A 103,674-nucleotide genomic window follows, 5' to 3' on the forward strand; every position below is an offset into this window, starting at 1 on the left:
GATAATTCTTGAGCAATTTTCATTGACGTGATGAAGGTAAAAGCATGTGACACGAGTGAGCTCAAAGAGTTTCAGTGTCTGGAGAAATGGTGGATTCACATAACAATTTCATAGTCCAAATCTCCATTCAGACCATTAGTGCAGTTTGACAAATTCCTCTTCCTTTCAAAGAAACTTTCTGCTAATATATACCACCTACAATGCATTTTATCCAATTTAAGAGTTCCTCTAGCAAGTTTTGGACAGGAGCTGCATTGTGGGCTTCGTTAAATGCAGAACCATCACATTTTCTATAAGATTTGTGAATCAACTTCAACCTCAAACCAGAAACAGTTCCTGTGATATGCACGTATCAGTTCCCCCTTCTTTATGCAGCAGCCCCACCATGCTTGATTGTTTTATGGCCATGAAAGCTTGAGAATGCTGCAACTAGACTGCCATTTTCTACGATCTTAAAATTCAAGAGCTCTGGAGGTTTCAATCACTATAGAGTTTTTTGCTTGCTACTAAGCTATGCTGAGGTGATTCTGCATCAGTTGGGATTTCAAATTGCAGTGTTCTACTACTAGATCCTTCATCAGCTCTGAATGCATTTAGTATCCTATCTGCTAGAAAACCAAAGCTTTATGCTTCACTAGAAGAAACAGTTCACCTACAAATGACACTACACTTGGATTCAAAGGCTTTAAGCAGAAACTTATAAAAGAATGAAAGAAATCAGGACCTGGTTCTCCGCAAGTGGTGATGAAAATTTTGGAACTTTGAAATGGAACTTAGTGAACATGAGATCAAGATCTAAGCCTATAGTCCGAATATTTACACCACAATGCTATCTAGTGAAGAAGGCTGTAGGAAATGTGTTGCTAGACTGGATATCATTTCATCAAAAACTGCCTAGTTCATCTATACACTTTGTTGTCTGAATTCTTTCATTCATTTAGGCTTAAGGACCACGTAAGCTTCGATGGTCATCAATTGTATCAGAGGTAGCACCAGCATGTTTTGGCAACGATCTTGAATGAGCACTTCCTGAGTGTTTCCTAGCATAGTTGCTTTTTGAGTCAAGACGAACAGTATTAGAAGTGAAGCAATGGCGCACGTGTATTCTGTGAGTTCCTGTCACCAGTGAGCGGCTTCCTTGTACATTGATTAACAAGAGCACTTCCTTGTCTCTGGTGTCTTCAGACCACCAGCTTTGAGGAATCCCGTCAACAAACTCCTCCAAGGTGTGGAATTCCTCGTGGTGTATTGAGATCTCAGCAATTTGATCAGGCTTCAATACACCTGCAGCAGGTGTGACCTGAAATTTAAATTTGAAAAAGTTAAGCTTCTACAGAAACAAACGAGTAAGGAATTGCCTAGAAACAGAGAACAGACTTAGGTTGGAATTTTGTGGTATAATGTTGTCAGTGTTCATGACAAGAAAACTTAAGGGAAAAAAAGGTCTCTACTTTGATAGACCTCTGGAAGAGGCAAACAGATGATCAGCATGGAATGAAGTAGTATAATGCCAATATGCTACTTTTGAAGATGTAGAACTTATTTGTTTGCTGGAGTCTGAAGAATATCAAAGCTAGCAAAGAGAGTTGTTGTTTTACCTCAAGCCAACGAGGGAGACCAAAGGAACCTCTGGGGCGATAACCTGATGGTTGCTCATCCTCCTTGATGGTGGATTGACCTTCACATGCAATTTGGAAGAAAGCATTGTCTTTGCCACTTTTGTTGGCTATTCTTAAATTGAACGTGTCTTGATTTTGAAGCACAATCCTGTCAGTGCTGACAATGGTTTCTGGAACAAAACGCAGTTCATCTAAGCATGCCCTGACATTGGCATTGGATTCAAAAATTCTCCCAAACTCTTGTCTTCGTATTGATCTATCAACATGAGAAATGTCAACATTCAACTTGCATCGTACGGGTTTGTGATCACTTTCTGTTACATCCATGATAGCCTCATACCTGCAACATAGGGTAAAAAGTTTTCAGATAAAGAATGGTAGCCTGGTAGTTTGAAAGTAAACCAGGAAACTTACTGCACAATGGAAGCAACTACAGGGCACTCTAAACTGCACTCCTCTGCTGGAGCAGCCCTGCTGTCTCTGTATAGTACCCTATCACACCATGCCGGAATTCTTTTTTTCTCACCCGAGTCATATCCTGAAAATGAGTTGGCATTTTGATTTTAGTGTTTTGCATTATCAATTTACTAGGCAGAATAAAATGCCAGGAAATCAATGTCACACTGCTCAGAAAATGAAAAAGATTGTCATCATCACATATTCTTACCTCCTAAACCTGCCTTTCCCCTTTCAAATTTATAGGTTGGAGGAAATCTAATAAGGGCCTCACGCATGCCTTGAAAAACTTTACCAGCTTTCATTTCTGCTCTTAACTGATCTTTTTCGCGAAGCCAATCAAAACTTCTTTGAGAAACAAAGTCTCTTGCTTCATCGTAAGATATCCCAAAAAGGCGATAATTGAAATCACCACAGAACATAACCAAGTCAGCATCAGCAAGATCAGGTTTCCCTTCTTCTGGGTTAACTGCAGCTGCCTGTTAGAACAGAAAGAGGTACAGAAGCTCGCAAGGCTAGCCTTAAGAGAAACAGACAATTGGTATCCAAATTATATTAGTATAGATAGAATTCATACATTTGGACCCCGAAGCATTTGGGCAGCAGATGAGACACCAGCTGCAACAGAGAGGATCCATGGAAATCCAGAAGAATAAAGCAGCCAAAATAAATACGTGGAGAAGATAAGAGAGCAACAGACAAACAGGAACGGCAGCATACCAGCAGCATTAGTAAGAGGGCTAGAACGGGAGAAAGTCATTGTTCGAAATATATGGTCAAAATCAGCATTGCGGCGGTTGACAGCTTCCAAATGTGCAGCTAAATGACAATTGGCAAAACACATTATGCGATCAAATACTCTCAACCTCAGCCCCACGCCACCCTGCAGACAGGAAAGATGCCCCATGTGTGTGAAAAACATTCAAAGAAATTCACTTTACATATGGGTTTGAAGTCTGCTGTAATCACATTAATAAGCACAAGGTGCAGGATGACAAGATGCAGATGCTCCAAATAATGATCTTCAAATGCATAGATCTGAACTCTGTTAAAATTATTGGATGATCATAGCACTGCCAGATATCTTCTAAGAAAGAAAAACCACTTAGTTGGCAACAAGTCATCATGATATGGATGTTACCACAAAAAAAGTTCAAAGCATCATCATTTTCTCTCAATATTTAACCAGAAAAAATAAATAAAAGAAGCAAGAAAAAGGGAAGACGGTTAACCCCTGAAATGTGTGAAATTTAGTAATAGTCAGTCTGATGCGTAAAACCGTTATCCACATTGCCTGGATGTGTTACAATGTATTATACTATGATTATAGCTTATGGTCCATAATCAGCATGAATTATCACGTTAGAACTCAAGGAATATCATAGTGAAACAAGGCTTGGCTTTACATATCTGCGCCCATTATAGCATAGGATTTAAGTCTTTGTCCTCATTTTTGCACTTTTTCTTTAACCTTTTTGAACAGTCAGAATCCAGAAAGTGAGAACAGACCATCACACATAGTATCTGGAAGAATATCAAGAAAAACACAGAAACATAAAATGAATGACATATCTCAAAAGCATTGACTTGATATATGTATATCTGAAAAAGGCAACCAGTTGGAAAGAAGACGTTTCTGCGCTTAGTTTTGCTACTTCTGAACAGCAGATATTCTCTAATCAAATCAGAAGAAACTTCCTCAAATCTATTTGATGCGAATTCTCTAATCAAATCAAAATTTTCAACATGGAGACTAAGTAACAGTCTAGTACCAAAAAGGATCACAAACATCCTTCTTGCAAATCTGAGGGTCATACAGTAAATAACAAAGTAGTTTGCTCTCAATTTCTCTTTTTTTGGATTGTGATGGCAGCTACACAAAACTGTTGATTGCTTCGGTTTTAGAATAATTTTGCATGTCTGTGCACTAAATTAGCTATGCAGGAGAACAAATGGAAAAGAATTGCCATCAGAGAAAGAATTACTGATATCAACAAAGTCAAGTAAGTTAAAAAATGATACATTTCAACAATCATATTTGGCAAAGAAAACATAATTAGGATGAAAAATTTAAACTAATTCAAAGCAAAAGGACAAAGTTTTAGTACAAAGCCAAAAACTGAATGCATTTCAAAGTATTATGAAGGCTGATCTAACTACCTTATTACCGATGGCACGACCTAATCCACAGGCTACTGCTGCGACATCTAGATCCCCAACATGCGTTCTGAGAGTCCTCCTCACCCTGTTTGATATGTATAAACGGGAAAAAAAAAGAACCAGGACAAAAAGGTAGAGGACCAAATAGAATCTATCAGCGATCAAGTCATTGGTTAGAATAGCTAAACAACGTTAATAGGAAGTGATTGCATTAGGGACGTTTTTTCGTCTCAAAACAGAAAACTAAAATCAGATGATCAAAGCACCTGAACAAATTCTTACCAGATAGCTATAAGCAAGCCAGCCAGCTGCCTTGACCCCACACGCTCAAATGTTGATCCTTCATCCAGGGTCTTTCCTATAGCATCCTGCCACCATTGACCGATAGAACTTCCTTCAAGTCCTACCTACAATAGAATAGTGGTAACCTTGAAACCGAATACACTTGCATATGAGTTGCAAAACAGAGAGAAAATCTACCAATTCTATGTCTAGATGTCTAGCTTGTACTTAATGACCTTCAAGACCAAAAGAGCAAAACGGGATCCTCTACCCTTGGTCGTCCTTACTTGAAATGTTGTAAAAAATAAACAGGACAGATTTATTTTGATAGTATGACCAATAGTGCAGGAAGCAAATAGGTACAAAATATGTCTGCAAATAGGTACATTCGTCTTGTAATGAAGACGAATGTCTGCAGAAGGCTTTTGGATCTTGGTGATCATATGTAGGAAACTATATCAGAAACAAAAGTTCTATCAGATCAAATTTATTTGTTCTCTGTTTACGAAAGGGGATCTGACCAATTAGGCAATTACAATCATATTTACTAAAAGGGGAATTTTACCATTGGGAAGGGACATATAATCCAAAATGAATATCAGAAATTAAACAATCACTAGGGCAAATCCTAATACATGTTGACTACAAAAACAAATAAACATGGATAAATATCTTATCTTGGCTCCTTAAAACTATGAATGGTCATCGAGAATTATTCATTTCATTCTAAGTGGTTCCTAGACTACAAATGATACTTAAATCTAAATTTATCTCTTGAGTTCCTTTTACTTCATGCATGCATATAGAATGCTTCCCAGAAAACCAATCATCTCTGGTGTCATCACATATGTGGACATTTTCTTAGTTGGAATTCTTAAAGTCATTGCTCCTTCTACAGCTCCCGCTAATAGACTAACAGCCTTCCAGTATTTGGAATATTTCAGACTAAAAGCCTGTGACTAAGCCAAGACAATTTGCTAGTATATATGGTGGTTCTGCTTGAAAAACTAATTACATGGTATTTTAGTACATACACTAGCAAGAAGTGGATTGTAAATGTAGTAGCAAAGCTGTTGATGTGTAAATGACTTAATCGCATCATAATAATACTCTCTCTCTCTCTCTGTGAGACTGATTTTGCCCTTCTGCCTACATCTAAATAACTTTTGAGCACAGAACTTACAGTTTCTTTTGCTGCAGACATTGCGAGAAAACCAGCACCCATTTCCACTTCTTGCAATCCCACAACTACAATGCCAACATCTGACACTGCAGAACCCAGCCATGCCATAAGTGCATCCTGAGAGGCTCTTCCTTGACCAACATTCCATGTACCAACTAAAATTCTGAGATTTTCTTGTGTTGTGTACATGTCTTCTTTCTCAGCTAATTCTGGTCGTAAAATGTTATCAATAGGCCCAGGAGAGGCTATATTCCACCCGCGTATACCGCCATGATTTGCCATGCTAAAAACATAACCATTGCCTACTACCATTTTTATGACAGGGCCATTGTGAGCCACCCAACTTGCAAGTAAATTTCCATCAAGGTCAAAAACTTGGACCATGCCACTTACATAGCCAACCCATATCCGTGAGCCATATGTGCAAAAGCTTAGTACAGCACAAGGATGGTGAATGAAATCTTGCAAACGGTTCCCATTTCCATCCCACTGCACAAGTAAACCATTTGAACATCCAGTCCAAATAACCCCATCTGCAGCAAGCACTATAGCTTCTGTTTTCTTAGTATCATCGACAAATGCACCTGCACCCTTTGTTGCAACACGTCGAACAGCATCTGCTGCTCCCATGATAGCATTACGTGACCGTTGCAAGAAGCTATTCTGGGATTTTTCTTTCTTTGATTTGGACACAAATTTAACGTTCATCTCATCTTCAACTACTTGGTCTTGTACTGAAGACATGTCAACTCGATTCTCAATCTGACCTTCTACATTGTATACTTTGATAAGTTCTCTTGTGCGAGCATCCCTACAGTTTGTCAACTATGAATATAATTAGGACTCAGAAAAATTATCCTGACCTCCTTAACTTGAATTTTGATTATGCGGCAGAAAACAGGAAGTCAAACGTACCACAATGAAAATGACAAAGAGGCCGCTGCCCAGATTCTGGCTCTGAGATTATCGGATAACAAACATTTTATGTCTGAAGATGAAATGTTGCATACGCCATTCACTGTAACTTGGCTTCTAAGGTCAACAGACGATCGCTCTACCAATAAAGCAGCCATGTGCCTTTCTTCTGGGGATAGAGACAGAGATTTTTCAACTGCTTCCCAAGGCCAGACCTTTATAACGCCGCCCTCAGAGCCTGACCAGATGTCACCTGGATAATTCAAAAACTTAAACTTAGCAATGAGATGAACACCACAAATTGCAGAAATTCAGACAATATCTGTCCCTAGATAAGACCTTCTTGAAAGTTATCTAAGAATCATTCAAGTAAGCATCTTGAAAAATTTTAAGTTGGCAGCATGAATTGTTTCTCTAATCCCTGGACTGACGCCTCACCTAATGGGAAAGAGTTTTGATTGCTGAGAGGCCAATAGTATATATCACACATTTAGCCATACGAATTTTCACAGCCAAGAGAAAAATTTATAAGCAGTCTGAAGTAATTGTCAGTCAACTTGATGGTAAGTAGTTTTTACCATAAGAAGAAAAAACCATGGAAAGAACAGGACCACGATGAGCCTGCCAAGAAAGACCTTCCTTGAAAGGTGTATCATCTGAATGCTGCTGGTCCATCCTCCAGGACCTAATCTTACCATCCTTATGCCCGCTCCAAACCAACTTTGTCCCTGGATCCACCATCAGACAGAGTGCTGGGGAAGTATTTACCGATTCATAAAAGGGTGCTGCATCCTCATCCCCTCTCCTTGTTCTTCCTCCTAATCCACTTCCTGGCTTGTACGCATCTGATAGATTCCAAACTCTTACACCACATTCTTGACCTGCCCATAGTTCTGTGTCTGTGGAAGCAATTGTTCTGACAAACCTCCCAACCTGCAATGGTATTTATAAGTTCCTTATTCATTTCTGAAGTGAAAAAGGGTATGAAAAGAGAAGGTTCTAAACGCGCTATCCCTGCCAGCAAAGGCTATTCTTGTCGTGTGCTTTTTCTACTGATATGCCAATAAATCTTGTTCAGTGCAATCCTGACTTACATTGTTGATAAGCAGAATACAGATTCATCCTAAACTGTATTAACGTTTTTCTTTAATTTCTCACTAAGTTTCTAATTTGTATTACCATGAAATGGATTGAATCAAAAGAGAGACCTGCATTCGAGTCTCCTAGGAATGTTAAAAGATTTGAACAAACTGAAAAAGGAAAAGCTCTAGAGCATGAATCCTCTACCTACAATGAGTGAATCAACTATATACCATAAAGCATTTTTGCGATTCCAGAAAGTTTGAAAAGGAAAAAAGAAGAGATACAGACTCACAGACACGTACAAAAATTAGCATTTCCCTTTTTTTTTTTTTTGGGTTAATCTCAAAATAGATGTGATTCATCTCACCCATTCAACTTAAAGATAATGAAACTAGCACTAATTATTTCATCAATCAATTAGCCAAAACAAACTATTAAAAGATACTATTCAACACCATAAACCACTGTTACAATATATTCAAGAACATCTGGATTCATTTCAGAAACAAACCATACAAGAACTGCAGTGTCACCCACAATAATGTAGAAAACATGTCATAACACTATAGAAATGTCAAGTACTACAGAACTAATTATCGTATATTAAAAAGCCAGAATGCACTCAAAACTTTTACGGTGCTATAGTAAAAGTCACCACCAGCTTCTTATCTAATATCTGCTTAATCACGGTGGCAAAGTGTAGCTATTTTTATCAATGGGATGAAATTATAGACTAGATTAAAATAGAAATCTGGTATTTGAATTGAGAACAAGGTGCAGGTGATTCAGGGACATATTCACGTCTTCCTCTCTTAGTTTTCTCCTTCTAAAGAAATTTTTTTTCCCCATTTTGTAAATATATTTCGGCTTACCTGAGTTTCTCTAAGGGGATGTGGTCTAAGCTCAAGGCAAAGAGGGCGGCCCGGGTGCACCGCAGCCCGAGTAGGCACCTTGAAAATCCCCACTCCACCCCCACTCCCCATAAATTCCGGCAATGGTTGGTAGTTCTGCGGCGGATGCTGATGCTGATATTGTACGTATTCCTCAGAGCCACCGCCATCCCCCATTGACAATCCATCAATCCTGTGATTAATATTATAGTCCGCGTTACAAGAAGCAGAGCCAACAGTGGTGGAATAGGGGTAGAAATCATCATCATCATCAGATGAATTCTCCAAGAAATAGCTGTAACTATTACTGCTGGCAATGCCGATGGTTTTAGCATCATCTAAGCTGTGTTTTCGCACTTGGCGATGTTTCTTGTGATGTGATCCTGTGCTTGTACGCAGTTGTTGGCTATATGATTGAGTTTTTTTGGGCACAGGCGGGAAGTTTGATAATCCTGCCAATGCATCCCTGTCGTCGTCCTCCAAGTCACGGTCGTCCATTTTGTTTCCTTTCTCAAATTATGGATACAACAATATCTGAGAATGATTGCTGTTGTTCATGCAGGGATGAGATGATCAAAATCCAAGAGAAAAAGGCTTGAAAACTTGCAGATGAAAGAGAGAGAGAGAGAGAGAGAGAGAGAGAGAGAGAGGAGGAGAAAATGTCAACAAGTTTGGAAGTGGGGATAGGAAAGATTGCATGGGAGTGCGAGGATTGAGGCGGGGCATTCTGGTTTCGTACGGACGAGAACGTCAAACGTTGTTGTTTCTGTTCTTATATTTTTGGCTCCCATTCCCAGGTTGAGTTGTAAAGTTTCATGGTCGTGGGGACTTCCATTCCATTTTTCTCTTTGCTGAGCCCTTTCACTTTGGGATGGATCGTGCCTAATGAGCCGGGCTTTTATAAACTCGAGTTCAACTTATTTAATTTGTAACATATTCAGAATTCGGATTTTGGATTATGAGTTTCGAATTAATAAATATGAAGTCATATTCAACTTACATAATATTCGGATTAAGAATCTTATTTGAATTTAGTTCAAATTTACTTATTACTCCTTAATTTTCTTAATACAATTACTATAACTATTAAGTTGTACAACTAATTTAACATTTACAAGACTACAACATTAAAACTAAATATGAACAAGTAATAGTTTTTAAAAAGCATATAAATAAAAAAATTTTCAAAAATAATATTTCAATCTAATTCGTTCAAAAAACATGAAAAATATTAATAAAACATGCAGTCATAAATCAATATATTTTTAAAAGTTGGAACTTCTTTATAATCTTGTGATTTGAATCCAAACATGCTTGATGATTTGTGTTTCTAGATCAAAAATAAATCAACCAATATTATACCAACACAAAAATTTGCTCAACTAATAAAAAAAGTTAATATTCATTTACGCATTACTGATATTGGTTCTGAAGAAAGCTAGTAAAAGAATTTTCAGATATATTTTAATTATATTTAGCATTTAGTAAAACATTTGGATATAAAATTATACATAATATCAAAATATAAATATTATATATATAAGTAATTAAAGGACCGGACCTATATCGAGTTTGAGACTAATAAGACCCAAACTCGACTCATATTTAATTTGAGCCGAACTCATATTTAAAAGGTCGGCTCATCAAGCTTTTTCTCGAGCCAAACGAGCCGAGTATGGACTAGCCCGACCCCATTGACAGTCCCACTTTGGGATCGATCAAGCGCTAATATATACTAACGGTGAACTCATTCATAAATACTGCAATTCTTTGACATAATAATAATAATAATCAAAAAATTAATAATACACGTATAATAGATTTGATTGTATATATAAACAACAAAGTGGTGTACAACCCTGGAAGCCCACCGTACAAGTAGACACCTTTGCAGAAACCATAAGACCAGCAACCAAGTGGAAATATGATCAATTCTTGTTCATTTTCACCAATTTTTTTCATTATTCGAGTTGAATTAATTTGCTCCAAATATTTATTTTTTAGTTGTAGAAAAAAAAAAAAAGGAAAAACCATATTAGTAGATAGAGCTTTCTCCAGAGCTAATTAAACCAAGTTTTATACGTGATTCAAGTAAGATCAAGAATGTCCATCTCCTGTATGTAGCCAAAGCACAGAGAAGGATAAATTACAATGAGTACACACAAAAGAAGCTGCTCAAACTCAGACTTGTACAAGTTTGTCCAGACTAGCATGAAACAACAAAGAGACTTAGATTGAACAGAGTTTCAATCTGGGAAGCAATTCAACAAACCTAAATCATGGAGTATTACAGTTTTGATTCTTGACTGGATGGCATTACCAAAGCTCATGGAAATTAGAAGATGGTGGACCAGAACATCCTGTATAGTCAGTCTTCCAACCATCTCAGAGAAATATAGAGTGCGCAGGGAGTCTGATATTTTCTCTTTCTTCATTTCTTCCCCTCGGTTTCTTTTGCGTTCTTGGCAAGTACAAGGACAAAACCAGCTTACATCAAGAATGCCAAGAAGGCAATTTTAAAAATCCTTCCCATTGCATTAGTCGATGGATCAAATCTATATGCTAAACAATTAAACAACTAATCAGACCACCTCGACTTATCTGGTGAAATGACATCACAAAGTTGATAGACAGATTGATCTTTTCCACCTAGCAAGCTTCTCTCGTCCCTGCCAAGGAATTAAAGAGTGCAATTACTATCAAAGGTCTTTGCTATGCTATGTATCAAGGTTAATGGTGATTAAACAGCCAAAACCATAAATACATGGACCACCATAACCAAAGCTCAAGTATAGCATAAGAAGAAATGCATATAAGCCAAAGAGATCCTTTCAGCTTTTGGTGGGGAGGACTTCTAACATTACTACAATAAACATAAACTGGACATCATCAATTACATTTCTTGTACCAATGAGAGCCATCTATTGGGCAATATCAGATATCGATTAATTCAAATTATCTCCAAAAGTTTTTTTTTTTTTTTTTACAGGATTCTACCGGCTGTGAAAGGAATCAGACAATTAACAAAAAGCAGATAATAGCAATAGATGGTTTCTCTGTTTTGGATCTCAGATATTCAGATCAGAATGTCCTAATGTAACAGTGTTTATTCATATGCAATAGCCAAGTTCATTTTCAATGGGATTTCCATCAAATGAACCAAGACCAAAACTAACATGACAAATCTTACCATGCGAGGTGAAACAGCCAGTTCATTTTCCACGATAGAGGTAGCCTCGAACCCCAATGGGTGCAGCACTTCTTCATAACTGCATCCACAGATTTGTCATCAGTTGCATGCAGAACCAAAAAATGAATGTAAATAAAAAAGTGAGTGCTTCTCCATATGTCAATCTTTAAAAAGAATAAATAGATTCTCAGAAGAGACGACAAGATTGTTCTGATTATGATAACTAAAATTGGCACATACTCAGTAGTAGATACTTTGTATGGAGGTCCCCCTTCATGATCACTAATCTGTTGAAAGAGAAGATAAATGTAATGAGAATCTAAACAATTCAAGAACAACTATTCAAAAAGCTATGTTGACCAGATTTAGTAGGATAAAGCACAGAATTTACTCTAAAATAACATTGTGCAACTAAGATGTTGCTAACCTTCCTATCAGACATGTTAGGCATATGAAACTAGAAGATAACACACGAGCAAGAATTCCAGTCAATTGTCTAACCCACATTCAACAATAGATCTATCAACACATATATTATACTCTTACAATAATCGCACTACACAAATTCCAGATGCTAACATGGTGAAATCATTTTCAAAGTAAAACACTGAGAAAGGCAATTTGACGAGATGATAGCATACTGGAAACATCAGAGTTATGAGCTCTCCATCTGGTTTTAAAAGGTCTCGAATTCTAACAGCCCAAGATGGTCTAATATCTGGATCGATGGCACAAAAGAATCTGCAAGCGAATTCATGCAATAGTTAGCAAGCAAAAATTTCTCCTCACATGACAATCAACTGATGGTCATCTAATACTCACGTGTAGTCAAAAATGAGATCAAACAACTGAGTGGGACGCCATGTGAAGAAGTCTGCCTTCAAGAATTCAAAGTGTTCTTGGCTTGATAATGAGGACAACTGCCTTGATGTGCCGCGTAAGCAAACATTTCCACAACAGTATGAGAAAATGGATAATAATATGTATAAAGTACTTAGACAATGTTTTTTATTCAGAAAAAATCAAGTCTGAGAACTCGAATCAAGGAATCCTAGCATTTCGTATCCAAGGCAGTTGTTCCTCCAAGAATAAAGAGGATAATTATGGCAAGAGCCTAGAGTTTTAACATTTCTGAACAAATGTATCATAGTAAATGACTCAAGATGAGAACTAATATTAACATTTAACACATGTTATGTGCATTTAGTGACCAACGTTTAGCCAATGCCCCTTGATGGCTTAGCACTTCCTCATTGACCAGCTAGAAAGTTGCCCAAACTTTTCATAAATAAAAATACACTTCAGTGTGAGGGGACAAAAAGGGCATTCGGAAAATAAGTAGTTACCACTTTGGCTCTTTCAAGAGCTACTTCTGATATATCCAGGCCAACAACATAGCGATCAGGGCAGGCAATTGCCACGACATCATAGCCCTGCAGCCGACAAAAGCCCATTGATAAGTCAAGGAGAAAAGAAAGAAGAAACAGAAAGGAACGACTTTAGAGTCACAACCAGTATGGAATTAAAACTAAGCTGCAGAACACCTACCCCAAATCTTGTACCACCCAAAACAGAAAATGTGAAAATAAAAAAAAAAGAATAAATTTTATGTGGATTTCCAAAATGATCTCCACCATTCCTTAGTATAGATTCATGATTACAAATGTCAACTGGGTGAATTTACTAAAAGCAAGCAAACATGCAGCATAAAAATGAAACCTGCAGTATGGTGAAGTCAAAAGAACCTTGATTTCTTTTCTTCCTATAGTCACTGCCATGTTCAAAAACCTGGATCACCTAATCCCCATAGCACAAGGGTACCATGGTGCTGTAGTGCATGGGATGAAGCGCACTACATTGAGCGGATTGCATTTAATGCATAAAATCTGAAATTTTCCTCTACATAGCTATTATGCAATAAAAGCACTTAACTAATCTACCAATGTTCTCAGCATGATAGCAAACCAAAGAAGACAGAGTGACAGTAAACTTGTAGCTACTCGTTCAATAAATATTGTGTTCACAACGCACCTGAAGCAGTAAACTTGTAGCTACCTGGCAATAGTGCATGGACCCAAAAACAACCATATTGCAGTGATTTATACAATCATGAAATCTTGAACAAAAGTTAACCAAGGCAGGCAATTTACAGCCATGAACCCAAACGTACAACAATTGAATCCAACAAGCATATTCTACACTTCTAAGCATCAGTTCCAATCCATAAACCCAAATGCAGAAATCCCAGATACGCAAAAGAGGAAAAATTAGAACTTTAAACTAGTAGGATAATACTCACACTACCACAACCAGGGACCAAAGCCCTGCCCTTAGGAAGGGCACCAGTCTTATGAAGATGGACAAGAATTGGGGTAGGCTGCCCCAAGTCCCATGGTGTCAACCCTTGTTCCCAGCACTTTTGCCAACCATCTACCCACTCTCCAAGAAAACCCAATATTTAAAAAAAAAAAAACAGAAATCTTGAATCAGCATTATGATCAGGAATTATTAAGTCCAAAGATGATTGGTCTTGATGAAAATAATTACCTGTCGAGCTAGAATGGATGACTTGTTGGAATTTATCAACTGTAGTAGAACTAGATGATGATGATGAAAGAAGAGTTGAACTTGTGCTAGTAATTGATCTATTGTGGGACTTTGCAGCATCTAATTTTGGGTTCATCATCGTTCTCAGAGGAGGTGAGCTGGAAGTGGAAGTGGAAGTGGAAGTGGGTGCGAGCAACCTCGGCCAGGAGCAGGAGATGAGGCTGACGCTAGAGGAGCTTCTCATATTTTCTTGCCCATTGCTTCCCTCCTTTGTCTTTTAATTGAAAAGTGTCGCTACAATTTGGAATAGATACAAAATTTAAAAAAAAAAAAAAAAAGCTTATCAAAGTACGGAAGAGAGATAGTATTAATCACGTCATAATATCATATTATACTACTAATCAAACCAGCATATCAATATCTATACTATTTATTAAACCTGAGAAAGGGGTTTGGAATTAGTATTGGAGTTAATATTTATCGTCATTATATAAATTTGTTTTTTTACTCATATAAAAACTACTTTCACTTTAACTATATATAACTGTCTATGACTATTTTTACTTTTAATTATTTAAATATATGTTTTCAACATAACTACCGCTAAATATTATAACTACTAATATAAAATTATTTTATGAAAAATATTTAAAAGATTAAAGTTTGCTTCAGTAATAAAAAATTTATTTAATGACCATAAATATTATGTATTTTTTATTGCACACACATTGGGTGGGCAGTCAACACTAGCATAAATCAACCACCCTTATCATATTTAGGGCTTGAGTTTTGGTCTAATCGTGAGATTGACTTAATCCTACCAAACTCAAACTCGAGCCCTCTAATGGAGGTTAAAAGAATAATTATTATATTTATAAAATAGACATTTCATCTTAATAAATAATAAAAATACTGGGGACATATAAGTAATTTCACCACTACTAAAAAAATAAATATGTAAGGGTTCATTGAACTAGCAAATCAAACATAGAGATATTCAATTCGAATCATTAGGCTTGTCAAGCCAACTCGAGATCCACTCGACCTCGGTGTTGACCGAAATTGAGTGAGTTTTGATCAAATCGATTGAATTTAAACGTGCGAGTTTATTCTTTAGTTGTGTCTTATATAGAGAAAAAAAAAAGTTACAGAAAATCCATCATTTCTTAAACTTTAGTAGTGTCTTATATGGTAATGTATTATCTCAAAAGTATGATAACTTTGAACACTATCACTAAGCTAACAAAATCTGAATGTTTCAAATTTGTCATCCTATTTAGATAACAGAAATGTGAACTTTTTGAATATCACATTTTTGGAATTTTTAGTGAAGACCCTAAATTCATGTAGTATTTCTAAATGGGAAATCTCTCTAATTTCCAAGTCCATGTAGTATTTCTATTTTTGTTTTTCCAAGATTACCTTTTTGAGCAATGAGAATAATCCATGGAATGACCTTGCACAAGCACGTCAGGGAAAACATTAGGGGTCAGAATCTAACAAGAGCAGCCAGCAGGAGACTCATGAATAACGTATATGGACACCAGTTTGATCCTATTCCCATCAGCAATGCAGGATTTCATCGGCCTCCAGATAAAGTGTAGTTTGTGTACTAGAAAGTAATCAAGAATGGAGGGAAAGATAGAATTTTGGAGTCAGGTTGGTTCATTGACTGAGGGCCACGGCTAGGGGTGTAATCAAGTCAAGCTGCTCACGAGGAGCTTGCGAGCGGCTTGGTCAAAAGCTTAGCTCGAGCTCAAGCTACTCGTTACATTCCAACGAGTCGAGTTCGAGCTCCAAAAATAAATATTCGAGTGCTCGACGAGCTTAATCGAATTTTCATATTATATTTATATTATATTCATATTATATTTATATTATATATTTTGAGAAAAAATTTATATATTTAGTTCAAAACTCGAGCTCGAGTAGATCGGGCTTGATATTTACTCGAGCTTACTTGAGCTCAAATGAGTCGAACTCGAGTTTAATTTTATTTTATCAAGTCGAGCTCGAGTAGCACTGATTCTGATCGAGTTCGAGCTCAAGTATGGTGTTACTCGAGCTCGACTTGAGCTCGAACTCGATCAGAATCAGTGCTACTCGAGCTCAACTTGGCTCGATAGTACCCCTAGCCACGGCCTCAGAGTTATCACTATCATAACTATTACTATACAACTAGGAGGGATAAACGCGCTTCGCGCGATGAAAATGTAAAATGCCCTGCCCAATTTTGAAGCAATAAAAATTGTAATTTATGTAGAAAAAGTACATTTTTAGTATAGGCAATTAACAAGTTTAGATAGTTAGAGCCTGTGCTCTAAATCTGTAGATGGCAAGAGGGATATAATTCATATACAATCATATGGCGTAATTCTTATCTTTATTTTAATGGGATCCTTCATACATAAAGTGCGTTTCACAGATAAAATTTCTTTTGATGCAGAAAGTGTCCTTAATAATTTTCATGCCACGAAGGACCACCAAATCCAGTAAATATATTTATAGTTGAAAATAGTTCTTCATTTCTTGGTAAATTATTTTGAATTACTATGTAGTAATTTCAGTGTAGATAGTCCAGAGTTTCCATTAACATACTGGACGGTGCAATGATGTACTTTCCTCTTATTTTCTGTTGATTCTTGTCCACACATTTTTTTGGTATTTCCATGCAGATGAAGCCAAAAACACATTACCAAGGAATATTTAGACAAAAAGTTTGGCTCCTTTGGTGTTTGCAAATCATATTCATCCCAAAGGAACTGCAATGACTAATTATTAGTTAAAAAGATAGAGAGGACATCAAAGTAACCAAAGAAACTTTTCAAACATTCACTACTAAAGCTTGATGAGTGCAGCAAGTAGGTTAACATCAATTTTGTGGCTAAACACCCATTAGCAAAGCCTGAATTGTTAAACAAATGCAATAACTTGTTGAACATTAAACTTCTAGTGCTTTGAACGGAGAAAAAGGAGTAAAAGCAAACCAAGTTGTTTTGTCTTGTTTCATTTCTTGGTTTAATGAAGTGCAGAATAAAAAAAGTGAATGAACAAAAAAACACAGTACAAAATCTGCTATGTGGAGCAACATGAGACCCATATTACAAGACTTGTCAATTTCACAAAGTTGAAACCTCTTGAATTCAACAGGAACATAGACAAAGATAACAAGAAACCCTTTCATTCAAAGGAATCTACCTTTTTATTCATGTCTTCTCTAAAACCTGACGCAGCATGCTCTTGGAAATACACATAATGCTTAAAACTATCATTTTTCCCTTCATTTGCCGAAGAATAGGGCAAAAGAAACAGGGCTCAACACTTCCAAGCAGTTTTTTTAACAAAGGAAAAACTGTAATGCAACCTCCCCAGCCAAAGTCAACTATGGACAGTTCATTTATATGGCTATAGTTCATTTATTGCAAAAAACAGCCAAGAATTTGGCAGTTACAAATAATCATCCACAAAACAAATTGTCATAGAACGGAAAAGCATCATGTTCCATATACATATACAAAACGTAAGCCATGTACAAACTGAAATGGCAATTGAGCCATATCAATTAGCAACCTAGCTACTACAAAAGTTTCCGCAGTTAAGTTCTTTAACAATGATAAATACATATTAGACATTAACTAAAAACATCTAATAAAATTGTTATCTAGAAAAAGGCTAAAAAAAAATAAAAATTACAATAATCAATTTAACATTGAGCTGCATTCCTAATCAGAAAACATGAATGTGTCACACAGGCAGGACAACAGATTCTTTCCTCTTAGCCGCCCAGCGACACGATCACTCAATTCAACGTTCTGCAGCAAAACTCAAAAGCATAGTCATAAACTGCATAAGTATGAACAAACAATACATTGCTAGTCTGCACACACTACTTATTCACAGTCAAAATCCAAACCCTTAGCTGTCTTACAATAATCAATTTAACAGTGAGCCGAATCCCTAATCAAACCAGATGAATGCCCAACACAAGATCACTTAGTCTAACATTCTACAGCGATAAAAACAGAGACATAAACATAACTACATAAGTATAAATAATCAAACAAAATACAAAATACAAAAACAATCCTAATATACCTCATGTTTAACTTCATAAACATAAAAAGCAGCCAAGCTAATCAATCGCCCGACTTAGCTGCAAAAAGCCAGAACATTCACAAAGCCTAAATCAGGAAAAATCTCTTTTAGAGAAGAAAATAACTGTTAGTCTGCCTAAAAAGGATTAGTCCCACAATACAAACCATAAAAACCATTAACTCATTTCATTTTTTCGTAATCCAAATTCTATTCCTTCAATAAAAGAAGAGAAACACACAGAATTTGAGGTTTACACAAAATCAATAGACAACAAGCACAAAATTTCCTTCACACATCACATCACAATCTCAAACACCAAAAGCAACTCAAAGCAATGACAAAATTTAACCGATTACAATAGTCACAAGTACAAAATTTCTGATGGAATCCACTCATTAATTGCAAATGGCTGATCCTTCAAGCCTCAGAACCACTAAGCACCAAAGCAAAACATAACAAAAAAAAAAGAAAAAGACAGCCTCACATGCACAGAAATGAGAAGAGATGAGGAAACCAAGCAAAAAATGCTAAATCACCCAATTAAAGAATCTCCCCGGGGAAAAAATACAACCAACAAGTCTAGATCAAAGCAACAATTCAAAAGATTAAGCACATAATAAAAATCCCCTCTGAACATAACTCATTCCTGGAAAAATGTCAAGACAATTAATCAACATACAATTTTTGGTACAGAAGGCTCGAAAATTTCACAAATCTTGAGGGAAAATATGTCCACCATGGGAGAATACCAAGAAAATTAATGGTGACTAAGTTTTACCTTTTAACTTTAGCTGCCAGATTTTCGCTAAAGCTAAACACTCAATGGAATTGCTATCAAATATACTGAAATTCTTAACAAAATAGCAGTTTGATGTCTAAACTCCCTTTTTCAGGTTTTAATCTAACTAATGAAGTTAGTGAAGTTGCTCAAATCATATGCCAAAATCATGAATATCCACAAACTTAGTATCCAAACATTTCTTGATTAAAACAACTAACCAGTAAACCACAAATCCATTGTCAAAGGCTGAAAAATTAGGAACAAGCTCTCTTATTTATTACAATAGAAACCATGGCATAAAGCAATACAAAAGATATTTTTTAGCATAAAGCACCGAAAAAGGATCCGTGGTTAAGTTTGTCAATAGAAACCAAACTTTTTTATTTTATTTTGTCATTCTCCTACAGACAACTTGTTAAGTTTATTCAGGCCTTTAGTTTCATTAAGGCCCATAAAAATTACACATAATACATTGACAGGCAACCATATCACCATACACGTAGACCAGATAGTATTAACCACAAATCCTAACTTCATGGTATCTAAGATTTGACCGTACCCTTTTTCATTTCGGGGCAGGAAGATGATAGATGATAGATGAAAGGTTGTGTCTTATCTTATGTTTAGAGTCCATCAATTCTTAGTGTAATACGTAATAAGAAAATGTAGTACGAAGAATGAAGAATGCAGTACGAAGGTAAAGGAACTGACCACGTGAGACATGGAGTAATTGGTTAGATGGCATGTCTAAACATGGACCCCTAAAAGCTTTCTCGCATCCAAAATCTTGTTCGTCGATATTCCCTGCAGTAAAATGTCCTCCAATTGGTGCACTTTGGTGGTGTTAACAGAATTGGCAGAAGGCTAGAACATGAACTTACCTGTAAGTGTCACTTGTGAATCCTCAGGTATATCTACTATTATTTCTATAACTGTAGGCATTACTGCAAGAAAGGCCAAAAGAGCTGTAATTAATCAAGACTGAACTAACTAATTGGAAGACCAAAAAAGTGCAAAAAACTGAGGCTTGTTTAACACACACACACACATCTAAAGTGCTTTCGACCAACAACATGACAATAGGTAATAGTGCCACAAAACAGAAGAGTAAAAGGGAAATAAACTCGGTGTATAATCAGTGCAATTGAGAAGTTTTGGCTCAAAAAATGTTTTGTACTTGATGCAATTGTTATGATAATATGAATACTATTCTGTCATCATGGTGTTTGGACTAAAACATGGAAAAGTGACCTTTTACAATACTAAGAACCAAACAACACAAGAAAATCTCAGAATAGGAACTTGAACTGCTCTTGATTCGTGATGCAGCAATAGAAAAATGAAACAGAATTATTCCCGATGCCACAGAAAAGCTTACCCACAACATCTTCTCAATTGAAGGTGAGCAGAGAAAATGACAAGCTCTTGCTTTCTCCTCATTTATACATTGCTCAACCTAACACACAGCTCAGCACCCAGAAAAGAAAACAAAATAAAAGGAAGTCAATAAAGAATGACAAATATAGCAAAACTGAAAGACAGAGACAAATGGAATTTGCAAGAAAAACAAGAACAAAAAAATTACCTGACGGAAGAAACTCCTATCAGACCTCGCACGTAAAAGGATCTGCAGAAAAGAGGAGCTTGTTAAAAAAAATTTAAAAAAAAAGAAGAAGAGGGAAATGGAGGAAATATTGAAATACCAATCTAAAGCATATATCTTCAAGTGCTAGTACCCAACATCCAATTCTTGCATCAATAAAGTGGAAATCTTTGAAACCCCACCTCACGGGCTCATCCAAGCTACAGAAATAAAAAATCTAAAAATTAAAAAGAATAACATAATCCTCATAAACAACAAAATAGTAGTAGCAATCAGAAAAGGGAAAAAAAGCAACAAAAAAAAAGATCCGACAAGAACAGAAAGTGTACTCGTTGTCTATTTTCAAAAAAAAAATGCAAGATCTGACAAGAAGAGACGGTAAGATCTGACGAGAACAAGAATGCACGAAAAAAATGTGGAAGAAAAGGATGATTAAAGGAACAGAGAGAGAGAAACGAAGACGGTGGAAAGATCTGGAGAAGAGACGGCGGAAGAAAGAAACGGCCGAGAGATTCTTGTGTTTTATGCGGCTAACCCTAAGCCGAGAAAGAAATTGGACACACGAAGCGCATCACGCGAAAAAGATGGGATGATCCATGTGCGCGGCACGTGAGAGGACGACGAAAACCAATCCAGGTCATCAGAGGCCTTCGGCTCTTTATCTACTTATGTTGATAAGTACATGATGAGTCTTGGCAACAGGGAGGGAGGGAGTGGAAAAGTGTAAGCATTTATTTTGATATCAGTTTTTGTTATATTTAAATTACTCTCATGTCTTTTTTAAATTAGAGTTATTGCATTTTAATCATGACACTAATAAGAAAAATGAAAAGTTTCAATAAATTACATTTCAAAAATGTTGGTAAATAAAATTTAAAATTATCCATTTACAACTATATTCATCAATCATTTCTTCAACTCCAATTATTGTATATGTAAGAATTATCTCCAATTGTTATATTCTTATGCGCGATAATTAGAGTTAACTATATTTTGTATACATATTGGTTTAGAAGAAAATCATAATTAATAAGAAGACAAAAGGTTATAAACAGCTAATGAGAAAGCAAAATATTAAATTGATGACTATATTATGTCATATTGACTAAGAAAACTTCAAAAATAATTATCTATAATTATAAAAAATATAATAGAAAAGGTTTACAACTACTGGAATTAATAAGAATTTGTTGCATCAAAGTCAGAATGTTTTAGTATGTATTTTGCTCAGGTTTTGTTGTATACACTGGTTTGACACAATATATTTTGTTTATTATATAGTTTATTAGTCAATATTATACCAACAACTTAGGTTAAATATGATAATCTTCCATTTTCAGAATTTTTACAACTATAGAATGTACAATAAACTTTTAATTACTTTGCACACAACAAACACTTTGTTCAACTACCAATTGCTTAATTTTGTTCATTATATAGTTTCTTAGTTTATATTACACCAATTTATTAAAGATTTTAATTTAATTTCTTAGTTTACACCAATTTCTTAGTTTATATTTCTTAGTTTTACACAGAAATTTAATTTATATTAAAGATTTAATATTTTGGAAAAATATATTCACGTGTGGGTTATTACTAGTAAACCACATAGGGAACAAAGCAATAGGGAGCAAGAAAACTGGTAATTCTAAAAGCAGCTCTGGATTTTGCCTCAGTCTAGCTACTGGATTCGGTTTTGCCTCAATCTAGCAACTGGACGCGGATCCAAAGCAATGCTTCAGACATCTCTGATGATGTTGGCATTATACTGTTCAGGAATAGCTTTTGATTTCTGCATCTCCAGGGTAAGCAAGCTGTGGCAGCAACAACCACACTTGACACACAGGAGACAAAAGTTATTCAGAGCACAGTGAGTTACCTGCCAATCAATGCCCCAGACTACCCTTCAGCTTTCTTGCAATTCATACATTTCCTTGGACACGAGTCCAAACAGCAGCTGAAAAAGGACACATGAAAATGCATGTTGCAGAACATTTCTCTGCCCCCAAATAAATTTGAACGAAGGAACATGAGGTCCAGAAATGGCAAAATTGCTTGAGAGCACATTTGGCAGAGTAAGATACTTTAGGGTCTCCAGTCCAGACAGATGAATCTAACTGATCTGATAAAGGAACAAGAGGTGGAGCAGCAGAAGCGAAATGCACCACTTCCCCTCTATACCTCCTGCCAGTAGGCGATAACCATGCTCCATCCTCAATAACAGATGATGCTTTTGCATTCTAAGAGCTCCTAGCTAAGTGTGTTCTATCTGTGGCGAAAAAAAAAACATGAGCCGGGTGTCCAAGGAAATGCCACCGACAAAGGAACAAGAGGCGGAGCAGCAGAAGCGAAATGCACCACTTCCCCTCTATACCTCCTGCCAGTAGGCGATAACCATGCTCCATCCTCAATAACAGATGATGCTTTTGCATTCTAAGAGCTCCTAGCTAAGTGTGTTCTATCTGTGGCGAAAAAAAAAAACATGAGCCAGGGGTCCAAGGAAATGCCACCGATCCTGCCAAAGATAAGTCATCTGACCATCCCAAAAATCATCTGCATACAATTACTAGCAATGGGATGCAGCTTCAACGTTTTACACCAATTCCAGTAGGAAGATGCATGTGGTTTAACAATCCAGATTATAAGTGTTGAAGATATGTGTAAATATTAGGAAAGATATGATTATAGTATCATGTATTAATTAGGTATCATATGATTATAGTATCATGTATTAATTAGGTATCATATGATTAAAGTATCATATATTAATTAGGTAGTTACACTTGTATATATATATATATGTATATTGTGTAGTCCAGAGAAATGAAGAAAAGTATTTTCTCTCCCTTTTTCTAAGTTTTCATGGTATCAGAGCCCTACCATCAAGGTTAGGGTCTCTGTCCGCTACCGGAAAATTTAGTAGTCATCATTCGGTTCATCTGGTTCTGTATAGGACACATCTGTGTTCTATTCTTCACTCTTGTTTTAAAGAGTTCAGGTCTGTCCTTTTTTGTTTTTATTCTGTTAATTCTGAACCCATGGCAGAAACGAAATCTGTCGTTACGTCTGATGTGGTTCCTGTGATGTCTAAGATCACGGACCACAAACTCAACAATTCTAACTATCTTGATTGGAGCAAAACAGTTCGTCTTTATCTGCGAAGCATTGATAAAGACAATCATCTGACTGATGATCCTCCAAAAGATGGTTCAAGACAGACATGGCTAAGGGAAGATGCTAGATTGTTCCTGCAAATACGGAATTCTATTGACAGTGAGGTAATTAGCTTAATTAATCACTGTGAATTTGTTAAGGAGTTAATGGAGTATTTAGAATTTTTGTATTCTGGTAAAGGGAATATTTCTCGCATATATGAGGTGTGTCAAGCCTTTTATCGTGCAGAGAAACAAGATAAGTCCATCATGACTTATTTTATGGGTTTTAAAAAAACTTATGAGGAGCTTAATCTGTTGTTACCGTTTAGTTCTGATGTGAAAGTTCAGCAAACTCAACGGGAACAGATGGCAATTATGAGTTTTTTGGCTGGTCTTTCACCTGAATTTGAAGCTGCTAAATCTCAAATTCTTTCCAGTCCTGAGATCTCATCCTTGCAAGATGTGTTTAGTAGGGTGCTTCGCACAGAGAATACCCAGTTTGTTCAGTCCAGCAGTGCTCTTGTTGGTCTTGGAAAGAAGCAATACAAAGGTGGTGGTAAAGGAATTGACACTCGGGGACAGAATGCAGAAGTGGTTGTGTGTTACTATTGTCAAAAGCCGGGCCATATGAAGCGTGATTGTAAGAAATTGCAGTACAGGAACCAGAGAACTCAATCCGCACATATTGCTTCTACCAATGATGCTATTAATCATGAAAAGTCTGTTACGATCTCTGCAGATGAATTTGCTAAATTTTCTCAGTATCAAGAATCATTAAAGTTTTCATCTACTCCCGTAACTGCCATCGCTGAGTCAGGTAAACCAAACACATGCCTTGTGTCCTCGTCCTCCAAATGGGTAATTGATTCTGGTGCCACAGATCATATGACAGGTAATTCTAGTCTATTTTCTACCTTTCAGCCACACATCCGCACCTACAGTTACCTTAGCTGATGGGTCAAAATCTCGTGTTCTTGGATCAGGCTCAGTTAACCCCACTCCATTAATCTCATTGTCATCTGTCTTAAGTTTGCCTGAGTTGTCTTTTAATCTAATTTCTGTGAGTAAACTTACTCGTGCCCTCAATTGTTCTGCCAAATTCTTTCCTGACTATTGCTTGTTTCAGGATCTTACGACGAAGCAGATTATTGGTGAAGGGCATGAATCTGGAGGTCTTTACATTCTTGACACACAGATACCAAAGTCTATAGCTTGTTCTGGAATTGTAACTCCATTTGAAGCACATTGTAGGCTGGGTCATCCTTCTCTCCCATTGTTAAAGATACTTTGTCCACAATTTCAGAGTTTGTCTTTATTAGATTGTGAGTCTTGTCAGTTTGCCAAACATCATCGTGTTAATTTGAGTCCTAGAGTCAATAAACGAGCGGATGCTCCTTTTGCATTAGTTCATTCAGATGTCTGGGGACCTAGTCCAGTCATTTCTAAAACTGGATTCAAGTATTTTGTTACTTTTGTTGATAACCATTCTCGTATGACTTGGTTATATTTAATGAAAAATCGGTCAGAGTTGTTTTCTCATTTTTGTGCTTTTTGTGCTGAGGTCAAGACTCAATTTAAGCGTTCTGTACAAATATTGCGAAGTGACAATGCCAAAGAATATTTATTCGCACCTTTTCAATCTTATATGGTGCAAAATGGCATTATTCATCAAACCTCTTGTGTGGATACACCATCCCAAAACGGGGTTGCAAAACGAAAGAATAGACATTTGCTCGAAACTGCAAGAGCCTTATCATTTCAAATGCATGTTTCTAAACATTTTTGGGCTGATGCAGTGTCCACAGCTTGCTTTCTAATTAATCGTCTGCCTTCATTTGTTCTGAATGGTGGGACTCCTTATAACACTCTTTGTCCAAATAGACCTTTGTTTCCCATCGAACCTAAAATCTTTGGGTGTACATGTTTTGTCCGTGACTCTCGTCCCCAAGTCACTAAATTAGACCCCAAATCATTGAAATGTATTTTTCTGGGTTATTCCCGTGTCCAAAAAGGATATAGATGTTATTGTCCTAGTCTCGGCAGGTATATTGTGTCAGTTGATGTTACTTTTCTTGAAAATACACCTTTTACCCCATCCTCATCTCATTCATGTCAGGAGGAGGATGATGATTTGTTAATCTATACTGTCACATCCTCAAGTTCTTCCCCTGCTAAACCTCCAATTACTCAGGTATATTCTCGACGACAAAAGTCTCCTGATGCATGCCCTGAACCAGTTCCTTCGTTACTAGATCCTGTCTCAAGTGATGATCTTCTTATTGCTCTTCGCAAAGGTAAGCGTCAATGCACTTATCCTGTATCTTCGTGTGTATCTTATAATCATTTACCCACCTCTTCTTGTTCCTTTATTACATCTATTGATTCTATCTCCCTTCCTAAAACTGTTCATGAAGCCCTATCCCATCCCGGATGGCGCAATGCTATGATAGAGGAGATGAATGCTCTAGATGGTAATGATACTTGGAACTTAGTAAATTTACCTGCAGGGAAGAAGGCTATTGGGAGTAAGTGGGTTTTTGCAGTTAAATTCAATCCTGATGGGTCGGTTGCTCGGTTAAAAGCTCGCCTTGTTGCCAAAGGCTATGCCCAAATCTATGGAGAGGATTATTCTGACACTTTTTCCCCTGTTGCTAAGTTAACATCTGTCAGGTTATTCATTTCTATGGCAGCTACTCATAATTGGCCTTTGCATCAACTAGATATCAAGAATGCCTTTCTTCATGGAGACCTCCAAGAGGAAGTTTATATGGAGCAACCACCAGGGTTTGTTGCTCAGGGGGAGTCTGGGAAGGTTTGTCATCTTCGGAAGTCCTTGTATGGACTGAAACAAAGTCCTCGTGCTTGGTTTGGAAAATTTAGTCAAGCAGTTGAAAGGTTTGGGATGCAGAAAAGCAAATCTGATCATTCTGTTTTCTACAAACAGTCTGAAGCTGGTATTATTTTATTGGTAGTATATGTGGATGATATTGTTATCACTGGAAATGATGCTGCAGGTATTTCATCTCTTAAAACTTTTCTCCATAGTCAATTTCAGACAAAGGATTTGGGACTGTTAAAGTATTTTTTGGGTATTGAGGTAGCAAAGAGTAGGAAGGGGATATTCCTGTCCCAAAGAAAATATGTTCTTGACTTGCTATCTGAAACGGGAAAATTGGGAGCTAAACCAGCTAGTACCCCAATGATTCCTAACTTGCAGCTCACAAAAGAAGGTGAATTGTTAGAAGATCCTGGGAGGTATAGAAGATTGGTTGGAAAGTTGAATTATCTTACAGTGACTCGTCCAGATATCGCGTATTCAGTTAGTGTTGTTAGTCAATATATGTCTAATCCTACTGTTAATCATTGGGCAGCTGTAGAACAAATTTTGTGTTATTTAAAAGGAGCTCCTGGACGTGGTATTCTGTATAAAAATCATGGTCATACTAGGATTGAGTGTTTTTCAGATGCTGATTGGGCAGGATCCAAGGCAGATCGAAGATCCACAACTGGATTTTGCGTCTTTGTTGGAGGAAACCTGGTCTCATGGAAGAGTAAGAAGCAGAATGTTGTCTCGCGATCGAGTGCAGAGTCAGAATATAGAGCTATGGCACAATCGATATGTGAAATCATGTGGATAAATCAACTTCTAACTGAAGTAGGTCTCAAAACCTCAATGCCTGCAAAATTGTGGTGTGATAACCAAGCAGCTCTTCATATTGCATCCAATCCCGTATTTCATGAGCGAACAAAACACATCGAAATAGATTGTCATTTTGTTCGTGAGAAAATACAGCAGGGCTTGATTTCTACAGGATTTGTAAGGACTGGAGAACAATTGGGAGATCTCTTTACGAAGGCTCTACATGGGGTTCGAGTTGATTACCTTTGTAACAAGCTGGGCATGAGCAACATCTATGCTCCAGCTTGAGGGGGAGTGTTGAAGATATGTGTAAATATTAGGAAAGATATGATTATAGTATCATGTATTAATTAGGTATCATATGATTATAGTATCATGTATTAATTAGGTATCATATGATTAAAGTATCATATATTAATTAGGTAGTTACACTTGTATATATATATATGTATATTGTGTAGTCCAGAGAAATGAAGAAAAGTATTTTCTCTCCCTTTTTCTAAGTTTTCAATAAGCACATGCTGCTTATCCAGATAATACTTTCAAAATGGATGAGGAAATGATGAACATGATTAAAGCATAGTTATCCTGCACGAAAAAATGTAACATGGAGAATGGATAAGTTACTGCTACAATTAGCATTTGAAAGCGCAAGTGAAATTCGTGAAGCAAATATATTCATTACAACTTCTCCAACTATAAAAGCAGCCACAAGCAGTTAAATACCTAAAAAAACCCCAGAATGAGAACAAAATTACAGCTTGTTAAATGCATTCCCAAAGATCTCGAAGGAGAGAAAACTATGAATATAGGATTTTCCATGCAGATTTTGAGATGAAAAGCAAATATACGATGACTAGTAAGACAACAGGTGAATCCTGGTTGCAATTGGGATTGTAGCATAAGGTTTTTCTTTTTCTTTTTTTTTTTTTGGTAGTAGCAAACCTATAAGAAACAACCTGGATCACCATTCATAATTTAGATATAAAGTGCACCCCAGAATCATTCAAAATTAGTATATAAAACTTGATCAGGATGTGAAAATCAAAAAGCGAATACACCAAATAGAAAATGTAATCATGTAAAGAAGTTTACCATGATGAGTACTACAGAAAGTGATTGAGCTTCTTTTTAACTTCATAGAGTGGAGCTAAAAAAATGTTTGATGATGTAAATCTGTTCCATGATGGCAACCTTCTAACACAAAAGGAGCTCAAAATGCTAAAAACCAACAAGAAACTGAAATCTATCAATTTACCTCTCCTATACAATGAGCACTTATTGATATCTCGAGGAATTTAATTCTTACCTTTTTCAGGTCCTTCCAGAAAGCAATTTCTATATCATTGACAACAGTTAAAAACCATTCATAAATCACAAACTACATCATTTATAGCAGTTTGAATATCACTAACCTCTTTATTGACTTAGCTGCTGAGACCACTTCCAAGTAAGAGCGCAAGCCGACCAACCATACTATCTTTGCTGCTGAGGCATCTACATGTGAAAAAAGGTACTGATCATATGGAGAAACCCTTCCTAAGGCTAGCTTCCTATGCCAATATGGCTCCTTTACGGGGTGCAAACACTGGCTTTGAGAGAAGAAGATAAAAGTATGAAGGATGAATAGTTGTACATGTCATATGTCTTGGGCAAGCTTTGACCATTATTGTTCGACCTTCCAGATATGAATAACTATTAGATTCCATCCCATTCAAGAAAAGATTGGCCTTTGGCCTTATTCCAGTTTCCCAACCGTTCAACATTATATGACTCTTGTCCTTGAGAATAACTGGTTATTTATAAGCAATCTTACAGGAAAAAAGAACTTACTTGACAATATGAGATGCCTGCTCCCTATGATGCATAATTGAATCAGATGATCAGTGCCCTATACATCTTTCGGAAACAAAATGCTTGTTCTGTAGTAGACAACGTTCAGCCTCTGGATTGTATCTTGTAAGCCAAACCTTGAGATGTTTTCTTTAAAAGAGTTTCCTCTGCAATTCCCTATAAATGTTTCGAATACCATGTCGGTGCCTACACAAGCAAATTGGTGATAGAAACTACAATAAAATATTTCCTAACAACCCAATCATTTTTCTCTTCTATTGAGGACAAGCTCCAATAGTCTCCAGAATTTCTCAAGTAGAAACGACTAAAACATGAGAAAGAACATCGCATAAGACTATATTCTCCATCTCCAAACTCACATAATCATCTAAATCCAGTAGCACAGACAGCTGATAGATAATCAAGTGCTCTTTCCAACGGAGACCTACTACAAGCCGGATATGCCCCTTATGCTAAAACTGAAGGGTTTTCTAGAAGTCAAAAAGTAAGATTTAAAATAAGTTCTTGTGTTTCAGTATCTGTAGCTGGCCTCATTTGTGTTATAATGGCATCTAGAATCATATATATGTGTTCACATTTGGGATGCATCTTTTCATGTGCAATAAATCTATGAAGGGTTCCCCCTATTTCGACAAAACTAAAGCCAGGAAATTTCTTCACTCCTCTTGTTTCCATGACTTCCCTCATTGTTCTTGCTTCAGCCCAGCGTCTTCCAATTGCATAAACATTTGATAAGCCAACATATCTGCCATCATGATCAGGCTCCAACTCAATAAGTTTCTTTCCGACTACTTCCGCAAGATTTAAATCTCCATGGTGTATGCATCCATTGAGTAATGCGCCCAACATGGATGCAGTTGGTTCAATTGGCATTTGAGAAACAAGTTTGTATGCTTCCAACAATAGGCCTGCACGTGCTAAAACATCAATCATGCAAGCATAATGTTCTGCTTTTGCTGTCATACCATTTTTACTAAGAGAGTCAAAGAAATACCAAGCCTTCTTTACCAAACCTCCATGAACACAGGCACTCAAAAGGCACAAGTAAGTGATTTCATCTGGTCTGACCCCCAAACTCTGCATTTCAACATACATCTCAAGGGACTCCTGAACAAACCCATGAGTAGCGAGCCCACCAATGATGGCATTCCAAATCAATACATCAGTTTTTCTCTTTGGAAACCCATGAAAGACAAACAATGCTTCATCAATTGCCCCACATTTAGCATACATGTCAACTATGGATGTCGTCAACACAAGAGTCGAAGGCAACCTGTTTTCTACAATATATCGATGCATCAACCTTCCCTGCTCAAGTGCACCCAAATGAGCACAAGCACACAAGACACTAACCAAAGTCACTTCATTTGCCTTCTGTCCTTCAGCTTTCATCCCGTCAAAAACTGCCAACGCCTCCATGTATTCCCCACCCTTGACATAGCCATCAACCAAAGAGCTCCACGACACAACATCCCTTTCAAGCATCAAATCAAACACTTCCTTCATCAAATCCAGTTTTCCACACTTTGCGTATCCATCCAACATTGTATTCCAAGAAACCAAGTTCCTAGTAGGAATTTCATCAAACAACTTCCTGGCACTCCTTGCGTCACCACAAGAACCATACATATGAATCAAAGAATTCGAAACAAACCGATCAGAAACAAACCCATTTCTCAGTATTACTCCATGAATACACCCTCCGAGCCTCAGCTCCGATAACCGAGCAGAAGCCTTAGCAAGAAAAGGGTACGTCAAGTAGTCCGGCAGGACACCAACCCTCAACATATCAACAAATAAACTTACAGATTTATTTGGGTTCTTGCTATTAGAATAGGCCCTTATCATCGTGTTGTAGTTAAAGATTGTTGGGTCTGACAGCCGAAGGAAAAACTGATTAGCATAAACTATGTCACCTGAACTGGAGACTGCAGAAAAGGAGAGGACTTTGGAGGCAAATGGGTGGTGGTCGGAAAGGCCAAAGGTGATCAAGAGGGCGTGAATTTGCTTGAGCTCTGGCATGGATTTGCATCTTTCCAGCAAAGCAAGAAAACAGGCTTGGTTTATTAGGATGGGAGCTTTGGTCCGCAGGGAAGCATTAGACATTTACAAATGCAAGAATCATAACTAACTTTGCTCCGTTTTGGAGGGAAAGAAGCATGCTGCCAGCCCCAGGGGTGCAATTGTAAACCTGTTAAGCTAAGGGGGTCGCATCTATAATTTTGAGAAATATGAAGGGGACGAAAATTAGAACAAAGAAAATTCTCCCTCCGTCAAAGCTCAGAACCATGCCAAAAGAAAAGAAAAAGTCCCAGCTGAGCACCAGACCCCAGGAGTCAGCAGCTAACCCCCTTTGTTAAACTTTTCTGCATCTGGGTTTTAGCCTTTTCTTTCATTTGTTATCTTTTCTTTTGGGGTCTTCCAAAAATTGAGGAATTTTTTGAGTTCTCATCATAATCAGACTTTCAATCCTGTTTGGTTGTAAAAGAATTTCTGTCAAGTACAAAGTTTGGATTTTAATTGGTATAACTGTTCATTGGATTGGAATAACAGCTTTTCAATCGCCAATTTTTCTGCTTGTTCTTTGGGGGGTCTTAGGATAGAGGGGATTGAATAATGGGAAATGTATTTATGAAGAAGCCAAAAATAACAGAGGTGGATCGGGCAATCCTCTCCCTGAAGACCCAAAGGCGTAAGCTTGCTCAATACCAGCAGCAGGTAAGCTTGGTCAAGAACTAATTATGTTTGAGCAATTTGATTTCTGAAAGCTAGGATTGTTGGCGTAAATGGATTGTCCTTCTTTCTTGTGGGATTGCCTTTAGTGTTGTAAAGATCCAATATTTTTAAGATTTTGCATGTTCTGTTATTCAGAACCTGTAGATGATGGTTTGTTAAAGAACCCGACTATTTTAGGATCAAACAATGCAAATTCAGTGTGTGATTGAAAATGCACATCATAATTTGTGATATTGCATCGTCATTGGTGGTATGCTGATTTCAGCTGGAGAATGTGATTGAGGCTGAGAAGCAAGCTGCAAGGGACTTGCTTCGTGAAAAGAAGAAAGATAGGGCCTTACTAGCATTGAAAAAGAAGAAAGTACAGGAAGAACTATTAAAGCAAGTAGATACCTGGCTCATTAATGTTGAGCAGCAAGTAAGTGATTCCTTCTTTATTTATTTATTTTTTTTTGCATGTTTATTGTTCATCCATCTAGTGGTGTTCTTGTGGATGGTTCATTTGCAAATGTGTAGAACTTGAACATGCATTTTGGTTTAGTTGGCAGATATCGAATTGACAAGCAAGCAGAAGGCCGTATTTGAGAGCTTGAAGACGGGAAATAATGCAATTAAAGCAATACAAAGTGAGATCAACTTGGATGATGTTCAAAAACTGATGGATGACACTGCCGAGGCAAAGGCCTACCAAGATGTGAGAGTTTACAGTGTTTTCCTGTTGTCTTCCAGATCAGTGTGGATTATATTCCATTGTCTTGTGCTTATGTTGGTTTTGAATTCCTGCATAATTTAAAATTTTACCCAAGTAACTGAAAAAAAAAAATAACCAAAGTATCCTATGGGATAACTCTTAGAATCTGTTATTATTCTTATCTGGAACTTAATTTATTCCTGCTTGTTGGTTTGAAATGGCCGCTAGATGACGGTTAATGTCAATTAAGTTGAGAAGATGCATTCTCATAGTTCAAGAACTGACCATGTGACTTTTGGGCTTGGTTCGGTGGGACATTAAACATTTCAGATGGAAAAGGCTCTCCTGTCAGAAGATTTTCTATTCAAAAAAGTTTTTTCTGTTTTATGGTCACAGAGAAAAAGGTGTTTCCACCCTTTTTTTTTTTTGGGTTTGTGTGTGTATATGGCTAATAATGTGAAAATTCTTTTCCTGCCATAAAGGAGTTAATACAAAAAGTGTCAGTCTAAGGTCCAACTGATGGTAACAGTTCTGGCGGTTTGCATGTAAACCTACAAAATAGCTGGGTTGCTCAAAACAAATATGTAGGCTGTAGTCCTAATAACAGTTTGTAGCTTTTAAATATGTTAAGTACCTCAAGAGGAGTGAGAAAAATTACATCAGGGAGAAGTGAAGTTCTCTTCTTCAGTTTTTCTTGATGGGAGGAAGAATATTAAGTGGACAGAAGGGGGTTTTAGAAAACAAATGTTCTTTTCTTAGATTCCATCACCCTCTTTCGCTTTCTTTTTCTCCTTGCATGTGCTATTATTTTTGTTTGTACTTTTCATATCTAATCTTAATCCATATTCGTCCCAATATAAATTCATTCCATCACTCCCTAGCTCCACTTATCGCATCTTGTGCTTGTGCTTGAAAGCCTCAACTCGCATTCTTATGCCATGCTCTCAGCTGCCACCAAACTTGACAAGATATGCAACACTTTATGAGACAAACAATGCTCATAAATGAAGTTTTAAAATTGATGGTGGTCATCTGTTCTTGAGGAAGCTTCTTAATCGTGTGTACTTGAGGAAGCTTCTTAACTAAACAAAAGCATTAATGAATGTGAAGTGTAATAACTGCATTGAAAAGATTTACATCTGCTCTCTATTTGTTTCGGAGAGTTCTCCTTCGTACGTTTACTGCTATGCGACTTCATTCACCTGTGTTTGTTGGTTAGCACTGGTCCACTGGTATGGTTTTCATGTTATTCCTTTTCGTCATTTCTCTTGTCTTCCCCAAGTTTGTGTTTCAGGATTGAAGTGGCTTTCTTTCTTCTTCTTTGTCTCTTATAGCTCGTGGACCTTAATGAATTTATTAGTGGGAGTGCATTATATTGCAATTCATGTATGGTATAATTGTTTCAAACCCACCTGGGGTATAACACCTGTATTGTTTCTTTATAGGAAATTAATGCAATATTGGGAGAGAAGTTATCAGCAGAAGATGAAGAGGAAATTTTGGCGGAATTTGACAATCTTGAAACTGAGGTCAGAACATTTCAAGCTTTTTACTTTCGTTGTTTTGTTTCTCCAAAGGGTTTAAAAATCAGAAATATCTGCAATTTCTTTTTCTTCATGATCATTTTATGGATAGCAGAATCCCAGGATTTTTCCTACTTTTAGTTCCATACGATAAATGGTATGCATTCAAATTTGGGTGCTAGGAAGCATTTTGGGGTATTGCAAAAATTGTGCCAATAGCATAACTCAATTATCCTGCAGTTAGATGGCCCATGATTTAGAAGTACTTGGTATTAGCAGTTTCAGTTGACACCTGTCTGCTTTCTTTACACCTAATACTCCGTGAGATAAAGCTACAAGAATGCTCTCTTTAAGTTTTATATCTCATTTGTTTTTGTTGCTGTCTTTCACATGACCAATTTCCTCTTGATTTATGCATGCATTATGTAAAGATAGATGCCTCTGATGATAACCTGAAGAATTGTTTTAAAATTGTGCAGATGACGGTTCAAGATCTGCCAGAAGTTCCAACTGCAGTTCCACCTCATCCGGAGGATGAAGAGAGATTAGATCTTCCTGAAGTACCAACTAAAGCACCAGCCATTGCAGAGGCAATTGAAGAAGATGTCAAGCGGAAGAAAGGTCTCTCTCTCTCTCTCTCTGCCCTTTTTTTTTTCCCTGTTTAACAATATTGCTTTTTAATTTTCTTCTCTTCTGGAGGAACATTACCTCTCTTTATCTCTCTGCTTTTAACTACATTGTTTTTGAATTTACTTCAGTTCTGGAGGAGCCATTACCTGCTTGAATGAGCAGTTGTCATGCTGTCTCGGACATCATCTGATCTACATGTATATCAAAATTTGCTATAACGATGGCAATTGAAGCCCTAATCTAGTTTTATTTATTGGCCACTGGCAGCTTCAATTGTACATTGTAGTTCAATCTTTCGTATGATTTATTATGAGTGGATTCTTTGGAAACTTGCATGATGGTCAAACTTTTGTCACGAACTTATAATTTTTTACTTCTGTACAGAAGTATTTGTCAGTTACTCCATGTAATTTGAAATGTACTTGCTATTCTTAGTTGAAGACAATGGCTTTCATGTCCATGCTAGATAGGTTCATTTTAGATGCTATACTCATGTTGGCTTTTATAAAGTGTGATTTTCTTTGTCACCTTCATTTCAGTCAGAGATATAGAAAACCAGCATATCTTTTTTTTTTTTTGGGCAACAGCAGGGAGGGAATACACCTGGGAAAGTGTGACTTACCATGTATGCTAGTCAGATCATCTATAAACTTTCCATCATGGAAGATGAAGTCTATATCTTGTTTGCCTAACTCTTTCTCCTACCTTCGTTTAGTTTCAAAAGATGGGGTTACTAGTTAGATATTACACTATTCGCTTTGCCTGTGAAGTTGAGGTACAAACAGCAGTTGTACCTTCAGATTTAGAAAATGATTCCAATAAGATGTGGGAGAAAATATGTTGGCAAAATGCATAATGCCCTCCAAACGCTAGCCAAGTCTTCATGTCTGCAAAGGAAGTGAGAAACCTGAGTTCGAAAATAGTCAACCTTGGTAAAACATTATTGGATTTGGTGCAGGGAAGCAACCGTTCGAGAAGGTTGATGGTCAAGATTTGGCTAAAAAAGATGTAAGATCCAGAGTTTATCTTATACATCGTTTTTCACATCATGTATAGAATTCACAAAATTTTGTTTTATAGTTACACGTTGTACAAAGTGAATTATATCATGTGCAAACTGAATTACACCTTGTGCAAAATACACAATCGGTCCGGACGGTTTCTCTGTTGACTATTCCCGCCCCAAATCCAACATTATTGCAGTGTTTAACTAACATGGCCCTTTATATGCTTAACCATCGATCTGTTCTCTTGTGCTATTTTCTCCAATATTCCTGCAAACCTAGCCAGACCCCATGGAGTAATGTTATGCCACTGTCGCTAATAGCAGTAATGGTGTGAATCGGCAACGTCCAACATGAACAAAAGCTTGGAAGTCGATGGAACTAAGAAATGGTTCAGCGTACTGGTATGTTTCCACTGAACAGAGGATCATCAGCTAAGTGCCCAGAACAAATTAAGGAATCAAATTTTGCTTGTCTGGATCAACAAGTTTGTATTGTGGATCTAGGCAACCAAATGAAAAAAAAAAATAAAATCATTCTAGCATTTCTTGCATGAAAGCATACTAGGTCATGGAAAGTTTTGTGGAATTAAAAGTTTGAATCACATCAAGTCATAAAAATGTAAAAAGTGCTCATCAATAATTCTAATAAATGTATGCCACCAAGAAGCAAAAGGGATATATATACACAGGATCTGTATTGCAGATAAGACCTATCACTAACATCTGTGTTATGAAACACTTTGCTAGATTTAGTGCATTTCTTAATTTCTCTTGGAAAAAATATAATCAACTAGAAGCTGCCCTCTACTTTCCAATATACGAACCATGAATCGGCCGTTTCTCTGCAGTGTTCCACTTGCAGAGACAAAATCCGTTCTGTCTGGCCCTTCCAATCCAAAAACCGAAGATAATAATTGCCTTGGAACAAAAATTTATATTGACAGAAATAAAAAGAATTGCAGCTCTGTCAGTCCAAGTAAAAAAGGGTAACTATCTTCCTCATATTCTTAGCTTCTTGACAGGTTTCCATGAGCAGTCTGCTATCATGAAAGGCAAAGCAAATAACTTGCTGTACTTGTGAAATAATATCCATGTTACACAGCCTGCATTCATCATGACAAGTTTAGATTTAAATGCTTGCAAATTCAATACCAAAACTACAGATTTCCATCAGTGAAGCAAAAGAAGCACTGGTATGTAAAACTTCCAGTATAACTGGATAGAACTTTATTTACTGCATCCTTTTATTTGGTTATCTTTGAGAAGCCACTAGATTCTTAACATAAAGCAGTGTTACGTTTCCTAACTAAAATGCTTCTTTAGGCAAATGGAAGGGAAGACACTAACGTAACCTAGTTTGGAAGTCTATTAGATATACCAGAAAATAAAATATAAAAAATAAAAATGATAAAGATAAAAACAAATACTTGTCAGATAGGTTGAAATTAGTCCCCTTTTTCACTAGTTACAACCCTGCTTAAATCTTGGGTTACATCATAAGTTACAGTGACTTTTCAGTTTTAAGCTAAAGATGTACCCTACCCAGGATAATTGGTAATGAACTTCATAAGGTATCTATACATAATCCAGAGGCCATCCAACTATCTACATGTACTATTAGGTATCATAAGAAAAAGTTATTAGGGGAGGAATCTCAAACCATCGAGTTAATGGTAGCAGGTTGTGAAACTAGCATTCAACAAATGACATTGCTGGTATCCCCAGTTGTCTAAAGCCCCCCCCCCCCCACCCACACCCTCCCACACACACACACAAAAAATTTTTAAGGTGAGGAAAGGAAGAAGGAAGAGCAAATAACTTTCAGAAATTTGAGGCCAAGAGGAAAGGGAACCTCTGTAGGCTCCCTTGTGTACCTGCTGGCTTCTATAAGTGGAAGATGATCATTATGAGGCTTCTCTATTACATTTTGAACCTGCAAATTAAGAAAGTAATATATTAGGAATGACTTAAATAACTTATCACTCTCATTAGTCACGTAAAAGCATCTTAAATTAGTTTTGCCTGATGCATAAAGCATATGTTCACTTCCTCAGACATATATGGCGTGTTCTCATGTTTGAATAAATTTCGTCTCCATTATGTCATTGGAGAAGTGCTGGAATCCCCTCAGGAGGAACTGTATTGAGCAATTTGGCAATCAAGTTATCAACCATGACAATGATCAATAGATAACCCCTGTTCTATTCCTGACTTTTAAAGATTATAAACCCCAAGTCAGTCTAAGACCAGTAAAATTGTAGCTTTAGCATACAATCAACCATCATGGGATAGCTAAATCAAGCCTGAAACTGACAAGCTGAAGCAAACTTATTGACTTACAAACTATTTAAAAGAGGTGCTTCAATGCTCAAGCTGTACCCAGGATACTCCAGCACAGAAAAAGCCAGAGTAAATTCTCTAGTTTATCTAGTACTAACAAAAGTTCCTTACAGAGATTTTTCAGTGTCAAACTTTTGTACTTCCTGCAATTTTGGACCAACTTTTCATCCCATATTTCAATGTAATGAACCAGATGATATGAGGTGATGGTGGTCATGAAGGTAAGGCCATCAGGTGATAAGATGAAACATATGCATGTATTCTTTGCAGCTTTACAGAAAACAAGAGCCTTGATCCAGTGTAATAACCATCAAGGCGCACTCTACATGTGTGCAACAACAACAAAAGTGAAATCACCTTTTAATGACCAAATATACTAAATTATGGCAAACTTTGGCTCATACAAGGATTTGCAACCTATATCATGGCTTCCTTTTTTCCATTTTTGACATCCAGTACATCGTATTTCTGGGAGAAAATTTGTATAACATGTAGCGCTTCTTCCTAAAGAATCACAAATGAGAAAATTCAAGAGAGATCATAAAGGTGAGAGACAAAAAACATTTTTGCCTGTTGTCTCACATTGTGGCGATTCTACCAGCTTAAAAGACAACCAATTGCAAGTAAAAGAATAAATTTTTTTTATAAAAAAAAAAAGGAGAGATGAGCAAAAGCAGAAGGATAGAGAAGAAACACAGATGCCGAAAAGAAAATACTAATTAAGCAAAGACAGTAACTCTTACTTTAGCCAATAACTCCTGACTCTCAGGAGGTTGCTTTTTCAAACTTTGAGGCAATATAACAGTGAGAAGCTCTGGTTTTTCAGCACGAAGAGCACCTCTAATAACAGCAGCATTAGTTCCAGATGCTCCAGATGTGAAAATATGGTTCTTCTGGAAATAGAAACAGAAGAGCATACTAATTACACCATACTCATTCTAGCTGAAAGGACAAAAGGAATGACCAACTCAACAGCCTGAAATAGTCGACTATCATTTCATGAATTGGTTCAAGCTACAGAATACCGTTATGACCAATGCATAGCTGAGAATTTCAATAAGTTCCTGATGCATGAATCCCATATTTCTTGTCCCAAAGAACCCAATAGCCCTTGGGCCTTGTTGTTGAATTGCTAGTAACTCCTAAGAACACAAAAGAATATTCACATAAGTTGTTGTGAATCTGCAAAAGCATTGAAGATGTTAAGACATTCATATCAACCTTCCAACACAATCTAAAACCTGAAGACTCGACAAACCCGCCAGAAGTTCAATGATACCAAGAGGAAATGAGTAATTAGTTGTAATCAAGTTTGTCTCTTTATCTTTCTGATTTATTTTCTGCTCACTAAGGTGAATACTTAAAGTTGAAGCAAAAGGGCCTTTACCCAAGTAATGATTACTTGAAGTTGAATACTCAAAGTTGAAGCAAGAGGGCCTTTATCAAACTAGTGAAAGAAACTCTCTTATGTAGCCTTTCGAAAGGTACATCTATTGTGAGGATTTGCAACTTACAAACAAATGGAAATTTTGAAAACCTAAACACTGAAAGTGTAAATGCTTTGCCAATAGTTTATATTGACATCCTATCTAACCAATTCTTCTGTTGAAACGAGTCAAGTAAATTTATCCACACATAGGCATGAAAACTATCTAAGGTCATTCTGCATGCTCTCTTGCCTAAAGTAGGGCATGCTTGAAAGATTACAATGCAAAATGGTGATCCCATTAGAGGTACATGGAAAGTAAGTAACAATAAATTGTTGATACTGTTTAAGTGGTGTAAAGAAAAATTGTGGTCAAAACTCCTTGCCATCTGAACCTCATTTTGCACATTAAATATACTAAACCTGTATGTAGTCCACATCAGGGGCAGGCTTGTACTCAGACAGCAGAACTGCTCCTGACCCTTCAACAATAGATTGGGCTTGAGTTGGAATCTGAGTTTTGACCTCTTCATCAGAACCATACATTTGCACCCGATGATCATCTTCATCTCTCACGCCCTCAGAACCTTGATGTCTTTTCTCATATCCATAAAGCCACTATATCAGCACATAGAAAAGAGAGTTCCCTGGTAGTAAATCATTAGTGAAAACCAACTGATGCGTATAAAGAAATAAGAGAAGCTCAAGCTTGCAAGAATAGCATTTCTAATGAGAAATTCTCAGTTTTCAAAAGCAAAGTTGTTTGAGAAAACTTGTTAAAACCACTAAACTACAAAGAAAATTAATGCGTTCTACACCCAAGCACCCCCAGCAAAGTGCATTTGTCATGTAAGACCAATAATCGGTCACAATGTAAAGTTAGTCATTCCATTCTAGTTGCTATTAAACCATGGATCAAGTATGCCATCATGACATAACATAAGTTTGCAGCAACTGGCTCAAATATCCTTACCAGGAATAGAAAACAAAATCTCTCTTTTCAAACAGCCAACAGAATACTTGCAACTCCGGCACAAACTGCACTTATACCTAATAGTCTGACAGATAACTATCTAACAGCCCAGAGTAGCCTTGTATCTACTTCATTAAGCCACTACTTTGATCCTTCCAACCTATAAGTTTTTCAATTGTCTTCCCTTCCCCCTCCTCTGGCCCCCTTCGCCTGAGAAAATAAAATGGAAAGGTGTACTAAATGTATTGCAATTGCATTTACTGCTGAAATTTCTAAAACAAAGGGGAAAGAACCAGCTTGTGAAGATATCAAGCATCTCACGGCTGAAGAATTGAGCACGTCAGTGCCCAAAAATCATTAAAACCAATGCTCAGAGGCAGAACTAACCAAAAAAAAGGGGCCAAAATTTACGAACATTATATCGCTTTCCTAAGCTTAGAGGAACCAAAACAAGAAAATGGAACTTCAGGTCATTCATTGCATTTAGCCATTTAAAAACAATGTAAGTGGTATTGTTCCCCTTTGGATAGAAATTTTGCATAAAAAGTAGTGCACTCATATACCACACAAATTCTGAGCAGATTGAAAATAAATATCTGTTCAGATCAATGCAGCAACACCTACCAAAGAATCTCCACCTAATTTCTAATTCATCTTTAAATCCTCAACTACAGAAATCTATGCAAGACTAATTGACCTTCTCAGTCAACTAATTCTACCAATTAAAAGATGAATATATTTCACGCAAAAGGACCAAAAGAAATGTAGCAGAAACTTCCTCTGTTATGGAAGAAAAATAAGGATTTGTTACATTGATAAATCATAGTAAAAACATCGCTTGAGAAACAATACCAAGTTATTCAAAGGAATGCCGGGAGAAACAATAAATCTATACAAACTGACGTACGCATGACACTCAGGCATGTAGAAAATTATGGAACCGTGCCATTTGATTGCAGGGTTCCAACACAGACATTCACACAAAAATTCAGGTTTCACGAAGGAGAACAAAACAAAATCTCGGACATAGAGAAGCACAGCTAGAAAAACCAAGAAAAAAGTACGAACTTTAGAAAATGAAGCGGTAAAAACTACACTTGCCCAGCATTTTAAAACCCCACAAATTATCCAGAACAAAGCAAATCCAACCCATAAATTACTACACAAATAAACGTTTTTGTTCTGCTCAAAGCATCCGAATTCCAAATCACTGAAAATTAAAATGCCATAAAGCTTCACTCAAACCCCCTCCCTCCCCAGGAACAAAAGCAAAAAGCCCTCCTTTGTTTTTTTTTCCCAATTCTCTTATTTCTTTTTCTTTTTCTTTTTCCCTTTTCGCCCCTCAAGAACAACGAAACGCAATAAAACTCACATTCCTTCGAACCCCATAAATGGCATGCTAGACAGATACAAACGCCATTTCCCACTTACAGCTTCACAGAAATGCAAATATCAAAATAAAGAAAGCAAAAAGAAGTCGAAAAATCCTACCTTGTTTTTGCGGAAAGAAGCCCATCTCCCACAGGAGGATGAAGAAGAGTCCAATGCAGAAAAGGGATTGTTCGGGTGGGGAAAAGGAGAGATTTTGGAAGAACCCAAAGGGGAAAAAGCACAGGCCAGTGGATAAGAATGAGGAATAGGCAACAGCAACAGCCTCAATGATAAAGATGTGGTCATCTCTCACAGTCTTCTCTCTTTATTTATTATTATTATTTTTTTCTTGCTAAATTTCCTTTCTTCCTTCGATAGAACTCTTGTATATGCTCTATACTGATTCTCAAGAACTCTTTGTATTTTCGCTTGTGGCCTCCGCCTGATTAGCCTATGCTTTGCAGCAGCAGCACAGAACTGCTGAAACGAATGCTTTGTCTGGTTTTGGGTGAAAATTTGGATGACTTTGCGGAGGCAGGCTGGCAGCTTTTGGCTGTATGTTTTTGTTGACGAGCTATCTGCTACCACTCCCTCCCTATGACTTGTGCTGCTGCCCGCAGCCCGGCCTTCTTTTGTTTGGTTTGTTTATTCCAAGCAAGAGACTGGAGAGCCCTTTTTCCCTTTTTTTTTTAATCCCTTTTTACGAGTGTGTGAGTGCGTGTACGTGTGGAGGAGACGATAATATACTGCTGATGATTGATGACAGTATTGGGTTGAAAGGGTATTGGGTGGTAGTATCCCACTTAGCAGCAGGTCCCCCCTATAGGTACATTTGTCCCACATCGGGGTTGGGGTTGGGTTTGGGTTGGGATATAAGTCCCTGGGATTGCCTCAAGAGTTGCCGGCTTTTGAGGTTAATTCTGGGATTAGGTTTATAAAACAACAAAAGTCTGATTCAGGCTGTTGAAAAAAAGACAGTCGATAGAATGGAGGAGAGGTGGAATTTGAGAAAAGGGTAGCAGCTTTTCCATTTTACTTTTCTTCATTTCTCCTACAGTCCTACTACACCACCCCCGTTATCTACGTCCCATTTCAATTGCTATTTTTTTGGAGTTTTTTTTAGAAAAATATAATTTTAAGTTTTTGTTAAAAAATTGTATATATATTGTAGTGATTTCGTCCGTTTGAATTGCTATTTTTTTTAGAGTTTTTATAGAAATTTTGCTATTTTATAGCGATTTAATGTATATGAGGTAAAAGATGATTGAAAAATATTTGTTTCTTCTTGAAGTGCTGCTGATCTTTGTTTCTATGGATTATTTGGGATTTACCTTCTCAACCAAAAAGTTGTCGTAAACTTTTCTTTAACATTTTTAATTATTATATACTAAACGGTAAACACTGTTGTTTAAGCGCACTGTTAGTGATTTAATATAAGATGAATGGTAAGACAAAAAAAAAATTTAGCTCTAAAAAAAATCTATATGTTGCATTGCAAATACTAGATAAATATACACTAAACAAAACACTTAAGAGGTACCACTAATGGAGCAAAAGATCAAGATGTAAGATTACAACTATGGTAATTTCGTGATTATTTACCAACAAAATTCACTTAAAAAGGTCAAAAGTAGAACATCAATCCTTTCTTTTTTTTTTTCTTCAACTTTATGTTTATCTAAGAAAAAAGGAAAAAAAAAACTTTATGTTTGTCTAAATAACCCACATATAAATATGGTGTGTATATCTGAAAGAAATTTATATCCATCACTTTTTCAGTAATATCATGTTAAAAAAGCTTCTTAATTAGTCAAATATACATTTGATATGTTAATAAACACAGGTAAGAAGTGGCATGGCTTAGGAGATATGTTTTCAATCATGGGTTATCTTAAGAATGCCATTGAACTTCTTCATCAGACGTTTTCCTCTCTGTTTTACTAATTTGACTGGCTACTTGAGTACTTGTTTTAGCTGAAAATGCCTCCAACTTTCTAAGTTTATTAATTATTAGCACAGAAAAGTTGCATGAAGCAGACACATTTAACCATGCTTTCTCAACTTTAAAGTGGCTTATTTTACTTTGCAACTAGGGCTGTAAACGAACCGAACCGCTCGTAAGCGCTCGACTCGAGTTCTAACTCGAACTCGAGCTGAAAATATTAAGCTCGTCAGCCGGCTCGCGAGTTCAAGTATATATATTTTTATTATTTTTTTAAATAGTAAAATTACATATATATCCATAATATTTTATTATTTAGTAAGAAAAAAATCTATTTGTTGTTTTTATTAGATTAATTTCCAAAAACTCAAGCTAACGAGCTGCTCACGAGTCAGAAATTCGAGCTACGTTACGAGCTGACAATTCGAGTTGCTCGTGAGCCAAAAATCAAACTACAACTCGCGAACCTTGTCGACTCGAGCTTAAGTCTAGCTTTTCTTTGGTCGAGTCAAGCTCGAGCACAATTTTCTTGGCTTGTCGAGCTCGAACTTGAGCTTACCTGTTATTAAGTCAAGCTCGGCTCGATAAGTCCAAAACTCGACTCGACTCGACTCGTTTACAACCCTAGTCTGAGAACTTTTTCCCCCTCTTTTGGAGCTAAATTATGTCCAATAAGGAACCAAACATGTTACAGTTAAGCGGAGTCTACTCATCTAATGTAGACCTTAATGCAAGGGTGCATATTTAATTAAGTATTTCAATTGAAACATCATTCTTTCAGATTCAACTTCCAACTATTCTGCTGCGTTAGGAAAAATGCACGTACAGGTTAATCTAGCGACAAGTTAACTCGATTCAATTGCAACTTGTATAGCCAAGTTTCAACCAAGCAACCAGCTAAATATGAACTTGAAGCTACTAGGAAAAGGTGAGTACTCCATTGTCGGATATACAATTGAATGTCAACAACTGCAACCAAGAATCATCAAAGAAATTATCCAAGGCAAAATGCTTGATCATTTCTTTTTCAGGTCTCTATCATAATAAAGATAAATCTTCTACCCAATATGGTGACCTGTTTGGTATAGCACAATTATGGTTACAACAAATATATTCTAGGCTGCACCACCACTTGAAACACCACGTTCATCATTGCTGTGAAAATTTAAGAGATCATCACTGTACAACCATCAAAGTCATATGTCCCATCTCTTTTTGACACGGAACATCAAAGCAGAGGATTTGATGTCATCTTGGGGCACCTGGAGCATGAACTGAACTTTAATCTTCATGGGAGCAGTCTTAGCTTTGCCATCCTCCTCTCCAACCTAAATGCAAGGCATTAGAAAGCTCAACTCTGGCGTACCAAAGTTTCACTATGAGAAACCAAGGTGTTGATGAACAATCCCAAAGAAGCAGAAGACAACCTAACCATACAATTATGGGCCTTTGCGATGTACCATGTATCTCACGCATAAGCAAATCAACAGGAAGCTCAGTAGGCTAATGTAATGAAGCTCCTTAAACACTGGCTACTAGTGGAAACAGAAGAAAACAACGATGTGGCAAGGGTGGCGTGATATGGCATCTCGCAGTCAGCAGGAGCTAATTTTCTAATACACTCAAAAATATGCTGCTGATCTCATCAGTTGAAATAGAACATGTATTTCGATTTGAATTAATTTCTGCATCCTAAGCTTTTTCTCATTTGTTTTTTGGACTGTCTGACAAGAAATATACGCACAAATATAATTTAGAAGAGGTAAAATAGAAGATAAGGGATAGTTACTATTTTATTTCTGACCGATTAATAGATCAACACATTGTTCTCAAGGAAATAGAATAAGAAAATATTTCATGAAACCAATGCCCACATTCTAGCCAGATGAGAAAGAAGCACAAGCACAATTTGTTTTATGTGGTAGGATATCTCCGAGGTACTAATCTGGCTCAACTTGAACGTTCACCCAACATTTTGAATGAGTAATTACACTTAGAGCCAACATTCAGACAATTAGAATGATGTTTTATGTTAAGTTAATGCATAACAATTAGCAGCCAAAGACAATGAAATTAGTGCAGAAAAATAAAACACTTACCCAAAGAGATGCCCACCCAAGTCGCACCTCTGAATCATAACCAGCTTTAAATTTCAAGTCCTTGCCAACTGTGTGTTTATACACTGTGCTCCAGTCATTTGAATCAAAATTATACCAGTAACTGTCCATGTGGAGTATCAAAATCCATAATGAGCACCAATCAAGAATTGATTCAGTTTTATTCTATTGACAACAGAGGAAGCATCAAACATAAATAATTAAGACATATAAACATAAAAGCATGATTCACTGGGATACTAATATCAATTTCTGTCACACCAAAGCATCAAAAGAAGAATAAACACATTTCTTTGTCATCACCCATTTCTATGTTCTTGTTTCGTGAGCCTTAAATTTGTGGGTACTACTTTTTCTTTAGACAGAAATACCCTTACTTTTGTGCGGACTAACAATTGTCAATAATCAGATAAGAATTTCTACATAAGTTCCTGTTTGAACTGCACCATTTCACAATACAATTGAAAATAGGTTCCGCTTGATTGGGGTCAAAATACAGAACAATTCAAGCAGAGCCATCAATGACATACCAAGTTATCCAATAAAACATCTGTCTTTCTGTGCTTTCAATATGTCATAAATTCTGAACCATTGTGCAGCATGATCATACTTAAGTAGATTTCAGTTAAACAAGAAGTGTAAGACAAGAACGAAGCAATGACACCAGCTAAGCAGAACCTTGGCCAACTAATACAGCTTTACTTCTCAAATACACCATACTCCCAAGCTAGACAATGTACTAAACCAAGAACTTTCACATAACTTGTTTTTGCACTTTCGCGATTACATACTCAAAGTTAAATGTTTTTTTCACTATATCGGTAACCATAAAAGTATCTGCTCTTTTCCTTTCTTAATAAATACTGCTGGGTATCGTGTTTAAATTCAGTTAGCATAAATGGTCTTAAGATATAAGAAGTACGGTCCATGCCCACATAGTAGAGAGCTAGAGAGAGAGAGAGAGAGAGAGATCTTACCTCAACTTGTCTGAAGGGCCAAATCTACGCTTCAAAGCAAATGATACTGTATTTGAAGGCAAAGAAATTCTTGGAATGAATGCCATTTGCTCATCCTATGATGGTAAGAATAGCAAAAAACAAGTTACTATTGAACATAATATACAAATATAAGGCAGGATGTTTCAACTTATTACTAAATCAGATTTTTCCTTTTTCTAGAAGAAAATTAGTTATAGAGTTCTTCAAAATTTGTAAGAAGCTCACTGTTAAACTATCAGAAGCTCACTGTTAAACTATCAGGTAAAGAGATACAAATGATCAGCTAAATTAGGAGAAAAAGTAGATACCCTTTCAAAATTAATAACAGGAAAATTAGAATATTTTGAGGAAACTACCTTATAGGCATAGCGTAAACTCAAATCTTCGTCCTTGTATTCTGCAGTACAAATCCCATCTAGCATTTGAGTTTTGAATATCCCACTAACAGATAACCTCCTCTTTAATTCTTCCTCTTCATCCTCCTCTTTCTCCTCAAATGAAAATTCGCCTAGTGGAAACTTAAGGGTTGCTCTAGGCTGCAGTAGCAGAAGAATGAAACTTAAATACCATAATTTTCATAGACTGATGACCAATATAAGCAAAAAAAGTCCAAGAAATCTAGCTTAACATGTATTTGTACTGTATGCCCTACAGCACAAGAATATGTGGCTCATGATATAAATTTCAGATGCAAAGCACTCTCAAACCAATCTCACCATGCCAACAGATGGAACAGCGGATGACAGCTCAAGTTTCAAACCTGGAGTGACAAGATCTGCAATCATTGACACCTCTCCTTGCTGAGCCTGCAAAGAAGTAAATAAAGGGTGTAAACAGACCAGCATAGCGCAGATGCTATATACCCCAGAAAGAAAACAAGGGAAGAAATTACAGGTATCGTGTACCGGTTGCAAAATTTCCACCTCAAATATCACGAAAAATATACATCACACCGTAGATTGAAGCAAAAGCTAAATAAGGTGAAATCTTTAACTTCCACAGCAGTTGAAAATCCGAGCTTTGCTCACAGATTAATGCTCAAGTTGAAAGTTAACATTGCTAAATCATGGTAGTAACCAAATAGGTATATTTTTTACTTAGACAAGGAAAAGAGGAGATTGGGATGTTGAATACAGAAAAAATGAAGCTGAACTTAGTTTATCCATCAAAGCACAGAATTACATGATCTTTACTGGCCCAAAAGAATCTCTTTCTTTATTATCTGATTCAGAGAACACAGCTTGCTTTTAGTTTCATACTTAATCATGTCACTTTTTGACTTATCACATAACTCGACTCTCAATAATTACAAGCACAAAAACAAACTTTATGACCAATTACAGGAGAATCCAAATATTGACTTCCAAACTCCTGTCCCACAAAAACAAACTGCAGAAAGCTGCAATATTGCATATTTGACCAAAAGAATATATCACAAAAGAATCTACTTTTCCACTTAAAATTCTCAAGTTCTGAGAAGCCAGTTTACAGTAACTATTAGAACTTCATCCATTTAACTCATTGCCAGAGTATGTAAAAGCAACTAGTAATAATTCCGAAACTATTCATGAGTCCTGCCCATTAGGTCTAAAATCCATGGTGAAATTATTTAAGTCAACTAATTCATGGCAACAATTCAAATTAATTCATGAAAAATGAAGCAAAATTACTGCAATACAAAAAAAAAAATGGCAGTAATATTATACTTTGACGTCATGAGTGGCTTTGAATTGAAGAGCAGGTCCAACATCAAAACCTCCGTTGACAAGGGCGTTTTTTTCCTCGATATCATAGTTAAGAGACAAGTACTTGGAAGTAAAAGCCAGCTGAGGGTCGGAGATTTCCCCCTTGCCGTCATTCTGAAACGAGAATTTCAACTTGGCCAAGCTATCCAGCAACTTGCAGGAGATCTTGTGGAAGAACACCGAGCTCTCACTGTCGTACTCGGAGGTGACCCTAACTTTCGGCCTCCGCCTGAAAAATCCACCATTTCCGCCAGCAGTCCCGACGACTGTTGGCTGTGGCGGTGGACCTGGCGGTGGTAGGGTAGGGTATTGCGGTGGCGGCGGCGGCGGTTCCGGTGGGAAGTCGGAATCCACCATTACTATCCGGTTCATCTGAAGGAAATTGAGATATAGGAGTGGAAGACCAGTGAGCAAAATAGTACTGAGTGTGTGAGTGTGTGTAATTTTGTTCGTATTTAGGCGGAAATGTGGATTTGAAGGAATGATTGATGCCACCTTTTTTTCTTTTTCTTTTTCTTTTTTTTTCTTTTTTCTTTTGAGAAATGCAATTTTATATTTTTTTAAAGTGCAAATTAATATTAATATTCATGTGACAAAGTTTTATTTGTCCAACACATTTTTATGGAAGAATTTATTGAAGAAGACATCACCATGTTGATTAATTATAATTAATAAAGAGTGCACAACTTTTTCATAATTTATTGTATCGAAAATTTTTGCTAATTTTTTAAAAGAAAATATACACTACTACTCGATACACACACTCATAAAAAAAAAAATTGCATTTGTTTTACCAATTAGGCATGGATACAAATGTTTGGATAAGAGATCATTTGACATATTATTTGAAATAATTAATGTAACACTTTTTATGATGTGATATACGTGAGATAAAAAAGTAAATTGAAAAATAAATTTATGATGCAAACAAAGTATTATTTGACAAAACTTAACTATCCAAACACGGTCGAATTTTCATAAGATTTGTATTAACCTTTTCTAATTATGTTTTAAAACCTATTGTTGCATCAATTTTTTTAGATTAAGTTACAATCATTGGTTTCATACTTCAATGTCCAACATTTCCATGATAATCCCAATGCTCTTAACCTTTTTGCCATTTTTTTTTATTTTTTTGACAAATACCTATTTTGCAAATGAATTTTTTTAGTTTTTATTCAAAATTTTACTGTAATTTATTGTAGAAGTTGTAGGAAAAATTTGTAAGATGTAAAACTTTTTCTTTTCAGTTCTTTTCTTTTTCTTTCTTGTTCTTTTTCCTTTTCTTTTTCTTTCTTTTTTTCTCCTATTCTTTTTCTTTCCTCTCCACTTCTTCTTCCTTATCTCACCAATTGCGGGGCACTGTGGAGTAGCAACAAAAAAAAAAATTTCCGCTTTTTCCGCTTTTTCCTCTTTCCCTTTTCCCCTCCCTCTCCTCCTCTCCTTCCCTCTTCCCCAGCACCTCTCTCCTCCCCCCCCTCTCCCCCTCCCCACTACGTAGATCGCCTGGTCGCGCGGCCAGATTGGACGGGGGGAGGGAAGGGTGGTGGGGGGAGGGAGAGGGAACAAGAGAGGTGGTGGAGAAGAAAGGAGAAAATGGGAACAGGAGAGAGAAAGGAGGAGAAGAAGTGGGAGAAGAGAGAAAAAAAACTTAAATTAGTCGGTGTTGGAAGAGATGGTCGACATTGGAAGAGGTGATCGGCGTCGGAGGTAGTGGTGGATTGATGTGGGGAGGAAGAAGAAGAAAAGAGGATAGGAAATATTTTTTGTGTGTTTTGGGCTACTATTATTGCATCAATTTTTGTGCTACTATTGTTGCATCAATTTTTTTAGATTTCCCCTCCCCCTTTCCTTCAATCCCACATCGATTGTGAGTGGTGTGTGTGCGTAGAACTTAAGTTCCTCAGTGTGGCTTGAAAGTCAGCATGCCTTTTGGGTTGGGCTTTGGAATTGGCTTAGGTTCTGGGTGTGTGTGTTATCTGCGGTTAGTTGAGAGATTTTTTTAGATTAAGTTACAATGGTTGGTCACATACTAGAGGTGGCAAAATGGGCGGGATGGGCGGGATTTGCTTGGGTTTGAGATGGAACCGAGTCATATGGGTTTGGGCCCAACCTTACCCATATGTGTTTTGGGACTAACTTGGGCGGGATCATTTTGGGATGGGTTTAGATTGATCCCGCCCAATACCCAAATCCATTTTCTACATATTTTTTTTCCTTTAATTCATTTTTTATTTTTATATAATTTTAATATTTTTGATTTATTAAATTTCTTTTAGTTTTATTAAATAAACATGCAAGTGCTTTATACTCAAGATTCCCACCAAAAATTGGATTAACAAATAAAGGAAAAGATAGATATACAGCCATATTCCAACATATATCAAGATGGCCAAGGTCCTTAGGATGTTGAATATTTATTCTTATCATTGTCCAAGGATGACAGGTCTAAACTAACTGAAATGCTGGAAATTCTTGTGGATAATGACTAGGAAGACTACTAGATTATATTCGCTGGTATAACTATAAAAATTGTTAAAAATAATTTTTGAATCTAAGATTCCGTTTGGATTGATTTTTTTTTTCAAAAAATAAGTTTTTCAAATACAATGTTACAGTAATATACAATAACTCAAGAAACATCCCATCCATATTAATATATCAAATATTTCAAAAAAAATTTATAGTAAAAATTTTTCATATATACTGCTACAATAAAATATTTCAAAAACACCTACCAAAAACAGCTAATCCAAACGGAGCCCTTGCCATTTGAGCCCAATGGGTACCCAAGTATTTCCCATCCTTTCCCATTCATTAATGGGTATAGTTGGGATGTGTCCCAACTTAAACCCAATACCAAATTATAATACCCATCCCGCCCAAAGTTCCTTTGGGCATGGGTAGCCCATTGGGACTTGGGACAAATTGCCAGCTCTATCACATACTTCAATGTCAAACATTTCCATCGGCAATCCCAATGCTCTTAACCTTTTTGTCATTCTTTTTTTCATTTTTTTTTTGATAAATACCCATTTTGCAAATGAATTTTTTGAGTGTTTATTTAAAATCTTACTGTAGCTTATTGTAGAGGTTATAGAAAAATTTTGTAAGATGTAAACTTTTTCTTTTCAGTTCTTTTCTTTTTCCTTTTCTTTTTCTTTATTTCTTTCACATTTTCTTTTTCTTTCCTCTCCACTTCTTCTTCCTCACCTCACCAATTGTTAGGCGCTTGCATCGGAACCTTCGCCAGCGGCCGGCGCCAGCAATAGCACAAAATTATTTTTTTTTCACTTTTTCCTCTCTCCCTCTTCCTTCTCCCTTTCTCCTCCTCCCCTTCCCTCTCCCCTTCCCTCTCCCATTTTTCTCCCCTCTTCACCAACATCTCTCTCTTCCTTCTCCCCTACGTATATTGTCTAGTCGCACAGCTAGATTGTGTAGGGGAGGAGGGAAAGGGAGAGAAGGGAAGAGAGGTGGCAGAAAAGAGGGGAGAAAAGGGAAATAGGGAGGAAAGAGGAGAGGGGAAGAGGGAGAAGAGAAAAAACCTTACCTCAGTCGACACCAACGCCAGAAGAGATGGTCAGCATCGGAAGAGGTGATTAGCATCGGAGATGGTGGTGGGTTGATGTGGGGAGGAAGAAGAAGAAAGGAGAATGGGAATTTTTTTTTTTTTTTTTTTGTGTTTTAGATATTTGAAGTGTGTAATTTAAAAATTTTGAGAAATTTTTTGAAATTACTGTAATTAAAGTTATTAAAAAACTGATAAGAGACTACAAAGATTCTTTGGGAAACTTAAGTTAAAAAGAAAAACTTTTTTCTTTTGGTTTTTTCCTTAAAGAAAACAAGATAAACTTCTATTTATAAATTTTTGTTAGTCACCCACAAATTTTGTATATTTGTTATTCAACTACCAATTCCACGTACTAAAGTACACGTCACGTAGATTGACTTGGATGGAAAAATAATGCAAGTCTTCTATGAAAAATAGAAGTTGAGCCTTTTTTAGAAACATGTAATTATGCAGCTTAAATTGAAATATTGTTTAAAACTAAGAGCAATTTAACCAACGTAATCTAAAAAAATTGAAACAACTACATGTCAATTTAAGTAGTAAAGGTAATTTTATTGGGATAAAAATTTGGGAAAAAAATTTGTTCGCTCTATTGCAATTCACTCATTTTTTTTTTGAGAAATATTGCAATTTACTTTTAAACAAAAACAAAATGATTTTGGCCATGGCATTTTTTTTTCTCTTATAAAAAATTAATCCAAACTTTAATAACACTTTCATTTTTCTTCGCTATTCCTCCCTTTCCCTCAATAATAAAAAATGCATTAATTTGAAAATAATAAATCAATAATAAAAAGCACAATACTTTTTCCAAATTACAATTACTAAGAAAAAGGGAAAAACAACAACTACTAGTCTACTACTACTTGATTAAAGATTATTTAGAAGACAGGTCCTAAGAAATTTGCAACAAAAAGATAGAGGCCAGAAAGCAATTTCATTTCCTTGGTGTCCTTAATTAATAATTTTTCACATTTTCGCTTGGCTCTTCTCTTTCCTTCAGTCCAGAATTCCCCATCGGATCAGATCACATTGACGGAGTGGGTGGGGCCGGGGGGTGTGATCCAATCCCTACTCCCAACTCCCCACAACAAATTTATTGTCGTTGGTCTCTCTTTTTTTTTTTTTTTTTTCTGTTTAATTGATAATTACCTCAACAATCCATCCAATTTTGTACTGCATTTGCTGTCCCCAGAACTCCAGAAGACAGGACAGCAGCAGAAGGCCCATCTTTTCTTTTTCCAAAACCTGGTTTTATAGCGTAAGTAATATTCCCAGCAAATTTCTCTCCTGCATTGCATGCTTGGTTTTCTTGATGGGTTTTGCTTGCTTTACTCGATGTCTTAAATTATTGGTTCAGTTCCTTTTTTTCTTGTTTTGGTTTTGTACAGTTGTTTATTTTCTCAAGCCTTTTGGGGACTTGAATTTGACCCTTGACATGACTTGATGAGTCTGATTGGATTGTTTTCTGTACTCAATTGATGCTCGAGTTCTGCTACTTATAGTAAAGATGGCAGAATTTATTGAATTGGCTAGCATTTGACTCACAACCAATAATATGGGCAGGAATAGATTTTAAGCTCTTTGATTTTAAGATCAGAGAATAGCTAGCAGTTAATTATTATATGAAATAAGCTGTTAAGTTTTAAAGATTGTGTTCCCAGTTGCCCAGTCCAGCTGCCCTGAAGAAGAAGGGGGGGTGGTGGTGGGGAAGGAATTTTTCTGTTGCATTTCTTCGAAAAGATTCTTTTTTCCCCTTTCTTTTTCCATTTTTTCAGTTGGTAGACCAAGAAAAGTATATTAGCATTGATTCTTTTCCATACCACCCAAAATGTTAGTTAGCAAAAGTTCAAATTTAGTTGCATACTTGTGCAGTCTAAGGTTCACCTAAAGCCAAAAAACCAAAGGAAACTTAGAGCCCATTTGGATTTCTAATTTTTGGATTTTTTTTTTTTTTTGTAGAAAAATGTACCATAGCAATCTGATGTATGTGAGGTAAAAAGGTGATTGGAAAATGTGTTCATAAAAAACATGAAAGTTTTTTGAGGAAAAATGGCAATTTATTATTCTGTTGATCCTATAACTGACTTAAACTCAATCAATCATCATCTGGTTATTGTAGCTTCACCTTCCTTGAGGTTGAACCAGTTATTAATGCCTTGTGCAGAAAACTACATGCCAGTTGTACACAAAAGGTTCAGAAGTGCCAAAACTAAAACTTTAATGTTTTCTGCATCTTTTTTTTTTTTTTCAGAATCTGTCTTTGTATGCTTGTGCCCAAGCATGACGGTATATGTTCTAGATCAGTTAGATGAGTTTAAATAGAAGTTGCTAAGCTGTTGAATTTACTGAAGCATCCAGTTATGTGACCGATCATGTGTATCACTAACTGCTATTCCTATTTCTTCAATTGATTCATATTGTGTGGTCTGAGCCAGATGAGGCTATAGGACCAACCATTATCATTTATTTTCTCAACAAAAATGAGGTACCTTATGTTACTTCCAATTCTTAAGGGGATATGCTGTATTCATGGGTGCTTTCAGGTCACACGTTTGAGAACTCAAGTATGGTGTCCACTGGAATGATTACAAAGTCAGTGATTGGTTTTACCATGTATCTTGCTTTAACAGCCATTCTTAGGTTAAACAACTGTGGTCCTAATTATTTTTTGGTTGAAACCACACATAAGTGTGTTAGTTACTTGAGGTTCCCGTGCCAAAATACTCCCCATTGATCATGGGCCAGTAAGATTGTCCATTCTTGAGAGTATGCATTAAAGATAAGTTGCATAGCTTCCAATCTTTGTCTACTCAATAGGGTATGTATCCTGGGGTATGTACAAAAGGTGTGTAGTGCTCTAGGATTGTCGTTCTTGATAGCTTTCCACAGTGACCAAACCTCATTCTATATTTCTCCTTGCCTTTCATCTAGCCATTATCAAACTGTTTCCAAAATAGGCCTCTCTTTCTTCTCCTTATGGCTATATCAACTTGGTTGGATTTCACTTTCTGCTGGTAACTAGTTTCTACCTTGTCTGGGTCACTTATTTTATTCTTTCTCTTTTTTTTTGGGTCTGCGTTTCCATCTCTTTTTTCTTTTTTTTTCCTTCTTTTGTTTGGTGTATGGTAAAGTCCTACCTATTTTTTACTATTTTGAGCTTGTAAATCTCAAGTTTAATCTTCAGTCAGCTTTTCTCTGTTGACTTGAAATTGAAAATCCCATGGCAACATCTCTTCTTCTTTATTTAAATGAATTTCCTTTTTTCTTTTTCTTAGCTTTGATGTTTTTCATGTTTCCTTGTTCATTTTTGAGAATTTGAGAGAAGATACTTTTTTTTTTGGCCTTTGTGTAGTTCATATACTGCTTTGCGCGTATATAAGGGTTATTTTCTTTTCACTCTGATTTATTCTGCTGTCCTCTTTGTTCTCTGGGTACCTGGTCAGTTTTTCTTGTAAATGGAGATTTTTTTCAGTATATGATAAGCATGTCTACATCTTTACTAGTACTTTTCCTTGACATGCATAGTTTGAAAATTTTCTTGTGTACTTAATAGTTGGAAGCTGAGCTAATATGTTTTTGCAGTAAATGGCTGCGATTGTGCAAGGAATAGGATCTACAGCAGCTCCTTGTGCCAGTTCCAACAAATTTCTCTTGTCATCTCTAGGATCATCACTCTTAGGTATACTCTGTTATGTTTTAAATCTTATACTAGCACTGAATACATCATTAGTGGAGATCTCTGCTTTGGCAGTTATGTGGCTTTTAGATTGATACGGCATGCATGGATCTGAAACTGGGTGTTCCATTTTATTCAATTAAGGGCTAATCTTCTTAGTTTTGTGCAATTCTTGTAATTTCTGTTCTTGTTGCTTTCATTTTTCTTGGTCTAAATTCCGTGTCATAATAGTATTTATTGCCTAATTCAATTCTCCATTGTTCTTCTGCTTTTGGGTGGAATAAGTCATTCAGGATCTTAGTAATTAAGTTCTTGTTTTTGTATAAACTGTTATCCATGTGGTTCCAGTGAAGCAAGTTCACTTCTGAGACCTTTGCAAGACTTTACTGTGCTAAAGTGTACCTGCATTCTCTTTTCATGGTGGAGTGATTTATTTTTGGGTCCTTTTCCATCTTGTGTCTCTTCGAGTAACCTTTGGCAATTGTTCTCATGGGTGTTTATGAAGTTTTTCTTTTTTGGTCTTTGCTACAGAGAAGAAAAGGAACTTTTTTGTTGTTAGATCAGATGGAAAATGTTACACTGGTTTAAACCAGCAACAGAGGAGAGCTCAAAATGTGGTCACTAATGCTGTTGCTGTAAGTCTTAAATTTCCCTCTCACCCTATGCACAAACATGCACAGAAACATGTTGCTTTTTAGTGACTATTTGAATGTGTAGAACGAATGCTGACGATTTTTTTTTTTTTTTTGCATCATTTAGACCAAGGAAGAAAAGGCATCAGCTGCTGTGGGCTCCAAGCCAGGGTATGATTTTCCCTCCTCAACATGCATACACAATAGCAGAAGATTTGGACTGTTATAATCATGCACATGCATATGGTTGTTGACAAAGATGATTTTATTGTTAGAAATTGAATGCTGGAGTCCGTTTGGTACTTTACCTGAATGCACTTGTGTGAGGAAAAGTTAAATGTATTGGGAAGCTAGAAGTCTGTTTCTGAATTGGGGAACTATAAGTTTAGGTTTGTAATAAATGATTTGTTTGGTGGCAAAATGGTGCTGAGCCTACTTTAGCGAAAGTTTTCATTTTTCTGGTAGTAAATGCAGATGGAAATACCAATTATGTTGTTCATTGTTCTCCAATTGATCTTATACTTTCCTTCCTTTACTCCTTTTGTTTGGTTTAAGTGGTACCTCTTCTGGTGATCATTTGGTTTTTGCAGATTTTCTTGTATGAGTAAATTGGTTTGTGTGTGTATGTGAGAAGAAGAGAGAGATATTTCTTCGTGCTCAATGCTAGAGAACTAAGTGAGACATTTCCTCTTGTTCAATGCTAGAGAACTAAATGAAAGAACAAACTCTAATATTTAGCAGGTCAAGGAAATTCAGATTCAGAGTGATAGAGAGATGTCCTCATGTTCAAAGATAGAGAACTAAATGAGAGGATACTCTAATGCTATATCAGAAGCAGCCATATAGTCAATAAGAAACTTTTAGAGGCATTCAGGGCTTGTTCAAGCAACTTTATACTGTAACTTATGACAGTTTAGATCAGAACTCTATTCTTTGTTTTTGTACACATACAACCACATTCTTGGTACGGTTATGATTGAAATAAAATAGTACATTCTATTGAAGAAGTAAAGAGAATTACAGATGCACTCCATAGGAGTATTATCAAAACTTGTATTCAGTTTTAGGTGTAATGTTGCATCTTGAGTTTCTAAAACTGCCCATGATGAGTATTATCCTCGCATTAAAAAATAATGAGGATATTATATAGGGTCACATTATTATGGAGGGTAGTGTTATCTAACTTAATCCCACGGTCCTCTTCAAAAGCACACTTATACAGTGGGCCTTAATTACTAAATTGTGTACGCATTGAAGTTGTTAATTCTTAATTCACTAATAGGTTGTTGAAGTTATTTATATTGTATCTCATAAATCTCGATTGCTTCAGCACTTATGTATATGAATTATCTCCTTGGTGAGATGTTTATTCTGTGTTTGCTATTCCATCGATCTTTTGGGACTAAAATATATAAACTGTGCTCATTCATCCACAGGCATGAGCTTTTGCTGTTTGAAGCTCTACGAGAAGGCCTTGAAGAAGAAATGGATAGAGATCCCTGCGTCTGTGTGATGGGTGAGGATGTTGGTCATTATGGAGGTTCATACAAGGTGACCAAAGGCCTGGCTGAGAAGTATGGGGATCTCAGGGTTCTTGACACCCCCATTGCTGAGAACTCCTTCACTGGCATGGGAATTGGTGCTGCCATGACTGGCCTGCGACCAATTGTTGAGGGAATGAACATGGGATTCCTCCTCCTAGCTTTTAACCAGATCTCTAACAATTGTGGGATGCTCCACTACACATCTGGAGGTCAATTTAAAATACCAATTGTCATCCGGGGACCTGGTGGAGTTGGTCGCCAGCTGGGAGCGGAACATTCACAGCGGCTTGAGTCTTATTTCCAATCAATTCCAGGTATTCAAATGGTGGCATGCTCAACAGCTTACAATGCCAAGGGCTTAATGAAGGCTGCTATCAGAAGTGACAACCCGGTGATTTTATTTGAGCATGTTCTACTTTATAACTTGAAGGAGAGGATTCCTGATGAAGAATATGTTTTGAATCTTGAGGAAGCTGAGATGGTTAGACCTGGTGAGCATGTGACCATTCTTACTTATTCGCGGATGAGGTATCATGTAATGCAGGCTGCCAAGACATTGGTGAACAATGGATACGATCCTGAAGTTATTGATATCAGATCGCTGAAGCCATTTGATCTTTACACAATTGGGAATTCAGTGAAGAAGACTCATCGTGTGCTGATTGTGGAGGAGTGCATGCGCACCGGTGGAATTGGTGCCAGCTTGACTGCAGCTATTAACGAAAATTTCCATGACCATTTAGATGCTCCAATTGTTTGTTTGTCGTCACAGGATGTGCCAACCCCATATGCAGGAACCTTGGAGGAATGGACTTTAGTTCAACCTGCGCAGATTGTTTCAGCAGTTGAGCAACTTTGCCTGTAGTTGCAAAGAGAACGGCTCATTTTTTGGTGTGTTTGTAATTTAAGTTGGCAGTTTCACCCTGATGTTGTTGTTCCGTAGCATATTTTGTTACATAGTTCGGTTTTCATCAAGATGGGAGTGATACTTAGGTTCAGACGGGTTGTTATTGTTGGTAGATACTTGTGCCCCTCTGGTCTCATTGCTTTCCCCCCTATTATTCTAAACGATACCAGAGGGTATCAGTTAACTTCTAGTTACCATTGTTGGCGGTGCAAAATGACAAGTTCTCTTCGGTTATATTCCCTCTGATTTGATGCTTTTCGTTTCCTTTTCTGTTTTATTTTCTTCTCATCTTCTAGTTTTTTTTTTTTTTTCACATGATTATTCACAGATAAAATTTTGGAGTTCAGACATCACACACAAATGAATCAGAAAATTGTAGCATATATTGGATGAGGATCCTCTTTCTTATTGTATTGATTGAAGTTTTGTGTTTGCTAACAAAAGAATAGCTTGAAGTAGTAAGGATTGCAGTCGATTCAAGTCAAATGTGTTTCTTGCAAAGTTTGAACTACCGAAAGATGTTGAAAAATCTCATAAGTGCTCACACTAGATTGAGCTTGTTAAGTCTAGCTTTTAAGCTCAATGCCTCAAACTATTTGGAAGGAATTTGAGGTCTCATAAGTTCAAATGGCACTTGAACTCGAAAACTCGATTGAACTCGACTCGATAAGGCTTGAACTCGGCTCGTCAATTTTATTAAACGAGTAGAATTTGAGTTAGAAATTTACTCGATTAATTAACGAGCTGAGTAAGTTCGAATCGTATGTAATTCGAGCAGCTCACTTGAGTTCGATAAGGAAGAACATATATATTATTTTGACAAGTCAAAAGAATAGAAATTGAAAATTATATGTTTTCATTGTGATCAATTTGCATAAGCTCGACACTTGAGCTCGCGTCGAGCTCGGCTCGTTGTGATAAATGAGTCAAGTTCGAGCTTGAACTCGAGTCATATGTCCCATTTGGCAAGCCAAATTCGAGCACATTTCAAGGTTCATCTGCTTAGTCAAGTGAGTTCGAACTAACCACGAGTTGAGCTCGACAGTCAAATACTTGCTCGATTAACAGCACTAACTCACATGTATAAAACACAGAAATTTTTTTTAAAGAAAGATATGAAAAAAAATATATTAATGACGTAATTTGCCTGTCAAAGCTGAAGTGGCCTTTATTGTAACAATCTTAGCTAAACGAATTAAGCCCACTGCCAAACGCATTCCACTCCAACCCGATTGATTGATAACTTTCTGCTTTGTTCAAGGAAGCTTTGAGTTTCCGGAGTTCATCTTCATCGTCTTCTCCTTGATTAGTGCTCCTCATTCCCCTTCTCCTCCTGCTGTTCTTCATTGAAGGGTTTTGAAGAAGACAAGTTTGGCCTAGAGATTTTAGCATGGAGGTTAGTTTCTTCGTTGTTCTTGGCGTACTTTTATTGCGTTAATTTGGTGCAGTGGACGGCGGTTGTTTGAATCATGGCTGGAGGCGGCCATGACGAAGCCTTGTGATACCATTTCCATGAAAAAGCCTAGAAATGATGAGATTCTGGGAGTTTAGCCATTGAATTCAATCATCTCATTATTAAATTAATGATCTTTCATATCAATGCTTGCTTGATTCTCATCTTTCTGGACAAATAGGCAGAAAGCAAGGAGAACATCTTGGTGGTCGGTTACATAATGAAGCCTTCTCGGAAAGAAGATTTTGCGAAGGTCAGTTGGGACAAGACTGTGGAAGTCTTTAGGTAGTTTGGAAGATGTATGATTGGATATGGATCTGTTTGGTTTAAGTTGATTTGTTACAAGATTGATTGCGTTGTTGGGTCTGGATGGATCAACAACGATAATGGCCTTTTGAATTTGGTTCATAACTTAGCAGTTATATGTACCCTTGAAAGTTGAATTACGATGTTGCCATATATACGCCTTTGTCATTGTCCGATTACAATGCATGAATAGAAGCACGGAGGAGTAGCTAGCTTTGATTTAATTTTGATCAAAATGACTCTCTGGGATCAAAATGACTCTCTGGGTTCTTCTTATATGTTGAGCTTGTACGTGTCAAATTTATGTCTGCCTATGCCAAAAGATGCTTATTTTCGGTGTTTGGATTTGCAGAGAGGTGCATTCCCTTCACATCCAACGCAAAATGGGTTGATATTTTTGCCCCTTAACTTTGAACTTCCCATATCTTCTCAGTTACAACAAGTAGATGTGCTGCTTCACAAAGCAACAGATGAGATTGTTGATGTTAAAATGAGTAGCAGTTCGGAGTTTGTTGACAAAATTGAGTATACCAAGGGCATGCAGGATTTACAAAGGTAACCTAAACATCATATGGTCACTTATACTTTATGTGACTTAACTTCATGTGGATGCTTTTGTTTTAATTTAAGAGCTTTATAAAGACACATTGTAAAGTTAGAACTATCTAGTTTCAACAATTTTTTCCACGCTGGTCTTTTTAATTAGTATGGAAAGAATCAAGGCCTGACTGCACTCTATCTGACCAGTAATCGACTTTCAAATTTATATCAAGCACCAGCAGAAATGCTTTCAGATATTTATTAGTCCAGAAATCTTTGTAGTTTACTGAACATTTTACCTGTTTTGAGCAAGATGATAAAACTTTTTCTCTAGCGGTTTCCTATGTTCCCTCATGTATCTTGTGCATGTCACATCCATGCCTATTGCATTAAAAAACAGTAGTCTTTTAATTTTTTTCCCACTTCTATTTCACTTGAATTATCCTCTGTTTTGTGTACTGCAGATGTTTGAAAAACTTTATCTCCAGCGGTAACCTATGTTGATAAAAGACTATTGTTCTAGCTATTTGGTAATTGCAGATGTTGATAAAAGTATGCGAGAGAAATTTTCAATCTGCTGCTCTTGAATAAAGAAGTAGTTAGCTGCGGTTTATGTATTCTAATTATGAACTTTCCAGGTACACTGAGAGCCATCCAGAATGCTGTGTGATTGATCCATTTCCTAACATTTATCCTGTACTGGATCGGCTTAGAATCCAACAGATCCTATTTGGTTTGGAAAATCTCTGCATAAAAAGCTGTTACAGAATCAGGGGTCCTCGTTTTCTCAAGGTTGTTTTGCTAGAATATTATCTATGATATGTTTATATCATAAATAATATCTAATCACAGTTAAGAGTATTCTCTATGGTGTATCATTCTAATAGTATGTGCTGTGTATTTCCTGTAAGTTCATCTCACTATCTTAGTATGTTCCGTTTTCTGTTTATTACATTAATGAGAATGTTAAAACTATAATTTACACCTTATCTCCTAACATGTGAAAAACAAGTGACTGCCTTCTTTCTGAAATGTTACTTACAGAAAACATTTGCTGAACATGTGGTGGAAATGAGTGATCTGATTTTGCCTAAGAAATGAAAACACAAGGGTATCAAATTTCGCTTGTCTGAGATTGTCTCTCCTCTTTTGCTTAAACGTCCAAGTAGAGACTAGAAATTCTCTTTGCAGTGCTAATTTTTGGCTTCAATACAGGTTATTCCTTTGAAACTCTTGTTGGAAAAGAAACCAGAGGCTAGTGCTAGCAAAACCTCTATTGGATATGCAGGCCCAAATTTTCCACCTCTTCACTCAGTGGGGTTTGAGATAATTAAGACATTCTAGTCATCTTGAGGTGAAAATTTCGACTAAATAAGTAGATATGTTTAAATATTTTCCCTAATTTACACAAGTAGACTCTTTCTCAAAAAAGAAAAAGTTTCGGTACATCTCATGGTGCGCTATCCCAATTAATAGTTGTAACACTGTATGCTTTCATGCTAAAATCCTACATATGTGGACAAAAGTACCCACGATGAATATTGGAATAATTTGCCATTCAAAAGAAGAGCGATGAGCCCTGATTAACTTTTTCTGGAGATATTGTAAATCATATAGTATTCCATTTCATGTAGATGCCTGTCAAGGAATAGACTATCAAGACGTAGGAAAGTCATTTGAAACAAACAAATAATGTGTAGACAGGGGGTTGCTCAGGAAATTAGGACTGTGGTCACATAGATTTGAACCTAGATAATTAGGATGCCACCTTTGAGTCTTTCGTAAGTGTTTGACATCACACTAACAGACTGACATGTATCAAGTTGCCTAGAAGTGGAGTGAACTATAATTTCATATTACCTAGTCACAATAAAATTATCTTTTGAATGCAGTTATATGGATAAACTCTGTGTTACTATAAAACTGCCTGATTCTTCATTTTCTAATTGCTTAATGGGTGGAAGTGGGTGTTGTAGAGTCTGCTAAACTTACTCATCAGTCAGATTACTTTATGGGATTCATCGTGTAGGTTAATAGCTTTGAGGAGCCCAATTTGGAACACAGGTTGTTTGAAGCCAAGCTCTCATTTCCAAATATTGTGAAACCTCAAGTTGCTTGTGGTGTAGCTGTTGCGCACAGCATGGTAATTATCAGTTCAACATTCACCACTTTTGAGTGCATATTCTTGGAAACTAAGAAAGCTTGGCAAAGTAGGATATGTACAGTTGCAAAAATGTTTTCTTTAGCTTTCTTTTCATTATGTGTATATTTTTCTCAATATTCTTCGAATATCAATTATCAATCCTGTGAATTCGTATATGAAATAGCAGCTTTTTGCGTATTAAGGTCGAATTAGATGTATATGTTGCTTAATGAGGATTGAGATTGATGAAAATGGAAAAAAAAAAGAAGTTTTTAACTTCTAACTCAGAGAAGTGATGCTTTCTTAGTTTTATGCTGCCATGAGTAGCTGCAGCTCTCTCTTTTTTTACCCTCCTTTTGGTAGATAGTTGTTACCTGGTTGGAGATTAAGCTGCTGTAGTTACTTCGGCTTTGCTAGCCCAGGTTAAATAAGAGACTGGTATCTTTATGTTTTAGTAAAAATTTTGCCTCGATTGTTTGCTAAACTGTACCGGCAATAACTGTTTACTAGAAGTTATAATATCAAGTTTGCCCCTATGAAATTAGATCCCCTTTTTGCAATTATATTAAATTGGCCGATTTTTTTTATTAAGAATTTGCTTGCATGAACATTATCTCTTATAACTTAAAAACTGAAAGCAAATATACAAGTCTATCTTTTGGAGCTTTCAAGTTCTGTCTCAATTATTTCAACATCTCAAGATAGCCTGGTTGTGTTAGTTGAAATTTGAAATTAGAGACAGCTAGTTGCATGAAAACTTACCCTACATTAAAGCAGTATTTGAGATTCTAACAGTTTGATTTGTGCAATGCATGTTAGGAATCACCAAATCTGACTTCCCAAGTACAAAGGGGATTGCAAATCTCCCCTGAAACCTAAAAAGTTTATAAACTTTTATTTGGAAATTCTTATGTCAAGGTGGTCCTTTTCTTTTGCTTGCTCAACTTGCGTTAGTTACTCTTTTGCCTCCTCTTTAATTTTTTTTTTGACTGATGGAGAGATCCAGATTTATTTTTATCTCTTTGTGACTTTTAACTTGCTGTAACTGGCAGGCGATAGTCTTTAATATGGAGCAGTACAAAGGCCTGAATGTTCCCCTTCCAGCAGTTGTGCAGGTAAGCCAGGAACTGTGGGGACTGTTGATAAAAATTGGTAAAGCTTTCTTGTACTGCAGCTCACTTGTTCGTTTTGTACTTGTATTGCTAAAATTTCTGTTGTCATGCATATATATAGTTGTATGTGTCTTATGTACAAGCATCTACAAAGTAGTGTCATGATGGTTTACCACTTACTAAAGTTACATGTTCATAAAACCAATTTGAGTTGTCTTATGTGATTATCATGGAACATGTCACGCTAAGCATGGCATGTAGACATTGACACAAGGGGATTAGTACTCATTTGAAACTGCAGGAATATGTTGACCATTCATCCTGTCTGTTTAAGTTCTATGTCCTGGGGGAGAAGGTTTTCTATGCAATTAAGAAGTCTACGCCTAATGCAGCTACTTTGATGGGCTTACCAGAGGCGTGTGATCTCAAGCCTATCCTCTTTGACAGGTACTCCATTTTCTTGATTTCCTATTCTCATCTTTTGCCATGATACTAGAACTGTTCACATGAATGAGAGCATATGCAAACCTTTCATTACTGCTGGCATTGCTTGCAGCTTGAAATCTCTACCTATAGACAAGAAAAATCAGCAGGTTGAGGATGGGGTGAGCAGTGCTGGAATTCAGCAACTTGACCTCGAACTCGTCACTGATGCTGCAAATTGGCTCAGAAGTGTTCTCAACCTTACCATATTTGGCTTTGATGTTGTTGTGAGTTTCTGTTTCAACTCTGACCATTTTCTACGTCTATCATTTCTACTCTCTTCTGACCAGCTGTATTTTACACAATGAATTCCACATGATTGTTTGCAAAAGGTAGGATTTGCTTTTTATGTGGTATATTTTCAAGAATTCATGGGCATGATTAAGGAAAGTTATAATCTCGTTCAGGCACAGTAAGAGGAAATGAAACAAGGAGAGTGGAAGCACTTGTTTATTATTGATGTTGTGATGAAAAATCAAAACTTATTGCTGTAATGTGATCTACCAAGTAATAAAATGCCGGTAATACTGTTTAGGCCGTTGTGATCGTTAAACTCTAATAATGCTCCTCTCAATCATGGGTTGATAGATTTTGTGGAAGGAACGGCAGAGGAAACGAAAAATGTCTACAGTTTAATTTCCATTATCCTGTTGGAATTTACAGTTTTGCTTCGTTTAAACTTTCAGATCCAGGAAGCGACAGGCGACCATGTCATTGTCGATTTAAATTACCTGCCATCTTTCAAGGAGGTCCCAGATGATGTTGCAATACCTGCCTTCTGGGAAGCTATAAAGTGGAGATTCAAGTCAGAAAGGGGTCAAAGAAACTCTTCCTTGGCACTTTCATCTGCTGATAGCAATATAGTTTCATTTCCATAATGTTCCTTGCTACTGACTCGTAATGGATGAAAGCTTAAGAGCACTGACAGAGAACATTTTGTTGTTTGATTATCAGAAGTCGAATTTGCCACTGACTCAAATTTCACTGCAAATTATTCACATCGACTCTTCATTGTTTATTTGAACCTTGGACGATTCTTGAATTCTAAAACAGTGATCCCATCACTTTTTGGCTGTGGGTGTGAAAGATTTCTCTGAGGATCCCCAGGTCGGAGAATATATAACAGGCAGGACTAAAGAACAAGATGGGGAAATCTGGGCAGAGCCTTGCCGACAAAACTCGAAACTGTGAAGGCTGTTCATGCATGCTCCAAATCTCTCTTTTAAGTGCTAGGCGGATGAATGTCTCGTTTGGCAGTAATTAGATTCGTGTTTTTCCCACCTTCTTGGTCTTCTTCTTGTGGCTCTCGAATGATATACCACCAAGGACATATTATTACTTCATGTAAGGCAATTTGCACTGAGCTGGCAGATGGTCCAATTTTTTCTAGCATTCAATTATGATTGCATGATAAAAACCAGGAAGCGATCTCCCAGAATCTGCTACTGAAACCCAATGAATAAGAAACAAACATTGATGGTTAATGAGGTCATACTTAAATATCAGGATGAGGTACAGAAGATGGCCGGGGGGTAAGATTTTTTATAAGCTGTCACAATCAATAGGCAGCAACTTCATAATTTTACTAAACAGAGTCACAGAATCTGCCAGAAACAGCTTATGCAGAAGGCTAGGAACGCTTATTGCAGAAATCCGGTTATGTAACAATACAGGAACCAAATGCTGCCAGAAACAGCTTATACAGAAGGTTAGTGAACCGTAATAAATGTACAACCACCTTTACTATTTCTATTCTTGCAGAAATCCAGTTAGAAGCAAGGCAGGAACGAAATGCTGCACTGGTGGACTGTCTCTCAGCTTCATTTACCCAAATCTTAACTGGGTGTTGGAAAGAATCAGGCGACGTGGACAATTCCTTACTCCAGCTTCAGAGGAGCAGAGGCTCTGTTGTTTTGCACGCCTAGAGAGAGAAACTCCAATGGGTACTGACGCCCGTGCAAACTGATAACTTCCATCAAATCAAGGCTGGAATACTCTTTTTGCTACCAAAAATTCCATACCTTGCCTCTTTTTCTCCGGTTCTTGAAAGCCAGTGAAGTTCCAGTAACACTTGTTCACACAAGTTACAGGCATATAACCCAAAAGGCAAAGGCTGAAATAGCAAATACTGGAACTACTCTTAACAGGACTTGTTCCTTCATAAGCTATCAAATGGGGCACTGCTGCCACCAGTGTCCACTTCTTCTTGACTTATGCTGCCTAGAAGAAGAGTGATCATCATCAAAATAAAATGAGGAAATATCCTACAAAAGGGGGAAAAAAAGAAAAAAGAAAAGAAAGAAACACCACTACCTGTCCCTGGGTTTGTGTGTAAATATTTAAGAGCACAAGAGAGACTACAAGGTAAATGCAAAAAAAGAGCAGTTCCATTAATTGAAAAAGAAAGTAGCAGGAGCCTAAAAGACAAAGCTGGCTGAGGATGCAAGAAAAATGAGAGTCTAAACTCCAAAACACTCGGTCGAGAAAATCAAATCCAGATTACAGGAGCTGTTTCAATATTAAAAGATCCAGCAGATAACTACAGCTGTGTTGATCATCTTAAACCACACAATAATTGTTAGTCCAAATAAATCTTGCTTGTTACTGGGTGCTATACAAGCCACTGTAAAAGCAATAATTTCTTTCCATGTTGGGACTTTCTTCAGTGGAATAGTTTGGTCTGATTAACTCTATAGCTTGCAGATCCAAGCCCGAGTGAAATTCAGCAGCTTTGTGCAGTTCATAATCGCAAAATGGTTCACAATTACTAGTGATTTTGAAAGGAGAGATGGAATCTTAATTTGGATCAGCAAAGAACATCTTGCCAAATTAATTTACAAGGTAATCAACCCAAGATTATCTACCATTATTCCTCTTGTATCCTTTCCCCTACACCCCAAAAAGTCCTCTCCCTCTCTCTCAGGCAGGCACAAAGGCCATCAATTAATACCTGAATGCTTAGCAACATAATCAGAGCTACTATCACTTGACCTCATTTTGCTTCCAATCTATCCTCTTCAGTGTTGCATCACATCACGACTATTCTAAATTCATTGCAATAAAAATCATCTACTTTTCACTTTTGGATTTCATATTTCCTGTACCTCATCCACAGAACCTGAAGCTCAGATTAGGTGTAAACCTAAATCTAAGGCTCACAGTTAACCCACAGGAGGAAAGCTTTTAGGTGAACATGAGCAACAGCTAATCAAATATTATGTCATTTCTCTTATATTACCCCAATAAGGACTCCTTGCTTGCAAAATAACATATACTTTTGTTAATATCTACAGAAATGACAGAGACCTCCCTGGAGGTTTGCTGTTATTCCACATACCATCCTTGTGTTCTTGGAGTGACACCGACCTCCTCTGTCAATACAATCAGTTAAATGGTGTCTAGATAAGTTTTGTCTAAAGTATTACGCCCCATCAGTTTAAACAGTCTCTTTTCCTGCCCTGGCCTTTCTCCCCTTCAACTGATCCCTCTACTTTTTGAAACCCAATCCAAACCCTGTTTGTTCTCCCATCTCACCCTTTCCCATCACCAATCTTCTCCCTCTCCCATCTCCCACCTGCTTTCTCTGTGAAATCTCAGCTGCCCATCTCCTCCCTTTCCTGTCTCATCTCTCCCAACTCATTTGGCTTTCCTTTCCCCTAGCTACTCCTTCAGTTCCTACTTCTTATGCCACAACTGCACCCCTGGTCCTGGAATTAATCCTGCATTCCCTTCCTAAGAGTAAATTGTTTATACCTTATTAGGTTTGACAGATGCTAGATTTTGTACTTAGACTAAGTCAGTAAAATTTTTTTTTTTTACTCATTAACTCACAATTATTGGGGTTAGTTAATGTGGATATACTGAATTCCAGTGGTGGACCCCTTTATATGGATTTTTGTTGAATTCAGAATTGGTTTGGTTAGCGGTTGCTTAGCCTCCAGTCCATGCTACCAGAATTCTCTACTACGCTGCTGCTGCAACTATAGTTGAAGAAGGAGGACAAATAAAGATATGAATACAAGCCACATATTAATCCAAGGGTTTTAATCTTTTTCTTTTTTGAGAAGGAATATTTTATTCAGAGGCACCAAAGGGATGCAACCAAAGCAAAACAACTAGTTATCTTCTTACACAATAGCAAGCCCTATCAAAAGTATCAGCAAAAGATAGTGGCTTGAAAGTACAAACATTTGAAAATGCAACTGCATCACAAAGGACTCGTACACCTTTGGTACTAAGGGACAAACTTGAATACCATTGTTATACATGCAAAGCAAACCAAGTATGAGGAATCAAACATTTCACAGCAATATAATGTAAAACGACATTAAAGGAGGAATAGTGAGGAAAATGAAAGAAATCTGCACCTTGCAAATTTCTTGTGGAGAAGGTCCTCCAAACTAACATTAATGAGGGCAATTTATTTCTTCATCAGAACCACCAGCCAAGTCCAAATCTTCATGCGAGCTACTTGCTAAATTCCCTTCCTCACTTGAACCAGCGACATTTTTGTAATCATAGTAAGCATTTGCCTGTCAGTGAAGTAGAACCTAAAATTTTACGACGAGACGATAATCAAGAATACCCCATAAGGAAAACTGAACAGAATATCTTATCTAACCACACTCCCTAGGCAGTAAATATCAGTAAACAAAAGTGAACAAGTACTATAAGAAGTAAAAGCTAACAACTTAAATTTCTACTTGGCTCTTTGCCAAGTGAGTTGGAAACAGTACCTTGGGTCTTGGAGTGACTGCTTCAAATATCCGTACAGAGGGAGCATCAAAATCAGGGTGGTCCAAAACAACATATGCTCCCTTATTCAGGTACCTGGCCTCTTTCGCCTGCTATGTAGAAATGTATAAACATTCATGGTGTTATATGTCTATAAACAGGTGCATATATTAGCTTCCATAGTATTATAAATGCCCCACTGCATTAGCTTTGAAGAACCAATTCAACCCTACTTTCAGCATCAGTAAGTGTTTGACCTTAACAACTTCCCTGATTGAGGCTAGCTTTACTAACTTCTCAGGCCTACTAAAACCATCCAATGAATACTAAAAGCCACATTTGAAATTACCATATATATTAAAAAACCACACACATGAACAGGCACAGAAATACAGAAAACATGCATAGAAGATTCTCCAGCTTTACTTTTCTTACCTTGCACCCTAGAAATAATTTCCACTCTATCAAAAAGTGTTCTTAAAGAAGGATTTCCAACTTGGCTGACCAGAATCACAAAGGGAAGATCCATTTAGAGGCCCATACACAATTCCCAATCAACCATATAAAAGAGGCTAATCTATTTTATGGTGTGGATAAATTTCAAAGAAAAACTAAAACACACCATTAACCCAGCAATAACTCCTTTTATTCTCACAGCAAGAGAGATAAACACCTGCACCATAACATTTGATCTCTCCAAGCTCTGCTAAAACAATAGGGTGACCATCCACCCAAATGAGAGTCAACTATATTCTAAATATCTAAACATAACATAACAGATCTGTTGAAATGACAAATTTTAATAGATTATATAGGATAAAAATGCTAAAAAATCACAATAAACCACTTGACCCACCAAAATATGTTACACTATGTGATAAAGAAGAGGATAAATGATATTAAAAAGAAAAAGGACAGAAAAATAAACCTGGAACTGTGGATAATCTGGGGCACTAAATACTGTAATTAGTCTTCCAGCTTCCACATCATGATCAATGGTGTACCCTTCATCTATTCCTCCAAGGCCAAGCTGGTCTTTTCTTACATCAGGACCTTCATGTCCCCTGATAATTAACTGATGCAGGAAAAATAGAGATGTCCGAATTGTACATATTTAGATACAAATGTGAAAGAGAAAGTGGAGAAAGGTAAAACCAACCAAAAGAAAAAAAATTGCTCTACAGTGTTCACCTTCAAATTTGAGTTCTTTAAAAACTCATCCGTACAATCCGGGCCCCACAAGAGGCCAAAAGATTGTTGATTAGTCTTGGAAAATCCAGGGCTCATTGACGGGGCAGACCACAATATATCACCAATAATTGCGTTCTTACCATTTAAAGGAGGATCTAGGACGAATCTTCTTATTTTCGATAGGTCCTCTAAAGAGCCAATCTCCTTCAGGTCATCTACTGAAGTTTTACTCTTCTTTCCTTTAGTGATGCTACGAAAGAGTCCTCCATGTGTAACATATGTTTTACCAGCTATGACAGAAGAAAGAGGAAGCTTTATAAAGCAACTCAAACATTTTTGGTACACATCTTTTCCTTTTGTCCCATATTTAACCAAAATTTCCTGTTTGAACCCGTGCTTGCTAGAACAAAGTTTGGTCTCATGATTACCACGTAGAAGGTGTACCTTGTTGGGGAAAAGGACCTAGAAAAGCCAATGAAATTGTTAGCTAAAACTTTGAACAATCTCAGCCTCTATGGTATAAGCTTATGATGCCATAAGTAAGTTTAACTACTCTTACCTTCCAAGCCAACAAGATAAGAAAGGTTTCGAGTCCCCAAGCTCCTATGTCCACGTAATTCCCATTGAATATAAAGAATCTATCATCATCAGGGTATTTAGCATCTCTTAACAAGAATAGCAGATCATGCAGCTGTCCATGCAAATCTCCAACCACTACAACCCTAGATCCTGGGCTCAATCCCAATTCACCATCTATTCTCAGGCAGTTGGGCTCTTTAGACATGATAGTTGATGCTGATAAAACCAATTGATTGAATACCTCTTCAGGAACCACAGAGGAAAATTGTTCAGGAGGCATGTTCCTAGAGGACCAATCAAGAGCAATCTCCAAATCCATGATCCATTCACGAGTTAAAAGACCACTAGAAGGCCATGATAGGGGAAGAGGTGGACAAGAATGTGGAAGAGGTAAAACTGAGGAGGAAAGTTCTCCAAATACAACTGGTAAGCTTGACGTATTTTTTGAAAGGCAAAGGACTGGTGGGGATCGAGGATCATTAGGCACAGACGGAGATGGAGGATCAATAGAAATTGAGGGACAAGGAGGATCATTAGGCACTGAGAGGGAAGGAGGATCAATAGGCACTGAGGGGCCAGGAGGATCAATAGGCACTGATGGGGATGGAGGATCAATAGGCATTGATGGAGATGGAGAATAAATACGCATTGATGGGGATGGAGGATCAACAGGCATTGCTGGAGGATCCCGTGACAATCCTACTGCTGAGGTTGCTAGAACACTAAGTGGTGAGTGAACTGAAATTGATGCAGCATCTGGTAATGGATGCAAAGTTATATCAGTAGGTGTAATTGGTGAAGCTTTATTAACATTTTTCTTCCTCGATTTCCTTGGAGATCTTGGAGCAACAAGGCCTCTGTGTCTCTTGCGGGGAGGCATATGTGAAGAAGAGGGAGCTGGTGTTGACCTTGATACTACGATCTCAGATGCAAGATGTCCAGCTGGACCAGGGTGCTTCTGCATTGTCTCCAGTGAATTGATGCACATCCTTCGAATTTGTACAAGTGATTGTAACCCCAAATCCTCATTAAATTCCTTGATGGTCCCATCGCTTTTCTTATAGATGCTCACAATTGTCTCTGCCTGAAAAGAGAAAAGAGTACATCATTATAACCCAGTAAGCTTGACCAAGTAATTGAGATACAAAAATTGATCCTAGCACATACTATTGACTTGATTATGTCTTCCTTCTCAACATATCTTTCCTCTTGCTTCTGACTTGGATTCCCAATCCTTAAGCGAGTAATCTCACGATACCACACAAGATAAGGATCATCATCAGCCATTATTCCGTCAAATGGCTCTCCCTGAATGATATGCTGATTACGATCTCTCCAGAGCAAAACATGGTGCAAATGAAGTTTTTCAAAGTCATAACCTTCCCTTCCACGCATGTCAGTCCGATGAAGGTCCCTGCGAGTATCACAATTAGGTGGCTTCATCTGCTTAAGCCCAAACTGACGCATTACTCGGTTTGGAAGATGCCACTCCACTATACTAAAACATATAAGTGGTGACACTGTATGCCAAATTGCTTGACCAGACAAACAATACGATGGCAATTGTGCTGTAACTTCAGGATTGTAAGGTCTCCATATAAACTGAGAAGGAGAAAAGAAGAGAAAGCTCAAGTTACCACAGAGTAAGTGCAAAGGTTAACAAAACAGAAAGTACCATATCCATAATGCCACTTACTAACCTCACCCTCCTTTAGCCTATCTAGCTGGTTTCTGTAAAGCTCCAGATTGTGTGCAACACCTTTTTTATGCCTGAATCTCTCTCTCCACCTTGTCAAAATTAGATGAAAATTACAAGTTTCATTCACAGGAACATAACTTGTGTTTTTGGTGGAGTTCACCAGCACCAGTTCACTTACCTACTCCCTAAAGGTTTCCCAGATAAATCATGGTCTCTTTCACTGATAACATGAGCTTCAACATCCTCCACAGCAACAAGATCAGAGCCATTCGACTCATCTTCAGTATATGGTGGCTTCAATCTTGGAAGTTTTTTCTCCAAACGAAATGGCAAAAGCCTTTCCCATGCCCATAACTAAATAAAACCAAGTCATCAATAAACCTTCTAATGCCAAAATGTAATACTGCTTATGAGAAAATTCTTTTACCTGCAACAAAATGAGGGGACCACCAATCTCCTTGGCTTTAGACTTACTAGCTCGACACATTTCACGATATAAGCAAGCTAATACAGCACTCCCCCAGCTGAGTTTCCCACATGCCTCTAAATCTCTGAGGAATGGTAGATACATGAGTTTTACCTTAGACTGAGATTTGTCAGGGAACAATAACCCACCGATCATACGCAAAATATGAGCTCTCGCATGGCATAAAATTACAGTGTCATCAGCATCTGATGGAAGGCTCTTAAACCTTTCATTGAGACAACGAAGCCTAAGTCGATTACCATTAAAATCTTTAGGTGGAGGAGTGACTCCTAATAACTCCTGGCACAGAGCCTGCCATTCCTGCATCTTCTTGGAAGACTCTGGTGAAGTGATTGGATCACCATCTATAGGCAGTCCTAAAAGAATTGCAACATCCTGTAATGTGATTGTGCACTCTCCAACTGGAAAATGGAATGTGTGTGTCTCCTCTCTCCATCTTTCAACTAGTGCGGTGATAAGCGAGTGATCTAATGGTAATTGCCCAATGCAATATACACCATAAAATCCTGCTTGTGCAAGATGAAGAAGCACACGCGCATCCAAAGGCTTCATTTTCCAAAACTGCCTATCAGCTCGTCTACATGTTAGTGGTGCCAAATCCTGTCACAGTTTGGCGATTAGAATCAATATTAAATGTCAATCAATATAGATAATGAACACAATAAAAATACCTTTCCTTTCTCTATGTCACTAGATCGATGCTCAGCCTGCAAACTGAGTACAGGACCCTCACTTGATGCCAGTCCCAGTGCCAATTCTGGCAGATTACCATGGGTCTGCTCATGTTCCTCCATATTCAGAGTTGAACCTACAAGTATAAAACCATTTTTGAAACATAGTGTACTACCATAAGTAGCAGACAAATAGTTGTATGATATGAGAAAACCCATGTTTGGAAATAGCATATATTTCATAGACCCTTAATCACTGGATGTCAGGTACTACCTTTTATTTCATGTCATATAAAAACTATACATATAACATGCAGGAAAGTGTTGTTAAAACTGTTCTAAAATGGTCGTATTTTTACTTATAAGGGGGTCTGTTATTAGTAATATGATAATACCTTCATATTAGGGAGCTAAAAATGCAGAGGCTCATAGGCAAACTTCAAAAGACAGTTAAAGATGCTATTAATAGAAAAAACAAAATTTACCACTCCTGACACACTAACATGGGGATAGAGGGGAAGACCAACCCCTAGTATGCTTTTCACTATTAAAATGGATTTTGGACTGAAAAAGCCTATGTGCTACTTGGAAATTTGTCTATAACAGATGAAAGAAGCAAAACTACCCTTAACAATGGTAAAGTGTACGACTACATTAAAATGCACATAAAATGACAAATCATCCCAAGAAAAGTTCAAAGTTAATAGTCACAAGAACATCCTCTTCCTCCCTTTAAATAAAAGGAAGTGGCTTGGAGGGGGAATCTAAAGCTTTTCCTCTCTTTTAGTCAAAAAACTTTTTGGTTTCACGGTACTTTTTTTCTTCCTTATTTAGCAATTGCTATCCTTGTCATTCTCCAATTCTTAACTGATATGGGCTTGTACCTACATAAATTTGTAATTCTTTCTGCAATGAACAAGTTATACAACACAAACGTCTTTTTCTTATGAGAACATTTGATTATATAATTTGAATATTCATCTAGGCATGAGTAAGGCTTTTGCTAGAATTTGTTTAACCCTACATAAAAATTGCCAACAGTCATTGTGCTATTATTTACATCACCCACACATAAGAATTTACATATTTCTTTTTAACCTGGATATTTCACAAAGTTCCATTATTTCCAGGGCAAACTTACCTCCCTTGGCTTTTAGACAATGATTGCCAACAGCTAGTAACATGTGCAATTGTTCAGATCATGCTTAAAAATTTTTAGGTAAGTAAAAATTCAGAGTGATACATACGGAGTTGAAAATACTCTTTTGCAAAGAGAAGTCATGTGAATAGCGAGAACTTAAACTAACAGCCAAACTTGAGTAAATTTCAAATCAGTAAATAAAATCATGTAGGAGAATTTCCAATTCAGAAATCAACAATAGTTGCATCATCTTATGTGTTAATCTCAGCTAAAGTGAAAAGAAAGCTACACAACCGTCAAAGCCCGTAGTAGCAGTAAGTAACGCAAATTTATGAGCATAATTAGATGGCAATCAGTATTAACAACAATGTAGAGCTCTAGAAACACAATACCTAAATAAATGACTCTTGGCACGTACATTGAAAGTCAAAATATACATAGAAAGTCAAAATAGAATGAAAATGATTATGTAACTCAAGGAACTCTTACAGAAAAGAGTAGTCTAAATAACTTGAAAACTATGTAACACAAATTAAGAAAAAATGAAAAGGTTGAGAAATTCTAACAATATATATAAACCAAAAGAATGACACGCCAGGAGAAGATCCTGACATCATGAATAGAGAGTAAGAGAAAGTTGCACTTGGAAACTGAATTACAACTATTAAGGCATGAGATTAACAACCTGACCCTTGTGAAAATTGGATATGTTTGTAAAGGTCCAAAGAACAAACTTATAGCAAGTAATCTATTAGCGTTTGAAAGACTAAAGTCAACAGAAAACCTAAGAGATATTACAGGCTTCCAAGGGAAAAGCCACCTGAGTTCTCAACAAGTGTTAGTATAATTTAAGGTTGCTGAACATGTTAATAAAACCCTTTGATTATTGATTTTATCTTCCTTGAGGATGCTCAAGAAAAACTAGCAAGGAAATACAGATTCAAACAGGAAACTTTGAAACTCTGATTTTATTCAAAAGAAAGACTGGTCAAATGAGGTAGTTGAAGAAGTTGATAAACTGACAATACGGAGCCGCCGTGTACTATGTAGCATCAGTAGGACAAAAATGTTGCTTTGTATAGTTTAACATTCTTATTACTGTAGTCAAGTTACATTCCTTATTAGTTGATATGAAGTCAAAGAAATGTTCCCAATGATGAAATAGCTGCAACAAGAGGCAACTAGCGAAAATAAATGTCAAATGGGCAGAACTTTTCAAGGGATTTACGTAACTTTGACGTCTACATGATAATCTCCAGAATCTCCTCTTCTGATGTATAATGAGAAGTACTGACAAACCATAAGATATGGAAATTATCTAGTAAGGAAAGCAAGAAGTTTAGGTAGAAAAACAAACAGTAATTAGCAAAAAAGAAATTCGTCTCAAAAACTCCAATACTATATATAACAATTCAATGCAACGGACATGCATTATATAATTTCTATGGCCATCCAAAAACAAAAACAGATGCTGCATAACTGTTGAGGTAATTCAGTTAGGATTTTAATGGCCATCTAATTCAGATTGGTACAACTGAGATTTAGAATGTTACAAATTACTTGTGACAAATGACATTAAAGAAAATATCTCCAATGTATTATTCCAGTAATACCACCAAAGATGCACCCAGTATCAGGTGCTCAAACTAAAGATAAGTTTTACACATTTAAGGCTGGCTTATTTTGATAGCCAAAATTTTATTAAAGCAGACATGATTCGCTCCAACCACTTGACCGTCTAAAATTTATGAACCTGAGGTTCCATCTCAAAACCAATTGGCAGTGAGTGGAAAGACCCAAGATCTCATTAATGTCGCTTGAAATTCTAGAGAGATCAATGGGGGACCTTCTACCTCTTAGCATCATAGATACCGAAAACAACATACTTTTATATAAATGGCTAATTTAAAACATTAAATCAAGAGATTTTTTCCTCATCATACAATTTTAAAACCACTGACTGAGATGTCGACAGTCTACAAAGAGGGCATATACATGGGGGTGTTCGTAAAGCACAAGCAATCACATAAAGCGTAAGACTTCTATCCATGAGAAGCTCAACTGGCACTAGAACTAATCCTGCACATACATCAGCAGTCAACAAAAAGATAACATTGATCAAGAAACAGACAATGCATAAATCCAACGGTTTTTTCATCACATATATCAATGCATAAAGACTTATCTTTGCTTCCAGGACATGCAACTAGTTAACACACTGAGCTTATTTTACAAGTCTTTTCCAAAACTAGTTTCAGCTTATCAGCCTCTAAGGTAAATGTTACATCTTTAATCTAAATAGTGTTCCAACTAACAAATTCTCTCACAAACCATAGCCCATCATCACTTGCACAGTGAAACTGGAAAAAACACGTTCACCACTTAGACCATGAAAGCAGAAAGTAAGCACGTTTACTGCCATACATATTATCATGCATTCTGAACCATTTCCAGTTAAATAGAAAACGACCCAATAAAAGAAATGAACAAAAACAAAAACCAAACTTGAGGAAAGAAGCATTCTCAGAAGTACAATCCTTTTTCCACATGTAGCATTTCATTGCTAAATTTTATGATAAAAATGATACTACTGTAAAGAGTTGCAAAAAGAAAAGGGAAAATTGAAAAGAAAAAAAAAATCTGCAATAGGGTATTTAAGAGACCTGCAGCGCTAAAATGAGAGAACCAACGATTCTCTGCGGATTTGTCTTGTGGATATTGTCTCCGGCGGCCGGTGAAGTATTTGAATTTTGCGGACAATCTGGTGAAGGCGTGAATTGTGGATTTAGGGTTCCGACGCACGCCTTTTAAGACGGAGAGGATTAAAAAGGCGTACGTTTGTTAATGTGACGGGGACAACACGCCTTCGTGCTGGGGTGGAGCACTGAGCCCAGCGTCTGAAGAAGTCTGAACCCACGTTTAATTTTGTGGACCAGATTTACACAAGTGCCCTCTAACTATACTCCATTCACACATTTGACTGGTACATTATATGAAATTCATCAATTCATAAGCTCGTTTAGTGTCGCAGAAGAAGCAAACTCTTATAGCTAGTTTGGGAGTTTAGGATAGAAAAGAAAAGAAAAGAAACCTTAAGTTATGAAAGAAAAGAAAGGATGAGAAAAGAAAAAGAAGAGATTTTGATGTTGTTTGGGAGTTTAAAGAAAGAAGTAGAAAGATTTTTGATATACATGTCATTAAAATTTGTTCAATAACCATTTAAAAGACATAATTGGCATTTTGAAAAAAATTTGTAGCCACTCTTCCCCGTTCCGTCCAAACCAGGCCAAAATGGGCGGAAAGCTTTTCTCTAATATAGCCTCAAAATGAATCTGATCAAATCGGACCATTTCATTTCTTTTTTGACATAAAAAATCTCCCAAACAGTGGAAAATTATTTCCTTGTGTTACTTTCTTTTCTTTTCTGGTCAAATCTCTCCTCCCAAACGCACTATTAGGGATAAAAGATTTAATTTATATTGTCAAAAATAAAAGGGTTGAATCCAAATAAGGGTTGCTTATAGTGCCAAAAATTTTCTTTTCTAGGAAACAATGTAGGCAAATTGAAAGTTTTGTCAATAGACCTCGAGTACATGATGATAATCTCCTAGCATCTTTTTAACTAAATACAAATGTGGTTCTTCTGTCTAGTTTCATGATTAACTTGGACAATGAAACAAGAATTGAGGATACAATTGTTTGCTCACAAAATAATGAAGGGTGATTTTGCAATTTGATTCATGCATTTAAAAAAAAAAAAATTGGAAAACTTTTTATATGGCACATTTCTCCATCTTTCTCTCATGCTCATCCCTCTTTCTGATATATCCATGTTCCCCTTTCCTTTTTTTTTTTTTATCCAATATTTACTTTTCATAAGAAAAGTAGTTAATTGTGTAAAAAAAATTTAATAAATACAAAATCAGCTTTCAACATTAGTTTTTTCTTCTTCTGTTTTTTTTTTTTGAAAAAATTCAACTTTAATATAATACACCCCTTGCTTTTGACATGTGGACATGGCATGCATTCAATTTGGATTAACAAAAAAAAAATTTACGCGGAATGGCTATTAATAAAATCGTCATGCTAATTTGGTGGTTGATTTGAAAAAAAAAAGAAAAACTAATTGAATGATCAAAAGTGTATGATCCGAATTGTTTAATGCGTTTTTTTTTTTTTTTTGGGCTCAGGATTCATAATTCATAGTAACATTATAGGCAGAGAACTCACTACTAACCCCAAAGATATCAAAAAAATGGTATGAATGTCTATTTCAAAGGTTGATCATATATTTATCTCTATAAAATGTGATTAATCATCAACAGTTGGAAGATTTTCAATTTGTGTATTTTCTTTGACAAAAAAAAAATGGTGTATTTTTTTTCACCCAATTATGTATCATGTATTCATGCATTAGATAGATAGCTACATATATTAACATTAAGGGATAATTTCATAAACCTATTCTAAAATTTCTGACTATTTCACTGACCTTCTTTCAGATTTCGAAAATTATACTAATCTCCCTTGAAGTTTAATTTGCTTATAACATTTAGATCCAACCAGTAATAAAAAAGTGATATTAAGAGAGGGAACATAAGATGATTCCACCATCGCCTCTCATTTATTACATTATTTAGTTAATTTAATACCAATTCACACATTAAAAAAATACTAAAATTTGCTATTTTTCATTAGGGATCAAATCACATACAACATGAAAAAAAAAATATATCACTCTATATTTTTTACTCAATACAAGATCCAAATTGCTCTTTTTAATTACATATCCATTGTTAAACGTGATCAATAACAAATAATCGAAAGAATTTGCAACTGAAACATTATGGAGGGCGAACTTTAACGTCATAAATATCATTGTCAAAAAATAAGGTTAGGTGCAGAGATTTTTATGATATTAAAGTTCGCTTTTTTTGTAATGCTTTGGTTGCAGGTTTTTTTTTAAATTATTTGTTATTAATCATATTTGACAATGATTTTGTAACCGAAAAAATAATTTGAATCTTATATTAAGAAAAAAATATATAAAATGATATACTATTATTTTGATGTTACGTGTGATTTAATCCCTAATGATAAACAATAAATTTTAGTATTTAGATTAACTAAATAATCCCTAAACTTTTTTTTTTAACCTACGCATCATTCGTCCATCATCCTGCCCTGCTACGGAGTATAGTTTCCGTTTGACTTAATTCATATGACTTTTTTTTTTCTCCCCAAAACTCACTACTTATTCCTGGTGTGGCCCCGGCCTCAGGTCCAGAGTAGCAAGTAGTATAAAAAAGTTTCAAAGTAGCGAAACAGAAAATACGGGTCTGAAGAGAAGAGAGCGACAATTCCTCTCCGCTCTCAGGTCTCCGCTTTCTGGCCCTCCCAACTCCTAACACTTTGTATCCGTCGGTCTCCGTCCTCCCTCGGCCGCCTGCCTCCCCGACTAGCTGCCCTGCCCGGAGGACACCTCCCTTCTTCTTCATCTTCTTCTTCCCATTGCCACCGGAGGAAAAAAGGCACGCAATTTTCATTGCAATCTATATCTCAATCAGCAGCAATACTGAGATCATTTCAGAACCAGGAAAAATAAGAACAGAGTAATTGTATGATGGACGCTTCGGCAGCTGCTTCGACATCGTCGTCATCATCAGCTGGAGCTGATTATCTTCCCGAAACCCTAAGCCGGTCCTATTCATCCTCTCTCCTCGATCACGACCGTCCACTCCATCGCTTCAAATCTTCTTCCTTATCCTCATCTCCCTCCGATCCATGCCTCTATAAATCCGCCTCCTTGAGTAAGCTCAACGCCCGCGCTCCCGAATTCGTTCCTCGCATCTCGATTTCGTCCGCCGCTGCGTCTCCTTCGTCTTCGCCGTCTCTCTTGTCGCCCTCTGTATCTTCCCCCTCCTTGTCTTCCTTGTCGTCTTCCTGCGGGAACTTGCTGTCCTTGGTTCAGTCTGAGCAGCAGAGCGATCTCGCCGCTACTTTCGTCGTTCCCCGCCCTCCTGGAGTTCCCTCCTTGGTACATGTGTTTAATTCCAATGGGGCTTCGTCTTCGGCCTCCTCCAGAGCTGTCTTTCAGCTGACGTCGTCCTCGCTCGACACCAATTTGGCCTCCGCCTTGGGGTACCCTTCGCAGCTCCAATTGTACGGTGTTGCTGCTCCTGGACTTGGAGGCTTTCTCAATCAACAGCAGGACCTTTCTGTCTTGGCCCACTCTAGTTCCGATGCTTTTGATCCCTCCAAAATTGGCCTATCTGAAGAGATTGCTCTCAAAATTATCAATCAGGCAACCTCTTCATCTCTAAAAAAATGTCATCTTTGCATTTTTGTCTTATTGATTGATGTTGTTATTCAGTTATGCGTGGTAGTGTGTTTTTTTTTTTTTTTTTTTAATGAATTACGTTTTTATTGCTAGTTTTTATTTCCTCTGGTGATTATACTTATTACGTTTTTATTGCTAGTTTTTATTTCCTCTGGCGATTATACTTATTACGTTTTTATTACTAGTTTTTATTTTTGGCTGGTGATTATACGTATTCTTTAGCTTTCTTATTTTGCCAACTAGGATGCATTATATAATGAAAATATGACCAGCGCATAATATGTAAACGGGACGTGTATTTGGATCTATTCCCGTATTTTCATCTAATAATTTAGTCACTGTACAGAGTGATTTTATGAATCTTCCCTGAGTCATGCTTGAATTAGGAAATAGATATCAAACCTGCTTATTAGTTACTTTATTTTAGAATTGTATGGCATATGCACCTACTTGGTGCTGTTTGAGAGGCAAAAAGTGGTACTGTGTGGTATAGAGAGCTGAGTGTCTTTAAGATATGGGAATTATCGGTAAGTAATAATTAGGTAGGCTAGATACACTAATGAAAGGGCAGCTTTTGTTTCCATTTAATTTTTCGTGACAGTGTCCACGTCCTGTCTAAGTACTATTTTGCTGGAAAGGTGTTATCCGGCATTGCATTATAATTTGATTTTGAATTTTCTTGATTGCCTTTCAGTTAATCTCAAAATTTCTTTTTAAGTATTAGCTTTGCTGCAAAAACAGCGTATGTACATATACACTAAATTAAGTGTTTTGAGTACATGAAAAATCATGGTATTCTTGTTTGAAGGATTCAAAAAATTTGTTATATTGCATTAGGTGGACATCCTCTGATGATTTCTATTGAAAATCATGTATGTATGGAACGCTTATATCGTTAGGCTCGTAGAAGTTGAGCTTAATACTGAAATAATTGATTTAGAATGGGATTTAGTAAAGTTCTCTTGCCATTTAGATCTTATTCTTAAAACCTTTGTTACGTTGCATATCTCCTACTATTCAGAGCCATTAGCCATTACTCTTATTCCCAAATCTTTGTTGGCTCTACCTCCTTACACTGGAAGATGTTTAAGAAACATTATTTCCAGCTGCAACTCAAGCTGATGGCAGAACACTGAGCTCAAAGCTGCAACCATCATATAAACTGCCGACTCACTTATCGAAAAACAAATGTCAACACAAATTCCAAGTTACTATTGACACAAAAAGCTGTATTCTACAAGAGAACAACCCCTTCCACAGCCTCCACATGCTTAAATTTAAATTAAAAACCTGTGATTTCTGGAGAGAAGGGGATATGTCGTTTAGGAGTGGAGAAAAAATAAGAGAGCTTTCCAAGAGAAAATCTGGACCCACTTTTAGCGAAACAACTATGGGCAGTAAAAGTTTGGAATGCTGATGGCAAACTGTTTGGTGGCACAATGCAGTTCAGAATTGGTTTGCATTGGAGGAGAATTCGTAAAGAGAGCTCCCTGATAAGGTTGCAAGATTAGGAATGGTAGGATTTCAGTCGAAGGGAGGAAGGCAAGAAGGCACAATAATCGTGGTTGGGAAGTATGAGGTTATATTTTCTTTCTTTTAGAGTGGATGGGGGTCCAGAGAAAGGATACTGCTAAACCATTTGAGGATCTAAACCAACCTGTCAAAAGTTCATCACTTATCAGGCTTCTGGTCAGTCAAGATACCTTAGTTTTCAGTTTGTGGTGATAATGTCTAATACTTCCAGAATTGGGTCATTGAAAAAATATTAGATCATAAACGGGTATGCTGATATGTTAATGTGATAAGGATTCTTTTTCCATATCTTTTTAATCCCTGTAGAACATGCTAAAGCACTGGAAGCTATTACATATGGAAATGGGTAAAGAACACATAAATGGGAAGACAAGCTGTTTTCTAACGAATAATTACAATTACCCATGTATTGGTGTCAATTTATGGGGCATGTTAGGCAATTTCCTTTGTATGTCCATTGTGGCCCATATTTAACTTCCATATGAGTGTGTTATCTATTTTCTGAAGCTTTTGGCGATATAATCTTTGTCTCCACCATATAATGCCTAGTCATAAATATTTGTCTTTGCAGGTGGAGTTTTATTTCAGTGATATAAATCTGGCCACTACTGGTTTTTTGTATAAAATTATGGTTAAAGATCCTGAAGGATTTGGTAAGATTATCCATATTTTTATTCTTATTTCACTTTTGATTCATGCTCGTTCAAGTGTTTTGTATGGAGCTCTAATTTGGATAAACTTTCACTTTTGGTGTGACCCACTTGCTTTTTATGCTGCCTATTGGGAAGTTTTGCCTAATGTGTGGTTCTATTTTATTTTGAGATAATTGCTGGCACATCTACACATCACATCACTGTCTGGCAACTTTTAGAACCTTTGCTTTCTTTGGTTCAAAGAGGCTTTTTATAATTCTAGTTTCCTTTTTACGGCTTCATAACATCTTAACTGGGTACTTTGGTCGATAGCAATGTTTTTGTTCCAACATAGATAGACAAATTTTAGTGAACTGATATTTAGTGTATTCTGGTGATTCTTCTCTGAAACATTTACGGAAGGAATAATAATTAGGTAAAAACTGATAAATGTGCTGCCTTTGACCATGCGGTCAAGATTGGGTCACACCACCATCTATTGGTTTCAAGCAGGAATAGATTGTTATGTTGGTTGATGTGGTGTCAGTCATCACTGCATGGTCTATGGGCGACAGTGTAGAATTGGTCTACCAAAGGTTTTCTAAGGTAATGTGTTTGTGTACTGAATATATCATCAGTTTATGGAGGCGCAGACTGTATGGATGCCAATTGTCTAGAATCTTTAATTTAAAATGTTTAAACCGAGGATATGTTTCTTAAATTTGGTCTTTAATTGGTGATTTTTGAAGTTACCCGTTAGTGAGGTCATGCCATTTAGAGGTCTTTGTACAGAACGGGTACTGGATCCTGGCCACATTTTCTAGCAGTACTTAAATCAGCTTGTCATTAGATAATGGTATTTTTTGTCAAAATCAGATCCAGGCCAGAGGAGTTGCTATAAGCTACACTTAACTTTTGTTTATAGCTGTACTTGAAGTGAGAAACTGTAGAAAAAGAAGAAAGATAAGATATAGCAAGCATAACCCTAAACAAGAAAGAATGAAGTCATGATCGGTGCAATTGGCTTGTTTTCCTTTTCTGTGGTGTGTGTGTGTGTGAGAGAGAGAGAGAGAGAGAGGGAGTGTCTCTGTGTGTGTGTATAAGTGAGAGACCTGCTTTGATAGCATGTAGAAAAGATGAGAGAGAAAATTTATGAAGCATAACCCTAATAAGGGGTCAAGGTCTCTGTTTATGTAAAGTGATGTCACGAGGAGCTAGGAACAGTCCCAATGTGGGATAATAAGCAAATTATCCAATTGGACAAAAACTAATAATGGTTTAATAGGAAAACAAGAGTTCCTTAATTACTTACATATCAGTTTCTAAGATTGTTGAAGATACCTTATTCAAATTTAGGATTATTTTTTGTCTTTTATACATTTCCTCCATGCATGGAAGCTGGGTTTTGGCTTAGTTGCTGTTTCTGCTGTTATATTTGAAATTAAATTACCCATAACCTTCTGAATGATTAAGCCTTCATATTGTGTAGTACCAATATCTGTCATTGCATCGATAAAGAAGATCAAAACTCTCACTAAAAGTCAATCTCAGCTTGCCAGTGTCCTTAAGGGCTCATCAAAGCTTGTAAGTCTTCTGTACTCTGGCTATGGAGATTACACTGTGTTTGGGGTTCCTTCTTTCTTTGTTGTCCAGCTATAGTTGCGTTTCCATTGATTTCCTGTTGTGCTTGTTGATTTTATATGCATTTTCAACATGCTCTAGGTTGTTAGTGAGGATGGAAAAAAGGTCAGACGCCTGCATCCGCTGACTGAATTAGACATGGAAGATGTGCAAGTAGGTTTTCTCTTATCCTGTTCTAGTTGTCTTTGGGCATCAATTATGTATAGGTCATATTTTCTTGAACTAGTAACGGGCCATAAATTTTTTGCTTGCTCTTTAAATGCTTGGTAATCTGTAGTCCAGGATAATCATTGCTGAAAATCTGCCGGAGGACCACTGTCACCAGAATTTGCTGAAGATTTTCTCAGCAGTGGGAAGGTACTTGTTTTGCTCATCTCCACCAGAGCATACAGTTCTTTTAAAAAACGGTTTCCAATCTTCTCTTATTTCTCTTGTTCCAGTGTAAAGTCCATTCGAAGTTGTCAGCCTAGTGGACCAACAGTAACATCTACATCTAGAGCTGCGAAAGGAGATCCTGTGAACTTCAGTAACAAGGTATAGCCTCTGTAGTTTGTTTCCACGTGCTGCTTTCAATGTCATTTACCTTCCTGTGGTGATAATTTCATCCACTTTCTCTTGCACTGTGCATTTTTTACTTGTGGCATATTGCATATGAATGGAGCCTTTGGACTTCTCGACTTCTTAAGTCTTCACTATTTCATGGAAGAAGAATGCTTAGCTCATATTGGCCTTTTCCTGTTTGCGCTGATGTTCCTCCTTGGTCCTAGTTGTGGCCTTTTTTTTTTGTCTAAAATTTATTGTCGATAAAGGTATCAGAAGTTTAAGATGCAGTTGATACTTCATCTTGCATTTGGGCAGGGATAAGAATTTTGTGTCTTTTGAATCCAATCATGATTAATGACTGAAGTGTCCTGAAGATGGAAGAGTTTAGGAGTCTATGTATGTGGAACCATTTCCAGTATTTTGTTAGTGTCCTCGTCAAATTTCATGCATGTATCCTTTTAAAACTGTTTTTCTTCTTTTTCCTTGTGGTAATTGTGTCAGAGCTAGCATTTTGGTGTTTCTACTTGCATAAATCTTAAGGGGAGAGTTGAAAAAATGTGGTTTTAAAAGAAGAAAGAGATCTGAGGCAGGGAATCTAGCTGCTCACCTTTTCTTGTTTTGCTTTTGTGTCTTTAAAAATCAGTTACAGTCAGATTTTTCCCAAACTTCTTAAGTTTATAAACCGCACCTATGCTTGTAGCCACTGTAAAATGGTAAACTTTGCATTGTAGGAAAGTAGAATTGTATTGAGATGCTTCATCGCGATGGGGGAGAAACATGGAGGAGGGCTTTTTTTCTTTTTTGCTTTCCCTGCTACCTTGGGTACATCTTGATGCAAAGATAACAATGAGGAAAACAGAGAGGGTCCTTTTAACTGATTTTATTTTAGATTGGCATCGTGCTTACAGAAGTGACTGTTTTGTTGCAAGAGTAGGCAACAAGATGAATAATATGGCATTCATAGTTTTCAAAATCTTTTCTTGTATATTTCAAAAGAAGATAGACAGCATTTTTATGTTGTAATATGTGGAACTGACAAAGCTGTAAAGACTGAAATAACTTATTGAATTTTGGCCAATTGTCCAGCTGTTATTGGATGCATGGATTTTATGTTGTTTGCCATCAATGCGCAGCTACTTATGTATCTTTGACATTCATTATAAGACTCAAATGCCTCTAGTCCTAACTAATACTTTTGGTTTGCAGTTGCATGCATTTGTGGAATATGAATCAGTAGAACTTGCTGAGAAAGCGGTATACATTTGCTTTCCTTGTCGTCTTTTTTTTTTAAATTTTTTTCTTGGCTTGCAGAGGAGGCTCTATATCCTCATAGCTTGTACAGGACTATTAGTCGTCTTTCCCCCTGTCTTTTCTCTCTTATATTTTGTTTCTTGCTGGTTCTTTTATGGGAAATCAACTCTGAAATCTTCTTTACAGGTTTTGGAGCTAAATGAGGGTAACTGGAGGAATGGTCTCAAAGTGCGGTTACTGCTTAAACGCTCAGTATGTTGCTCACTTTTATATTGATCTGTGCAGTTATGTTACATGGGAATTAAGATGACAGAGCAAAAGGTTTCATGTACTACTATTAGACTGTCTTCTCTGTGGCTGACCAAAATTTTCAGTTTGACCTGTTTTGATTCTGCTGTTTCTATGGCCAACTAAACTTTCATGGTTATATAGTAAATTGTTTGAAACATTTTAAAAAGCCTTCGCCCTCCCATTCAAATGGGCTTATATTAGAGAAGCAGCTTTGTTCAGCTTCACAGAGTCTTGTGTTGGAGACAAGGTCAACTGAATTTTGCAAGACATAATTGGTAACGATTGAAACTAAACTTTTCTTTTTTCTTTTCAATTTCAAGCATTTTTTTTTCCTTCCTTTTATAATCAAATTTCAAGTTAAAGATTATTTGTTAAGATTCTAAAAGCTGAGATGAATCATTGTTGCAAATATTCACATGTGACAGACAGTTCTAATCAGAATGTATTTGGTCCCCTTAGCTTAATTTCTTGTAAAGATTATCTTCTTATCATTGCATCCTCCTCAAGCACCACATATAGCAGCAATAATTCCACATGCAGCCAATACAAAACTCTGGAGGTTTTTTCATGATTGTTCTCTCTCAACAAGTGAAACATACTCTGCTTATTCTTGGATCTACCGATTTTTGCATGTTGAACTTAGCCCAAAGCTGCTCAGGCACGTGATAAAAAAGCTGGTCACGAGGGCGAGTACAGCTTCAAGGACGAAGATGGATTTGGACCAGAGCACATACAGCAACATGAGAAATGTTTGGATGATTTTGTGCAACCACCAAATGAGCCTATGGTAAGTGAATTTTTGGACTCTCTGCATTTGCTTTGACATCAGCAATATTGATCATGTGATTTTACGTCCCTCTCTTGCAGTGGGAGGAACATGGCAACAACAAGGAAGGTGGACTGAGAAAAAGCAGAAGTCGTGAGTTTCGCGAAGTTAATGAAAATCGTGGTTGGGGAAAGGGACGTGGACGCCCTGCATATAATTCCAACAATCGTGGAAATCATCCAGGGGTAACTTCAAATGTTCCCTTGAATATTGAGCAGCCAACTGCGGCTAAGCAGCCTCCAGTGCCACGGATGCCAGATGGAACAAAGGGGTTCTCCATGGGTCGTGGAAAGCCAGTTGCTGTCAGAATTGCTTGAGGTAATTTGCATTCTAAGCTCACGGAAACTGGCGGTTCTTTTGCCCCAGCCCCACCCCCCACCCCCCACACCCCCCCCCCCCTGCGGCGATTGTGTGCAAGGTAGGAGTTGCATAGGTCCTGGTTTCTGCGGTCCTGACGGCTTATATCTACAGACTCCTACTCTTGTAAGGAAGTTGAGTTGACACAAGGTCAGTCTGGGAGTTATAGTTCATCTCTTTTTCGGCAGCATTCGTAGGAAGAAAGGAGCAGATGCGGTTTTCTTGGTCGCTGCCTTTTTCTTTCTTTCTTTCCTTTTTTTTTTTTCCTTTTTCTTTCTCCTCGAGGATAATTCAGTGTAAAAATGAAAACAAAAAAAAAACCTTGGGGATTACCCTATACCCTAAAAGCAGAAAGGTGAATAGATAAGTATTCTGTAGTTTAATAGATCTCCCTCTCTCCCCCACATGCGTTGTGGTAAATGTCTATTTCTAATAGCTATTAAAGATTGGAGAAAAAAGGGTCGTTTGATTAATAGATGAGGCCTGAGTGTTAAGGATGAAAACTATGCAAGATAAAAAAGCAAACAAGCAACCTATACAAGTCGAACATGGGAGATGATGTGATCATTCATGATCATGCTAACCCAACAATGATGGAAAATGCTTTAGTAATGATAGTTATGGTAGCGAAATATTTTTACCTAATATAACATGTTGTTGTATTTTTAGCGATAATTTAATTTCTTGTTGAATCTATCCATTTAAATAGAATAACACCTAAAAATATGGAAGTAAATTTTCCATCTAAAATAGTAAGTTAATCTTAATAGATTAGTAATTTTTATACAAGTAAATTGAAATAGAAATTAAACTTACTTTTTAAATAAATAAACTACTACTTTATATTTCAAACTTATTTTTTAGAGAGTAAGTTTAGTTCAAGTAAGAGTAAGTTTTTATACATAAATATTAATGATTAAAACTTACTAATTTTTGGAACACATGTACAATTTTACATTAAAAACTTATCTCAAACTAGTATTAGGAAGTTTATTTGAAATAATGATAAGATGTTTTATTAATGATTAAAATTATATAATAATTTAAATTTTTTTTGTATTTATATATTTTAAAATACTATGAAAAGTAGTTTCACTTTTCAGATAACCTTGTAAAATATGTAATAAAATTTTGTCATATTATAAGTTTTTAATCATTTTTAATTTTTGAAAAGTTTGAAAATTTGGATAACAATAACAACAAATCTTCCTAGTTATATATGGAATGTCACTTGTTTATAGATCACAATTTTTATAATTTAACACCTATGAATATAATAAGATGATAAAGTTTTAATAAATTTACATCTGGGATACAAGAATTAATAAGAGTTAAAGCCTAAAAAAATGAGAAATAATATAACAATAAAAATAACAAAATTAGTATAACAGTTAATATAAGAAAATCAGTATGATCTGGACTTTTTTTTCTTGGGAGATTGTTCATAAAAATAAGATCCAACAATTAAATGAAAATCACTTGCACATATGATCTATTGTATAATTTAAATTAAATTCAGTTCATGTATAAAACGGTCCAAACATAATTAGCGCACTATGAGATACATATGAGGGATATTTTACCATATTTGTATCTAATTGTAAGCACAAATTTTGTTGCCGAAAATAAAAGATATGAAAACTTGCACAAATATCAAATTTATTAAATCAAATAATAAGAGAGTTACAATCTCTAAAAATTCTTTTTTCTTTTGATAATTACAATTTCTAAAAATTCTTGAATCAAAGAAATTGATCCCCTAATTCTTCTCTTCAAAAGCACTCCTAATTAAAGCATAATAAAATCAAGTTTTTTTTTAACTTTTTAATGTAGTAGTTATGTTTACTAGAAAATTAGTAAAACCATTCTTATAATGCATTGCTTCTCCTAAAAGTACTAATATTTTGTGAATAAATTGAAATAATTTTGTAAAAGATTTTATGCATTTTCACTAATATAATCAAGAGAATTTTGCACCTTTAAAATATAAATAGAAAGAAAGGAAAATGGTATGAGTATAAAGGTGACCAAATGCAATATATATCACATCATGTGTTTAGATACGATTTGTTAAGTAATCAGTAATTTAGTCCTGGTCAATATATGATGCATATTGATTTCTTATAAATAAAAATATAATTTAGCAATTATGCACTAACAGAATTCGTAGTTTGAATGCAATCAATTAAGCACCTATTTCCTTTTTTTAAGTAGCTATTATTTATTTCATTACTTAGGCTATATATTTACATGTAAAATAACAATAATAGCATGCCAATCCTCGGACCAATAGAACTTCAATTATTGTTAACTAAACTAATTTTACATTGATAAAAATTAGTCTAGAAAATGAAATGTTAATGGCAACAATAAGTAAAAAAAAAAATAGCAATCTTTTAATTTTGGGAAAATAAAAATAAATTCCCAAAATATTTCACTTTTATTTTTTTTAAAAAAATCTCAACTTGTTAATTAAATTCAAAATGATTTTATTATAAAAAATATTCTTCCTCAAATTAACATCAATGATTAGACATGAGATACAAATATGGAAAAAAAAGAGATAAAAATATGGTAAAATATCTCTTATACATATATCATGGATATTGGAGACTTTTGGCAAAAAAAATTTTTGTTGTTAAAATAATATGGTATTGTAGTGTGCTAATTATTTTAGGATCATTTTGTACATGAACTAAATTTAATTTAAATTATACAATAGATTATATAAGCTTGTGATTTTTGTTTAGTGGTTGGATCTTATATTCATAAACAATCTCCAGAGAAAAAAATTTTCAGATTATACTAATTTTGTTATCCTAATTTTGTTATTTTTATTTTTGTATTAATTGTTACACTATTTCTCTCATTTTGTTAGGTCTATATTAATACAAGTTTAATTCTTATTATTTCTTGTGTCCCAGACAATAAATATATTAAAACTTTATCATCTTATTATATTAATAGGTTTTAAATTATAGAAATTACATAGATAAGTGATATTCCTTATATAACTAGGAAGATGTGTTGTTATTATTATCCAAACTTTTAAACTTTTCAAAAATTATTCAAAATTATAATACGACAAAATTTTATTATTTTATAAGGTTATGTGAAAGGTCAAAATATTTTTCATAGCATTTTAAAATATATAAATACAAAAATTTTTAAATTATACATATAATCATGTATTATACAAGTATATTACGAGTACTTACTAACTAAGGTACTAAGTTTTAATCATTAATAAAATATTTTATTGTTATTTCAAATAAACTTCCTGTGCGTTTGTTAGCAAAATAGTACATTTGTGCTATAAATTAGTAAGTTTTGGTCATTAACCAAATTTACTATGTTATAAGTAAGAACTACTATTTATGTATAAAAACTTACTATTACTTGAACTAAACTTACTCTCACAAAAGTATGTTTGGGATATAAAATAGTAATTTATCTCTTTAAAAAGTAAATTTCATATTTATTCCAATTTATTTTTTGAGACACAAAAGTTACTAATTATAACGGTTAACTTACTATTTTAGATAAAAAACTTACTTCCTTATTTTTAGGCATTATCTTATTTAGGTGGTTAGGTCCAACAGGAAATCAAATGATCGCTAAAAGTATAATAACCTATTATATCAGGTAAAAACTGTTTAGTTACCATAACGATAGTCACTACGGCATTTTCCAACAATAATAATGCGAACAACTAAATATGATCAGATTCATAAAATAGGTCAAAGTTTTCAAGAAGAAGTGACATTGGTTTAAATGAAAGAAAAATCTGCTTCTCCTCTGTATTGATCGGAGACATAAGAACTGGGGAAATTCCGATGATTTGCAACTAATACGTTAACAATAATCTCTGGCGTGCCCTACAAGGCCGCTTCCTTTTGATCCAATCACATGGTTTATCTTGAAGAAGCACTAAGAGCATCAATTACCAGCAGGAAGACACTTCTTCTTCCCATTTGGTAGGGAAAGAGAACAGGAACAATTAAAATCAGTGTAGATGGATCAAGAATTAGTCAGCCGTTCCATGACCAGGTTGACAACTGCAGGAGCATCAACAGTGACTGCCACCTTGACTGAGGGTTTATCTGACCATTCTGTAACTTCACCAAACCTGTTTCATCACAAAGTGGTAGAGCTAATGCTATCAATGAGATATTCAAAAGAAGCTAGATAAGACATTGTCCATTATAGGATGAGCAATCACACAGTTGCTCCTAAGGAGACAGTGGTACTAATTTTAATAATGAAACTATTATGGAAGAGCAATCATGATCGCTCCAGATGGTATTTTGGATGCATGCCATAAATCTAGTATAAATGGTATTTTCCTAGTAGTAGTTTAGAATGAAAGTATGGAAGAGCAATGAAGATCATCGCAGATGGTTGTTTTGGATGTACCTCTTTAATCTAATGCTAGAAATGGTTCTTTTGATAACCTGAGCTAATGTTCAATCTTTAGAAAGTTGCTACTTCCAGTGCATGTTCAATCTAAAGCTATAATGACTTGCTCATAAAATAAAAGAAATGAAAATTTGTGAGACAGATTGAAACACATTCCCATGATTGATCACTACAAGTGGTTAGCTTGCAAAGTTTCCTGTTGTAAGTTCCATGTGCAAACAGATCACTCAAAACCATATTGAGCTAATCTTTAAATGATATAGCCAACATAAAATACTTATCAGCATATTTTGAAAACTCAACCAACAGGCATCAAACGCACACAAACAACTCATGATGCAGCTCCTCTCCATCATAAAATACTTAGCCTTCAGGAGATTTTCTCAGACAAATTGAGGCAAAAAACATGGGATGCTTAGACCCTATTCAAGTTTCACCACATCCGCATTTATGCTAAAGTATAGAACCATAGTGAATATCGAATACAGAGCATGCTGTCTCAATTCCAGTGTTTGAGAAAATGTTCATGCAATGAGCCGATGCCTAAAGCATATAGTCGGATGAATGCATTTCAATGTTTATGAGTATGCACAGATCATTAAGGTGACTTATAATGCAGCAAGGGTAAAAGGTTAAACAGAATAATATCCTTAATTTCCGGAGTTGAAAAGGATAAATCTTCAGCTTCCCTTTCTTGAAAAATTGACACTTCTACCCCTAAATGCTTCAAACACTATTGCTCCCATGACTGACAGTTGCATATATTTCCAATAATTATTCTTCCAATTAGTTGTCCACAAAATATTTTAGTTATTTTTGTGTAATTAACTAGATAATGTTTATTTTTCCAAATTACATCCAATTTCAGAATTGAGGAGGATATTCCTTACTTCTAACATCTTGCGGTTGAATTAACCTTTAAAAGTATTGCTGGTAATGGAATTTTCTTCCACCTGCAACTGTTCCTGAAGGTTATGTGCATTTTGCACACGACGTAATTCTGTTTATACATTGTGTAACTTACTTTCAACAATATATAATTTTAGAACAAAATTTTATGGGTCCCACACATATTGTTAAAAACGAGGTACAAGATGAGATCTGTACCGTACAATTTTTTTTGGCCAAACCTTGGCCGTGAACTGCTCAGGGACAGTCTGTCTGATGACCGTCCCTACCCCAGATCCTACTGTTAAGATGGGCCAAGCACATTTCTGACTCCTGAATCGATCCAAAGGCAAGTTTTGTTTCTGTTCAAAATTCTTTTCATTATTCCCGATTCCACTTTCGGTAAACAGTTCACAGTTGTCTTAGACATGTTTCTGGAAAACTTTGCTCCTTCATGTTAATTACTTGGGTGGATCTAGCAATATTCCCAGAAACTCACATATCTTCCAAAAGGCAACAAAGTAGATATGTAGCAACGGTTTATAACCTAATTTTGTATGTGTACCTCTGTCATTGTCATAAGGTTACATAAATAAATAAGATTGCCAAAGGAAAATTTCAAATGAATCAGAGTACTCAGTATCTCAAGGAAATGATATATTGAAGTACATTTTTTACCTTTTCTGTTTGTTATAAAATAGAGTTAGACCCCGTGTAATGCCAGTAGTCTGTAAACGGACCACACCTTCTGTGTAGGTGATTAGTGAAGGAGTGACAGCAGCTAGAAGGGCAGTTGGGTCATGAAGGTAAACACCTGCATCATATCCAAATATTGAGTGTAATAGCTGAAAGAACAGGAGAGTATCATCTCTTTATTTCCAACCAAACCTTTGGTGCTGTAAGCATCATGATGATATGAATAGTACACATCCAAGATCTTGCACAAGTATTGAGCATACTTTCCATTGGACTCTGCCAACTTATCTCGATCAGCATCTACAAAGGGGAAAAAGAAAAAAAAAGAGCAAAGTCCCAGTGATGCAACTGTAGAAGGTAATGTCTTGTTACAAGATAATCAACAAATTTTCTTCAGCTGTAATAGTTGTATGCCTTATGCCATGTTTCCAAATGAAAAGAACATATGTCCTATGATGCAACTCAAACTGATCTACGACTCTGACTTGTCCCAAAAGAGCAGAGGGAATAACCTGGATATCCAGTGCAGCACAACCTGCCTAACAAACTCCCCAAAATTAATTCCGCAAGACAGAAAACAGAAAAGAATACCAGTGAAAAAAACTTGATGCGTGACATTGATTCCAACAGCCAGGACATCAGCTCCACTGGTAAAAACAACATCCGCTGCATCTGGATCTCCAAAAATCTAGTTCCCCAAGAAAATGTGAGAAACATTTCAACCAAAATCAAGGTGTGGGTTGCATATACAAAACAGGACATATGAACTGTAGCAACTCACGTTTGCTTCAGCTGCTGGATTGACGTTCCCATTTACTGCAAAAGCGCGGCCAAGAACAACAATCTGTTGTATGTTTTTGACAAAATGGGGATCTGATTGGATAGCCTGTATCAAAAATCATTCTACTTAAAAACTTTCCATTGAAATGTTGAGCAATTCATCTGATACATTGAGCAAACAGACCAAAGCAATATTCGTAAGAGGCCCCAACGCAACCACAGTGACCTTGCCAGGATAACAACTCGCTTGTTGGATGAGAAAATCAGCAGCGGACAGTTCAATTGGCTTTCCTTTTGGTGGAGGAAAATTTTGATTTCCAAGCCCATCCGTACCATGTACAAAATCAGCTATTCGGAGTTTTGTCCCTTTCTTCAAATGAAAGAAAATGAATTTGTTGAATATGCAACAAAAAAAACTCAATTTGATACTTATGCTTGTCGTATCATGAATGCCTAACATTGATTAAAGCTCTTCTGAGGCTCAAAACTGTAATCAGACGTGGCAGATAAATGATCTTTTGCATGAAAATTTTCTACAGTGGCCTGGAAAGGAGAGAACATAAGCCAGAGAATCTAGACTTTCTGCCATTGTCTGTTACAGTTTAGACAGCATACAGACAAAAATTTTACTTGCATTGACTTCCCACAAAACCCTACTCAAAAAGGAGAGGAAAAAAGAGTTCAGATACCCAGGTTTGAAGAGTTATTCAAGTTTATTTGGAGGACCCGCTTATGGAGTTGAAAAGTTGTATCGAAAACTCACACCTATCTGAGTCGATGGGAGACCTTAATCGTTGAACTGATTGTGGGAAACGTGCCATTCCCATAAGCTTTGAAAAAACTTGATTGTTGGGTTGACAGGAATGACCAATCTCCAGAGGTTTCCCCAGGAAGCAGGAGCAATGAAAGCCAAAAGGGAGACAACAACACACACAAAAAAAAAAAAAAACATTTTGCAGCAAATTATCTGAAACATGAACCAAAATTGCAATTTGATTTACGGTTCATTGGCTTTTGTACCTAGCAAGGAGGAAAATTATGCTCTTCTTTGATAATCCCTTGACAAGAATCTAATTGAATGTTAATTCAGTTGAGCACGCAGAAGTTTACAGAAGATAAGCACGCCTCAATTAAGCTCTGAGAGCTTGCATGTCAAGCCTCAGTTAAGCTGGAAGAGATGTAGCAATACATACAGTGATTGTGACATGGGATCCTTCAGCAACTGGAATATCCGTCCTTCCCGCAATCTCTAACTGAATCATGACATGAACTAAAACGTGAATTTTGCCAGAAATGATAGTCACAATGAACTCTGCCTGCCACCGCCTCCCCCCAGCCCTTCTTCCCTCACCCCACAAAAGAATACATGAAGAAAAAGAAAAAAAAAAGTGAAAACACAAACGGGAAAAAGACATTCTTTTATCAGGAAAAACGAATCATATGATCCAAAAGCAAGGTGAAACAACCTATTAAATGTCAAAAATGAGATTCTTGAACCAGGTTGATGTAAATTAGAAATCAAGTGATAAAGCTTCCATACTCCAGCGACAATTAAGCATACTTAGAGCTTATGAGAGCTAAGAAAAAAAAAAAGATGTTTGACGTGAAAACAGAGAAGGGATGAGATGGGGTACTGTAATTACCAAATGTAAAGCATTTCTGGTGGCAAGAGTGGTATAAACGTTGCCGTAGATGGTGGTGAGTCCAATGACCTCCACTTCCGGTGATTGCAGCGCCAAAAATATTGCCATGGCATCATCTGACAATCAAATTAATTCAATTCAAGAAAAACAAGATTCAAAGTCCAGCATACTAGTGGCAGAAGAAACAAGGACTCCTAGTCCTATCTGTGACGGTGAAAATTTATTACCAATCCCAGGATCAGTATCTATGATGATCTTCTTGGGTTCTTCTAGCATGGTGGGCTGTACTCAGGTGATGAAAATTTCCGGATTCTTTAGTTGGACTAGATGATGAAGAAGAAATGCGCTTGGTAGAACTGCCTGCGATTGATTACTTATTGGTTGACTTGCTGATTAGGTATTGGTTTATGCACATTAGTATATGACTCCATGATGATTATGGGATGCTTTTGTTCCGAGGAAATTGCAACTTTAGATCCTTAAAATTGGGGAGTTTTACTCCAACTACCCGACTCGCGAGCTAACGAGCTTAATATTTTGAGTTCAAGTTCAAGCTCGACTTTAACTCAACCAACTTGAGCTCGAATCGAGCTGCTCGATTCGTTTACACACTTCAAGAAGTGCATTTCTAAGTACCGGTATGGTATGTAACATTCTTTAACCATTTGCCTTTTTAGGATTTATAGATCCAAAATAGCTGGACAAATAACTCTACATTTTATATAGGGTTAAATGCACTGAATCTTCCTCAACTTTGCCCCTAGTTGCAGTTTATGATCTTTTTAACTCAGTTAAAAAAAAATAACAAGACTATCCTTAAATAAAAAAAATTAACTCAAATTTAATATTTTAAAACTTTTTTAAGCTTTAAATACAAATTGATGCAACCTAAACTAAAATATTAGGCCTATTATGGGAGCATTTACAATTGCTCAATATATTTTCAGATCAAAACAACATAATAGAAAAGTTTTAGGTCAATGTATAAATCAATCTTTGATTTGTTTAATTGTTTCCTGTTGGATGTTGCAGCCTGTCATCTTTTCTCCTCTTTCGTCCTTGGCAGCTATACCATAGACTACAGTGCACGTCTCTTTTTGTCTTGTGACTGCAATTCTTTAGTACTCTGCACCTTGTTCCTCCCCCTATTGGATTTTTTTTTTTGGTCGAAACGTTAGCTTTCCCCCTATTGGATGTTTGTCGCCTTTTTGACATGATTTGTTGCTCTATTCATAGTACTTCTGATGCTGACTGGCTTATCCACATCTTCAAACCGTAGCGGAAACCTTTATGGTAGGAACCTGCCTATGGTAGGAATGCCGGCAGAGAGCGACACGTGTCGGGGGCAAAATGGTCCAAACGGAGACGTTAAATTGTTGGAAAGCGCGTGCATAGGGAATCAAGTAGAAGCGTGTACGGATGGAAGCAAACAGCAGACTGACTTCCGTACTGTGTTATTGCAAGTCTTTCCTTTGTACCAAATATTTGGTGACCCCACTTCTTCCCCATAGCGTCTGAAGTAAGCTTCAACTTTGGCTTTCCATTATTGAAGTTCGGCTTCCACTATGGACCCAAATACCGGATGACACAATGTAACTACATTCATTTTATATTCATTTTTACATTACATATGCATGTCATTCTTTTTAGTGGTTGCACCTTATATTCGTGAACTATCTGCAGAAAAAAAATAAAATTTTAGACTATACTAAATTTGTTATACCAAATATGTTATTCTTATTATTGTATTATTTGTTACACCACTTTTCTCATTTTGTTAGGTCTACATTAATGCAAGTTTAATTCTTATTATGTCTCGTGTATCAGAAAATACATATTATCTTATTGACGTTGATACGTCCAATAGGTAATCAAATTGATGCTAAAATTTTAGAATGAATAAGTTGCTTTTGCATAACGGTTGTAAAGGTTTCTTGAGACTTTATGAATTATTCTTCTTGCGTTTGCAAAAACAATTGCAGAAGATTTTTTGTAGTGGAAACGGAGTTAAAACTTGCTATAAGTTACTTTCCTGTATTTCAATTTTATCCTAAAGGGTAATTTGCTGTTCAACCCAATTTTATTCCAATTTTATCCAACTAGTAAATTAACTTATGAAAAATAGTGAAGTGGATAATTTATGGAGGCAAGCCGTAAATAGTGGGTGGTTAACTGTAAAACACCTTTATGTTTATTTTATTTTGATAAATAAATTTGTTTTTGAGAAAATGGGTACTCTTTCCTTATAATGCAGGAAAGCCATAAACATCGACTGTTTTATTAGAAAACGGGCTTATTTTCTTTTTTTTTCGAAAAGAAAATTTGTTTTTGGAAAAATGAGTGTTAAAATAAATTTTCTTTTAATCCGATCAATAAATTTTATCTAGACATCCATACAAAAATTTATTTATCGGATAAAATAAAAATAAACCTGTTTTTGAATACAACACTAGCTCTTTATGGCTTTCCGCCATTATAAGAATAGAGTACACATTTTTCCATAAAAAAAATTTATGGATAAAATAAAATTCTGCATAAACTCATTTTCCAATAAAACAATAACTCTTTATGACTTTCCTCCATTATAAGAACACAGTACCCGTTTTTCTCATAAAAATTTTATTTATCGGATCAAATAAAAATAAACCCGTTTTTCAATAAAACACTAGCTCTTTATGACTTTTTTCCATTATAAGAACAGCGTACCCATTTTTCTATAAATAAAACATTTTATTTATCGGCTAAACTAAAAATAAACACATTTTTCTATAAAATACTAGCTCTTCCTGACTTTCCTCCATTATAAGAATAGAGTACCCATTTTTGCATACAAAAATTTTATTTATCGGATAAAATAAAAATAGATCCTTTTTGAATAAAACACTAGCTCTTTATGACATTCCTCCATTATAAGAACAGAGTACCCATTTTTCATAAACTAATTTATTTATTTGATAAAATAAAAATAAATCTATTTTTCAAAATAAGCACCAGCTACTTATAGCTTTCCTCCATAAATTATCTATTTTCTTAAGTTAATTTATTAGTTGGATATAATCAGAAAAAAAATTAGGTTCAACAGAAAATTACCCTTTACGATAAGATTGAAATACAGGAAAGTAACCTATAGCAAGTTTTAACTCCATTTCCAATACAAAAAATCTTCTGAAATTCTTTTTGCAAACGCAACACACCTAATTCATAAAGTCTCAAGAAACCTTTACAACCGTTATGCAAAAGCAACTTATTCATTCTAAATTTTTACCATCAATTTGATTATCTGTTACACGTATCCACCTGAATAGGATATTATGTATTTTCTGGGACACGAGACATAATAACAATTACACTTGTATTAATGTAGACCCAACAAAATGAGAGAAATAGCGTAACAATTAATACACTAATAAGAATAACAGAGTTGGTATAACAAAATTAGTATAGTCCAGAATTTTTTTTTTCTGCAGATAGTTCATGAATATGAGATTGAACCACTAAAAAAAAAGACATCTATATCTATCTATATCTATATAAATTTGAGAAAGAATTTTTAGCAACAAGCCTTCACACGTCTTCCCACTACCAATTCTATTTTTCTAGCATTTCACATTTAATTTAATTTATAAAATATATTTCTCTTTACTTCCACATCTACTCTTCACATTTGAAATTGTTAGTTACTTTTTAAAATCATTTCATTTCAAATTGTTGGTTAATGTGCATGTTATCTTATTTGTACTTCAACCTATCACGTTTTCAATTACCTTGCGTTATTTATGATTATACTCCAATTAAAACTTCTATAAGACCATAACAAGAGATAACAAATATGACATCCTTTCATGCTTTCTTATTAATTTAAATAAGTAAGATTATTTACACTATATTTTTGTTATTCACACTTCAATAATCATTTTAATCATATAGTTTTCATTAATTAGACTATATGATAAAACAAATGGTGGAATTACAAATAATAAAAAATGGAGTGCAAATAACATTTTTCTAAGTAAGAAGTGCCTTCCATACCTTTCTAATTTAAATAAGTAAGAAGTGGCTCCACTTATATAGGAATTTGGTTTGAAATTTATTAGTGGGAAGGTAAATAAAGAGAAAACATTACCAAACTTAGTAAAAGTAAAAAAGTAAATAATAATATTTTATCTTTTAACTTAGTAATCCTAAGTAAAATAGCAAAATTATACAGAAAACAAAAGGAAATAATGTCGTGGATTTAAAAATTCAAGAATGGTACCATTCATGAAATCTAAATTATGAAATCACTAAATAAAAAAAAAGTACTACTGGCCTTTTAACGTGGAAATTTTTTTTTTGATAAATATGATAATAACAACACCAATTCTACCAAAAATTTTAAAAAAAGTAACATTATAGTTTAAGAAAAAAATATAGAACATTCGACCCTAAAATACTACTTAATTTGTATATATCTAACCCAAATTTGACCCTGATTAGATTTGAATAAGAATGTAAAACCCAAACGCTAAGGATAACTTTTGGTATCATTAATTATTTTATGTATTCTTATTACCGTCTTCATATGTAAGTATGTATTTGCTATGTTAAATAAAAGTTATCTTTAATTAGTTGGCAATATCTAGGCAGACAATTGAAATTATATGAATACAATAGTCTTTCAAAACAATTGACTATTGTATTCATATAATAGGCAATATTCGAACCTGTGCTTTTACCTTGCAGCCGCGGATAACATGTTAACGTTGCATCTCCACGCGCGATTCCACGGCTTAACGTTTCCGTTTGCAATCCATCCACCTGCAACACGTGTCGGCCTCTGGAGGCCTTCCTACCATAGACACGGTCAACGGGTTCCTACCATAAAGGTATCCAACCGTAGCCGTTCATTGCTGGCCTTAATGATGATTCTCGCAAGTTTCTTTCCTTTCCAGATGTCCCACAGGATAGGTACTGTGAGTGCAATGTGGTCCATCCCTTGCTGTCTGCGTTTTGCTTCAATGACCAATTTCTTGAAGTTGCCGGATAATTCTTGTGGCGGTCCATTTTTTTTTTTTTAAATAACTTTATAATTTATGCGTTTGAAAAATGTATTTTTTATTAAAAGATAAGTGAAAAAATGAATTTTTTGATTAATTTTGAGTGAAATTGAAAAAAATGAGTTTTTTGCAAAATAAAAGGAAAAGAGGAAACTTAAAAAGTGCGACGGTTTTGACCCAAAATAATAGTCTAAAAAGAGTTTTTAGGAAAAAAATAGGAGTCGCCACTTGGTATTGAATTTATGTGTACAAAGTCATCTAAAAATATATTTTTAATAAAAAAAATAGATAAAAACCCTTTTTAGACGACTCCAAGTCTTTGAAAACAAGAAAAAAAGAGTTCGCGAGTCACGATTGAAGAAAGGGAAGGCAAAGATTTGATAGAATCGAATCTAAGGCACCCTTTGTGAGATTTAGTCAAAAAATTTTCTTAATCTAACCTATAAAACTTATCGCATTTGGATGTTTCTATATGGATGCAAATCTAGACCTAATGGATATCGAAATGATCGAAATATCTTTTCAAAGTTTAATTGATGCAAATCACATTAATTGTGACGCCCAAAAATGATTTTTCGAAGAGATCGCGAATATGCAAAAATTAGACTCGAAGAAAATAAGAATTATAATATATAAATATACGTGACCTAAAGGAGAGGAATGCAATATAACCGGTGCGAAGGACTAAGATTCATTACTCAATTTTCTCTTTTATAGAGGAGGATGAGAGCGTGTTAAGGCTAAGAAGTCACACTCGTCCATTTTCCATTTTTGAAAGGTGACTTTCTTAATCTAGTCAGGCGAATGGACTAGCCTACCTCTAATTTCCTAAATGAAATGCAAGTCTAAATGTCATGTTTCACACATATAAGGATAAGGGAGGTAATATATAGGAAATATCATGCAACATGAGAAAATGTCCTAAAAATGAAAAATATGTATGAAATGCGATGAATGTCACGTAAAAAATATGAA

The 103,674-nt window shown here is 36.1% G+C and overlaps 11 protein-coding genes across 37 annotated transcripts; 4 read left to right on the plus strand and 7 right to left on the minus strand.

The window, feature by feature from the left end:
- Positions 1-739: 739 nt before the first annotated feature.
- LOC113737764 (type I inositol polyphosphate 5-phosphatase 12) lies at positions 740-9,086 on the minus strand. Of its 2 annotated transcripts, XM_027264942.2 has the most exons (12): positions 8,571-9,086; positions 7,194-7,548; positions 6,616-6,868; positions 5,701-6,511; positions 4,518-4,642; positions 4,236-4,320; positions 2,796-2,958; positions 2,653-2,693; positions 2,287-2,554; positions 2,034-2,157; positions 1,599-1,959; positions 740-1,300 (listed from the first exon to the last, which is right to left on the minus strand). In XM_027264942.2, the coding sequence occupies exons 1-12, from the start codon at positions 9,084-9,086 to the stop codon at positions 944-946; spliced, it is 3,459 nt and encodes a 1,152-aa protein (XP_027120743.2). In that variant the 3' UTR covers positions 740-943. The 2 variants fall into 2 exon arrangements, with proteins under 2 accessions (XP_027120743.2, XP_071939707.1); XM_072083606.1 differs by having other exon boundaries at positions 2,653-2,958.
- A 1,921-nt stretch (positions 9,087-11,007) lies between these two features.
- LOC113737035 (probable thiol methyltransferase 2) lies at positions 11,008-14,596 on the minus strand. Of its 2 annotated transcripts, none has more exons than XM_072083609.1 (8): positions 14,326-14,596; positions 14,078-14,217; positions 13,125-13,211; positions 12,601-12,698; positions 12,420-12,519; positions 12,019-12,065; positions 11,779-11,857; positions 11,008-11,257 (listed from the first exon to the last, which is right to left on the minus strand). In XM_072083609.1, the coding sequence occupies exons 1-8, from the start codon at positions 14,567-14,569 to the stop codon at positions 11,204-11,206; spliced, it is 849 nt and encodes a 282-aa protein (XP_071939710.1). In that variant the 5' UTR covers positions 14,570-14,596; the 3' UTR covers positions 11,008-11,203. The 2 variants fall into 2 exon arrangements, with proteins under 2 accessions (XP_071939710.1, XP_071939711.1); XM_072083610.1 differs by having other exon boundaries at positions 14,078-14,208; positions 14,326-14,595.
- Positions 14,597-17,785: 3,189 nt separating this feature from the next.
- Positions 17,786-31,684, minus strand: LOC113710730 (pentatricopeptide repeat-containing protein At5g08305-like). Of its 11 annotated transcripts, none has more exons than XM_072083616.1 (10): positions 29,433-31,684; positions 29,015-29,096; positions 23,179-23,266; positions 22,684-23,073; positions 20,905-21,004; positions 20,787-20,828; positions 20,580-20,657; positions 20,083-20,145; positions 19,913-20,005; positions 17,786-18,137 (listed from the first exon to the last, which is right to left on the minus strand). In XM_072083616.1, the coding sequence occupies exon 1, from the start codon at positions 31,557-31,559 to the stop codon at positions 29,931-29,933; it is 1,629 nt and encodes a 542-aa protein (XP_071939717.1). In that variant the 5' UTR covers positions 31,560-31,684; the 3' UTR covers positions 17,786-18,137; positions 19,913-20,005; positions 20,083-20,145; positions 20,580-20,657; positions 20,787-20,828; positions 20,905-21,004; positions 22,684-23,073; positions 23,179-23,266; positions 29,015-29,096; positions 29,433-29,930. The 11 variants fall into 11 exon arrangements, 9 of the variants coding, with proteins under 9 accessions (XP_071939717.1, XP_071939714.1, XP_071939715.1 ...); XM_072083613.1 differs by adding an exon at positions 18,421-18,478 and having other exon boundaries at positions 22,684-23,266; XM_072083614.1 differs by adding an exon at positions 29,236-29,277 and having other exon boundaries at positions 22,684-28,937.
- A 62-nt stretch (positions 31,685-31,746) lies between these two features.
- On the plus strand, positions 31,747-35,560 carry LOC140038326 (vacuolar protein sorting-associated protein 20 homolog 1-like). Its single transcript, XM_072083621.1, has 6 exons — positions 31,747-32,171; positions 32,455-32,607; positions 32,731-32,883; positions 34,326-34,409; positions 34,883-35,024; positions 35,162-35,560. The coding sequence occupies exons 1-6, from the start codon at positions 32,070-32,072 to the stop codon at positions 35,185-35,187; spliced, it is 660 nt and encodes a 219-aa protein (XP_071939722.1). The 5' UTR covers positions 31,747-32,069; the 3' UTR covers positions 35,188-35,560.
- Positions 35,561-36,657: 1,097 nt separating this feature from the next.
- Positions 36,658-42,836, minus strand: LOC113735207 (uncharacterized). 3 transcript variants are annotated; one of them, XR_011842156.1, is made up of 7 exons: positions 42,270-42,836; positions 40,229-40,423; positions 39,405-39,521; positions 39,123-39,272; positions 38,062-38,176; positions 37,914-37,972; positions 37,035-37,142 (listed from the first exon to the last, which is right to left on the minus strand). XR_011842156.1 is itself a non-coding variant. In XM_027262192.2 (6 exons), exons 1-6 carry the CDS (start codon positions 42,453-42,455, stop codon positions 37,007-37,009), a joined length of 843 nt encoding a protein of 280 aa, XP_027117993.2. In that variant the 5' UTR covers positions 42,456-42,826; the 3' UTR covers positions 36,658-37,006. The 3 variants fall into 3 exon arrangements, 2 of the variants coding, with proteins under 2 accessions (XP_027117993.2, XP_071939723.1); XM_027262192.2 differs by lacking the exon at positions 38,062-38,176 and having other exon boundaries at positions 36,658-37,142; positions 42,270-42,826; XM_072083622.1 differs by lacking the exon at positions 37,035-37,142 and having other exon boundaries at positions 37,965-38,176; positions 42,270-42,835.
- Positions 42,837-45,007: 2,171 nt separating this feature from the next.
- LOC113735208 (outer envelope pore protein 37, chloroplastic) lies at positions 45,008-49,436 on the minus strand. The gene is made up of 6 exons (XM_027262196.2): positions 48,913-49,436; positions 47,923-48,012; positions 47,563-47,742; positions 47,186-47,280; positions 46,191-46,311; positions 45,008-45,419 (listed from the first exon to the last, which is right to left on the minus strand). Exons 1-6 carry the CDS (start codon positions 49,321-49,323, stop codon positions 45,288-45,290), a joined length of 1,029 nt encoding a protein of 342 aa, XP_027117997.2. The 5' UTR covers positions 49,324-49,436; the 3' UTR covers positions 45,008-45,287.
- Positions 49,437-53,469: 4,033 nt separating this feature from the next.
- LOC113735210 (pyruvate dehydrogenase E1 component subunit beta-3, chloroplastic) lies at positions 53,470-59,518 on the plus strand. Of its 2 annotated transcripts, none has more exons than XM_027262202.2 (6): positions 53,470-53,630; positions 53,718-53,783; positions 56,108-56,204; positions 56,733-56,836; positions 56,961-57,004; positions 58,270-59,518. In XM_027262202.2, exons 3-6 carry the CDS (start codon positions 56,111-56,113, stop codon positions 59,240-59,242), a joined length of 1,215 nt encoding a protein of 404 aa, XP_027118003.1. In that variant the 5' UTR covers positions 53,470-53,630; positions 53,718-53,783; positions 56,108-56,110; the 3' UTR covers positions 59,243-59,518. The 2 variants fall into 2 exon arrangements, with proteins under 2 accessions (XP_027118003.1, XP_027118004.1); XM_027262203.2 differs by having other exon boundaries at positions 53,540-53,626.
- A 926-nt stretch (positions 59,519-60,444) lies between these two features.
- LOC113735211 (inositol 1,3,4-trisphosphate 5/6-kinase 4) lies at positions 60,445-66,394 on the plus strand. Of its 3 annotated transcripts, none has more exons than XM_072083626.1 (9): positions 60,445-60,680; positions 60,919-60,990; positions 61,396-61,598; positions 62,222-62,375; positions 63,613-63,726; positions 64,779-64,878; positions 65,231-65,285; positions 65,395-65,548; positions 66,008-66,394. In XM_072083626.1, the coding sequence occupies exons 1-9, from the start codon at positions 60,675-60,677 to the stop codon at positions 66,197-66,199; spliced, it is 1,050 nt and encodes a 349-aa protein (XP_071939727.1). In that variant the 5' UTR covers positions 60,445-60,674; the 3' UTR covers positions 66,200-66,394. The 3 variants fall into 3 exon arrangements, with proteins under 3 accessions (XP_071939727.1, XP_071939728.1, XP_027118005.2); XM_027262204.2 differs by having other exon boundaries at positions 60,447-60,680; positions 64,779-64,841; positions 65,140-65,285; XM_072083627.1 differs by lacking the exon at positions 60,919-60,990 and having other exon boundaries at positions 60,446-60,680; positions 64,779-64,841; positions 65,140-65,285.
- A 449-nt stretch (positions 66,395-66,843) lies between these two features.
- LOC113735209 (serine/threonine-protein phosphatase 7 long form homolog) lies at positions 66,844-78,731 on the minus strand. 5 transcript variants are annotated; one of them, XM_027262200.2, is made up of 12 exons: positions 78,487-78,731; positions 74,683-74,819; positions 73,952-74,611; positions 73,703-73,878; positions 73,526-73,613; positions 72,993-73,427; positions 71,806-72,909; positions 71,247-71,708; positions 70,984-71,130; positions 70,058-70,165; positions 69,689-69,853; positions 66,844-67,541 (listed from the first exon to the last, which is right to left on the minus strand). In XM_027262200.2, exons 2-11 carry the CDS (start codon positions 74,803-74,805, stop codon positions 69,728-69,730), a joined length of 3,429 nt encoding a protein of 1,142 aa, XP_027118001.2. In that variant the 5' UTR covers positions 74,806-74,819; positions 78,487-78,731; the 3' UTR covers positions 66,844-67,541; positions 69,689-69,727. The 5 variants fall into 5 exon arrangements, with proteins under 5 accessions (XP_027118001.2, XP_027118000.2, XP_027117999.2 ...); XM_027262199.2 differs by having other exon boundaries at positions 66,844-67,537; positions 70,058-70,168; XM_027262198.2 differs by having other exon boundaries at positions 70,058-70,168.
- Positions 78,732-81,158: 2,427 nt separating this feature from the next.
- On the plus strand, positions 81,159-89,622 carry LOC113722179 (la-related protein 6B). 4 transcript variants are annotated; one of them, XM_072083628.1, is made up of 11 exons: positions 81,159-82,127; positions 84,268-84,349; positions 85,818-85,912; positions 86,051-86,122; positions 86,247-86,326; positions 86,410-86,503; positions 87,719-87,766; positions 87,950-88,015; positions 88,698-88,841; positions 88,922-89,198; positions 89,352-89,622. In XM_072083628.1, exons 1-10 carry the CDS (start codon positions 81,444-81,446, stop codon positions 89,195-89,197), a joined length of 1,641 nt encoding a protein of 546 aa, XP_071939729.1. In that variant the 5' UTR covers positions 81,159-81,443; the 3' UTR covers position 89,198; positions 89,352-89,622. The 4 variants fall into 4 exon arrangements, with proteins under 4 accessions (XP_071939729.1, XP_071939730.1, XP_071939731.1 ...); XM_072083629.1 differs by having other exon boundaries at positions 81,295-82,127; positions 88,713-88,841; positions 88,922-89,622; XM_072083630.1 differs by lacking the exons at positions 87,719-87,766; positions 89,352-89,622 and having other exon boundaries at positions 81,295-82,127; positions 88,922-89,258.
- A 3,318-nt stretch (positions 89,623-92,940) lies between these two features.
- Positions 92,941-98,201, minus strand: LOC113735213 (probable uridine nucleosidase 2). 3 transcript variants are annotated; one of them, XM_027262208.2, is made up of 9 exons: positions 97,891-98,201; positions 97,664-97,779; positions 97,214-97,273; positions 96,205-96,390; positions 96,022-96,126; positions 95,832-95,928; positions 95,433-95,540; positions 95,223-95,358; positions 92,941-93,366 (listed from the first exon to the last, which is right to left on the minus strand). In XM_027262208.2, exons 1-9 carry the CDS (start codon positions 97,937-97,939, stop codon positions 93,258-93,260), a joined length of 966 nt encoding a protein of 321 aa, XP_027118009.2. In that variant the 5' UTR covers positions 97,940-98,201; the 3' UTR covers positions 92,941-93,257. The 3 variants fall into 3 exon arrangements, with proteins under 3 accessions (XP_027118009.2, XP_071939733.1, XP_071939735.1); XM_072083632.1 differs by lacking the exon at positions 97,891-98,201 and having other exon boundaries at positions 96,205-96,386; positions 96,784-97,273; positions 97,664-97,751; XM_072083634.1 differs by lacking the exons at positions 97,664-97,779; positions 97,891-98,201 and adding an exon at positions 96,784-97,090 and having other exon boundaries at positions 96,205-96,386; positions 97,214-97,650.
- Between the last annotated feature and the right edge of the window lie 5,473 nt (positions 98,202-103,674).

Source organism: Coffea arabica, chromosome 3e (genome assembly GCF_036785885.1).
Source record: "Coffea arabica cultivar ET-39 chromosome 3e, Coffea Arabica ET-39 HiFi, whole genome shotgun sequence".
Taxonomy (NCBI): Eukaryota; Viridiplantae; Streptophyta; class Magnoliopsida; order Gentianales; family Rubiaceae; genus Coffea; species Coffea arabica.

Coding starts and splice junctions, on each gene's coding strand:
- LOC113722179 (XM_072083628.1), top strand. CDS start 81,444: ATGATGGACGCTTCGGCAGCTGCTTCGACATCGTCGTCATCATCAGCT. Junction 84,350..85,817: donor TAAAGATCCTGAAGGATTTG/GTAAGATTATCC, acceptor CATATTGTGTAG/TACCAATATCTGTCATTGCA. Junction 85,913..86,050: donor TTAAGGGCTCATCAAAGCTT/GTAAGTCTTCTG, acceptor AACATGCTCTAG/GTTGTTAGTGAGGATGGAAA.
- LOC113737764 (XM_072083606.1), bottom strand. CDS start 9,086: ATGGACGACCGTGACTTGGAGGACGACGACAGGGATGCATTGGCAGGA. Junction 6,869..7,193: donor CATGGTTTTTTCTTCTTATG/GTAAAAACTACT, acceptor TGAATTATCCAG/GTGACATCTGGTCAGGCTCT. Junction 1,960..2,033: donor GTAGTTGCTTCCATTGTGCA/GTAAGTTTCCTG, acceptor CCTATGTTGCAG/GTATGAGGCTATCATGGATG.
- LOC113710730 (XM_072083620.1), bottom strand. CDS start 31,559: ATGTCTAATGCTTCCCTGCGGACCAAAGCTCCCATCCTAATAAACCAA.
- LOC113735207 (XM_027262192.2), bottom strand. CDS start 42,455: ATGACCACATCTTTATCATTGAGGCTGTTGCTGTTGCCTATTCCTCAT. Junction 39,522..40,228: donor CTGATGTGGACTACATACAG/GTTTAGTATATT, acceptor TTGTGTTCTTAG/GAGTTACTAGCAATTCAACA. Junction 39,273..39,404: donor GCTATGCATTGGTCATAACG/GTATTCTGTAGC, acceptor TTCTATTTCCAG/AAGAACCATATTTTCACATC.
- LOC113735208 (XM_027262196.2), bottom strand. CDS start 49,323: ATGAACCGGATAGTAATGGTGGATTCCGACTTCCCACCGGAACCGCCG. Junction 47,743..47,922: donor CTGTTCCATCTGTTGGCATG/GTGAGATTGGTT, acceptor CTGCTACTGCAG/CCTAGAGCAACCCTTAAGTT. Junction 45,420..46,190: donor TTGGGTGGGCATCTCTTTGG/GTAAGTGTTTTA, acceptor CCTTGCATTTAG/GTTGGAGAGGAGGATGGCAA.
- LOC113735209 (XM_027262199.2), bottom strand. CDS start 74,805: ATGGAGGAACATGAGCAGACCCATGGTAATCTGCCAGAATTGGCACTG. Junction 73,614..73,702: donor GGGAAACCTTTAGGGAGTAG/GTAAGTGAACTG, acceptor AATTTTGACAAG/GTGGAGAGAGAGATTCAGGC. Junction 71,709..71,805: donor TTATCTTGTTGGCTTGGAAG/GTAAGAGTAGTT, acceptor TGGCTTTTCTAG/GTCCTTTTCCCCAACAAGGT.
- LOC113737035 (XM_072083609.1), bottom strand. CDS start 14,569: ATGAGAAGCTCCTCTAGCGTCAGCCTCATCTCCTGCTCCTGGCCGAGG. Junction 12,699..13,124: donor CTCTTGAAAGAGCCAAAGTG/GTAACTACTTAT, acceptor ACATCAAGGCAG/TTGTCCTCATTATCAAGCCA. Junction 12,066..12,419: donor TCATAACTCTGATGTTTCCA/GTATGCTATCAT, acceptor CTCTTTCAACAG/ATTAGTGATCATGAAGGGGG.
- LOC113735211 (XM_027262204.2), top strand. Junction 64,842..65,139: donor CCCTTCCAGCAGTTGTGCAG/GTAAGCCAGGAA, acceptor TTGAAACTGCAG/GAATATGTTGACCATTCATC. Junction 65,549..66,007: donor TATTTGGCTTTGATGTTGTT/GTGAGTTTCTGT, acceptor TTAAACTTTCAG/ATCCAGGAAGCGACAGGCGA.
- LOC113735210 (XM_027262202.2), top strand. CDS start 56,111: ATGGCTGCGATTGTGCAAGGAATAGGATCTACAGCAGCTCCTTGTGCC. Junction 56,205..56,732: donor TCTAGGATCATCACTCTTAG/GTATACTCTGTT, acceptor TCTTTGCTACAG/AGAAGAAAAGGAACTTTTTT. Junction 57,005..58,269: donor GCTGTGGGCTCCAAGCCAGG/GTATGATTTTCC, acceptor ATTCATCCACAG/GCATGAGCTTTTGCTGTTTG.
- LOC113735213 (XM_027262208.2), bottom strand. CDS start 97,939: ATGCTAGAAGAACCCAAGAAGATCATCATAGATACTGATCCTGGGATT. Junction 96,127..96,204: donor CTCTTACGAATATTGCTTTG/GTCTGTTTGCTC, acceptor TTTTTGATACAG/GCTATCCAATCAGATCCCCA. Junction 95,929..96,021: donor ATCCAGCAGCTGAAGCAAAC/GTGAGTTGCTAC, acceptor TTGGGGAACTAG/ATTTTTGGAGATCCAGATGC.
- LOC140038326 (XM_072083621.1), top strand. CDS start 32,070: ATGGGAAATGTATTTATGAAGAAGCCAAAAATAACAGAGGTGGATCGG. Junction 34,410..34,882: donor TTGACAATCTTGAAACTGAG/GTCAGAACATTT, acceptor AAAATTGTGCAG/ATGACGGTTCAAGATCTGCC. Junction 35,025..35,161: donor AGATGTCAAGCGGAAGAAAG/GTCTCTCTCTCT, acceptor AATTTACTTCAG/TTCTGGAGGAGCCATTACCT.